The 144179-nt window shown below is 36.6% G+C and overlaps 8 protein-coding genes and 13 long non-coding RNA genes across 26 annotated transcripts in view; 14 read left to right on the forward strand and 7 right to left on the reverse strand.

Annotated features, from left to right (window-relative positions):
• The first annotated feature begins 6 nt into the window (after window positions 1-6).
• Window positions 7-3045, forward strand: LOC114540424 (sodium/calcium exchanger NCL2-like). Its single transcript, XM_028560610.1, has 7 exons — window positions 7-76; window positions 250-343; window positions 866-981; window positions 1291-1384; window positions 1527-1591; window positions 2196-2308; window positions 2534-3045. The coding sequence occupies exons 1-6, from the start codon at window positions 53-55 to the stop codon at window positions 2283-2285; spliced, it is 483 nt and encodes a 160-aa protein (XP_028416411.1). The 5' UTR covers window positions 7-52; the 3' UTR covers window positions 2286-2308; window positions 2534-3045.
• A 1320-nt stretch (window positions 3046-4365) lies between these two features.
• LOC114540427 (uncharacterized protein C6orf62 homolog) lies at window positions 4366-9300 on the reverse strand. Its single transcript, XM_028560611.1, has 7 exons — window positions 8687-9300; window positions 8020-8106; window positions 7575-7664; window positions 6380-6505; window positions 4869-5003; window positions 4661-4720; window positions 4366-4548 (listed from the first exon to the last, which is right to left on the reverse strand). The coding sequence occupies exons 1-7, from the start codon at window positions 8813-8815 to the stop codon at window positions 4483-4485; spliced, it is 693 nt and encodes a 230-aa protein (XP_028416412.1). The 5' UTR covers window positions 8816-9300; the 3' UTR covers window positions 4366-4482.
• Window positions 9301-9379: 79 nt separating this feature from the next.
• LOC114540421 (trifunctional enzyme subunit beta, mitochondrial-like) lies at window positions 9380-24450 on the forward strand. Its single transcript, XM_028560606.1, has 19 exons — window positions 9380-9481; window positions 16221-16274; window positions 16834-16906; window positions 17380-17424; window positions 17579-17610; window positions 18121-18188; window positions 18334-18421; window positions 19084-19271; window positions 19806-19861; window positions 20010-20046; window positions 20388-20435; window positions 20691-20730; window positions 21142-21266; window positions 21759-21838; window positions 22310-22357; window positions 22453-22540; window positions 23077-23151; window positions 23781-23945; window positions 24339-24450. Exons 1-19 carry the CDS (start codon window positions 9394-9396, stop codon window positions 24372-24374), a joined length of 1434 nt encoding a protein of 477 aa, XP_028416407.1. The 5' UTR covers window positions 9380-9393; the 3' UTR covers window positions 24375-24450.
• A 982-nt stretch (window positions 24451-25432) lies between these two features.
• LOC114540432 (sodium/calcium exchanger NCL2-like) lies at window positions 25433-79592 on the reverse strand. Of its 2 annotated transcripts, none has more exons than XM_028560614.1 (18): window positions 79465-79592; window positions 77780-77875; window positions 77517-77586; window positions 76808-76855; window positions 75764-75866; window positions 75369-75501; window positions 74451-74518; window positions 74238-74382; window positions 73852-73904; window positions 73001-73125; window positions 31338-31453; window positions 30201-30275; window positions 29987-30080; window positions 29014-29129; window positions 28366-28459; window positions 27090-27154; window positions 26284-26409; window positions 25433-25898 (listed from the first exon to the last, which is right to left on the reverse strand). In XM_028560614.1, exons 1-17 carry the CDS (start codon window positions 79531-79533, stop codon window positions 26320-26322), a joined length of 1560 nt encoding a protein of 519 aa, XP_028416415.1. In that variant the 5' UTR covers window positions 79534-79592; the 3' UTR covers window positions 25433-25898; window positions 26284-26319. The 2 variants fall into 2 exon arrangements, with proteins under 2 accessions (XP_028416415.1, XP_028416414.1); XM_028560613.1 differs by lacking the exons at window positions 73001-73125; window positions 73852-73904; window positions 74238-74382; ... (5 more) ...; window positions 77780-77875; window positions 79465-79592 and adding exons at window positions 32147-32271; window positions 32998-33050; window positions 33355-33499; ... (5 more) ...; window positions 41940-42035; window positions 43138-43265 and having other exon boundaries at window positions 25434-25898.
• LOC114540433 lies at window positions 46724-50413 on the reverse strand. Of its 2 annotated transcripts, none has more exons than XM_028560615.1 (4): window positions 50367-50413; window positions 50075-50277; window positions 49210-49366; window positions 46724-48558 (listed from the first exon to the last, which is right to left on the reverse strand). In XM_028560615.1, the coding sequence occupies exons 3-4, from the start codon at window positions 49247-49249 to the stop codon at window positions 47978-47980; spliced, it is 621 nt and encodes a 206-aa protein (XP_028416416.1). In that variant the 5' UTR covers window positions 49250-49366; window positions 50075-50277; window positions 50367-50413; the 3' UTR covers window positions 46724-47977. The 2 variants fall into 2 exon arrangements, with proteins under 2 accessions (XP_028416416.1, XP_028416417.1); XM_028560616.1 differs by having other exon boundaries at window positions 50341-50410.
• LOC114540435 lies at window positions 50417-51751 on the reverse strand. Its single transcript, XR_003689060.1, has 3 exons — window positions 51578-51751; window positions 51147-51272; window positions 50417-50433 (listed from the first exon to the last, which is right to left on the reverse strand). It is a non-coding gene; the product is annotated as an uncharacterized LOC114540435 (long non-coding RNA).
• On the reverse strand, window positions 54021-55081 carry LOC114540434. Its single transcript, XR_003689059.1, has 3 exons — window positions 55037-55081; window positions 54467-54628; window positions 54021-54257 (listed from the first exon to the last, which is right to left on the reverse strand). It is a non-coding gene; the product is annotated as an uncharacterized LOC114540434 (long non-coding RNA).
• Window positions 56254-57448, reverse strand: LOC114540436. Its single transcript, XR_003689061.1, has 3 exons — window positions 57409-57448; window positions 57026-57134; window positions 56254-56469 (listed from the first exon to the last, which is right to left on the reverse strand). It is a non-coding gene; the product is annotated as an uncharacterized LOC114540436 (long non-coding RNA).
• Window positions 64590-66575, forward strand: LOC114540437. Its single transcript, XR_003689062.1, has 6 exons — window positions 64590-64635; window positions 64972-65046; window positions 65415-65461; window positions 65899-65986; window positions 66300-66396; window positions 66541-66575. It is a non-coding gene; the product is annotated as an uncharacterized LOC114540437 (long non-coding RNA).
• Window positions 67539-70411, forward strand: LOC114540438. The gene is made up of 2 exons (XR_003689063.1): window positions 67539-67729; window positions 70375-70411. It is a non-coding gene; the product is annotated as an uncharacterized LOC114540438 (long non-coding RNA).
• A 4598-nt stretch (window positions 79593-84190) lies between the features above and the next one.
• Window positions 84191-93405, reverse strand: LOC114540425. 4 transcript variants are annotated; one of them, XR_003689053.1, is made up of 11 exons: window positions 92585-93405; window positions 91434-91593; window positions 91305-91348; window positions 90844-91006; window positions 90497-90632; window positions 87940-88116; window positions 87507-87632; window positions 86720-86794; window positions 86428-86630; window positions 85563-85719; window positions 84191-84911 (listed from the first exon to the last, which is right to left on the reverse strand). It is a non-coding gene; the product is annotated as an uncharacterized LOC114540425 (long non-coding RNA). The 4 variants fall into 4 exon arrangements; XR_003689052.1 differs by lacking the exon at window positions 91305-91348; XR_003689054.1 differs by lacking the exon at window positions 91305-91348 and having other exon boundaries at window positions 86694-86794.
• Window positions 93406-101449: 8044 nt separating this feature from the next.
• LOC114540423 lies at window positions 101450-110122 on the forward strand. Its single transcript, XR_003689051.1, has 3 exons — window positions 101450-101490; window positions 102883-102964; window positions 110088-110122. It is a non-coding gene; the product is annotated as an uncharacterized LOC114540423 (long non-coding RNA).
• Window positions 104316-106373, forward strand: LOC114540422. Its single transcript, XM_028560607.1, has 3 exons — window positions 104316-104622; window positions 105962-105999; window positions 106113-106373. Exons 1-3 carry the CDS (start codon window positions 104325-104327, stop codon window positions 106170-106172), a joined length of 396 nt encoding a protein of 131 aa, XP_028416408.1. The 5' UTR covers window positions 104316-104324; the 3' UTR covers window positions 106173-106373.
• Window positions 110123-110206: 84 nt separating the features above from the next.
• On the forward strand, window positions 110207-114408 carry LOC114540426. Its single transcript, XR_003689056.1, has 8 exons — window positions 110207-110243; window positions 110470-110533; window positions 110937-110993; window positions 113045-113098; window positions 113213-113295; window positions 113604-113667; window positions 114097-114188; window positions 114268-114408. It is a non-coding gene; the product is annotated as an uncharacterized LOC114540426 (long non-coding RNA).
• A 1539-nt stretch (window positions 114409-115947) lies between these two features.
• On the forward strand, window positions 115948-118180 carry LOC114540430. The gene is made up of 3 exons (XR_003689058.1): window positions 115948-115984; window positions 116113-116217; window positions 118140-118180. It is a non-coding gene; the product is annotated as an uncharacterized LOC114540430 (long non-coding RNA).
• LOC114540429 lies at window positions 116644-117319 on the forward strand. Its single transcript, XR_003689057.1, has 4 exons — window positions 116644-116684; window positions 116889-116962; window positions 117116-117165; window positions 117286-117319. It is a non-coding gene; the product is annotated as an uncharacterized LOC114540429 (long non-coding RNA).
• Window positions 118181-125515: 7335 nt separating the features above from the next.
• Window positions 125516-127845, forward strand: LOC114540413. The gene is made up of 3 exons (XR_003689046.1): window positions 125516-125554; window positions 127653-127734; window positions 127807-127845. It is a non-coding gene; the product is annotated as an uncharacterized LOC114540413 (long non-coding RNA).
• Window positions 127846-128435: 590 nt separating this feature from the next.
• LOC114540420 lies at window positions 128436-128957 on the forward strand. The gene is made up of 3 exons (XR_003689050.1): window positions 128436-128468; window positions 128541-128649; window positions 128920-128957. It is a non-coding gene; the product is annotated as an uncharacterized LOC114540420 (long non-coding RNA).
• A 5-nt stretch (window positions 128958-128962) lies between these two features.
• On the forward strand, window positions 128963-131776 carry LOC114540414. Its single transcript, XM_028560603.1, has 9 exons — window positions 128963-129002; window positions 129162-129203; window positions 129539-129613; window positions 129981-130027; window positions 130466-130553; window positions 130636-130743; window positions 130887-130927; window positions 131210-131287; window positions 131479-131776. The coding sequence occupies exons 5-9, from the start codon at window positions 130470-130472 to the stop codon at window positions 131546-131548; spliced, it is 381 nt and encodes a 126-aa protein (XP_028416404.1). The 5' UTR covers window positions 128963-129002; window positions 129162-129203; window positions 129539-129613; window positions 129981-130027; window positions 130466-130469; the 3' UTR covers window positions 131549-131776.
• Window positions 131777-132741: 965 nt separating this feature from the next.
• LOC114540415 lies at window positions 132742-139010 on the forward strand. Its single transcript, XM_028560604.1, has 3 exons — window positions 132742-132911; window positions 133327-133606; window positions 138799-139010. Exons 1-3 carry the CDS (start codon window positions 132908-132910, stop codon window positions 138869-138871), a joined length of 357 nt encoding a protein of 118 aa, XP_028416405.1. The 5' UTR covers window positions 132742-132907; the 3' UTR covers window positions 138872-139010.
• A 4668-nt stretch (window positions 139011-143678) lies between these two features.
• The window catches only part of LOC114540417, a 2831-nt gene continuing 2330 nt past the window's right edge, over window positions 143679-144179 (forward strand). Inside the window, exon 1 of the long non-coding RNA XR_003689047.1 lies at window positions 143679-144179. This exon is cut by the window's right edge and continues 110 nt beyond it. This is a non-coding gene — a long non-coding RNA (uncharacterized LOC114540417).

Here is a 144179-nt window from a genome sequence, read left to right on the forward strand (position 1 = left end):
GGCGGCAGACGAAGAAGAGAACAAATATATTGTTGGACTCAAGTGTTTCTTCATGTTGAGTGGTGGTGTTGCAATGGTAAGGCAGTATACTTAGAATACGTTTATATACTGATTAGGTTCTTTTATAAAGAGAATGAAGTTTATCTTTGTGTTTTATATCTTTGAGTCTTGATTTCAAGTCTTGTCAACTGCATGTGTTCATAACGCTAATTTTAATTTGTCATAAAAGTTAAGATATGTTTTCCCCAGGTGACGATATTCTCCGACCCGATGTGTGATGTTCTCAGTGGTATAACGGATGAAAAAAATGCCGAAAATGGCGGTAGCTACATCAACATAAGTCGTATGTATTGGTTATATTAAAGAATTCAATTAGGAGAATGTTTAAATAACGCTAAAAGAAAATATACAAATCCTGCATTTGCAAGAGGAGTAATAGGATCTTTAAGCAGAACGCAATGGCAAAGGAAGAAACAGACCTCTCTCTAAAAATTTGAAAATCATCAATCGTAAATGAATTTAATTCAGTATGAAAAATTCAAACATTGGGTTTATGCTTCCATTACCGTTGTAGTTAATATACTACAATATATTTATTGGCACAGCACGGCTATAAAATGGGTGCCCGTACCCAATTTTATCAGTCTTCAGGCTACCAATACGAAGGCCGAGCACGGATGAAGCGGGTATAGCCGTGCCGTGGCAGCCGTGCCAATAAATCAAGTGTAGTGTAAAATCCCTAATTTGAACGTAAGCAACTAGTGTACACGCATATTAATTAGGAAATGTTTATTGGGGGTTAAGTGTAGGGGTTGTACCCTTGTCTTGAGTCAAACTTCTTATTTTAACTTTTACTATTTTTAAGCGTTCTACGTGTCGTTTGTTGTAACTCCGATTTGCTCGAACGCGTCCGAGCTGGTCTCTTCCCTTCTCTTTGCTGCCAAGAAGAAAAAAGAGAACGTGTCCATGACTTTCTCTCAGGTGAGAGTTTTTTGTTTGGGAAAATGGAGTTATTTAACTAATTTGCGACCGGTCGTTGCCATAGCACGGTGTGTTCAAGAACAATGTGTTCTTCAGTACATATAATCAATAAATTATATATGTACATATAATATAAATTATATAAATTATATTTGTACATAACGACAAACCTGATTGACAATACAGAATTTGCTTACTTTTCTGCTATACTTGCCAAGCACAAATTAGAACGGAAATCAGGAATTCTCAGTACAGTGAAAACGAGGAATGAACGGAAATCATTGACATAACTAGTTTTGCTTGTTGTAGTTGTATGGCGCAGCAACAATGAACAACACCTTGTGTTTGGCCATCTTCTGTGCATTGGTCTACTTCAAGGACCTTGAATGGTATTACTCTGCAGGTTCGTTACACGCATCAAATATTATGTTTGTCTCGTAGGTTATTTCAGTAGGGACTGGTTCTAATGCTGGTGTTTAGTACTGTTTACCAAAGTCTTACGCTGAAAGCAAACTAGTTAATACAATCATTTTTCTTCATTACAGAGGTGACAGTGATCTTGCTTGTGCAATGGTTCGTCTTCGCCATGGGTTATACTACAACCTACAAGGTATTTACTCTAGCATTCAGTCGGATAAATCATACCATTATCCATGTTGTAAATGTCATAGTTTTTATCTGTTCACTGATTCACAGGGCATGTACATCGAGGAAATTCAAATTTACGAATGGAAAGCCGTTCAATATTATTTGCATCACTCATAGCATAAATGACAGCATACTGAGCACTTCAAATATTCTGAGCGCTTCTGTTTAGAAAAACCAATGACTGTAATTTCACGTAAATTTTTTGGTGGTCAAAATATGAAAGTTTTTATAAAAAATTAAAATTTTACTGGGGTGTTCTTTGTAGGACATAGCCTTCCTCCCCCCCCACTCTCTGATACGCTGGGGCGGACTTGACGTCTAATTTAGTCCTCATTGTCGGATTTGAATTATTTTATGTTTCACCGCATATTTATATATAGCAGCTATAGGGCAATACATTTCTCAACCTTATGGGAGTCGACCTTCATGGTTGTGCACAGCGGTAGCGCTATACATTATAAATACGCTATAGAACGCTATAGTGCCTGAGGTGGGGGAGATGTGAATCAACTTTTTTGCTTTACGTTCGCCAAGTGATATCGAAACTTTTATTTATTTTTCTTTAGTTATGGAAGCTCGTTCCCGTTGGTTTCTTATACATATTTTCAATCATCTTGATCGCCATCCTGGAAAGCAGTGCAGTTGGATGGAAATAGACAATTTTTCTATATTTTAAACGGTAAGGTGGCATTTCAGTCAGCTGGGATTTTAACCTTTCTAAACGGAAACACCTTCTGATAATGCATACATACACTACATGAAAGGTCCACCACATTTTAGGAAACTATGTCAGGGCCTTTCCGCCCGTGTCTCCGACTCTAAATGTCCCCAAATTTATCTCCAAAACATGTGAATGTCATTAGTTTGAATGTATTATCCAAATGGACTAAAAATTTTTTTTTAGATTTTTCCTGTGAATGCAGATTTGTATTTTAATGTACGTGTGGCGCACGACGACTTGCAAAACGTGATGTAGTAATCGAAAAGAACAGTGAAAATACGAATGTTAGTGTGTACTTCATGATATAGCACATGAAAGTTTTTTATTCAATGCAATTCGCACAGCGAACACGTGCCAAAAATTGTTAGGGAATGCTAAAAACTATATTAAACTAAAACAGATTGAAGAATATATAAAAAGTGATACTTCGTATTCATATATAGGTCTTTTGAATGAAATACATTTTGGTTGGAAGTATAGCCTTCAATCTATTTTAGAATTGCACACCAAATATGAACTATTGTACTTATAGTCTAGTAATTATATAATGTTCGCGTTGGCCAACTGTTCAAAATTCGGCTATTTTACAATAGCTCAAGCTCTTTCTAGCACTTAAAGTTTAAAAAGTTTTTCTAGCCGAGCCCAGTCGTACAACCTCACAAAATACCTAGCATATTACCTAGCATGTAACTGAAAATGGTACTGAGTAAAAAATCGAGTTTTCTACATCTGGCGTACCAAGAAAGAACATAGCCTTTTTATAATTTTTTGAAATTGATATAATTTGTGTATTTTACTGTTTTCTGCTGTAAAAAAAGTGAGAAAAAAACTCGTGTTGAACTGTTCGTTTTTTCGCGGCCTAAACTAGCACACGCCTAGATCGTTCCACAGACAAATACAATTAACAAGGCCGTCACAAGTTACACGATTAATCACGGTTAGCGAGTAGTAAACCTCGAACTATTGGACCAAGAAAGGGTTTATTTCATCCTCACGATGTCGATGAACACCCAATCATCTCACGATACCTCCTCCTCAAAGCCCCAACTCCATGCTATAGAATTGTGTGGTAGCAAAATCAGTCACCCTTCGCGGTTACCAACTTTGAACTTGTTAGCCATTTGCCATTACTTGCGCCAATTCAGATAAAAAACAATTCCATCGAATTGCAAACTATATTATACTTGCTGGGTGTATATAGTTGAGTTAGTGGGTTGAAACGTCGCATTCTGGTCGCGTCGAATGCAATTCAAACAATAGGTGATGCATGAGATGATAATGAACATGTCATCTTATTATTAATTGTTTGAATTGCCTTTCACGTGACCAAAATGTGACGTCTAAACTATGCCTACGGCCCGTTCAGACGTCGAACTTTTTACGTGCTAATCCTAATATGAGCTAATGTTTTTATTAAGTTCATTTTTATTCGATTTGGTACATGAAAAATTCGCCTGAAATTTCAGGCATCAGCTTGAACCCAAAAACCAAGAGGAGATTGCAGTGCAGAAAATTATATCCCGCGTGAGAGTTACTGCACTTCTACAGAAGTACACTTTGTGTCTTTACCTCAACAATGTGGACGTACAAAAGGGCTGTTTACACTAAGCCGTATTCGCATGACGACGGCATCAAAATTAGCCATGTAAAAGCGAATTCTACTCCCCAAAAGTATGATAGCATGATTGCTTTAATGCGACCTGCCAAATGAAAAAGTTCTGGGGACAGAGATATCGTTAAACAATTTAGACTGATATCGTGACCATGCATGTGAATCCAGTATATATAGTGTAAACGGGGTATGTAAGAGTTTATCAGAACTGTAGTTTTCCACGCGGGCGGACGGCGATTGACATATTGGTTTAAATAGTAACAACTTTTCTCTGCATGGCATAGTCGAATGTCACTTCCAAGCAGGCAAAATTATTTTTATCGCTTACTACCCAAAATTGATGCGAACAATGTACAACAGTAATATATATTTCTTTAAAGTAGAACTACAAAATGTATCTGTAGATGCAGGATATATATGTGATAACCATCATGGTGAACATTTCAGACTTATATAATTTACAGAAATATTTTAAGCATTACTATACACACAATTGGATTTCGTTTTCAGTGGAAGTGTCTTAATCCGGAAGGTATGGTTGCAAAACTTGAGTCATAGTCTTCGAACTCCAGCGCGTCAAATGATCCTGGAAATATATAGGAATTAAGTAGGAACTATAGTCCAGCATGATTTAAAAGGTTACCAAATAAGGAATTAAAGAAAAAAATAGCGATGTTGAAAAGTAAGCGAATACCTACTTGTGGCAAATAAAGACATATATTCGATACTTTGAACAACGAAAGAGTGGAATCACGAGACTGAAATACAATGTAACGTGTTGGTTAGTGATCGTGACAACGCTTTAGAAACTATTTTCATTATCTATCAGTGTTAACAATGAATAACATAGGAAAACATTGTATGTACAACACCTATATATACACATTTTTCTAAACACCACAATACCTGCCAATATTGGTGATCCAGAAACAAGAACATACTCTGTGCTGGATTGCTTACGATGAGATTTTTTCTCATGTTCTTCTCGCGGATATGAAGTATTTGCTTCTCGTAATCTTCAACGTTATTCTGAAACGTCGCCTATAAAATTGATATATTATAATCTGCAGTTACGTAATTATACTTAATCTCGAAGCAGTCGTTTCATGCCTATAAGTTTAAGAAAAACAAACAGGAAAAATTTTGCAATATTTAAAAATGCACAATTTATACAGTAGTGGTGAAATCGAAAAAGCTATTTTCGAAGTCTATAAATATAACTAATATGATTAATACGATTGTAAAAAAATTGATTTATAAAAATAATCATTTCTGGATTGTCAAATTACAAATAATACAAATAATAGTTATATCTGCAGGTCGAATGGGAAAGAATGGTCTATAGCTGAACACAGAGCGGCCAGATATTTCTCTTAATTAAGATTAATATCTGGCCGAGAGAAATATCTGGCCGCTCTGTGTTCAGCCATAGACCATTCTTTCCCATTCGACCTGCAGATATAACTATTATTTGTATTATTTGTAATTTGACAATCCAGAGATGATCATTTTTATAAATCAATTTTTTAATTCTTTTGTGTGAGTTAAGACTCACACACAGACATACAGTAGAAGCATAGCCGTATATGTAGTACAAAAAGCCTTTCAAGAAAGGCTTCCTGGTATAGGAATCCAGATTTGACTGATATACAAGTAATGCAGTTTTGTTAAACGTGCGATATAGAGTTTACTCCAACAATGAGCCTTAGCCTTAAAAACGGCTTGTCTATATATAGGAGACGATAAACTACGAGTTCCGTTAAATAATTGGTTCATAGATTTGAAAAAAAAATCGCTTGAATTGCGGCAGATAATATAACTAGCCGCACAGCAGACAACCATGCATAAAAATCAATGACTTATAAGCATAGTGTATTGGAATTAGCTACAACAAAGGTCTTTCCATGCAGATCGGCCTTGCTAGACGATTAAGTGTACTCATTGCCTGTTTGCACTGTCCCAGCCAAATTACTGAAATTTTGCTGTTATTCGCCGTACATGTTTATCACAGTAGTTGGATATTTGTCAATTACGATTATATGGCAATCCATTGGATCTAGGGTAATTTTCTAAATAATCTAAGGGTGATCTTAATTTCGGGTGGAGATCATACACAATTCAAAATTCAAGGCAGAAAGGGTTGGGAAAAACGTCTGTCCTCCGGCAGAGATCGAACCTTTTACGATATCGGTGCCATGCTCTTGCCACTGAGCTAACATGCAGATGGAGGTGGTTGACAAGACCGGGCGTGGTTGGTGTGTATTTAGGATGGTATAATGACTGCGAGTAGGAGACGGTAAATCAATTAAGATTTGATACGATTCCCACTCGAAATTCAGGCTCCTAAAATAACCCTTTGTCAGTCTACATTACTCAGGTACTAAGATGCACATGCAGAAATCGGTCATCCAACTTACTTCAATGTGCTGAAACTCGGCTTCACTGTCGCCCTTCCATCGTGAAAACAGGAAACATGTTACTCTTTCCAAATCATTTCTGGGCCATAAAATGAAATCCATATCCCGAGTGCATCCAACCACGTCCTATATAGAGGAGATACACAGAGTATAATATATATTCATGTTTGACTTACACTTGCAAGGTAGTATGCAGGGTGTCTATAAAAAGTAACGCAATCTTGGAGAATCAAGGAATCCGCTTTTTTCTGAACGTGCAAATCTCTATGATCTTTATAATTATAACATTTGTGTTCCAAAAGAGCGCCTGGGTACGAGGCTGTATAGACATAAAATCTTATGATCGCAGACATCGAAGACTATGTCTTGTGTCTTCTAGAAAATTTATGGATAATTTATATCATGAAATAGATAATCAGCTTCGCTTCACCCGGAAATGCAGACGTCCTACATTTTACGACGTTAAAATCGTTTTGCTGTTGTAAACAGAACGTAGACGACCTCTAAAACTCCCATAGGTCTTTATAATTATTCATTTATTTTCAATTACTCATTGTATTGATAGCCGTCGCCGTCTTGTTCCCGTCTTACATGTTTAAGGTTCCTAATGCACAATGGAGGAATGTTGGAAGAATACGAGGAAAGCTTGTAAAACATGAAGCGCAGCAAAAAACTTTTTAATTTAGCCTTCAACATTGAGAGCTTTCACATTCATACAATACTCCACTGAGAATAACATGCTAACTTGCATGACAGATAATTTTTGCAGCATAATTTTGGTTAAATTATATGTTAAAGGTGTTTAAGCCCTACAATTATAATATAACAATTATTATCGTATAAAAAGGGGGCTGTAATAAACATTTACAAATTACACAACAAGCTCAGATGGAACAAAACTCAGATTGTGTGAATAATTGACCATAGAGGAAAAGATGGCTGCATGCATTGTACATTTGACCAGAATGTATTGCAGGCATCAAGAATAAATATGACAGAAAAAAGATGGTAAAAAAGCACTTAAGGACATAGAAAATTATCACAAGGAGGAAAATAACCTCCTGTTTATGCCTGTTTTTCAAAAGACTTTCTGGTTATGGTCAATTGCAATCTGTAATAATTTCTGAAAAGAGTTAGCCAGGACTAAAGTCAATTATAGAGGTTTATTAAGAATAAGATTATAACTGTATCTTACTTTTCTCAGAGAGCAGTATTGAGGTGCATGGAATTGCACCATGTCCTTCTCCAATAGCTGTACAGAACTATCCATAGAATAGATATTGTCCTAAACAAAAATATTATTATTTACATACAAAATATTATCTTAATATAGCTATCAGTTTGAAAAGAGGAGTAGGTGGTTAATTGTTGTCTGTTGAATTACAAGAATTGTATAATGTTGTTTTGAAAACTGATGTTGCTTTGAATTATACCGATGTTGCTATATATAAGGAAATAGGCAGGTTTGAAATCTATCCTGAGGTTGAAGGTGGTTTCTGTATTCTTAAACAGACAGTTAAATAATAAAATAAAATAACAATTTATATAACAATAATAAACAAGCAATCTGAACTAGGATCAATTTCAAGTTAACAATTTATGTAAAACATAATGTGCTGAAGACTAAACAATACATATACCTCAGCTCCTTTAAGAATGCTTTTTTCATAATCATTGGTCATTACTGAAACAACCCTACTGACTTCAAACAGTGCAGACTTCTTATGCTAAATAATTCAAGGATAAGAAAAATGGATGTTGTTGGCACTTGTTGCAAATAATAACATAAACATGCTCAGATCAACACAAGCTAGCAGCAGTGGTGGCCCCAGATGGGAAATTTTAATTCTTCAATTGATTCACCTTATTGTACGAGGTCATATAAACATGCACTTACAAGTCCCTTTTATACTAAATAAATCTTTGAATGTCTTTACTGTTACAAATAAACCAAATCCTCTGATTGAAAAACTGAAATATACATAGTAAATGTTTGAAATGAAACATTTTGTATCACACCATGATCACTGCTGTTGACATATGCTTTCACAGCCAATAAGTGCCTTCACAATTAAACCAGAAACAAAAATTTTCCCCATGGATAGCAACCTAATTATGCACTTCATGCGTCTGTAATATTTTTTTTATAATTTCTATGTTCTAGATTGGTGCATCATGCACGGACCAATCCAGGATCGACGTGCCTATAAAAGTGAGTACCATACAAATGCCATACCAATGGAACATTTTGTAGGTACAAGAGATCAGGACTAACAAAAGACAGAGAAGGATATGTGGTTTCCTCACCTTATCTTTGAACACAAAGGCAACAAACATCTTAAACTCAAACTGATCAGCCAATGACTCCTTTCCATCATTTAATTTCTTTTTTAAACGATTTATCACATTTGATTTCCTTGCTCGGGGACTAGCCATGTTTGCTGGCAGTTAATGAGTTTCTTTCGGTTACTTTCTAACCAGTCTCCATACTTAACATGGTGACTTATTCAAAATTAAACCATCTGTATCACAGTCAACAGTCCTTGAAATTTCCTAAATTTTTTGTTCAAAGCTTTGATATCTCACAAAATTCTTCAGTTGTTTAATCGTACTTCACTTGTCTCCACTTTTCCCTAACATACTCTGCAGCATGCGGAGAAGAATTGTCACAATTTGACTTAAAAATGTGTATATGTTTGAAATTCTGAATCTATATAGCTTCCAACGAATTGCCACAGGTCAAAACGACAAATCCACACGTAAAACCTGCTCACGCTTTAAACGATTTACCCGAGTGAATGAACAACTACTTTGGTAGAGATGAGTCATCTTGATATAAAGTTGCTTCACGATATAACTTTTTCAAAGAAATATTCTGACAAACTTTTGAAGAAGATGATACCGTGTCGTGGACACTGTTTCCTGTGATGTACCCGGCAATTATACCCGGGTATTCGTACCACCGGCGTATTTTCGCCTGTCGTGTTTCGCCGTGTCGTGTTTTCCGTGGCAAGATGGCGGCTAGTTTGCAAGTTGCAAGAACACAAGGTCTATTATGGCGAAGGCTTTTCACCGGAATCAAAACATACGAGACTAACGCCGGTAAGCAGTGGTAGACTTGAGAGCGTAAAATAAGCAATCAAATTTTTTTTGAGGGCGATGTCCTAAAATTGTGTATGATTTTGAGTCTTTAATACGGGCCCTTTCATTGCCGTTTTTTGCTGTGAAATATATTAAACTTAGAGTCCAAAGTTCATGCGAAGGTTGATAATACTCGGTAAGGTGCTCCGTTAATTGAACCCATTCAACCTAAACAAGTTTCTTTTATTTAGAATCTAAAATATACCAGTTGAATATCTTGTAAAATTATAGATTGTAATGGTTTCGTTATAAAAAAATATTTGCAAATTTTCACACAATTTGTACACATTTTTCAAACTAGTCAAACGGGATTCTTATAAATGGATTTAATATAGAGGAACCACTAAATACCAATATGAAATAAAGGTTACACAGTACACTGGGAATATCTAGCACACAAATTATTTGTACTGTTAGCACTACCTGGTGTACACATGATTGGCAAAGAATCTAATTAATTGAATTTTGAAGATATTTGTGGATATTAGAATGTGTACTTGATCAAATCAAAACCAGTTGAAACATTTTTTGCATACTTTAGGCACCTTTTTTTGCAATATCTTATGTCTCTTCATCCCTTCAATGTTCTGGCAAACTAAACATGTTTTCGAAGAAATTCATTAATAAATTAAAACTAATATTCTTGTAATTTTTGCATGGTGATGTAAGTGAATTAGCTTAAAATAGATTTTTAAAGTCCACAAGCCTAAAGTATAAGTATAATTACATTATATTGAAAATAGTGAAGACAAACACCCACTGCTTTCCATCCAAACACATACTATTTGGACCTTGTTTCCCATCTCAATTCTTGATTTTAATTTTTAAGTTCTATTGAATTAAAAGCAATCATGCTGCTGGATATTTTGCATTTTTACTGATAATAAGTATATCTAAAATTTCTATGCTTTTTTGCAGAAAATGCAATATAGAAATCTGACCAGATATATATTAAACCTGTATATCAAACCAGAATACTTCTCTGTAGGTAGCAGTGACATCTATTATTGCATGATCAAACTTGATAAGAAACAGGGGCACGAAAATTCAGAATTTTACAGTGGCATAGCTTACATAGTAATCATGAATTAAAAATACATACAGTGAAACTCTTCATGTTTACATTATAAAAGACGGTGTGTTTGCAAATCATTCCTGAGTCCCAGTCCCCCCCAACCAATATTTTCAAAACTTATAAACTTATTTTTCAAGCTCTATTCAAATCTGTAAAGATCCCACAAGTGATATAGGCACTTTAACTAGTAACTATGTTTTTTCAATGGACAAGAAAATAATTTCTAATAGGATGACTAATTGTATTGCAATCATGCATTCAAAGAAGATATTTTAATTTGAAATGCTTGTTTGACACTTGTGTATAGTAATAGCTAGTTGCAAGGAACTTCCAATGTTTTATTGGTTGGTGTTTCTAGGTTTCTTATTAGTTGATGGTTTCTGTAGGTTGAATTGAGGGCCTTGAATCATATCTTTTTTTCTTTTAAATTCCTCTTTTCACAAAGGATTTTACAGATGAGGTTAGTTCTGTATTCCAGTCTTTAAATGACAGCTGCTAACCAAACTATTGTTTTCTCTTTGTGCTCTACTTTTCTCCTTCATTGAGGAATCTATAATAATAAATAATTATAGATTTATAGTATCATTTTGGTTATGGAGTGATGCAACCTCATACCCAGGGTTTTATTACCTTTGTTCCATGATCCCGCATCGTGGGTATGAGGTTGGGAGTGATATGTTATGGAACTTTCTTCAAGAATTTCTTTTCAACTTTCTTTCAAAAGTATCTTGTGGTCTCTTGATCAGGAGGTCTTAGAAGTTCATAAAATTATTTTTTCCACCTAATAAAATTCAAAGCCCATTGTGGATATAGTAGTACTCCAGCTGCAGCCATTTCTTAACTAATTTCTAAAAATATTTAATTTCAACTCATTACCAGATCTATGATCTAAAATATATAAGTAAACATTAATTATTAATGTTTTCATCCTGTACCTCAAATGGTCATACAGTAACCAATGAGAAAGTTTTTATGTGGGGAGTATAAAAAAAGTTTACTTACATATATTACACATTTGTAAATTGTGAAATATTGGCAATTTGATTGCTTGCATAAGTAATGTTTGAGAAATTGCCTAGTATTTGCCAGCTGTCTGTCGTTTTGTGGTTGGCTGGTTGCTTAACAACTATTGGATTTTTAAATGCAATGTTTGAAGAAAGTTATTAAGTTCGATGCTGCCCTGGCATGTTTTTTCATTACTGAATTCTGAAGTGTGTTTAATGATGATAGATTTTTTTCATGTTAGCAATAACCATCATAGCTATATGAAATCTCGCGCTTTGCACCTGTCAAGCTGTTTAAACGCTTTATTAGAGTTGTCATCAAAAATACCGGCTTTTAACATGTCGTAATATTAAACAATTAAAAGGTTCTAGAGGATATTGCATGAGCTTAAGAATGCCGCGTTGATGAAAACTGCATGTTTCTTGCATTCTCAAATCCTGAATTGTTTTCGTTGATATAATATTGGAGAAAATGAAAGGATTTTATCTTCATGGGAGCTTTTGCCGACTTCAATCTTTCTGATGTTCGAGACAATCATTGCATAATGAATAATCAGTCTGTGGAACAAGGTTCATATGAAGTATCATGCTCCATTTTTGGTGGAACGCATGTCTTTATAAGGAAACGTCCGTCAGATAATCTATTGGTCAATTACATCATCCTTACTGTCAATATCGTCTTGATATCTCCCACGGTGCTGCTAAATGGTATTTCGATAATTACTATTCTGAAATCTTCCCAACTGAAGAGCAAGCTGTGCTATTTTATCATCATGATGCAATCAGTGTCGGACTTGGCTGTTGGCGTTTTCGGAATACCTTTATTTCTTGTTTTCCTTATGACTGCATTGGGAGGAATATCGAACTGCTATGTTGCTACTCTGGCCTATAGATTATCGGTTCTACCAATTGGGGTTTCTATTCTGACCTTATCTTCCTTGACGATGGAAAGATACGTAGCAATCTTGCATCCGTTTTCTTACAGTACCAAATTGACACGGTCAAGAATTTTAATATATGTTTGTACCGGCGTCGTAGTGATGTTATTGATCGCCGTTCTTTCTCTTTCTATCGAGGGATTGATAAAAAAATTCACAGTGGTATTGGCAACACTCTTTTTTTTCTTCAGCGCGTTCGTTTACTCCAAAATATATATGGTTGTTAGAAAGTTAGCTCGTTCCCAGCAAAACAAACTGCAAGACAATACCGCGGTAAACGATTTGACCAAAAAGAAAATATTTATGAGAGAACTTAAGCAAGTTCGAAGCTGTTTCATTGTTGTGTTATGTTTCTTTCTTCTCTGTTTCGTGCCTGTAATATTGACATATTTCGTGGGGGCACGTGTTGACAAATATGATCTTGCGACAATCCAAAACTGTGCTACAACTCTTGGAATGACTAATTCCAGCATTAATTCAATAATCTTCTTTTGGACAAAAACACTTTTTAAAAAAGAAGCTGTAAGGATTCTGAGGGACATTTGGTCGCCAAAAAAATGAAAATTTGTCACATTTCGTCATATTTTAAATGTTCCAGGATATATGCATGACAGTAGCTATACGTAGTTGATTATTGTATTGGCATATACTGTGTTATTTTTAATGTACTTCAAGTTTATACCTAGATTACTTCTATATTTACTTGATTAGAAGAAAAATATAATCTAGCAGGAATGCAAACCCTTTAGTTGGCAGGAAGTCATGCGACAATGCTCTATCTAACTCGTTATACATATATCATCTGCGATTATATTCGAGAAGAATTTTACATGCATGAAGCGCAAAATAAAGTCATGCAGAATAATTATTCTGATTTTGCCTTGATGTTAAAGTTTAAATAGTTTACCTCATTCACTTTAATTTCATCGTCCATATAGGGAACGTACATGAAAAACTTCATAAAATTTTATATTAAATTTTTCCAGCTTATCAGTTTCTGTAAACAAAATACGCATCACAGGAACAATGAATATAACTACCACTTTTTAGTAATGCTTGCTTATAATAAAGAATACAAAAGAATGCGTACGATATTTAATAAAATAATACAATATTGGAAAATGATAATTTGAATCACATCTGATAAAGCGAGACAAGAGATAATTGCTGCTTTCCAGCTGTCTGCTTTTAGCTACTTTAGGGTGTTGCATGCATGTGTCCCCCAAGAGGAACTCATGTGCTCCGTATATATTGTGTCATGATCCTATATATATAGCTATATATTTAAAACAAACTGAGGCTTTCGATAAAATGGTCAAGAAATTTCAAGACAAATATGCAGCCTTTGTCTTTCTTAGCTAACGCAAGTCATGGTTTCGGGTATATAGCTTCATTTTGGGCGTTGAATTGAGTTTCATTAGTAGTAATAATGACATGATATGTAATAAAGATAAACATTACCATGCCATATATACTGCTTGCACCTGTCTATATCAACAATAGCCATATATACTGCTTCCACCGGTCTATAGCTGTTTGGTTTAATGCTTTGTTACAATTTTTATCGGTTGTTCCGACTTCCATTTAGTAATATTGATTTACGAGTACTAGAAGAGATTGTTATATCTTAATATTTTACAAAATGTGCTTGGGAAATGTGTGCTTATAATTCCATATACTTTTTGAGTCGTTGATATGTTTGATTGGTTTGTTCAACTTAATCTCCCTAACGACCGGGGAATCATTGCAACATGAACCAGTCGGTGGAACAAGGAATAACTGAAATATGCTTTATTTTTGGTCAAGAACATACCTTTATAAGGAAACTACCATGGAGAAATCATGTGTTCAATCACATTCTCATTTTTGCCGTTAATGTTATGTTGATATTTCCGACTATTTTACTGAATGCTATTTCAGTAATTACTGTCGTGAAATCCTCTCAACTGAAGAACAAGCTGTGTTATTTTATTATCCTGATCCAATCGATGGCAGATTTAGCGGTTGGCATTTTAGGAATACCCTTATTTCTCGTGTTTCTCGCCATTGGAATAGGAGGAATATCAAACTGCTATGTAGCAACTCTGGCATATAGATTATCGGTTCTACCAAGTGGAGTTTCCATTTTGACGCTATCTTCCTTGACGTTGGAAAGATACATCGCGGTGATTTATCCCTTGTCTTATAATAGTCAATTGACAAAAAAGAAAATTATGATCTACGTTTGTACAGGCGTCGTGGTAATGATATCAGTTGCCATTATTTCTATTGCGATTGAAGGATTGGTTAAAAAATTCACTGTGGTGTTGGCAGCACTCTTTTTCTCATCGAGCGCATTCGCTTACTCCAAAATATATATTGTTGTAAAAAGGTTGTCTCGGTCTCAGCGAAATACATTGCAAGACGGTACTAGCGTAGGGGATTTAACACGAAAGAAAATATTTATGAGAGAAGTGAAGCAAGTGCGAAGCTGTTTCATGGTTGTTCTATGTTTCTTTCTTCTCTGTTTCTTGCCAGTAATGTTGACGTATTTCATAGGTACAAGTGTTGACATATACGTACTTCAAACAATTCAGAACTGGTCTACCACCCTGACGATATCTAACTCTAGCATTAACTCAATCATCTTCTTTTGGACAAAAACAATGTTGAAGAATGAAGCCCTAAAGATCTTCAAGGCCACGTTAATTGTGACACCTTAATTTCTCCCGTTTGTCACTTTCTGCTACAATAGATCCTTCGTGTGTTCGAGTATATGTGGAATTCATTTATCCAGTGCATATATTAAATTCAGGATATCTGAAATGGCGGGAAAGGACTGGGACTAGCTATCGAATAGAAATCAATTTCTCGGTTAACGTGGAACCAACTTAAAATCTCTAGAAATATATTTTATTTCAGTTTTGAGGGCTAAAGTTATCTGAAAAACTGAAGTTTCAGGGGAAAGCATTATCAACTCCAGGGCGAATTTACCTTCTCCATCCTCCTATTAACTTTTGTTGGGTTTTTCTGTTTTTATTACAATAGTGCATGCATGTGTAATTAGTTAGGGAAAGAATCAATTGTTCTTTTGATCATCCTTGCGTATTTAGGAATATTATGGCATGAAAGCCTAAGTTTGAATTTTTAAGAATTTATTTCTAACCGATCATTTTTGTGCCTGCAAGATATAAGTGCAGTCTTAGATAGTGTTTGAAAGACACCTCCTTGTCCTTTGATCTGGGACTGGGTACGATTTTTTAGATGTTTTAGATTTTTTACTGTTGAATATAGATCGAACAAGTCTAAAATACTTAGCTACTTCGGAATATCATGAATAGCTGCATAATGTTTCATTTATAAAACATTTATCTTACTGTGCAACCTTTTTTATATATACCCCAGCTGTATAGCTGTATAAATGATTTAAAGTAATAATGTAACGGGTATCTAAGTTAAATATATATATCTATCCATGTATGGACATGGACGTGCAGGCACCAATGCATAACTGATACAATTTCCTAGTTTCATCGAAAGTACTGCAGGTTATATTTAAGAAACGAACTATATGTTCTTTTGAAATATATGTTAAATCTTTATTGCTTGAACCTGTCCTGGCAATGTAATAACACAATTTTAAATCAATTGCAATTAGAAATCATTGAATTCATGCGTGGTACTTATATTGAGCATTCCTTTAGTGTTGTCGAGAAATATTTCAACATCAAAGAAGAACGAATCAAATGGCCTCAGAGGTATATAAGGAAAATACAATATATTGTGTTAATTTTCGTTGTATACGTAGTCTCCTGTGGGGTTTTTTTGCCACCGAAGACGCGACAAATGCTAACTATAGACGTTAAACACGGGACTCAAAATAACGGTCGGTCATCGGATAATAACTGCATGACCATGCAAGAATGAATTTCGAGCGATTATATACTTATATTGTTATACTTTGGCAGCCATTTTGACCAGCGACGTTCATAGAAAATGCGCTTAGCCATCTATCAACACCTGTTTGTATTTAATCAACATTAGCATACCATGATTCCATCAAAAGCACTGTGTTAACCAGTCTCGTGCTGCGAGCCCGCGAACCCCTAGCGAGGAAACGGAGACTCTGGGATAAACCAAATTGGAGGCTAGAAATTGATGTCTAAAAGAACGAATCATAAACACTTTTCACTATTGTTACAAAAAGCAAATCACAAAACTCGTTCATATTAGGTAGATACATGATTGCAGCCATTAATCATGTGGTTTACTAATGAATCACGTGAATGAATCAAATGTTTTGCTTAATTCTTTTAGGATCAAAGAGCAAGGGGAAAAATATTGTTTTGGTCGATGGCGTGCGTACACCATTCTTGGTTTCGGGTTCTGAGTAAGTATATATCCGTTTATTCGCGTATAGCATTTCTCTTTTCAAGACAGGATTAACCAGAAACAAAATTAGGAATAATATTGTTGGCTTCTATGATACATTCGACGAATTAAACTCCATTTAAGCACTTACCACATAGTTTAGAAACAACGAGTCCATTTTTACACACGAAAAACAATTTGCCGAGAAAAGTAATTTGCCTGTATTTCTACTGTTTTATACTATTGTACTATTATTTATTTCTACTATACATATATAGCTTAATCATTCTTATATTTAATTTCTATCTTAATTTTTATTGATATATTACATGATTATATTGTTTTTTTTTATAAATTATGTTAGTCATCAGTTTAGGAAGAACAACTGTCTGTCGGAAAACTACTCCCATGCATTGGTTGTAAATAGTGTCCCGCGTGTGGCCACTCTTTCAGTTATCAATTAAACAACGAGAACTATGATTTCATTTTTAGTTACAAAGACATAATGGCTCATGATTTGGCTCGAGGTGCACTGCAGTAAGTAATTCACTTTTTCTGGAGCGACAGCAACACACTAATGTTGATTTTATCTACCCCGTATGCATGTATGAAGGTCTTTCCACGGTGTATAGGTGGTTGTATTTTAAATGTGCATGATCTTTGACCTCTATTTTATTCTCTATCTTCACAGAGGCCTTTTGAAGCGAACTGGTTGTCCAAAAGGTTAGAATCATTCGTAAATACACATTTTGCAAAAAACTACTGGTCTATAAATAACTTAGAATTGCAGCTGGAACATAACCAGACTTTCCTTTATATATTTGAAAAGCTATGGAAGGATGGAGGGAACAACCTTGGAAAAATGAAATATAGTTTTTGTTCACGATGATTTCACCACCTAAAATCTAAGCAAGACTCAATTTTTACTAAAAATACGAGATTGTATACGAGACCTATACTGAGTATAGTTCGTTTTTACTTTTGTGTATGGCTGCATCTAGACCGCGTGTAACATAATATGTGCTAATATTCACCTGTAACAGGCCCTAGCAAACGGTCCCTGCCCCCTGTGGTTACATTTTTAATATGAGATCCTTGCTTTGGGAATCCATCGCTTACAATAAAACAATTTCTACAGCGTGAACAAGCTGCGTTTTACCGACATGTTTTTTTTCAATATGTATACTGTGTTTTTAACATTGATCGCTAAATTAAAACTGTTTGCCCTTTTAGACGTTGTCGATTACATTGTGTTTGGTACTGTCATTCAAGAAGTGAAGACAAGCAACGTAGCTAGAGAAGTGAGGGCGCAGTAAAATGTTGTGTAACATTTACAGTATAACGGCGTAATAAGAACCAGGCATGGCCAGTTTTTGGGCCGCTTTGTTGGTGTTTTCAAATATTGCATATGTTTACACGTTTATTAAACATATTTGTTATTCTTAGGCTGCCTTAGGTGCAGGATTTTCCGACAAGATTCCTGCTCATACCGTCACAATGGCGTGTATATCGTCAAATCAATCCATAACGTCAGGTAAGGATTAATTTCTTTTAATCGGTAGAATGGAAAAATACCATGACCAGAAACCAGCTGTATCTGAGTTGACGACATCACAAGGCGCGAGGAGCAGTTACTATATACATATTGTTATGATTCTTATTAACTGATTATGTATGGCTTGGGTTGCTGTGCTCAAGCCTTGGGTATAAAGATCAGCGCTCTCTGCCCTAGAGAGGAATTTCGCCGCCATGTTTTGTAATAATAATTAGACATTTTATGTTGAATAAAGCCTACTTTATATGGCTTGAACTTGGATTCTATTATAACATATATAATGTGCCAGAAACTGTGTCATATGCAAAATCCAAAATTTACAATTGGCAGAATTACTAAATTCATTTTTTCGAGGCTCTGGTTTCTGATTGACTCATTTTTGTTCTAAGCTCAGCGTGTAGTAGGTGGTTGCATATATTTGCATTTCTAAATATATGACTTCATCAGATGTATTTTTCAAATAGTAGCGCCATGTTGTGAATCAAACAACAAAGACAGCTGTTGCCTGTTCGCATTTTTTGTATAACTTAATTTCGATTTAAGCAGGAGGAACGGAATCCAACATCACAAAATTTTCGTTTGTAGGTAGTAATTATGCATGAAAAATATGGCTGCACATAACATGTGTTTCCTGTTTTCAGCAATGGGACTACTAGCCAGTGGTGGAGCGGATGCAGTCATTGCTGGTGGTGTTGAAACTATGTCTGACGTGCCAATCAGAGTAAATCGCTCCTTGAGAAAGATATTGCTGTCTTTGAACAAAGCCAAGACATTGGGTGCAAGATTGGGTTTACTTTCCTCTATTAGACCAAAACATTTTTCACCTGAGGTATGATAACTACTAATAGTGAGATTATAAGCATGGGGACGTGGAATCAAAGACGACGTGGCGAATAAATGGTGTGATATGCATGCACCTAAATATGTACATGCCACGCCATTTATTGGCCATTTTCACGTCGTCTTTGAAGTTCACGATCCCATGCTAAATCTCCCTTTTGACTAATGTATGACGCCTTCAATCTGGTAGCAAGTAGATCTAATTTTCTACTAACTTACTATTAGTAATAAGCAAATTCCTTTAAAAAAACCACCACATGTAGGCCAGGTGTAGGTAAACAAATTTCAATTCACATGTACATTTCACCAACATGCCTTTTACGAAGCCATCTTTTTTACTACGATGGATTGTTAATTGTCTTCAATTTACTTTTTTTCAAACAAAGAATGATAGTTGCAGGTTGTCCTTCGTTATTCTGTTCGAATTTACTATAGCATTTTTTATATCACCCGTATATCTCGTGTATGATTTTTTTGCTATACGAAATGTCCGTTCCAACATTACCTGTATGCTGTTTTACAGCTACCAGCTGTGGCTGAGTTCTCCACCAACGAAACAATGGGACACAGCGGTGACAGGTATTGCTCTACGTTACGACTGCTCTCGTGCAAATGTCGTCACATCTTCTTCTAGCCTTTGCATGACCTTTGAATACTAGAATTTTTCATTCAATTGTAGATTCTGTTCATGACTTTTTAAAGTAATGCGTATATATTTTATTGATAGGCTTTGTGCATCATTTGGTGTGACACGAAAAGAGCAGGTATGTGGGGGAAATATTCCAATTATTTTCTTACCATGCATGACAGTATGCATGACACCAAGGGAAACAGTGTTGTATATTTTTACAACTTGGGGGATTGAAGTAAATCGGAAATGAATGAGTTTCTCGTTTATGTGTTTTCACTGAAAACGATTTAGAAACGGATTTTTCAAAAAGGATTTTTTGACACAGTCTATGGATTAATATGCACAATGAGATATTTACGGGTACTTAGGGGCAGTCTACAAGTTCATGCGGTAATTTTACAGACATGTATGCAGCAACACCATCCACTTAGCCCAGGTATAACGGTAATTACAATATTTTTTTTATATTTATAGGACGAGTTTGCCCTGCGATCACATACCTTGGCTGATCAAGCAACGAAGGTAAATGCATGTTGATACTTATAGCAACATATTGAACTGGAGCAGTTTCATTTCTTTTCATTGAATTAATTTATTTCAATGTCGTGAGATTCAGCGCGTGGTTACGTTGTATACCTCATTGCAATTTTGCCATATCTACTGTCGTGGGACGAAGCATGGTCGGCTCATCTGAAGCCTAGTTCCATTTTGCCGTAATCATTGACTGCATGTGTTCATAAGTCATCTTTACGAATGTGAATTTATTGATTATTTTAGACTGGTAATCTGTCTGATTTATTGGACTACAAAGTGCCAGGTATTGAAGGGAATTTCTACATGCACACAGGCTACATTATCATCCGATAACGGAAAATTCGAGACCCATTGCTTCTTGTTAATTAATCTTTAACAGTTTTTCGCAGATGTCACAACAGTGCGAATTAATTAACTGGCTTTTTAACATCCGAGGTTTAACCAATTTCCAAATTTCTCATGTAGCTATCAAAAATTTACCGCAACAAGTTTCATGCATGCATGGGTTCCCACCAGGATTTTTTGAATCTTATTAGCATTTAGTTAACGGGGAGCGTCCATGTATCAAATAGGATGAAACGGTATAGGTTTCAGAGAACAGCTATTCCAAAGATAACCACAATAAGTGGATAGCTTTGTTACATGTGTATACTTTAAATGTAAGAATAACATATGGATTCAATTTTTCCTCAAGGCAAACCTGTTATTGTAAGCAAAGACAACGGTATTCGTGTTTCCTCGTTAGAGAATATGGCAAAACTGCGACCAGCATTTGTCAGACCTTATGGAACCGTTACTGCGGCAAATGCTTCATTTCTGGTAAGGCTAAATTCTGGTTATACGTCGAATCGCTATATATATTCTAGGCGTATAATGTGGCCGAGTGTTAAAAGCCGCATATAGTAAACTAGGAATTAACATGGTAACATCGTCGAATTGTGTGTTGGGTCAATAAACGTTCTATTTTATACTTTCTATTTTAAATGCTTCCAATATTTTTAGTTTGGCAATATAAATCATCACTTAACATAATATTTCTCACATCGTAAAATTACAAAGAAAATCAGCGCTGGGTATAATTAATGACTGAGCGTTTAAGCATACAGCATCCAAAAATGTTTTAATAAGTTTTCTCCTGTACAGTTATTACGCGAACGAAAGGTAGCTATTTGTCGATCAGCACTTGTTGGAAGAGTAAAAAACATTTTGAATAATTGTGTAGAATGGTCGTATAATTGTCATTCTTTTCAGTAACTATCAACATGACATCCTCGATTCAGTATAAATGAATGTATTTGTGTTTGTTTTTAGACTGATGGTGCATCTGCGTGCCTTCTTATGACAGAAGAGAAAGCACTCGCGTTAGGTCTTAAACCAAAAGCATATCTGAGGTAATCATATACAACATCCTGTACAACAATCCTGCTTGTAGTTATATATTGTATCCGTCAAGGTCCCAAGCAAAAAACGTTCTGTAGCATGTTGTGTATTTTTGTTCCTTCAAACAAGCGCCTAAACCTATAGCCATGAATATAATATGCATGTAATATTGCAACCTATGTATAATATTGGTGGATTCGGTGAACGGAATGAAACAGTCATAAATTTTCCCAACGAATTGTTGTGCGATCGTATTGATCATATCTATATAAGTTAATATTGTGATGTTGCTACTCTGAGTAACCAACCTGGCAGGCTGGAAAACCATCTTGATTGTCTCGTTGGTTACTCGGAGGAGAATTAAACATCACAATATTAATCCATACACCTGAGTCATTGTTAGTAAGGGTTTCTTCACTACACACAAATTAATTGGCACTATAGTGGTTGATCTGGTTCCCTTAACATTTTGTTAATTTCAGGGAATATGTTTACGTATCTCAAGACCCAAAAGATCAACTTCTGCTTGGGTAAGCTTTGCGATATTTTCTAAAAATGCATAATAAAGCATTCCCGGCCAGTATTTATTACTCACGTGTGATCACGGAACGTTTTCTTCATGTAGACCAGCTTATGCAACCCCTAAGGTTTTGGAAAAAGCATCTCTAAAGTTGACAGATATTGATGTGTTTGAGTACCATGAAGCGTTCGCTGTAAGTACACACGTTGAAATATTTTGTATCACTAACTCAAGCGTTTGCGCCGTTTACTATTCTCCTATCTGCCGCAAGAAGACACCAGTAAAGTCCGCGGTTTTCCTTTTGCCTTCTTTGCCTGCTATTTCTGCATCTTGGCGCATGCGTGATACGTTTGACCGCTCATTTTGAGTATTTGACAGATCATACACAAGGTTGACTTTTTTAAAAAACGGCAATAATAAGCTATTTGGGTTACAGTGGTTTTGGTACAATTATGAAATACCAGGCCAATAGTGTATTATGTTAAAGATCTGTTAGAGGGATCAATGTTAGTGTATGGAACTGCCGGCCCCGTTCTTTAAACATAGTGTTTTGTTTATTCCTGTCCTGTGAAAGTCCAATTCATACATAAGGTCAACGAACATAACTGCATGACAAGGTAGTTCGATGTGGCATTCACTGTTAAGAGTTGGGTTGGCCATGTATTCTATCATTGCTCCTTGGTTTTGTCGCATATACGTTGATTTATTTATTTAATATTTTTACGTTAGGGACAAGTCTTGTCTAATTTGAAAGCGATGGATTCAGATTGGTTTGGCAAAAATTATATGGGAAGAAAAGAAAAGGTAACCACGCATTTAATACATACAATTGCATGATGAGAAGAAATATGCCGTGAATGCCGTAAAATGAATAGAAATAGCAACAACGAAGAATCAAAATAATTTTAAATTATTATGAAAGAAATATTAAGGTGGCCATCGATGAATAGGAAAAACTTAAACTCTAGACAATATAACTTATTTATGGCTTTGAAAAGTTTTTGAACTGAATGTTTTATAAATGAGGATAACTCGTATTCAAAATGAGGTCACGCAAATTTGAAAAGGCCGGGGCGTGCATATTTCTTTGTAACCATCTCTATCTCAAAGATTATGGAAGCCTGCATGTAAACAGTGCTTATAATTGTGCTCTCAATGTTCTTCCAGTAAGCAGAGCCGTAGCTAGACCGCTTAATTGGGGGGGGGGGGTATATTCATATATTACATGCTTATCTACCAAGGGAACAAAAGCGTACAAAAGAAATCAGTCGGGCATAACTCATAAGATGAATTCCCCCCCAGAATTAAGCTTCTAGCTACGGCCCTGCCAGTAACTAAAAAGTATTTTCTACTGTCATTCCAATTACTTTACGTTTTCCTCTGGATTACAACACATCTTATCAAGTCTTAACTTTTGTTGTTCAACGACGTAGGTTGGCACGATTCCTATGGATAAGTTGAACACGTGGGGAGGATCACTTTCCATTGGTCATCCGTTCGGCGCTACGGGTGTACGTCTTGTTACAACCGCCGCCAACAGGTTGAACAGTGAAGATGGAAAATATGCTTTGGTTGCTGCTTGCGCTGCTGGTGGACAGGTAAGTTGCACTTTAGATAAACAGCGCGAATTAAGCGTGCTTAAAAATGAACATTGGGGAAACTCCAGGCCATGCACAGGTCTACTCCGTCGAATTTCTCTAATTATAGTTGGAATTTTGAATGGTTTAAGTATTTCGGTGGAATAATGTTTGAAGGATATAAAAACCGTGATTACCACGGAATTATTTAATCCTGGTATTTGTTATCAGTATCAAAAACTGCCTATCTATCTATATCCATGCAAAATGCGATCAAAATAAATACGGCCAGGCCTATAGATTTTGTTTAATCAAAGTTTAGTCATTTTGTGTAGTCGACGGATCACAGATCGCGTTTCAGCAACTTTAATTTGGTGATTTCTATTCACGAAATTGTTCAATTATGCATTTTAGGGCCATGGGATGGTAGTGGAGAGATACGCTTCATAACCTGTGACAGTGACGTCGAATTTGGACTGTGCATGATGTATAGCATGCTTATCATGTATGCATGCATTAGTATTTTTACACAATACTTCTGTACAAAATAAATCCTTTGAATAAGTCTTTGCACTTGACGATGCAGGATCTTTATGGTCGAGATTTGTGGTGAAATAAAAATATAGTGACACACAATATTCTTTGGGGGAATCATATACCAAAGTGAGAGAAAAAAAGAAGAAACGAATGTTAATGAGTACCAGTAAAGTACAATGACGTCATGAATCATGGAGACATATCGTATAGGATATATCAAACCTCGCTTCTGCTCGCAGCATTTTGTTCCACGAGTTTGTTTAACAATTTGCAGCTATTATTTTTAGAGCTTTAGGGTGGCAGATGGTTTCGATGTTCTGCATGTGAAAAGGTCTTTGCCCAAACCAAACCCAAAACCAAATTGATATAAATCGAAGTACGAAATTAAAATTTCTGGAACATTTCCAGAAGAAAACCTATTCGCATACAAATGCCGGAAAGAATAGAATAGTTGAATGTTTTAAAGCATTTCACCACGTGAATGCTAAGCATGTAGTCGTTTTCTGAATTTGTTGAAGTGTTTTTTGAAGTGAGTTCTTTGAAGTAATTACTAAATTTTACGAATAGCGATATATTCTCAGGTTTAATGCACCTTCACAGATCACAAAGGAGTATCATTTGGCGTAGGTAGAAAATCCTGGCTTGCGGGGTTGTCATTTGCTTTGCTAATTTTTGCAATTTCGTATGCCATTTACTTATTTCTGAGCAAGATCGACGTCGTACTAGGATCAAAGAATAACGAGAGTATAATAGAAGAGCCATTTGAGTTGGAACCTTCTGACGTGAATATAGTTTCGCATTAATGACATTTTTTGCCAAAAAACACGTTGTACTGGGACGTGGCAAGCAGGATTCCAGGACCCAGGTGTAATATTTTGGTGAATATTCCGGACAAAGAAAAGAAACGCAAACTCAAAATCCCACAACAAAATTACAAAATAAATTATGGAACAATTGAAAATTTAAAATACTACAATGTTCAAATCTAAGTTTTTAAACTTGTGTTTAAAAATTTAAGTGTATAATAAGTGTATATTTCACAGCAAACAGTGCCTCTCGCCTACACGCAAGTTGATATGATCCAACCAAGCCTCAGCTCCCTTCACTCGTATTGTGCAGAAAAATGCTATAAATGTATGACTACAAGCCTGGTTTCCATTTAATCGTAATAATCGTGAACACGTCAAATGGGTGACGTGATAGAATTTTTGTACGTGTGTTCAGTGAAAAAACAGAGAAAAAACACAAATTTACATGCATCCGTACTATTTTTCATTAGTAAAAATGACCTACGAGAATTACGACAAAATGGAACCAGGCTATAACATATTATTTCCATTATATTCCCATTGCATGTGCTTTATCAATTTAATTCTTACGTTGGACAAATCTTCGTGCGTCACATTTCAAAACCATTAAATTCATAGAAACTTGGACCTAAAAGAACAGTGAAGTTTCAGTTCTTAGACTGTCCCCAGTTTTGCGTTGTCCTCATGTGCCTATTTAAATATTTTCTTGTAAAAATTTCGTAAAAAATTACTGAAAAAAAATCCTTCGAAATAAATAGTACTCGTTATCCAACAGGTATATATGTCTCTTTAGGGTAAAGTTACCCTCCGGGGGGAATGACCGATTGATAGTGATCAGTATGGAGGGATGCATTATTCAAGGATATTATTTTTAGTGCAAAAAGAAAAGCGTGATCTTTTTTACGCACGTCAGTTCAAGTCTATTCCGATCGACGCGATAAGATTAAAATATATTCGTAAACGCGCACTTCATTATATAACTGACCTAAACTGTTTTCGTATAGAAGAATTACCTTATCAAATGTATAAAACGTCCTAACAGAAATTGTCTATTTCCATCCAACTGCACTACTTTCCAAGATTGCGATAAGAATGATAGAAAATATGTAGCAGAAACCGACGGGAATGACTTTCCATAACTAAAGAGAGAAAACAAAACAACTGAATTAAATCGTAATTATGCGATATAAAATGACAGGTAAACTATACGCGTCAACATTCAGAAGGATCAGCAGAAGTAATCGAATTAAATATATTTTGATTTGGACTGGTATACGATTGCCAAATAGCACATTCAATTCTTTTCTTCAGCAAAAAATGGCAGGACGTCGACTTTAGTATAATAATTAAACAAAATTTAGCTCAACCGCGTAAAGCAAGCGTAATATGTAGCTATCAACAGGCTATCTTAGTGAATTGCGATAAAAAGTAAAAAGTACTGTACTATTGCATGACAACGTGACGCAAATTTCAAGATGTGCGCTGTTGTTCACACGCATCTCTTCAAGTACGTCACACTAAATGCTAGTGCAAAGCAAAATGAAAGTCAAGAACTCTCAATTCTGGAAATCGAAAATTTCAAATTCTTCAAATTGTTATTGTTTAAAATTTAGACCATGCAACAAAGGTATGCAAAATGTACGGAAAACTAAGTTATAATGTCATGTATTGATTTAGAGTTACGAACGAAAAACGCGATGGTGAAAAGAAGCCCGAGCAGCCTAATTTCTATGCTGGATACCAGCCGTCCGTGACATTTACCATACAGCTAGAAATATATACAATGGATAAACGACCGATTCGAAGTTACAATAAGTACCTTATAAGTCAACGGGAAACCCATGATAAACACGAACCATTGCACAAGCAAAATCACCGTGACCTCTGTGATTAAAAAATAGTGGAAGAGATCAAAGATCTGGTGCACCAGAAATACATCTTACAAACAATAGTGATAATATTAATAGCTCTAAATCGACAGAGAAGCAAAAATGCTTGATGATATGCATGCATCACAGTTAATAGAATATACATGGTTTGGAGACCACATAAAACTACAATACAACTTAATAACTATATGTTGAGGTAGATTTATGCAAAAAATGTTCCTTTTGTCATCACATGTCTATGGTATTTTGCACAGATAAGCCAATAGCAATCTTTTAATTAACATATTTTTTAAGTCAAGGTTGAGAAGCTTAGCAAGACGAATGGAATTGGTACGTTTGGCTAAAATACAATAGACACGTGACGAGAAAGGAACCATTTTTTGCATAAACCTGGGGCCGGTTGTTCGAAAGGCGTTTAGCTTAAACGGTGGATAAGTTCAAAATGGAAAACAAAATCATCTACTTATTGAACAATTGAGCTGAAATATTTCGATGTAAATTGTTTAATTGTCAATGGAAGTGCATATTAATTGCATAAGATGCGGGTTCAGTCATTTACAAGATTTATGAGAGTATTTTTAAACTTTGGCTTATCCACCGTTTAAGCTAAACGCCTTTCGAACAACCGGCCCCAGGGGGCGGTTGTATCAAGCCCGTTTAGCTTAAACGGCGGATAAGTTCAAAAAAGAAATCACGTCTTTCGTTTTATTCAACAAGCAAACAAAATGCTTTTAACCTTAATACAAATATACTGTTTACAACTACATATTCAGTGCATAATATTAAAGTTGACTCATTCAAGAGAAATGTAAGAGTGCAATAATTTAATTTTGACTTATCCGCCGTTTAAGCTAAACGGGCTTGATACAACCGACCCCAGGAAAATAACATAGTTAATGAGTTGTATTATACTTTTATTAACTGTGCATGCATGTAATGGCAATTCAACTGAGCAAAAGATTTACGTCAGACGAAAGACGTTCAGTATATTGACATTCTTTTGAAGGACAAACATAAAAAAAGGTTATTTTCTCCCTTGCATGCGATAACAGTTTACGTCATTTGATACTTTCCTGTTTACTTTTATAGTAGTATTCCGACGAAATGTACATCATGGATTACTGTATCTGTTCCATTTCAAAGACCGCGGAGCTGTTTAAAAGTGGCTAAAACGGGCTAAAAAAATATTAAACCTGTCAAACTTACCTGCGGAGTAATACCACTCAAGGTCTTTGATATAGACCAACGCACAGAAGATGCCTAAACACAGAGTGTTGTTCATTGTTGCTGCCCCATACAACTACAAATAAAGAGAATATTATTGATGCTTTGCAACCATCCTGATAAGAGCTCCGACAATCAGCCAAATAGGTTAATTTTATAAAGTTTTAAGAAGCGTGAAGTATGAAAATTTAAATCAAATCAAATTAGTCAACTTATCTCGAATACCACCGCGAAAGGGGCATGTTACGCGCCTTCAGTCTTACTGTATGTATAAATTCTTTCCCCGCGAAGTAAGGGCGAAAGGCACCGCAGGAAAGAAGAATGAAAAAAGCGTGCAAAAACTTCAAATTAGTAGGAAATATAGGTAAGAAGTTTTCTTTCACACCACCTTAGATAATGGTTGGTAATTATATTTTGTATCAGTATTGGCTTGGCGAAAACCCTAGGGAGATCATTGCAAACGACGAAATGAGTTACATCGTATCGAGTCTATCCGGTTTTTCCCGATGCTAATGTTTTATGAAGAATCCGCTAGTGCATGAACGCAATAAATATATACAGTCAAGCTTCGTGCAGGCAATACGCCAATCTTTACGTGGAGAAATGTTTGCCAACAATAAAATCTCTCACCTGAGAGAAAGTCATGGACACATTCTCTTTCTTCTTCTTGGCAGCAAAGAGAAGGGAAGAGACCAGCTCGGACGCGTTGGAACATATCGGTGTGACGACAAACGACACGTAGAACGCTTGAAAAATAGTTTAAAATTTTCTATTAACCAATCATTTTGTGCCACTTTGGTGACATGTGTGTCCTCTCACGGACGCTCAGTGCCTAAATTCCCTTAAATCTATATAACGAAGATCTATCGGATCACTTTTTAAAATACGTTTTTAGAGACGGTGGTTATATAGGAATATGCATCCTAGTTCAAATCTAGCCTGAAATAATCCTAGAGTAGATCCTTGAAGGCTGGATTAAAAAGAATGTGAACGATTCGGAGGTTGAGTCATGGGATGAATGTGGATCGCTATATTGGCATCACTGTTTATTAACTATTTAAAAGGGCCTTCGCATGATTGTTTTCTTAGACACCGTTTACACTAGAACGAATTCACAGTTTCGGAATTCATCACGAAAGCGAAATGTTTTAGTACCGGATTAATGTTGCTGTTTACACACGCAGCAACGAATCCGATAGAAAATGTACTCGGTTTTATATAAGCCGTATCCGGAAACTTTGAATCCGTAAAAGTTTGTGGAAACTTCGTATCCAGAAACATTTGAATCCGGAAAATTTTCTTGTGTAAACGCTTTGTACGACGAATCCGAAGAAATTCAATATGGCGGACCAAACAATTCTCCAAGAACAAGTAATGTGAGTGTAAACGGACAAATCCGCATACAGAGACAACTAAAGTGTAGTGTAAACACCTGACGAATCCGATACATGTGTGTAACAATGAATCCGGATAACTTTAACAAATCCGGAAACTTTCGTTCTAGTGTAAACGGGGTCTTAGTAACGGCTCTCAAACAGAATAAACGATAATTGCGCAAAATTAATCGTATTAATTCTCAAAACGCTTTTAAATATACACATACGACTTATGTTGATGTAGCTGCCACCATTGTCTGCATTGGCTGAATCCGTAATACCACTTAGAACATCGCACATTGGATCAGAAAAAATCGTCACCTAGCAAAAAAGTTAACGTACAAAATATTTTGATTTTATTTATAGTGAAAGTAACTGGTATAAAAAAATTGTTTTGAAGAAAATATAAATACAAAAACAAATTACAAAAAATGCGCTTACCATGGCAACACCAACAGCCAACATGAGGAAACATTTAATTGCGACAAACGTTTTGTTCTCCTCTTTATCCGCGGCCTATATTAAATGAAAGGAATCAAATCACTAAGATCGAGGTAGAGGGTCTTCGTAATCTTTAATAAAACTTGCAATAATCTGCATGACCTCATTATTTCCACTTAATAAATACACTGAACTTAACCACAGTCAAATCATGCATGACCATTCGTGCCACAAACAACTTACTGTACGTAAGATTATAGGGGTAAAATACTCAAAACTGTCTCCTGATTCGATAAGAAAGGCTTGAAGGACATTGGCAATAAAAATTAACTTCGTCTTATTTTAAAGAGACATTCAGTATATTGCAAAATCTTTTTACAGATTTGCTATATCGTTCTTCGTTGATAGAATATGCCGCTCATTTCTAGCAATAATAATGGTACATTCCGCCTTCTTAGATATATGCATGGATATACATCATAGGTTATGCATGACGTCACAACCAGGGTAAAATTTTGATTTTATTATTAAGCGTTTCTCGTGCCTTGTAGATCATGTTAAATACTAATTCATCGGTAATGTTTTTAATTTACTCATACGCTTGCTATACAAGAGCTTTCATTTGTATTCAAACGATTTGCGCGCGTTTATAATTTTTTCCCTGCATGGTTGCGACGTCATTTAATTAGATCTATTCAACTAAGCTAGATATGAAAAATTGATGATAAAACTTAATATATAGCTTTCGGAGTTCTTTTTAATAAGACAAAGTTAATTTTTATGGCCAATGTCCTTTAACACAATACTTTTCAGGGGCCGGTTGTGCGAAGGCTGGATAGCGCTATCCACCGAATAGTGATTATTTTCAATAGAAAAAGCAATAGAATTGCAGCTTTGGAGCTAATAATTATTAAAGAAGATCCCCAATTTAAGAAAACGAAGGTTTAATCAAAGTTATACCTAACAATGGGCAATTTTAGAGCAATTGAAAAAAATCACTATCCGGTGGATAACGCTATCCAGCCTTCGTACAACCGGCCCCCGTACGACCTGTAACATCGCTAACGTATGGGCCATTTTTTTTATTCCCATGCAGGTTAAGTTATTTTTCTACTAATAAATATTTTGTGTCGCTACCTCTTCCAACTCGTCTTCAGCTTCTTTATCGATGATGGGATCTTTATCAGTTGGTTCTCTTGTTTTAATGTCCTTACCAATCTGCCACGTTTTGAAATATTTCTTCTGTAGTCCCACTGCAGTAAAAGGAATAAATAGAAGAAGAAACGTTCGAGAACACCCATCTGACAATTCAGGACAAAAACATTGCCAAATGGAGAATTTTTCAAGGCATTTACCCCTGTAGGCCCTGTGCTTGCCCCAGTAGTGAGCCTAGTTTTCTTATAGCATGGGCCCTTCTGTCACAGCAAATAATTTAAAAATCTTTTTCATGAAATGTGCAGCCATGTGTTTGCTGTAATACAACTATATTGACTCGGCTTGCAGGCTAATTATCATGCCATAAGCATAGTTATGACAATCAAAGTTACAATATACAGTGTGTGAGTGTATGTGTTTAATAGGTTTTGTTACTGTTGTGTTTTTTCTGTCTAGCGTGCACAAGGACCCGATCGATACTCATTTTACCCCAGTAGGCGAGATTTCTTAAAAAATGCCCTGGAACTTTCAAAAGCAATTTTACACAGCTTGTATACGCGGAATGTTTTGAGTTGTAGTCATGCATGCACATATTTTAATATGATTAAAATCGATTTTTATTTTTTTGCAAAAACTAATATAAAACAAATAGGAATAAACTTTACTGAGGAGGATAACTTAAATAATGTGTGAACTTAATGCGACTTTTGTAGTGAAAGTCTACAAACCAATATAGGCTCGTTGCACGGTACAACCTCAAGTTTTTGCTCCCAGCTACAAAAATCACTCACCTGAAGCTTGTCTCTGAGCTTCGGGATCTGACGGCTCCCCACCGGCATCCGTTGAGTCACGAGGACCACCGAAGATGTTGCGATTAGCAATGCCATAGAAACGATGAATTACGCGACGACGAATTCTGCAAACAATAGAAGTTAACGTTAGTTCGAAAATAATGCGAGTGTTACGCCATTCCGATGAAGGATGGAACTTCTTGATGAGCAGTAGCTACCAAGATCAGGTTCCTAATTTTGTAAAAACCTTCGACAGAGTGGCTATTATAGTAAAGATATCCTGACAATAAGGTTCTTTAATGGAAAGCACAAACTCGGATGAATTGGTCAAGCAACTCAACCGGCTTGTCAAAAGACGGGAAAGATCAGGAAAATGATACCATGCGTCTCATCAATCCCCTCATGCGCGCAACATATCACTCAAATACGTGAATGACATGGGCTACCGGTATCTGCATTACAAATTATACGTCACATTATTCGAGAAGAAAAGGGGAAGAATGGATAAAACCTTCCCTCCCTTTGTAATGCAATAAACATCACCTTATATAGCCCCGTTATGATAGTCAACGTACTGCAGTCACCGAGTTCAAACATGTGCACTTGGTGAAAGGGAAAAATTATTTGAAACGGTCCAGGAGGAGATTTACTTTCCCGCGCTTTCTGCTAAAGTTGGCGATACTCTTTACACATTTACGGAAGCGCGTAGACAAAAAGGAAAAGATAAAATACAAAACTGGATGTACAGTAGTTCATCATCATTTCACGATAAACCTCGGTGATAAGAACAATCAGCCAATTATATTCGCCACCGTCCTAAAAGATTATGAAGCATGCTGTACTATACTCACTCCTCCTGTCTGTGTTTCGATGCCCTCAATTGAGCTGTCTTGCTGTCGTACACCTATAAATGAAATTATTCAAGAAATAATGTTCAAGAAATTATTTATAGCATCGCTTTTCCATCGAAACAACCTTCACACGAAAATTATGAATAAATGTGGGCTCATGGGACCGATTTAAAATTTTTTTGAATGAACTTCCCTTATTCGGTGAATAGAAAATAGAAATATTTCTCTTGCTTCCACCCTGCCCCTGTCATGGATAATGACTGCCTGGAGTAATTTAGACCCCTCTCTTGTTCTCGTATACCGCTTCAAATAACAGACCGACAATAAAATAATATTCATCGACGTGTTTTAACTTACCAAGAAGAGAAGGTAGGCAACAAAAGATACGGCGCACAAAATGAGGGTCGCCAACGCAGAATTTTTTACATACTTTGGTTGACTATCGTCACCAGAATCAGGACTTTTCTTTGGACCCCAGTGCCAGTCAGCACTTTGAACAATACTGCAATAACGTAACAATACAAGTCAGAACAAATACACAGGACACAATGAACAATAATTCAAACTTACAGATAAAGAAGTGAGGTAATAAGCATAATAATTGAAGATTTCTGCACTGAAGGAAGGAGAGTTACGCCCTGAAATAAAAAATAGAAAGAACTATTAATCGCACATGCACATGAAGCATATTTTTTACTGAAACTAAAGCAGAGTCTTAAATTCGGTCTGTTTTTTTTAATGATGAGATTTTTTCTCCAACGCAGTCAATCTTAATTTTGGCCAATCGAAATAAATTGTGATCGCATGTGACATATTTGTGACCATCTTATTGGCGTTCAGCGGCTCATTCAACTTCTTGCTTTTTTTGTGCTGCATCAGCTGTGGGTGCATGAGGACTGTTTTCTGCCATACGACACGTTACGTTAACAGTTAATAATAGGGAGATTTAGCATGAAGATGCGAACGTCAAAGACGACGTGAAAATGGCGAGTAAATGGCGTGGAATGTCTTGCATATTTGGGCGCATCACGCCATTTATTTGCCTTTTTCACGTCGTTTTTGACGTTCACGTCCTCGTTTTAAATTGCCCTAATAGTGCGTTTTATTACTCGATCGAAGCTAAACGACTGCACGCATATTCTTTATAGGCATATTCTGGAATTCAAAACAATGGACTGAAGAGATGATAAACGTCATTGAGCTTCACTATCATCTCAATATCCAATCTCGTACCCAGGATAGACCCTATATATAGGTACGAGGTTGCTCAATACCATTTATCGATGAATTGCATTCGACGAGACCAACATGCCATATATATAAATAGGGCTAACATTAACATTATACCTGTTTCCTGCATTTAATTCCCTTTCCAGTCTCTTCAATTGCTTCGCCATTGCTATTAAGGTCGCATCTTCCGAGAAACAGACTTCCACCCCAGGCAATTGTCAACAACATGATCGTGCTGCCAGCAAGAGTCCTAAAATAAGGTAGGTATAGGTTAATATTTTACAATGAAAATTATCTATACATGCAATATCTAAAGTAGCTATAAGAAATTATGCACTTCCACAAAATGAAGCCTATATAGTCATCATTCTTTGGACAAATTTCCTTGTCCGTGGCGGGACTTACGCTACATGGCTATACTGTTAGATTATACTTTATCATGCTTGAAATATAGGTACGTAAATAGCATGTGGAATATTAGGATACCAAGTACACTGACACTGTACTATTTTCCTTACCCCATACCAACCGATATCTGTTTCTGCGCATTTGGTTTCAAGCCAGAAACGATAATGATAGCAGAATCAGGCACAGCTCCAAGCAAAGGCAGAACAATACCGCCTAATATAAAAAATGTTCCTTAGTAAAGGTAGGCCTAACATAATATAGCTACAAATGTGGTATAACAACTGCCTGAAGTAAACAGAAACGTTCCAGACGTTCCGACCTTGAGGCCGTCAGGAGAGTTAGAAAAAAAACTCTCTTGAGGAAGCTGCATGGGCCCCTATAGGTCGAAACGTCATACATTTGTGCAGAGTATATATATTTTATATCCTGGTCCGTGTGACCAGGGGCCTGGTTCGAGTTCAGGGGGATGGAGAAGACATGTTGTTTTTGTCTGCTGACAATTTATCCATCTACATTGATTTATTATTTTGTTGTCATATTCGTTCGCTATTAAACTTGTATTAAGTAACTCACGAACTTTACATGGTGTCAGGAGTGGGATATTTTGAAAAAGACTCATAGAAAAGCGAACACTCGCAGAGAAGCGAACACCCAGCGTTTGTCAACCATCGACATCAACTTACGAGGTACACCATTCGCCTCACCGCCACCTTCGTTTTGATAAACGTGGCCACACTCACCACGATCCATAGAACCAAATCCAACGAGCGCCGCCCGTCTGCCCCTAGAAGACACCGCCCGTAGAAAACAACCCGTTCAAACCACTTTCGTTTTATTGTTTTGGTTTTGAATCCAAGATGGCGTCGAACGATCAGCTCCAAGAAATGCTCGAAATGATGAAGCAACAAATGGACCAACTCCAAGTGCTACGAGAGGAGAACAACACCCTTCGCTCCAACCAACAAACGAACAATGGTTCAGCTAACACAAGACAAAAAACCAAGGCCCCAGATCGCCCAATCATTAACATAAACACTGACGAACGTGAGTGGGAGTTATTTAAAGACAGCTGGAATAGGTATAAAATGATGACCGGTATCACAGAACCGAACGTACTACGCATGGAGCTGCGTGCATCCTGCTCACAAGAGGTCAATAAACTTTTATTCGAATACATCGGGGCTGGTACCCTCGACATTTCGAGCGAACTGAACCTACTTGATCACATCAAACGCGTTGCAGTCAAAGGGACACACAAAGAAGTCCACCGCATAAGCTTTTTCCGCCTATCCCAAATGGATGGGGAAACAGTCACCCAGTACGTCGCCCGGCTCAAATCCCAAGCAGTACTTTGCCAGTTCAAGGTTAAATGTACCAATCATGACCCTGAGATAGAGGTAAACTATTCAGACGATATGATAACACAACAGCTTATCTCAGGCCTAAAAAACCAACAACACCAGGCACGCATCCTATCAGAGTCACCAGCATTGCCAACCCTCACACAAAAGATTGAACGTCTTCAGTGCCTTGAAGCGACAGAAGAATCCACTGACTTGATGAGGACCACCGATGGATCCTCACCCCACCACAGCACCAACGCACAAGTTCGATCTGCCTACCGTCGCTCCAAAAGTTTTAACCCTTCGACCAGAAACACCCAGAACTGTAAAGGGTGTGGCAGAGCTCAACACATGGGAAAGACCATGGCCCGAAAAGATTGTCCAGCCTTCAACAAAACTTGTAACAATTGCGGGATTAAAGGCCATTTTGGAGTCGTTTGCCAAAAGAAAACAGACACATCCCGTTCCAACGCCGTCACCGATAACGAGGCACCAGAAGACCCATCCGTTGCATCCGCCACCTTCCAAGAGGATTTTCGTCTCGCCCCCCATCCGATGGGGGGGGAATAAACCGACTCAACACCGCCCCGCCCCATATGGAATGGAAAGAAACGTCGTTCACCCCTCAGCGACCCGAACCACCTCCAACTGTAAATATTAGAGTGAACATTATTGGAAAAACACATGAACGATTTGGAAAAACGACCCCCCTGTCAATAAGACAAGGGGTAACCCAAGCAACCACTGATTCCGGCTGCCAAACCTGCACGGCAGGACCAGAACTGTTATCACTGATGAACTGCCCAAAAAACTATTTAGTTACAACCAGACACAAAACTATTGGTATCACAGGGTCCCCCATCAACATTATGGGAGCCCTCTTTTTAAGATTGGAATTCAACAACAAGGTTACCAATCAGATGGTCTACATATCGAATAACTGTAAAGGACTTTATTTATCCCAAACAGCAATGAAGGACCTCGGAATCGTTGAGAGGAGTTTTCCCAACACGCAGTCAGCGGCATGCGCACAAAGCCAGACATGCCCCTGCGTCCCTCGAACTCCAACACCACCTAGACCAACAGAGTTACCGTTCCAACCGACTGAAGAAAACGTGCCCAAATTGAAACACTGGTTATTAAAAACATTTGAGTCATCTGCTTTCAACCAGTGCGCCCACCAACCACTGCCTCAAATGACAGGGGAGCCCGTTAAAGTCGAATTCAAGGACGGCCACCAACCGTACGCCGTCCACACCCCAATACCCGTACCCCATCATTGGAAGGACCGCGTCAAAGAAGACCTTGACAGAGACGTTAGATTGGGTATCATCGAGAAAGTGCCTCAGGGAACTTCAACTGAGTGGTGCGCCCGCATGGTGGTCACAGCAAAGAAAAATGGTGACCCACGACGAACAGTCGACCTACAGCAGTTGAACAAGGCGACCCTTCGCGAGACCCACCACACACCAACCCCATTCGACCTAGTCTCCACCGTCCCATCATCCACCAGAAAGACAGTCGTTGACGCGTGGAACGGTTACCACAGTCTCGCCCTAGACGAAAAAGCTAAAGACGCTGTGACATTTATAACTGAATGGGGGAGATACCGTTACTGCAGAGCACCCATGGGGTTCCACGTTTCCGGCGACGCGTACACGAGAAGATTCGACGACATAACGGCAGACCAAACCCAGACAGTGAGGTGCGTTGATGATTCACTACTGTGGGACGACAGTATTGAACAGTCCTTTTGGCATACTTTTGATTATTTAAAACTCTGTAACGATAATGGCATAGTTTTCAACTCAGATAAATTTCAGTTTGCCCAAGAGACAGTAGAATTCGCCGGCTTTGAGATTACCAAGGATGGTTTCAAACCCCTAAAAAAAATCATCGAGGCGATTCAAAACTTCCCAACCCCGAGATCAATCACGGACGTTCGGTCATGGTTTGGGCTAGTCAACCAGTTAGCTTACTCATTCGCACAAGCCCGCGTGATGGAACCCTTCAGAAAGGTACTTTCGTCAAAAACATTTTATTGGGACGAACAGATAGAACAAATTTTCGTCAAATCAAAGGCTGCGATTGTGAAACTTGTTCAAGACGGGGTTAAAACTTTTGTTAGAGAACGACCAACATGCCTGATAACGGATTGGTCAAAGACGGGTATTGCATTCCACTTGACCCAAAAACACTGTAATTGTCCACCGCCATTTAGACCAGACTGCGGAAACGACCACTGGAAACTGATATTCGCAGGCTCTCGCTTCACAAAAGAGTGCGAAAGTCGATATGCACCAATAGAGGGGGAATCGCTTGCCGTCGCCTTCGGCCTAAAACGATGTCGTATGTTCGTATTAGGCGCCCCTCACCTCACCGTAGTCGTAGACCACAAGCCGCTTATTAACATTTTCAATGACCGAGAGCTATCCACAATCGAGAACCCTAGAGTACTTAAGTTAAAAGAGAAAACTCTAATGTACAAATACGACATTATCCACGTACCTGGAAAGTCAAAAACCATGAAAGTCTCCGACATAGCTTCTCGAAATCCAGTACAATCAGATGAGGACCAGTCATGCGAGCCTGCTGCCTCCGTGTTCGCCATCGCCAAAGGGAATAGTATTACGAACACATCATGGCAAACCGTCAAAGATCACGCCATATTTGATGAGGAATGCTCGTTACTCACCGAATACATCGCCAACGGGTTCCCAAAATCGAAAGAGGAACTACCCCCAGAAATCCATAAATACTGGAGCATGAAAGATGACCTGTACCTCATCGAAGGCATCCCGTTCAAAGGGAGAAAGATGTTGATCCCGAAGTCCCTACGACAAGACGTTCTGGAAGGGCTCCACGCAGCACACCAAGGAGTCAGCAGCATGCTTGCGAACGCACGAGAACGATTTTTCTGGCCCGGCCTAGACGCCGCCGTCCGTACCCTCCGCGAACATTGCCGCCAATGCAACCAACAGGCGCCATCTCAACGAAAAGAGCCTTCCATCACACCAGACCCGCCGGAGTATCCATTCCAACAAGTCGCAGTAGATTTATTCAAACTCTCTGGATTCGTTTATATGATTTATGTAGACGCTTACTCCGGATGGATAGAGGTCGCAACACTCACATTCTCTACCTTCGAATACATCAAAAAGGTACTGTTGATGTACTTTGCAACATTCGGTGTACCCCAAGAAATCGCATCAGACGGGGGACCCCCCTTTGATTCACTCGACTACCGAAACTTCCTAGTCGCTTGGAACATCCAACGTAGACTCTCCTCCGCCTATTACCCACAAAGCAACGGCAGGGCGGAAGTGGGAGTCAAATCTGCCAAAAGGATCCTACTTGGAAATGTCGACCCCAGGACAGGCAAACTCGACAATGAAAAAGCAGTAAAAGCCTTACTAACCCATCGGAACACACCAAGCCAACAACACGGGACGTCACCAGCCGTTGCGTTATTTGGGAGACCAGTACGAGATCACTTACCCTTAAGAGACCTACACCTCCACGAAGGATGGCAACAACTCGCTGACAGACGCGAAGAGACAAGGGCAAAGACATCTACAAGCCCCCCAGACGTCAAACCATTACAACCCCTAACCATCGGCGACTCAGTCCAAATCCAAAACCAGAATGGCACCAAACCAACCAAATGGAGCAGTACGGGTTTGGTCACCGAGGCTCTTCCCAATCGCCAATACCGTGTTGTTGTGGACGGAAGTCGACGAGCAACCCTCAGAAACCGACGCTTCCTCCGCCCAATCCCCAACTCTTGCCGCAACTCCAACGTAACACCTGATCTCCAACCACCAACAAGTACAACCTCCAACAACGCCACCCCCAGACAAGAACTCGCAACACCCACAAGAGAGCCACCACAAGACAGGACCCCAATAGAAGGAAGGGAGCCCGAGAAACAGGCACAACCGTTGAGGAGGAGCGACAGGGATAGGAGAGCTCCGCGGCCCCTATCTCCTAAAATGTCGGGACAATCACACGACTAGTTTGCATCGGCACTGAGTCCAATAAAAGGGGGCATGCAGAGTATATATATTTTATATCCTGGTCCGTGTGACCAGGGGCCTGGTTCGAGTTCAGGGGGATGGAGAAGACATGTTGTTTTTGTCTGCTGACAATTTATCCATCTACATTGATTTATTATTTTGTTGTCATATTCGTTCGCTATTAAACTTGTATTAAGTAACTCACGAACTTTACAATTTGAAACATATACTGCATTCGAAGCGAAGTTGTTTGAAGACGCTGCCATGCACGCTGCTCCCTGGTTATATTGGAACATATTTAGTAAATTAAGTATGGTTTAGTGTACGATCTGACGAAAAAATATGGACGAGTCCGAAACACATATTGTTAGTTATAAATTACTCGCGCTCTTTGAGAATATCAAGATTCTTTAACTGTTTTAAAATAATTATTTAGGCCAGGGCCATAGCTAGACCACTTATAATTGGGAGGAGGTGTGTACTCCCCCCCCCCACTGGCTGCGGTAACTTATTTTTTATGCCTATCCGATTACATATGCCTATTATTGGCGAATTCATTCTATTCATAACGTAGCTAGTAACGTTTACAAGGCAATTTTTCGTGCCATACTGCTTCATTAGTTTTGCGTTATATAGTCCGAGGCAAATTATAATATATCAAAAACATTCAATAAGTAGCTATACAGGGTGTCTCAAAAAAAACGCAACCACTTAAATATGCAAGAACATTAATACAGCTCTAAAGCGCGATGGATAAGCACCTCTGGGAATTGAAAATGGCTCTTAATCCTTCATTTAAAATGCTAAAAGTCATTTTAGCCGAACTATGGTGCAAACCTGAACAATATTAATATTCTTGCATATAAGTAGTTGCGTTTTTTTTGAGAGACCCTGTATAGCTATATACTTTATCAGAATAGTCAATAGACAATAATATTAATCCAATGCAGATGCATCCATAATAAAATATTGTTTTACCAATGATTCCTGCAGGTAATCCGAGATCTAATAACAACTCAGCACCATCTACCAAATAAAAAACAGCTTTAAGTGTAGTATTAATATAACAACTGTCAGATAATATGTATGTCTTTTACTAGGATAATTAGCCTTTCTCAGGATGACGTTTTGCTTTTTGGGGTATTCAGTTTTCAATTTTCTCAGATGGGTTTAAAAAATTATAACAACATGAAAAGCATTTTTTAGTATCAACACACCATTTGAAGAATAAATTCAGCCTAAAATTAAAGACAGTCGCCATTACAAGGTCTTTTGATATTTGCTCATAATATAAGTTCCTTCTGGTAATGTTAGATAAAATTGCCATGTTTATAGGTTGAATAATATATTGTCACACACATGCTTTTGTGCTCCCTTCTCAATACATAGATTGTATTCTTAGTTTTTAAGGAGAGACTGTATGTAAAGCGATTTTGACATAAACAAGTACTACAATAACCTGTTTTTAAAACAATGAAAAAACCTAATCCCACATTGAATAACAGATCATACTATTCATAAATACAACTGTTCATCAAAATCAAGCAAAGGACTTCAAAACAATATGGATTAGAATGGAAAATTTGTTGAATTCTGTTTCTCCCAATTGAAGAACTACTTTTCAAAGAACAATTATGTACAAAATTATACATAAGTATACTAAATATGTACGTATACAGTACCTGAAATCAATTTTGCAGCAACCATCAACAGTGCACCATAGAAAACAATGAGCAGGAGATTTCCAATAATCTGGCAAAATATTAAAATAACCAATGAGCAAAGGCTAGCTTAATTTAAAAAGTTGGTAAATTTCAGGATCTCATATAGTTATTCTTTATTTAATCAAGAGCAAGGTCTCAGTACAAAATTACAGAACTAAACGTTTTTGTACCCACCAAAACCTAGCTAAAAATAATTTAGTCTTTTGTGTTAATCAACTTACTGTGCTTGAACATGGAAACTTTGTTAGTCTATCCTCATAGCACTTATCAGTATGATTGGTTGCATTTTCATTAGAATTATCCAAACCTTCTGCAGCCTAAAATTGATAGAAAAATTTTTTAGTTATAATATAAAAAAAAAATTATATCTGTATCTGGATGCTCAGATACAATATGTTCAGATCAAGGTGTTGAATTTAAGGCTAGAGGTGGGGGGGGGGGGGAGAATCTTGGAAAAGCTAGGGCACTTTAGTTCACAAAGGCAAACTAGGAAAAAAGTTTAGTTTACAATAGCAAAATAATCAGGAAATTCAACTTGTGCACTTTTGCTTTCAGCAAAATACTCATATTGCAGAAGAAAATATCCTAGAGTGTTATCTATTGCCTATAAATAAGAGGGCAATTGCAACTCAAAATGGTGCAATTAATGCTAAAATTGCACTCCTCTTAGCCAATGAAATTGCCATTGATTACATGCAGAGGATTATAACTATATTATCATAACTGTGTAATTTTTTCTGGCTAACTGTAGTCCACCACTATATCCACTCATATATAATGAGTGCCAAAACAGCCAGTAATATAGTGATGAGAATTTGTTGTTTGCACTTTTTATTAAATGTTGTTTTCACAACCTTAGATGGAATAGAATTGCATTGCAAGTTGCAAGGAAAGTTGCATATAGTGTAACACCGGTTTCTAGCCGATGGTATAATTGATTGATAGAGTCCGCAGACATAACTATGTAGCTAGGTAGACTTTTAAGCCCAGTCCAGTGAAATAACCACAATAAAAAATATCGGATAGCAATCATATAGAAGCTTTGATTAAATCGGGATTAAAAAAGAACTCTTTAGCTTCGTTTAGGAGGTAAAATTTTGAATATATATTTGATTTATGTTAAACAGAAAGAGCTATTTCTATATGAGGTAGCTGGAATACGCAGTTTTTGCGGTTTCTACATAAGGTCGAATAGCTGGAATTCCTGGCCCTTACATTTCTTATCCCTTACATGCTTGAAGGAGTACAACCGTATTTCCATCTTGACGAGTAATATAGAAATTCTAATTCCAACAATTACGTTATTGTTGTTTACAAGCGTAAACAGACGCTGTCAGGCAAGATATAGCGTGCTAAAATCAAACTGAATCCTTTCATTATTCATACGCGTATATATACAAAGCTATCATTTTAACTTACCACATTTAAGGACAACAAGAAACAAAACGCGAGTGAACTGAGAGTATTTAAAAGATGAAATTTAGCCATGTTCACTTGTCAAACTTGCCTATGTTTTGATTGTTCTCGCTAGAGGCTTCTCGGCTCTCGCTGTGCCTGTGATGAATGTTATTGACACGCCCATTTACTAGTTGCTTCCATTTAAGTGGCCATTTAAGTGTTGAATATTTAATTAATCAAGTAAATCAACTTGCTTCGCAAGTTGCCTCTCTCCTCCGCAGAGGCTTCGAATGCAAATGCGCTAGACTTTTAAAGATGACCGCTGCTTGCTAAAAGATATTCAGCTTCGGGTTCGTATACAGAATACCTAACAGAAGTAGAACTCCTGTACTTTTTTCGTAAGTGTGATTCGTCATGATTCGTCACTTAGCAAGTGCATTTTTTTGAAAAGTCACCCCCTACCAAAATTTAGCAATATGGCGCGTGGGATATTGCTAAATTTTGGCAGGGGGGTGACTTTTCAAAAAAATGCACTTGCGGACGAATCATGACGAATCACACTTACGAAAAATAGTACAGAGTTCTACTTCTGTTAGGTATTCTGTGGTATGGGGCGCCGTGTGTAAAGAAACTCAATGTCACAAATAAACAAGTTTTTCTTGGGATTTTGGATCAACTTTGTCGTTTTATTCACAAATTTATTGCTATTTACTAAATCACAAGGCTTGCCCACTGCCCGCAATCACATGTTCTCATTGCCCATCAGGTATTGACGTTTCCAATTGTGATTTATAAATCACAAGTGCAATTAATGTCATTCCGATTTATAAATTGCAATTGTTATCGGTTATTGCGATTTATAAATCACAAGTCTAATGAATAGCAATTGTAATGTCATTGCGATTTAGCCGCACTGGATTTAACCCACTGAGCTATATTAAAATTAAGGATATTCTCATAAGCTTTCTCTCGAATGGCCATTCTTTAGTTTTTACAAAAACTCTTCGTAAAGCTAGTAAATCGAAGTTTTACAAAGCTTTGCGGTCGCCCGTGCCGCCAACCAGCCAACTCGTTGGCAAAAAAGCCAACTTTACGGTGCTATTGCGAGCAAACTAAATGAAACAAGACGCCTGTTCTGGCGTTAACTCCGGCGAATGTCCAGTCTTCAATATAGAGCTTCTGAACATAAACAATACAGTTCATATTCGCATTTAGATGCCTTGCGAACTTAAATGTTGGATCGCGAAATTCAGAAGCACATCGTACTTTAAAAAGTATAGAAGTTCAATTGATCAAAAATGTAAATAAACCTCATGATACATTCGCTTTGTCTTACACTTTGCCTTTGGAATTCGCGCTTATATAGTTATATTAAATCTTCAATCCTGTGCAAACTACGACGTGTCAACGCGACACCGCGGAAATTGGTATAGGCTTAGCCGCAATTCTCGATACTTAGACTTCAAACTTCGTGAGGAAAAAGATTTATAAATATTCAAAATATGTCTTGCACAAAAGATTTGAAGCTTGCTCACGGTAAAAACGAATCGTCTGAATTAATAACCTTGTGTATACTTTAAGCCTCAAAATGGCCATTTCACAGCGGTCAGATGTGTATGATGAGCTGTCAAAAGATTGCAGAATGCGTATTCAGAAGAAAAATTGAACTTTTTTAAGATATTCAAAAGGTTTCTCTTTGATAGGGCGATACAGAAATGCACAATTGTGAACCAGCGATTAGATTTTCGGGTTGAAACGTCTTAAACACCAATTTCTGCGGTGTCTGTCAACGCGGCCATACACGACCACATCATCTTGTTAAACGGCGAAATAGCAGCGATATTATTAAAATAGGACCAGTTTCCCCCCCAACCTCAACCCCCCCCCCTCTATAAAGGTCTTGGGAACATGGTTGGAAGCTTCGTGCGAAAATCGCATGCGGCATGCACTCCTCGAGTTGTGTTTCCCGTTCACTCGCCCGCTTTTCTAGATAGGAGGATAAATAGGGGTATAGAGGTTTAAATGAGTACAAAAAGACTTCAACGTTTTACATACTGTTTGCTCACCTATACCCTCCCCCTGCTCCCGGGAGCCGAGGCCGCCCAATTACTAAGTCTTTTTGTACTCATATACCCCTCATTCACCCTACTTATCCTCTGATTTCCTTAAAGATTAACTTCGATTTCCAAAGATTAACCGAGTATAAACCCGAACAACATACCTACCCTTTTTCTGTCTTTCCGCCATGAGAAACGTACCATTCTGTTCCTGATACCACGATCTTGTACTTGATAGTGCACGACTTTACCACAAGGCTAACTAGCGATTGTTGGAAGCCTACACAAACTTTTCGCCATAACCTTAACATGTAATATTAATAACGAAAATTTCCAAACGAGATTCGAACCTCCGACTTTCAACACATGAGACCAACATCTGACCATTAGACTACAATTTCTTGTGCTAAAAGGCTATGTTTATTTAACTTACATAATCCTTTTCACAAAGTTCATAATGAGAAGTAGTTATGATAGGAACTGAACCATCGATTTACCACTTGGGAGACCATTATCTCCGACACTTGACTACAAGATCTTCTGCTGAATGGCTTTGGGTATTTAATTTACTTCATCTTTTTCACGAAGTTCATAATAAAAAAACGGTTATTGTAAGATTCGAACCATCGATTTACCACTTGTGAGACCATTGCCTTCACCACAAGACAACGGGATCTTGTGCTGAACGGTTACGATTATTTGATTTACTTTATCATTTTCACGAAGTTCATAATGAAAATACGGTTATCGTAAGATTCGAACCATCGATTTACCACTTGGGAGACCATTGTCTTCACTACTAGACTACGAGATCATGTGCTGAATGGTTATGATTATTTGATTTATTCATCTTTTTCACGAAGGACATAATGAAAAACGGACATGCCTGGACCCGAACCCCAAGTTTGAATCATGGGAGAGCATTGCGTTCACCACTAGACCAGTAGAACTTCAGGAGAATCACCACACTGTTTAAATTTATTTTTTTTTTTATTTTACACAACCTTTTTTCGAAGGATTTTACATAAGTTTATATACGTTTGCTTTGATGATGATGATTTCTATTTTGTCTAAAACGCACAAACCTGAATCTTATTCGTGGCTTTAACCTAATTGATTCATTTGTGCTGACGCTAAAATATCATAGGTAAGGAGTCCATTGAGAAAAGGAACAGCGTTATTTCACCATAAGCTAGTTATATGCGGCCCTGGTGAAGCAAATGGTTACGGTGCGATTGTTTTGTATTTTTAATGAAGTCAAGTCTGATTTCACAGGTCACAAATTAAAATTTGAGGAAAATGGCAATTCAGATTCATTAGAATGTTTCAACATTTGCCACTTATTTCATAGCTGAAATTGTACTCCAAATCTCCATTATAACGCAACAGATATTAAATAACTCTACTTCTCTTAAGCTGCGTTTACACGGTACCATCCGTCACAACATCTTCGTTTCCAAGCAGCGTACACCTAAGATCCTATAAGGCACAGTCACTGTCGGTCACAGCACGGCTACCAGCCCCAGCTGATTTATTTATATCAATTTCTTTCTTATATTACATTCCGTCATTACGTATCATAATCCCTTAATCATCATGTTCCTCTAGCAAATTGTAGTTACAAGATTATGTATTGCGATATGTATTATTTACGCAATCATTTTGATCGAGCGCCACACTTTCTTCTCACATTAGTTTTTGTCCCGAAAACGTTAAAAGTTGATACAGAAACTACGATCAAAATCTCCCGATTCCTGACCAGGACAAACAAACCAGGACAAGCAAACTTTCCCTGCTCAGTAGGCATAAAGTAAGGTTTTAGATTGTCGTGATGGACCATGAACTCTCGACCTGTTTCTTATCTAATCTTATAATTTACGCCTAGTCTTCCTAAAATAGTGTGAGGTCCAAGCCACTTGGGACCGAATTTCCACTCCTTTGGCCGCCTAAGCCATACATGCTCAAGCCATACAAAATCGAATTTCCTGCTGACCCAGCAAGTCCGACGAAGAGAGGAGTCCTCGGGAAGATCGCGAAAGTTTATGATCATCTCGGGTTGATTTCGCCCATTACTCTGCAAGGAAAGTTCCTCTCCCCGCGAGTGTTGTGACGCGAAGGTCCCCTGGGACGCCAAACTGCCTAGAGGACAGCGTGGGAGAAGCTAGATGGACAGCGTGGGAGAAAAGCCTACCAGAGAACGTGACCGCGCCAAGGAGTCTAGCTAAGTTCCAGGAGCCAATTGAAGATACAGGTCATTAGATCAAGATCATTAGATCTGGTCGTACACGAAAGACAGTATAGAACTTAGTGCTTTAGATTTCAACATATATTTCGAGCAGTTGCGTAAAATTAGATATTAATCGAGTTAACATTTATTGGGACGGTGAACACTGAACGAGGCACAATTTTTTATATTCGCTTCTTCGAGAATCAAATAGGGGAAGTGTGTTGGAAATTGTGCGGATGTAGGATAATTATCATAATGCATGCAAACGTCATAGGTATAAATTAATACTGCACGAGGATCAATAGTAAGTAAGAAATTTGGATAATTACGGACAGATTGGAAGTGAGGCTCAACTTGACTATCAAATAGCGATTGCGATAGTGAATGTGAATTAGTGTTTTTACTTTACTCTTTACTATTAAAAAAACCTATAATTGTGATTGTGTTGGTTTAACATAGCTCTAACGGCATTCCCAGCACAGCCTCCACCTGCTATGAATGACGGGTCTGGTTAAAAACAAAATGATAGGTGAATAAAAATATCTACAATCCCTCACGAATATCTTCGTCTCTTATATTATAATTTCTTAATTATCTTCGCTTTTACCTGGGAGGGTGTCCATTTACCAGCTGCCTTGACAGACTGCGCAGCCTTGGAACTCTCTGGCTTGAGATGCACGTGACTAGGCTGACCTTTGACCGTGAAACTGTCCGTAGTTGAGGAACTTTCCCGAAGCTGAGACTTGCCGACTTCGTCCCCGCCATTTCCGCGAGGGGTGAATCCAGGACTGTCCTCGTCTAGTAGTTTCCAGACAACTTGTAATGACGCGCGGTCGTGTGATGAGAACGAAGGTTGCCATAGTGAGACGATGTCGTCACGCCCAGTAGACGTTTCTGGTAAGCCTGCATTTTCTGTGAGTTCCGCCTTTTGGGAGTGTTTTTGAAGTGTTTCGGCCGACGCGGAATTATTTTTCCGAGGAGATAGCGAATGCTGATCATTATTCCTCGCTAGTGTTCTCTGTGCATACCGCAGTTCTTTGCTTGTTAGTTGATATTGCAATTGTTCCAAACCCCGTAGTTGGGATCGGGATGTTTGCGCCACATTCTGCGGATCTTTGAATGATTGACTTGCTTCAATTGAAGGTGATTTTCTTTCTCCTAATATAACGAAAGAATGAGATTCTAAGATCGAAACGGTGACAGCGGTACACTAAATGTAATCGATTTCACATTTCAGTTTCTCTCATAATGTCAAAGCGGGAACGCTGCGGAGAAACAAGAAATTTTCGTGTTCTCAATAATTGTGGTTTTTTTCAACTTCTATAATATAGGTTTAAACTTTTGTTCTTAACAATTTATCAAAAATGTTCTGAGACACCCTGCAAAACAATTTCATTTCATACTTGGACGCTAGGACGTATTAAACGAATGTTTAGTCCACCCGTTTTCAGTACATTTTCACGTAGGTTTAACTTATATCTTATCAATGAACACGCATGTTTTGTTTCAACTGTTCCTATTGAAATTTTCCGCCATATTCCTTTTTACCGGCTGGCGTGCGCAGTGTGCAGACGTTTTCCCGCGGTGTTCTGGGGCCTGGTCACGTCTACATGTGGTAGTGACGTAATCATCGCGGGAAATCTTTGCACAGTTAATCTTTTCCGAGCAGCAGAAGTTACGCGTCATGACTATACGAAGAATGCATTCAATATTCATTCACTAGCTTCCAGTAATTTATTTCGACTAATCACGTATATACATTAATGCCATCTTAATACAGTAGATATACCAAAACATTCCTTCAAATACCTTTAAATTTCAACAATTTAGCTCTCAGCTTATTTCCCATTTTAATCAACTGTTCGCGTTCTTTTGTTAATCCATTAATCCGTTGAGCAGCTTGACGTAGTTTTGTGTGTAATCCTTCAGCTGACGATACTACTCCCTTAATTCATATCAGCGATTTCTGAAAAAAGGAAAACGTTTAAAATACAAATTCTGACTAAATAGTTTTACAGTGAATTTAGGGTTTGTTATGTGTTGATGAGAAATTTTAGGTTTTCCCGCCGCATTCAATGGAAAAGATCATAATTTACCAATTGTGAACGGGTTGGAATGAAATATAACAACACTGACTATATAGCGTCATAGCTACTTTAGCGTCATAGCTATATCACGCCATTTTAGGTGGATCAGGACAGCAAGGGATATGCCATCTATATATGGTGTAGCAACCGACAGTGGTTAATTGGGTTACATCACAATCTATACGTTTCAATTTAGTAGATTTAGAATGTTCTACGGCAGTCGTGAACAAGTTTGAAGGAGCTTTTAGAATACAGGCGTACGACTGTCACAACTGATATTTCAGGTTCAGCATTATACCTGCTCGCTTTGTTGCTCAGTGAATCTCCCAGGATGTTACTAACATCCGGCAGGAATGTAACTAATCAAATCCTCTCTTAACTGCTTGCGGTTTTAAAAGCGCATATAAATTAATGCAAATTAACCAACAACACGGGAAAGTACAATTGAAAGCGGTTTCACCGATAAGCTTCAGACTGTGATACATTTACATGTTTAATTTGTTTTAATGTTATATACCTAAAGAATGTGTTTATTATTTCCATTTTGCATCTGCGATCTAGTTATTTAACAATATCATTGAACTAACCTGGTTTCCTAATGATACAGCATCAATATTTCTCTCCAAACCCGTTTTGTAAAATTCGTCAGCCTGGTGTCTTGCTTGGGTTACCTGCAGCTTGAGATCAGAGTTTTGCTGTTTCAAAGCCAATTTATTTCTTCGTTGGCCCGACGATTCTCTGTTGCCAACTGATAGTGAAGTTGGTCAATGTTTTGTTGCTTCTGACGAACCTAAAAAGAGAAAGACCGTTGATCATGCAATTGACCTATAGCCATTTAGAGAAGAAGACTCACCTCTTCTGAAGAATGATGAAGTAAACCTTGAAGATGAAGGATAGTTGCTTCACATTTTCTTAATTGAGATGTAGATCTCTTGGCGTAAACTACCTAAAGACGTGCAGAATATATATTGTGAAATAGACAATTATATTATATACCTTATCTAAAATCTAGTCGGTTAATACAGAATGCCTTTTGTGCGATTCCCACAATTTAAGTTACCATGGTCAATAGTACAATGCGATTGGAATATCACCTCTTAAAAAAATCTTAATCCTTGATACCCCAGTTGTATTTTGCAAAAAAATACAGGCATTTTTTTCAAATTTTCACTTGGGTAAATTCTCAGGGCTAATCAACATGCTATAGTGTTTTTTTAATGACCCACAAAATTACGCAACTTGAAAGTCAAATATTTGACTTAACGGAAATATTTGCAGTAAAGATAGTGAACAGTTATGTAACTCGGTGTAATAAATCAGCATATCGAGGCAATGTATGTAGGGGTTATTTTTTATGGTACCCGCGCGCGGAGTGAAAACCCGCAGAAATTATTCAGGACATTGTAGGTTAAAATTTGACATTAGACACAGAAAACTAATTCAACGTTCAACTATAACTATTTAGATAGCACAATGAAAACTGCTGGGTATGCGGGGGATGAGGTAATGTTTCAATTTAATGACGCTATATGTTTAAGCTTTTTGCTATGTTTAAACTTTTTGAACTGCTGTTGTATGGTTGAACTTTGTTATCTACCACTTATCATATTGTGCTGTTCAGCTGTGCCACCAGACCTCTTACATGAACATCATCCTTACTTCAATCTAAAACGTAAGTTGGCTCAGTATTTTCAGTTTTAGCATTTGTATTAGCCATGGATTGGGTCAGTTCGCGGTTTCTCGCCTTCACTTCTCGAATTTCTTTTTCCAGACATGTCACATATTCTGAAATGTTTAGTAAAGAAATATTAGATTAACTCTATTCACACTGATCTTTGTTACGATCACTATAACGATTAGTCATTCTAAAAATATGTCTTTCAAAATACAGAAGCTATATATGTAGAGTAGAACGGGGATCGCCTATAATAAGCTACGGGGGGTCAAACCCAGGCTACAGTAGAGTAGCTATATTAAAGATAAGGTTTTAAGAAAAAAAAAATCATCCATGTATAGAACACAATCTGGCTTTAAATTTTTGAAATTGTTTTGTTATGAAATATATTCCTGCTTTATTATCATACAAATACCTTCTCTGATTGGTACGCCATCTCCTGCATTAGTAATCGATCCAGTGGTACGTTGAGTCAACTGTTTCGTCAAATCCTCCAAATCCTCTATCATTTGATGAATAACATGACGCAAATTTTCGTTCTGAACTTGAAGTTCTTCATTATTCATATTCGCTGCTGGTGCAACATCTTCGACTGTAACAAGAAAAGATAAGTCTGAACTTAACCCGGACGAAACGTCATGCTTTTGTCACAATTGAGATTTGTGAAACATGCATGAATGATAAAATCTAGAGAAATGATAAAATCTTGCGAAGCAATGGGGGAGGTATGATGTGAAGGTTTCAGATTCGCGAGCGCAGGGTAGTCCTCAATTACATCAGCACAAACTCAAAAGAATTTTGGAATGTGTCAAGTGTTTTGGCCATGAAGAAAAATCGCGTTATTTCAGTGAAAATTACATGCGCGTTACACTTCGAGTAATATCAGTAAAGTTTCGAAAATACTAAGATATTTTCGGTTGATATATTTCCGTCCGCATCTAAAGTTTATACATCTTGCGACAGTTACCTCTTTAAGCACATCAGCTGGCTTTTAAGTATAGCCACTACGAGAGGAGCATGATTCGACTTGCAATCTATTTTCAACAACTTTATTACGGCGAATAACGGAGACTGAATTTGGAATCGATGAGTTTCCTGTTACCACGGCATACAATCATTAGTTGAATTACGAATTTAGATAAAGAGACTATATTTACATAGTTGTGATATACAAGAACAATCTCAAAAAATGCCTCATTTGGCATCATACATGTCAATACTGTCGCATGCATACGGATCGACAACCTTTTTCACCATTCGTAAACTACATTTTCGTTTCGTGACTGTTTACGGATCGTAAACGAACAGTCCATTTGATACCAATGGTACGGATCGACAAGCTTTTCAGAGACCTGTCCTAGACACATCTCGCCCTATTTACGAATCACACAGTCTTTACGGATCGTAAACGAACCGTCCATTCGACACCAATGGTACGGATCGACAAGCTTTTCAGATGCCTATCCCAGACACATCTGGCCCAATTTACGAATCGACACAGTTTGTTTACGGATCGTAAACGAACAGTCCATTCGATACCAATGGTACGGATCGACAAGATTTAGAGGGGTCTGTAGCTGGCACATCTCCTTTTACCAATGGACAAAATCTGTTACGGATCGTAAACCAACGGTCCATTTGATTCCAATGGTACGGATCGACAACTTTTTCAGAGCCCTATCCTAGACACATCATGCCCTATTTACGAATCGACACAGTTTGTCTACGGATCGTAAACGAACAGTCCATTCGACACCAATGGTACGGATCGACAACTTTTTCAGAGCCCTATCCTAGACACATCATGCCCTATTTACGAATCGACAAAGTTTGTTTACGGATCGTAAACGAACAGTCCATTCGATACCAATGGTACGGATCGACAAGCTTTTGAGAGCCCTGTCCTAGACACATCATGCCCTATTTACGAATCGACACACTCTGTTTACGGATCGTAAACGAACAGTCCATTTGATACCAATGGTACGGATCGACAAGCTTTTCAGAGGCCTATCCTAGACACATCTTCCCTATATTTACGAATCGACACACCTGTTTACGGATCGTAAACGAACAGTCCATTCGACACCATTGGTACGGATCGACAACTTTTTCAGAGCCCTATCCTAGACACATCATGCCCTATTTACGAATTGACACAGTTTGTTTACGGATAGTAAACGAACAGTCCATTCGATACCAATGGTACAGATCGACAAGCTTTTGAGAGCCCTGTCCTAGACACATCTGGCCCAATTTACGAATCGATACAGTTTGTTTACGGATCGTAAACGAACAGTCCATTCGACACCAATGGTACGGATCGACAAGATTTAGAGGGGTCTGTAGCTTGGCACATCTCCTTTTTACCAATGGACAAAATCTGTTTACGGATCGTAAACCAACGGTCCATTTGATACCAATGGTACGGATCGACAATTTCTTCATCGCCTTATCCTATAGACACAACTTGCCCTATTTACCAATGGACACAGTCTGTTTGGGGATACAGCTGCTTTCGCCTTAGACACACGCTAGTTTCCATGCCTCATGTTCTAGTCGACAAAATGCGTTTACGAATCGACATAGTCTATTTACGGATCGTAAACTAAGAGTCTATTCGATTCCAATGGTGCGAATGGTTGCTTACTTCTAACGAATAGAAATGCCTAAACCACTTTACCAGCGATCAGTATAAAAAATTTTACGAAACGAACGACCCGTATGCTTGCAACAGTATTGGACAACCATCTCATTTGGCACCAATGTTTTAGATCATTTTTAAAATTTCTCGAGGATTTTACACCCCGTCACACCTTGTACAAAATTTTGTTCAATTTACATCATTTCCCATTTGTGTTAATCTGCCCAGCTGGAAGAGCTAGGGCCCCATATACGCCGTATAAAAACCGAACGCTAAGCGTTTACAATCTACCTACAATCAAGGTGTAAAACTCACCTGATATTTGGGAAGGCACGGTTAGTCCATGAAGCTTGAGGATAGAAACTGATTCATCTCTTTGTGTCTTCAAAATATGGATAACACTATCCTTGTGAAGCAGTTCACGTTTCTGTTGTTACACCAACGATAACGCCTGATGTGAAAAAATACAGAAGAGTTCTATCAACCTTAATGTTGACGTTGAAGTCCCTGATGATCAGTTTAGTAACATTATATCGCTTCATTTGGACCTTGTAGGGCTGAAACTTCAACGGGATTCCAAATTAAAAAAGAGTAGGGTAGAGGCAATGGAAAGGGGTGTAACATTTTACATATTACATATTCGCATATTGATATATTCACCTCTTCTTTGCCTTGTGTTAAATTCTTAACTAGTTCTTCTTGTTTATCATACCCAGTTCTTTTTCCTATTCATATCTGCGCTGCTAATCTAATTCAAGCTGAGCCCTAGAACGTTCCAACGACGACTCTCTCTCCAAAGATAAAGACAACTCTTTCTGCCTCCTAAAGAAAAAAGTTGAATCAAGACCTGAGATTACATCTTTACTACAAATCTTCAACACGATACACGACCGGTAATATCAAAACATAACAGGATTGCAGTTATGTTTTTTTATGATTTTCGATCTTTTACACTTTTTCTTTATCCTAAAAAATCGTTAATTATCAATACTTATTTATAGTACAATATTCATTAACACATAGTTGTACTTCAGCTCAGCAAAGGAGATGTTTTAGACGGATAGATGGAATGGCTTCAAATAATAACCAGGTTTATCTGATCAGATATGTTTAAGCCCCGTGAAAAATCACCTCATACGGTGAGCCTGCAATTATTGAGGAGCGTTTTACGATAGGTCGGAATTTAAAAACAATCGAGAAAACAAAGTTATATTCAACGTTTATTCGCACCTCTCAAGATCATTCTTTCTCTGCGCGAGTTCAGATCATATCTTGTCCTGTTGGTGCAAAGTCCCCCCATTCAACATCCTTTGCTACAGTTAATCTGGAAAATTCCTGGTTCTGTTGGTCCATCTTGCTCTTTAAGTCTGCGATTGATTGATTTCGCCTGTGTAATAAAAAAATCAAGTTGTTCCTCTCGAATTGTTAAAAAGTTGTCGAATTTCAGCATCAACTTGTTCAAAAGCACAATTCTTGAACGGATGAATTCATGAAAGTCATAATAAGGCGTTCCAACAGCCTAGTATTATAGGTTAAATATGGTTTTTCGGTTCAAAAGCGGATATATTCTAAGTTTTGAAATAGACATGCCCTGTGGCAGAGCTTAGGTTAGTAAAAAAAATTAGAACAGCTCACATTTGTATTTTGGACATATTGAGAATTAAAAATATTTTCAAAAAAAGCTACTCGTAGACACGAGACACGAGTAATGAACCTTTGGAGGTTCACAATCAAAATAAATAATGCATTTCGAATTACGCCAGATCCGCCAATGAACATACATTAGGACAGAAATCAGAAATGCATAATGTGATTGATTTAGGTAAGAACCATTTCAATATACATGGTCTTCTCCCCTGTCCCTCCCCCCTGAGGAATTTCACACAGTGAATTCGAATTATGGCAGTCTGAAAGGGATGTCTAAATAGAAATCCACTCTGCAGAATTTCATAGATTTTTTTTTCAACAAACCAAACTTAGATGCAATTCTCATGCAACATGCAATGATCATAGTTAACTGGTTTGAGTTATTTTTTATCTGCATACATGCGAAAGTTAAAGAACTGCAAGATCAGTGGTGTCAAGATATGTTGAACTGTACTCATGCATACACACTTCTTACCTTTCCTTTTGCATAAACATGCCAAGGCTTTCCCAGCTAGCCTGCATGATAAAAGTCTCGTCCTGTCTAGACGTGATGATATATACATTGCGTGAAAGTATTATACAATTAGGTTCTATTTGCCCAGTTCATGGAAACAACGCAAATTACTCAAGAAAACTATATCACCAGAGAAAAAACTTACTGTGTTACCAGCCCCTGAGATTTTTAGTCCGGTTATTAAGGCTTAGTCTACATTTACAATAGCGACTTACTTGTTTAGCGTTGGCCAACATTTCTTCTTTTTCCTGAGCAAAGCGATCCAATTCGGCATGTTTTTTATAAATCCTCCTGTAAGTTGTCTCCCATTCTCCTCATATATTCCAGTTGTGCTTCGAGATCTGTGACCTAAAACTTATTAGTGTTTTCCAAATCAGAAATCATCCAATCTTTTCCTTTAAGCATCTTCTCCAGCTCCCGAGTTCTCAGCTCTGTCTTGTTGAGTTCCTCTTTACATCGACGACTATCACATCGCATTAACTCCAGTTCTTTTGTTAAACTTCTGATGTAAAAAAAACAGTCAATTATTAAAAAGAAGTGACAATGATCGACAAACCATCCCACAAAGCACTTTCTAGATATGTACTTTAAACCAAAAGCCTTTTATGACGGGAAATATATATGTTTGGCTAGGTAGTCTGGTTTGACCAAATGCACTTGTTTAAGCATCTAGACTACATAGGTAAAATTTAGCTCAGAGAGCGAATTTCTAAATTCGTCAAGAAGTTAGGGAAAAAGCGAAACCTTGTTTGTAGCAAGATAGTTTAACTGGAAAACAGTTACACACACATTGTATGTTTACAATGCACAACATGTATATTTTTTTAGTCATCCACAAAAGGGCCTTAAAACAACTGGTCTATGTGGTGAAATAGTTTAAAGCCACAACATGTAGTGTTTAAAGTGCACAAGAGGTTTGTTGGAGAGAAATGAGGAAAAGGTCCAAGGAGAAGAGAGCTTCAGTAATGAAATGGTGGTAATATTGTATTTGAGGTATATATTGGCAAATGGAAAGCATGCAGATAGGCTTGTAATGGTTGTAATGAGTATAAAGAGACTTCTGTTTCATCCAGTTTTGATCGATATTCTTGTTCTCTTTTTCTTATTGCTTCATCAAAATTACTGACATTTTCTGGATGACGAAACTCAAAATCATTTTCTGTTGCTCTAAAAAATCAAAATGTTGATTTTTAACCAATATTTTAAAAAATGCTTTGTTAACATAATCACTGTAACTCATTATTAATTATAGCCTCAGTAAGTTCTCAAAGTTCATAATTGCACATTGGCATACATTGCATGTAATATATCTCTACTGACACTAAAAGGTAGTTACAGTGGCTTCTTCACATCAGTTCTGCTTATAACAATATGGGTAGACTACTTGATTTAATATAAGTTTCAACTTTCAAGTTATACTCAAAATCATCCTTCAACTTACGAAATCTCAACTTCTGCTGTCTCAACATATTGTGTAGGCAAAATTCCTGTCATGCCTTCCATCACCAGATATCATGAAATTATCTTGGTTTTTTAATGTTTAAATTAATCCGTTTAATTTAAAAAGCACAAAAATACCACCAAAATATAGCTGAAGAAAAATACTTTAACCCAATCGCTTCTGTTTTAATCCAGAAATTAATCAATATTGCTGTTAACCTGACACTGCAGTGCAGCTCTAAAAATCATATCAAATTACACGGGATTACAAACGGAAATATAACTCGCCTTTGGAATTTCGTTATTTTCTTCGTTATTTTTATCCTGTTGTCTTTTAACCGTTACATGTAAACTGTAAAGGCTTTAGTTATCTTTTCTGATAGTTTTTAAGTCAGGATGGGTAGAAAAACTCGAAAAATATAGCTTTTTTTATTTGTTATTGTGTATAGCGAGGCGTTGCTCAGCCGTACGCACATGTGGTTGTCACGTGAGGTTAGAGGTGTCAAAAACGTAAGGTTGCCTACCCCGCGGGAGTAAAATAAGCCCGGTAATCGATTTCCAGGGTAAAATTGTCTCTAGAAGTCATAATTGTCAAATTTTCGCCAATATGGTGATAATTATATCAAAGATTATATGCACATTTTCCGGTTTCCATTTGTAAACACGCTTGTTGGAAATATCACTACAAATCACCAAAGCGACTGTATTTCAAGTAAAATAGATGAAAATATTGATCCCAATGTATACTAGAAATATTTGGAGGTTTTTAGGCGAGATTTTTGGAAGGCTTTGCGTATTTTCGCTTCTCTAAAATTCAACTTTAAAAAGTACAAGTTCGGCAATAAATATCTTGGCTTATAGGAAAGCTTTTGAAATGAACTAAATTTATACAAATAGGTAAATGTTTTTTCTTTGAGATAACACAATTTCTAGTTGATTTGATAAAATACTTCCAGATAAAATCGAAATTATCTGTGTGCGCCGTTTACGAGCAGACAGCAATGAGTTTAGTGGTCTCATATTTATTAAAATGGGTGAAGTATTCGCACAGTAATCACAAGTTTAAATCAGCTTACCACTTTGAAATATCCTCTGATCGGACGTCTAACTGAGAGGATCCCTTAAACATCGAGAATACTTCATTAACAAGTGCCGCATCCTGTCCTGTTTGAGAAGTTACGAGAACTTCGTCTTGGGTATTGGTTACTCCTTACTCTGTTGGAAGTTCCATTCTGTTGTATGAGGACAACACTTGTAGTTGGTGTGGTGAAAGGATGCAGATTGTCCGTTGGATGTTGTGCTTTTGTATTAGAGACGGACCACATTAGATATCAGCGCAAAATTGACACATTCATGGGAATCGAACCCAATCTCCTAAAAGGAGTATCCAAAATGTGTTCTTTGTGTGGCCAGGAAAAAGCGAGAGCTACAGGGCAACTCGCAAACCGACTGGCAGACAATACGAACGTACAACACAAAACACACAACCGACGACACAACATCCAACAACCCAACCCACTAACTCTGTAGCTGAAACGACAAAAAATATGGTGAGTTGTTCCTAGAAAAGCAAGCATTCAAAATTAGCATGAAGGCAATTGTGGCTAGGGTTTAACTGACGGCATGGGTTTGGGGTGGCTTCTTAGGGTTGGATACTGAAACTAAACTACGATCGTCTTTGTCTGAAAACACAAAAAAAGTATTAGTAGCTCCCTAGAACGAAGAGCAAAACACAGTTAGACAAGCAGTGAGCCGTGTTTCCAGATACGGGGACAGAGATCTTAGCTAACAGAGTGGCACGGGGATCTACTTCTATTAAAAAAATAATTACACATACCTTGATCCTACCTAAAAGAAAGAACTCACTCACCTGAAGAAAACGGTTGCAGACGGCTCTGTTTTATAGCCTGTAGGCTCTTGCATAATTCAGCAAAATTAAGACAACTTGATTGGTTATTTCTGTGCACAGGTCAATTTGTCATTGGTCAATTTTTGTACTCCACGATTGGTTCAATAAAAACCAATCAGATTGGTTAATCTATATTCAAATTTTTATCCCGTTTCTGTGATATTTGCAAGGTGATTGCACAACAAATGTTCGATTTCACACGTTTTGGAGCATATTCCAAGCCAATGTATCACAGTATGTGTGTATTTGTTCGATTATTTCTCTCATGAAGTTCACAAAAAATTACAGTTCAATCATTATTAAAAGGCTTTATTTCCCCACTAGCTTCAGAACCCCATCGAGCAGGAAAGTCGGAATTTAAAAGGCAAGTAAATCTTTCAAACTGTTGTAGCATTTGAATTATGTGGTACATTAAACTACTGAACCTTTCAGAATATTGTCGAATTGGGCATGGCATGGAATAATAGTAAATATAAAAACTGACAAAATCGTAAATGTAGTAAATTTCAAGGCTAAACATTGCAAATTCCAGTGGAAATATGGCGTTTTACCGCCATGCATACATAGCTATTCACAGGTATGTTATTCACGCGTTTTATATATTCAATATTACACATCAAAGCGGCCTAATCCTTAGGATATTGCCCAAAATGCAAACGAAAACCGGTTGCAGTGGTTTAGATCAAATATTCAGTACTATTTTGATATATTTAGCGTCAAAATCGAGCCTTTAGAAGATTTTTGCCGATTTTTTATATAAACATACCTGATGATATGAATTATCGCATCACCGGCAATAATATTTCATAATAATAAAAATATGGAAAACAAATTCGGGCAAAAAGCCGAAATTCTGACCTAGTTCCGATTCGAGCTTGTCTTAAGCACGTGCTTACCAACGATTATCGCTTAGCACTTTCATAAGTGTTGTTTAAATGCTATTTCTTCGATTCTTTTGCACATCCTAGCCCAAGAATAACTCAGAATTACAACAGATTGATAACATGTAAAATTGGGACAATTTGAAGACAACAGAGTACCAAAAAAGCGAAAAGATATGGAATTTCTAAAATATATCTTGCTATGGGTGAGTAATTTGAGATAACAAAGCAACCTATTATTTGATTATTGTTTTTACTTATAATACAAATGCAGGTTATAACTATATGCTGGTTGGAATATACTATTCAAATAATCGTTTCAACCGCTATCGTTTAGTGGTATTCCGGGGTCTTTAGCCCAAATTATTCTGAGATATTTAATGTCTTGCTTCTGTGCAACATTATTTTCAGGAGTAATAGCCTATTTTGCTGTACAGTTCCATTTATCATTCATTTTACACTGGTGTTATATAAAATATAATTTTTTTATTCTCTCTTTCCTATTATGTAATTGCAGAACGAATATTCAATATATTAGTGTACCACATAAAAACTCATTATGACAATCGCTATCGGACGTCTATTGCATCGGAGATACGACTTGTGGTAAGCCAAATTCAATGTTATTTCTCGCGATTTTTCTATGATGTCTTACATTGTGGTTTTTTAAAGATTCTTCAATGTTTCCTCAGTCTGCGAGCTGAGAACTAGGCCTTGTGCAAGACAAAATTTGAAAAGTTAAATTCACTTCGTATGTTATTTGTTCTGAAAGGAAAACGTTTGTTAATGATGATAGTGCAACGCATGTCAGGTATTCTGCTTCCAAAATTCCTTTTTAGCTCGCCTGCACTTTAGTGCAAGAGAGCTATTGCTATAGTCTTGGCGTGCCCGTCCGCGTCCACACTACATGATAAGTAGAATGTTAAGATGACACTTTTATTTTCCCCTTATTTTCAAATTATCTACTTAAGGAATCTATTTGTTGCAAAAGAACCATTTACCAGGGAGGAGTGAACATTATACAACAAAAAATAATGATAAGGTCAATGTTAAAATGCTATATTTTTTGTATATTTTGGCTTTACATCAGAGGAATCATTATCAATATAAGTCATCAATATGCATTGTGACTATTTAGTGCCATTTGGTACACATTTATACAATAATAAAGAGAGGTTTGCTCAAAATTATCAATTGATAAGGTGAATGTTAAGCTAATTAGCATAATGATAAGGTCAATGTTAAGATGTTATATTTTTTAAATATTATGGCTTTACATCAGATGATTCATCATAAATATAGCTCATCGATATGTCTTGTGACTATATGGTGACATTTAGTACACATTTACACAAAAATAATGGGAATTTTTTTCAAAATTATCAAATGATAAGGTGAATGTTAAGCTAATTAGCATAATGATAAGGTCAATGTTAAGATGCTATATTTTTAGCTCGCCTGCACTTTAGTGCAAGAGAGCTATTGCTATAGTCTTGGCGTCCGCGTCCCCGTCCTCGTCCCCGTCCGCGTCCACACTACATGATAAGTAGAATGTTAAGATGCCACTTTTATTTTCCCATTATTTTCAACTTATCTACTTAAGGAGTCTATTTGTTGCAAAAGAACCATTTACCAGGGGGGAGTGAACATTATACAACAAAATATAATGATAAGGTCAATGTTAAAATGCTATATTTTTTGTATACTTTGGCTTTACATCAGAGGAATCATTATCAATATAAGTCATCAATATGCATTGTGACTATTTATTGCCATTTGGTACACATTTATACAATAAAAGAGAGTTTTGCTCAAAATTATCAAATGATAAGGTGAATGTTAAGCTAATTAGCATAATGATAAGGTCAATGTTAAGATGTTATATTTTTAAATATTTTGGCTTTGCATCAGAAGATTCATCATAAATATAGCTCATCGATATGTCTTGTGACTATATGGTGACATTTAGTACACATTTACACAAAAATAATGAGAATGTTTTCAAAATTATCAAATGATAAGGTGAATGTTAAGCTAATTAGCATAATGATAAGGTCAATGTTAAGATGCTATATTTTTTAAATATTATGGCTTTACATCAGAGGAATCATCATAAATATAAGTCATAGATATGCATTGTGACTATTCAGTGCCATTTGGTACACATTTATACAATGATAAAGAGAGCTTTGCTCAAAATTATCAAATGATAAGGCAAATGTTAAGCTTATTAGCATCATGATAAGGTCAATGTTAGAGTTATCCAGAGTTATCACGCTCATTACGATTTTCAGGGCTATTATGTAGCCCTGTTTTTTTTAGTTCAAAGTTGTAGCTGAATCATATTTAACGAAACTATTTGTACAACCCTAGGCCAAATGAGAAACTTTCAAATATTTTCACCTGTATGCTACCATTTGTTTGTATTGTACATGTACAATTATAAATTATGAGATTGTGTTGTGAGTTGTGACATGCCGTATCAAAATTCAATCGCTTAATATAGAAATCATTCAGGGAATGAAAATATATAAAACATAGTCCAACGTTAAAGTTTAAAGAATATTGTCAGATAATTCGCAATTACAAGCTTTAGCAGATAAGTATTTATAAGTAGAAAGCCGATAGGCTCGGAATGCAAAGGCAAATGGCAACGCATGTGCATATTATTTGCATATTATTTGCATATTACTTGCATATTATTTTATATGTAGATACACATGCAAATATATTATACCTTTTCGTTGTTTGATGCATAATCCTTTTTTGTGTAGATATAAAAATCCAATCTTGTTTATTTCATAAAGCTAGGCGCACACACGACGATTTTAGTCGGCCGATTCCTGTCTAGATTGTCTAGATGGATGTTTTCATCAAAATGTGGCGACTGGCGATCTATACTTGGTCATAATATTAGACCAAGTAGACTCGCGTACACGCGCGAGGCGCGAGTGCCGCGAGAAGGAAAACATGTCTGGGCAAGGGCTGCCTATATGTCTAAACCTGAATTGACCAACTACCGTAAAATCGTTGTGTGTGCGCCCGGCTTAAAGCAGGGACTTTTGCCTGGTCCGTTAACTTACCTGTTGATATCACGTGCGCGGATTGCGAGAAACGGAAGAAATATTGGTCACAAATAAAACTAATGTAATTCCGAGGCCAGTTTTGGCCAGTAATTCTGATGTCACAACTAATATCTAAAGTTTGTGCTTAATATTACCTTCCAACGCGGATTTTAGCCTTGTAATTTGTAATAAAAAGATCGGTAATTTGTGCTTCATACAGATACCTTTCATACAGAGTTTAGCCTTATTCTAGACAAACAGTGATGGCGAGCGTTAGGTGATTTCAGCACCTCTCTGGTTTAAATATTATGGCTTTACATCAGAGGAATCATCATAAATATAAGTCATCGATATGCATTGTGACTATTCAGTGCCATTTGGTACACATTTATACAATAATGAAGAGAGCTTTGCTCAAAATTATCAAATGATAAGGCAAATGTTAAGCTTATTAGCATCATGATAAGGTCAATGTTAGAGTTATCCAGAGTTATCACGCTCATTACGATTTTCAGGGTTATTGTGTAGCCCTGTTTTTTTTAGTTCAAAGTTGTAGCTGAATCATATTTAACGAAAGTATTTGTACAACCCTAAGCCAAATGAGAAACTTTCAAATATTTTCACCTGTATGCTACCATTTGTTTGTATTGTACATGAACAATTATAAATTTTGAGATTGTGTTTATAAATGATTATGTATATAAAACATAGTCCAACGTTAAAGTTTAAAGAATATTGGTTTGGTTGCTCATTCCGCGACGTTATGCGTATCCTGTCTCACCATATGTATGTTAGAAATGCCTTGCCAGTTATGGCAAGGTAAGGCTACTTAAGATAGTCTGGAATTTGAGACTTTTTTATGTCCATTAGCACTTTGTAAAGAATGAAGTTGATTTAAGTAATTGCAGCGTTTTATAAGTTTATTGCTTTGGAGATATTTGAAATCGTGCCTTGATAATGCACTCAGTGAATTTACAGAAATGTATTTCAACAAACTCCAGCCTAAATGTAACGTCTCTTGTTATGCGAGATACTCCTTCACAAATACAAGATTTTTTGAGCAATAATTTCTAAATTTTCGTTCCTTAGACTGCTCCCAACATATCTGGAAAAGTTTACTAAACTTTCGCCAACGCCTCAAGTTGTCATACCACTGTTAGAATTTCTCTCTGGTATGTTTCTTAAAGTTTCGTAAATAAAGAAATCTTTTGCGAAATATCAATGTACCCCCTAAAGAGAGGATTCTGATTGAGCAATTCTGCCGCTAACCATAGTTGATCGCCTTTTTGTACAATCAGCTGTGTTAAAAATCTCGTATTTCTCTTTACCAGATGATGGAGATTTGGATAAACAGGAAATCGCATACATAAAAGGTATATGTATAGCTTTCGGTTGCCAGTCATGTTATCAGGATTGAAACCGCACATCAAAATGGGCCTCTTGTAAATATAATCAATAAAAATATACCTGGAACGTGTAGTAGGTGAAGCCACGAATGGAAATTGAGGAATACTAAAATGGTGGCTAGGAATATTTTTGTATACCTCTTCTCAGCTGTACGCAGTTCAGTGAACAGCTAATGATTTGCATCGGTTATCAAGCCAATCAGATTACGGCTAGTTCATTTATAATACCCAGCCTCCTCTTTTTGACGTGATTTGCTAGCCTGATTTCGTATTATAATTGGGTCAATTTTGTTTATTTTCCAGACTTGGTCTTGAAGCTAGAGGAAGAATTGCATACTGTAACATCTTCATCATCCAAATAATTACACATCCCGGCAGGTGCAGTATACAATTTATTTGAAAACATTGTTGAAACAAGCATTATATGACTGCAGCCTCGTTAGAAATGCTTTAACTTTTGCAGTCTTTTGTCTTTTTGTCACCCAATTACATTTTCGAACTTCTGGTCAAAGTACGAAATCACTCGAGAAAGTGATTTCATTGTCCGTTGCAAGTGAGTTTACGAAGTGGTTTCCGAGCTTCTTTCAACATTTCACTTGTTAAATTTGGATGTGCAAAGGATTTTAGGCGATTATTGGGTTGGAGCAAGCTCTGCATGATTCAATATGCCAGTATTGCAGCAAAATATTGTTAAAACTGGGAAATGAAATGCATATGATTATTTAAGCAAATCTTCTTCAATGTAGATCAAATTGGTGGTGCAATACAAAGACAGTTCGCAGACGCCTTGAAAGTACGTATACAGTAGTCTTTGACATGATAGAAGACTTAGTGGTAGAAATTTGGGGAAAGGGCTCGTATGTTGATATTTTTTGACGTTTATTGCTGTAATAGCTTTCTTGTAACTCCACTTATCTACATGTGTTCAAGCAGTCGTTAACCTGGTTTCCTTTGTGTCGTAATTGTTGTAAACAATCATTTTCGTAAACAATCATTTTCACGGATAAAATCTAGTCCAATCTTTCCACATTATTGCATCCCAGGTAGTTTTTCAGAACGGCGATGCATTAGGGTCGAGCGAAAAGAAAGATGTGCAACAAGCTGACACATTTACGGTGCAATCATCTCAACCTGTGTGTATTAAAAGTAAACTCTGCATGGCAGGTAGTTAATGAAAAATGAGACAATTCATGTATTGCTGTAGCCAAATTAAGTTTCTTGTGTTTTTAGGTTCATGTTCAACAGCAAGCGAATGACGGTTGAAAGAGGAAGCAACTGGATGTTTGGTCAACCAGCAAAGCAGCTGGTGGCGACAAAGGTGATCAATTACGTCCACCATAACATTAAGCTACAAGATGATCTTTTGTATAGTCATTTTTTAATAACGGTGATTGATTTAGGAAACCTATAACGGCTCTTCATTACTTTTTGACGCTCTTAAGAAGTTCTACTGTATAATTCTACAACAAATCTGAGGAATTACAAACCGATTTCATATTCTAATTGGGAAACTCGTATTTAGGCTATCTCTGCTAGTTGGGCTATTCCCTATAGTTATGCTGATCGGATTCATATCTTTACAATTACGTGTGGCTCCAGGAAATCTGATCAGAACTTTTTTCATGCTACAGCGATATACCAGTGGAACTTCAAAATCTACATGTCATTAAGAAACATCAGATGTTTGTTGGAATCCTCAAAAGTTCTAAACTCTTCGTACAAAAACAGGTAGAAATTTTTTTAATATATATTTTGAAAGGAGAGTCTCTAACCCCTCATCGTTTCTGGATTACTACTACTTTTAAGCGGTGTACATGCAATAATACCACTACACTATCAGTGGCAATTCTAAGGGCGTCCCCTTTTCCACAGGAACAAGGTGAACTACTTGACAAAAATGGGGATTGCAATAGGTAAGTTAAAAAAATTAAATCGTAGGAAAATGTCTGTTTCATTACCTTTTAATATAAAATTTGCCCAGGTTCGTCCAGATGAATTGTTCGTCTCTTGTATAAATACAGCTAATGTGATTTTTATACAGATTAATCTTACTGGACCTTTTGATGGTGCTTCCTTAGGTCGAAATTCTAAATCGGTTAGGGTTTTGTGTGTTGTTAAAACTGATATAGGAACGATATTTCATATCCTAGTCCGTTACGTTAACTCACAATGATTATCCTTTTTTTTGTAAGAGTTTTGGTTTTTGGAACCGACTTGAGACACAAAAAACTATTTTTGTTGAGCCACGACGAAAAAACGAATTTACTGAGGTTAGTTCTATTGCCATCCAGCGAAATCTTAAGACTAGACTTTTTAACAAATGAATATATAGTAAAATAGTTCATCTGTACGTTTTTATGAGGACGAAAAACGGATCATTTTGATCAGGAGGTTATATTCAACTAAATAACTCGCAATGAACAATCTTATTGAGGTTTATCAAAGGATTTATGGTCTGTTTTAGGCAATGGAAGGATTTTATGAAAACGTTCGCAACCCAGAGAACAAGGGTAATCAAAAGCAATTTTACACAGCTTGTATACGCGGAATGTTTTGAGTTGTAGTCATGCATGCACATATTTTAATATGATTAAAATCGATTCTGATTTTTTTGCAAAAACTAATATAAAACAAATAGGAATAAATTTTACTGCAGAGGATAACTTGAATAATGTGTGAACTTAATGCGACTTTTGTAGTGAGTTATTTTCAGGGAGTTATTTTAACACCCCCAAATTTCATTTTTCGGGGTGTTAAATTTTGGTGCTATTTTGACACCACTTTTAGAGTTATATTAACTCCTCGGTGGAGTAACGAGGTCTTCGAACGTTGATTAGTATGCAAAAATAATCCCATGTAGAGGGGTTAGAGAAAGTAACTCCATTTTAGGAGTTAAATTCCTCTCATTATATATTCATAATGGAGATTTGAAAACAAGGAGTGAAGATTGGTGATGCACATCGCGTTAATGATAATTTTTATTGAAATTGAACAAAATCTTGTATTGAAATCATTTACTACATCAGAATACGTGATGAAAAGATTGCCTCGGATAGTTCTGGTAAGTTTATAACGATAAATTTCATAGAACCAATCATTAAATAGCGAAATACATGGTCGATCGGCTGGAGTAAAGCATTGACAACCGATCGTTATACATCGTATAGCGCATTATTATATAAGGTATTCAGCGCATTAAAAATATCATAACTTACGGTCTTGTAGTTCTAGCCTGGAAGGCCTTAATTGAAGTTTTGTCGAAATCAAATTTTCAAACAAACTATATAAAAGAGCTCATTTGATATATTTATGGAAATGCGAATTCCCCAGGTTTATATTTTTGGTACTTAAAAACATGAGAATTATTCAATAAAACTATTTTTAACCTCTTTATGTGCAAGAAATCCAAGCATGCTTGTTTATTTCAGTTTATAATAAATCAAATAATAAAAATTTTCCTGTTTTTTGTTAATTATTCTGCAATGAATCTTCTTTATTTTTATATTCAGGATCACCTTAAAATAACCAGGTAATATGGGACATTGTAATATCCATTCCTGGTTCTTTTTAATAATTGTCTGAAAGGTGGTCAATATTTGAGTGTAATGCTCAAATGCACATTAGCTATTTACACAACCAAGAAGTGCTATAAACATTTGATTGGTGCATTTTTGGATAACATATATATGTGAGAGTTAAGTGGCATTTAAAAGCTTGGTGATTTGCAGTCTTCCATATCAAATGTGGTCTTTTATGCTACAAAATTTTAAGTAATACATCTCTCAAAACTGACCCTTAAACATGTTATATATGATTATGAAGCTATATATATTCATAAGGCTATAAATACAATTTTTTGAAAAAACTATTTTGTGTTAATATTATCTGTCAAAGAACCATGCATTGAACAGTGCAGATCATGTGAATCAAGCATTAAACTGTGCAGATAATTTAGAGCTATAACTAGAAATACATGCATGCAGCAACCCCTCGCCATTTCAAACGAAGCAAAATATTTCCTGAGCTAGTCAGACCTAACCTTCAATATTATGAAATGTCCTAAATGTAAAGCCGATAGCTGATGTTTCAAATACTTCGGAAACAAGCACAGTCGTAAAGGTGAAGTGAAATCACCCGTTTTCCTGCTGCTTTCCGTTGCATTATTAAAGTTATAAGCAGCCTTTAGATTTGACTACGGCTCCCGCTACGGCTACGAGATTCGTCACTGTGGCGCGAAACAAGCGTTGTATGCATACGCCACCTCGTACTGGCATGATAAAACTCTGAAAACACAATAATAAACGCATGTTTATCCCGTCAAATATTTCGGGAATTTTACCCTCGCCATTTCCAAAAATACACGTATTCAAAGGCCACGGTCATGGAAAACATTTCTCTAAATTTTTTTTCTGGAAAAAAACGAAAAAATGTCAACTTTTATTGCTTTTTAAATCACGTAGTCAGGACTACGAAGTTTTGTTAAAATGCCGTAGTCAGATGAGCGAGGGCTACGTGCCTCTGGCGTCAGTACGAAGAATCACGAATATCACGTCAATGTGACGAATCTCGTAGCCGTAGCGGGAGCCGTAGTCAAATCTAAAGCTCTCTATAGACTTTCACAGTTTAATAAGAGTTAATACTTCATTATAGCTAAACCTTCAAAACATCAAAACCGCCCAAATAATATAAATAACCAAGCAGTGAACGTCGAATGTTGTTTTTCGATTATTAAATTGATGCAGTGATTGCAGTCGATTATATATAAACCTTTAAAGTGATATTTGTTATATTAAAACTCCGAATTACACTTTTAAGGACTCTTTTGGAGGTTAAAACGATGATGTAAAGCCTTAAATAGTCGGTCACGTCTTCGCAAAACCGAGCAAAACGACATACTGTACCAAGGTCATAAAATGTATTCGTACAGCAAACACGAAATAAACCTCGAAATAAACAAAATAGACTCTTACCATTTCAAGGATTATAATCGAGTTGTTCCTTTTCACCGCTAATTCCTCCAGTTCTGATAATATTTTAAACTCTTCCCAGTCTTTTATCTGTTATTTCATTCCACATTTCATATTTTGTTTTCAAAACATTTTTTTTAAAAATAGTTTGCAAAATGACAGTTAAATTGCTGACGTTTTTCACTGAAACACAAACGTTTCGTCTTAGCCAATCAGGAAGAAGACTGGTAATCTACACTCGTTCGCATTTCACGCATGCGCACAAGTACCATGACCATTGAACGTCCACGGTCCACGGTCCACGACATAGAATTTGAGCAACTTCGGATTCCGCTATGTTCTGTCACAATACCCGGGTGTAATAAATCTCCCAGCGGAATTAGTACCCTCGCACGGCGCTTCGCGCCGGCTCGGGGATTATACACAATATGTATTGCAAGGCAGGTTTTAATCAGAAATCAATTTTAAAAAATTTGACCTTTTAAATTAATATTCTTGAGGGCTCATGAAAGTTAAATTTTCAGGTATGAAAAATAATTAATTTATATGTCTTTTCCATTGTCCCACTTGGAGACCTCAATAACATTTATACAAAATCACCAACAACATCAAATCATAGATTAATTAAACTGAAGAAATAAGTGTTTGTTAGGTACCACAGAATATGTTCATAAATTAATAAAGCAAAAAACATTACTGATAGTATCCTAACATTAACTTTCATTTTAAATTTTGACAGTTGATTTTAAAATCAAGACAAACTGAGTCAACTAATCCATAGGTAGCCCAATGCGCTGCATTACGTACGTCACTTGGGTCACGTATATAGTATATAATAATATAAGGTTGGCAAGAATATTTTATTTTCAATATACATCGTTTAAATATGATCAAAATATTAACATCTATTCTATAAAATACGCCAAAAAAATAACAGCCCCTAAGTGTAGGGTAGTTTTACTAAATTTGTACGTCGTTTTTTTGCAATGAAACGCGATTAAAAAATGAAAATATGACAAAAGTTTGTTAAAATTTGCCGTGTCCCGATGCGGGATGCCTGTTGCCGTGCAAAAACATCAATTTGAAAACTCGTATACGCGATCCTATTGGTCATGCAGCTTTGACCGTTTTGTGATGACCAATAGGATCGCGTATACGAGTTTTCAAACTGATGTTTTTGCACGGCAACAGGCATCCCGCATCGGGACACGGCAAATTTCAACAAACTTTTGTCACATTTTCATTTTTTAATCGCGTTTCATTGCAAAAAAACGACGTACAAATTTAGTAAAACTACCCTACACTTAGGGGCTGTTATTTTTTTGGCGTATTTTATAGAATAGATGTTAATATTTTGATCATATTTAAACGATGTATATTGAAAATAAAATATTCTTGCCAACCTTATATTATTATATACTATATACGTGACCCGAGTGACGTACGTAATGCAGCGCATTGGGCTACCTATGACTAATCAAGAAAAAGAAAACCCCATGATGTGGGTTGAATTGCCAGGGACACCTATGCTAAGACTTCAGGTCTTTATACAGCTCAGTGGCCGGGTCTTTCTTGGCGAAATATTTGCAAAGTACACACGAAGCCCTCGCTTGCTCCGTAAAAAGTTCTCTTTCTCGGTACTTTTCATTCGAAAATTGTAAACTTAGTAGAGGACTTGCGATTTTGGATGCGAAAAGCTGGATTTGGGGACTAGTGGGAGCTATTTTAAGGTAAATATTTGAAGTTTTTCTTGCATTTAGTCTTCCCGCCATTTTATTGTGTTAACTTGGCCTGCAAAAACAGACAAATTTATTGCAAGATTCTTATAGTTTGATTCTAAAATGTTTTTCAAATAGTTGTTTCTATAATTTTTGATGCTGGTCGATTTATTTTTTCTGTGGGGCTGTTGCCAAAAGAGTTTTTCAGTCGCAAAACTGACGGCAAAGTATTTTTTTGTTTCTGATCAGCATGAATACATGATATCGCGAGCCTCCGATATTTACCTTAAAGTTCCTGGGATATTTTAATAGTCTATAACAATTAGAATTCGTATCTTTAGAAGCAGTAGAAGGACAGAAGTCCACAATGCCCGGTAGAGGGTAGAAGAAGCAATGCCAATGGGAAACTCAAACACAAATTTCAATACAAGAAAGCCCTAACCAGGCCCTAACCTAGCGAAACGATGTTGAAAACAACCCCAAAATAACTGTTCATCTCTCAATGGACGAAGCAACTTACCATGATGCAGTAAATCTAGGTATGTGGAATTTTTTTCCTATTCTTTTTATATTAGCTAAGCCTAAGTTACTTGAAATTATTCCTTCCTAATACTCACATGTTTCTGCTTATTGTTTGTATGTTTGCATTGTGGATCTCATAGAACATATAGATTTTGAAGGTCTGTTGAACAATGTGCTCTGTTATATGCATACAAAGCACACTACTCGAATTTACACTCATATACATGCAATTTTTCTATTTGTTCGTAGATTGAAGACTCGTTTCGTGCAATTGGCACAACAGGAAACCTCCGAAAATTTTACTACGAGGAAAATTGTAAAAGAAGAAACGTGGATCAGTATTGCTTATACAGCCAGGTCATCATCTTGATAGAGTGAGTCTTAGCTTAGTAGAACTCTAGTAGAACTGAACAACCAGTGTCTTAATGACTATACCATTATGTTTTAGGCATGCATGGTACTCCACTTAAAAACATTTTCTAAATTTTTTGCAAATGTGCATGTGTGTTAAAGTGTAAATAAAAAGTATTAAAGAGCTATACTATAGAAGCAATTCCTTTAATGCGTAGTTGACTTGCTGTACTCAAACAGAAATGTAATTGATCTCATGTATTCAATTTTATAATAATATAATAACGATATTTGTGCTGCATTGTTTGTTGACTCGATCGGCATTATAGGTAGAAATCTTCGATGGAACGGAATATTTCGCTCAATTTATTTATCTTTTCAATTGTGAAATTAAACCGAGGCAGATTTACTGGATAGATCACAATTGAAAAGAAAATCAAGCGAAAAATTTCCTTCGATCGAAGTAATTTACCTATATAGTAAAAAACCGGCCTAACACCTAAAACGGTGTTAAATGTGTTTAACTCCAAAAATGGAGTTATGTTTTAAGTCCAGAATTGGAGTTAAATTAACTCCGAAAGCGGTGTTAAATTATAACACCAGAAGTGGAGTTATTTGTTACTCCAAAAAGCTACTCATTTTGAACCTTTTTTTTTGACCCCTTTTTTGGTGTTAAAATAACTCCCTAAAAATAACAGTGAATATACAAACCAATATAGGCTCGTTGCACGGTACACCCTCAAGTTTTTGCTCCCAGCTACAAAAATCACTCACCTGAAGCTTGTCTTTGAGCTTCGGGATCTGACGGCTCCCCACCGGCATCCGTTGAGTCACGAGGACCACCGAAGATGTTGCGATTAGCAATGCCATAGAAACGATGAATTACGCGACGACGAATTCTGCAAACAATAGAAGTTAACGTTAGTTCGAAAATAATGCGAGTGTTACGCCATTCCGATGAAGGATGGAACTTCTTGATGAGCAGTAGCTACCAAGATCAGGTTTCTAATTTTGTAAAAACCTTCGACAGAGAGGCTATTATAGTAAAGATATCCTGACAATAAGGTTCTTTAATGGAAAGCACAAACTCGGATGAATTGGTCAAGCAACTCAACCGGCTTGTCAAAAGACGGGAATGATCAGGAAAATGATACCATGCGTCTCATCAATCCCCTCATGCGCGCAACATATCACTCAAATACGTGAATGACACGGGCTACCGGTATCTGCATTACAAATTATACGTCACATTATTCGAGAAGAAAAGGGGAAGAATGGATAAAACCTTCCCTCCCTTTGTAATGCAATAAACATCACCTTATATAGCCCCGTTATGATAGTCAACGTACTGCAGTCACCGAGTTCAAACATGTGCACTTGGTGAAAGGGAAAAATTATTTGAAACGGTCCAGGAGGAGATTTTCTTTCCCGCGCTTTCTGCTAAAGTTGGCAATACTCTTTACACATTTACGGAAGCGCGTAGACAAAAAGGAAAAGATAAAATACAAAACTGGATGTACAGTAGTTCATCATCATTTCACGATAAACCTCGGTGATAAGAACAATCAGCCAATTATATTCGCCACCGTCCTAAAAGATTATGAAGCATGCTGTACTATACTCACTCCTCCTGTCTGTGTTTCGATGCCCTCAATTGAGCTGTCTTGCTGTCGTACACCTAAATGAAATTATTCAAGAAATAATGTTCAAGAAATTATTTATAGCATCGCTTTTCCATCGAAACAACCTTCACACGAGAATTATGAATAAATGTGGGCTCGTGGGACCGGTTTAAAATTTTTTTGAATGAACTTTCCTTATTCGGTGAATAGAAATATTTCTCTTTTTTATTTAACCGATAAAATATTTGTCTATATTAATTTGCTCCCACCCTGCTTCTGTCATGGATAATGACTGGCTAGAGTAATTTAGACCCCTCTCTTGTTCTCGTATACCGCTTGAAATAACAGACCGACAATAAAACAATATTCATCGATGTGTTTTAACTTACCAAGAAGAGAAGGTAGGCAACAAAAGATACGGCGCACAAAATGAGGGTCGCCAACGCAGAATTTTTTACATATTTTGGTTGACTATCGTCACCAGAATCAGGACTTTTCTTTGGACCCCAGTGCCAGTCAGCACTTTGAACAATACTGCAATAACGTAGCAATACAAGTCAGAACAAATACACAGGATACAATGAACAATAATTCAAACTTACAGATAAAGAAGTGAGGTAATAAGCATAATAATTGAAGATTTCTGCACTGAAGGAAGAAGAGTTACGCCCTGAAATAAAAAAATAGAAAGAACTATTAATCGTACATGCACATGAAGCATATTTTTTACTCGAACTAAAGCAGAGTCTTAAATTCGGTCTGTTTTTTTCATCATGAGATTTGTTCTCCCACGTGGTCAATCTTAATTTTGGCCAATCGAAATAAATCGTGATCGCATGTGACATATTTGTGACCATCTTATTGGCGTTCAGCGGCTCATTCAACTTCTTGCTTCAGCTGTGGGTGCATGAGGACTGTTTTCTGCCATACGACACGTTAGCTACGTTAACAGTTAATAATAGGGAGATTTAGCATGAAGATGCGAACGTCAAAGACGACGTGAAAATGGCGAGTAAATGGCGTGGCATGTCTTGCATATTTGGGCGCATCACGCCACTTATTTGCCTTTTTCACGTCGTTTTTGACGTTCACGTCCTCGTATGTATAAACTTTCTCCGGCTAAAAGCAAAAGCAAAAACACTCATTTCCCTCGAGTAAACGCTTAGTAAGCGTCTTGTTTAACTTTAAAAATCATTGTTTGAACTAGCAACAAAAGTTTTGTATTTAAAAGTTTGTATTTCCGGCTGCAATACTTTGAATGCCTACCTTTTGAATAGTCTGAATTATATTTTAAATGTGTAATATTTAGCTTACACGTCACATTTTACTTTACACGTCGAATGGAATTCAAAACAATGGACTGGAGAGATGATAAACGTCATTGAGCTTCACTATCATCTCAATATCCAATCTCGTACCCAGGATAGACCCTAGGTACGAAGTTGCTCAATACCATTTATCGATGAATTGCATTCGACGAGACCAACATGTGACATATATAAATAGGGCTAACATTATACCTGCTTCCTGCATTTAATTCCCTTTCCAGTCTCTTCAATTGCTTCACCATTGCTATTAAGGTCACATCTTCCGAGAAACAGACTTCCACCCCAGGCAATTGTCAACAACATGATCGTGCTGCCAGCAAGAGTCCTAAATTAAGGTAGGTATAGGTTAATATTTTACAATGAAAATTATCTATACAATATCTAAAGTCTGTATAAGAAATTATGCACTTCCACAAAATGAAGCCTAGTCATCATTCTTTGGACAAATTTTCTTGTCCGTGGCCCGGGACTTACTCTACATCGCTATACTGTTAGATAATACTTTATCATGCTTGAAATATAGCTACGTAAATAGCATGTGGAATATTAGGATACCAAGTACACTGACACTGTACTATTTTCCTTACCCCATACCAACCGATATCTGTTCCTGCGCATTTGGTTTCAAGCCAGAAACGATAATGATAGCAGAATCAGGTACAGCTCCAAGCAAAGGCAGAACAATACCGCCTAATATAAAAAATGTTCCTTAGTAAAGGCAGGCCTAACATAATATAGCTTCAAATGTGGTATAACAATTGCCTGAAGTAGACAGAAACGTTCCAGACGTTCCGACCTAGAGGCCGTCAGGAGAAAAACAACTCTCCTGAGGAAGCTGGGCCCCTATAGCCATAGGTCGAAACGTCGTACATTTGAAATATATACTATATTCGAAGCGAAGTTGTTTTAAGACGCTGCCATGCACGCTGCTTTCTGGTTATATTGGAACATATTTGTAAATTAAGCATGGTTTAGTGCACGATCTGACGAAAAAATATGGACGAGTCCGAAACACATATTGTTAGTTATAAATTACTCGCGCTCTTTGAGAATATCAAAATTCTTTAATTGTTTTAAAATAATTATTTAGGCCAGGGCCATAGCTAGACCACTTATAATTGGGAGGAGGTGTGTACTCCCCCCCCCACTGCTGCTGCGGTAACTTTTTTTTATGCCTATCCGATTACATATGCCTATTATTGGCGAATTCATTCTATTCATAACGTAGCTAGTAACGTTTACAAGGCAATTTTTCGTGCCATACTGCTTCAATAGTTTTGCGTTATATAGTCCGAGGCAAATTATAATATATCAAAAACATTCAATAAGTAGCTATACAGGGTGTCTCAAAAAAAACGCAACCACTTAAATATGCAAGAACATTAATACAGCTCTAAAGCGCGATGGATAAGCACCTCTGGGAATTGAAAATGGCTCTTAATCCTTCATTTAAAATGCTAAAAGTCATTTTAGCCGAACTATGGTGCAAACCTGAACAATATTAATATTCTTGCATATAAGTAGTTGCGTTTTTTTGAGAGACCCTGTATAGCTATATACTTTATCAGAATAGTCAATAGACAATAATATTAATCCAATGCAGATGCATCCATAATAAAATATTGTTTTACCAATGATTCCTGCAGGTAATCCGAGATCTAATAACAACTCAGCACCATCTACCAAATAAAAAACAGCTTTAATGTAGTAGTATTAATATAACAACTGTCAGATAATATGTATGTCTTTTATACTAGGATAATTAGCCTTTCTCAGGATGACGTTTTGCTTTTTGGGGGTATTCAGTTTTCAATTTTCTCAGATGGGTTTAAAAAAATTATAACAACATGAAAAGCATTTTTTAGTATCAACACACCATTTGAAGAATAAATTCAGCCTAAAATTAAAGACAGTCGCCATTACAAGGTCTTTTGATATTTGCTCATAATATAAGTTCTGGTAATGTTAGATAAAATTGCCATGTTTATAGGTTGAATAATATATTGTCACACACATGCTTTTGTGCTCCCTTCTCAATACATAGATTGTATTCTTAGTTTTTAAGGAGAGACTGCATGTAAAGCGATTTTGACATAAATTACAAGTACTACAATAACCTGTTTTTAAAACAATGAAAAAACCTAATCCCACATTGAATAACAGATCATACTATTCATAAATACAACTGTTCATCAAAATCAAGCAAAGGACTTCAAAACAATATGGATTAGAATGGAAAATTTGTTGAATTCTGTTTCTCCCAATTGAAGAACTACTTTTCAAAGAACAATTATGTACAAAATTATACATGAGTATACTAAATATGTACGTATACAGTACCTGAAATCAATTTTGCAGCAACCATCAACAGTGCACCATAGAAAACAATGAGCAGGAGATTTCCAATAATCTAGCAAAATATTAAAATAACCAATGAGCAAAGGCTAGCTTAATTTAAAAAGTTGGTAAATTTCAGGATCTCATATAGTTATTCTTTATTTAATCAAGAGCAAGGTCTCAGTACAAAATTACAGAACTAAACGTTTTTGTACCCACCAAAACCTAGCTAAAAATAATTTAGTCTTTTGTGTTAATCAACTTACTGTGCTTGAACATGGAAACTTTGTTAGTCTATCCTCATAGCACTTATCAGTATGATTGGTTGCATTTTCATTAGAATTATCCAAACCTTCTGCAGCCTAAAATTGATAGAAAAATTTTTTAGTTATAATATAAAAAAAAATTATATCTGTATCTGGATGCTCAGATACAATATGTTCAGATCAAGGTGCTGAATTCAAGGGTAGAGATGGGGGGGGGGAGAATCTTGAAAAAGCTAGGGCACTTTAGTTCACAAAGGCAAACCAGGAAAAAAGTTTAGTTTAGAATAGCAAAATAATCGGGCAATTCAACTTGAGCACTTTTGCAAGAAGAAAATATCCTAGAGTGTTATCTATTGCCTATAAATAAGAGTGCAATTGCAACTCAAAATGGTGCAATTAATGCTAAAATTGCACTCCTCGTAGCCAATGAAATTGCTATTGATTACATGCAGAGGATTATAACTATATTATAACTGTGTAATTTTTTCTGACTAACTGTAGTCCACCACTATATCCACTCATATATAATGAGTGCCAAAACAGCCAGTAATATAGTGATGAGAGTTTGTTGTTAGCACTTTTTATTAAATGTTGGTATTTCACAACCTTAGATGCCTCAGGAATAGAATTGCATTGCAAGTTGCAAGAAAAGTTGCATATAGTGTAACACCGGTTTCTAGCCGATGGTATAATGATTGTTAGTATAAACTTACTAATAGGCTATCACTTTTCCTGCGTTCTGATTGGCTACGCTACTAGTAGGCTATTAGTGATAGCCTACTAGTAGCAAAATTCAAAACAATGGCGGAAAATTCGCGTTTCGCCGAAGTATCTGAAGATTTTTTGGACGACTTGTTGGACAATTCCGTACCAGAAAAAACAAAAAAAGCAACAAAATACGGAATTGCAATTTTTAAGGGTAAGAAAATACATAAAAATAACGTATACTCAATTGAATTTTTATATTTAAACTGAATTTTAAAACATTTTACGCGAACAACAATTAAAATATTTTCTTCCCTTTAATATACGAAATAAATTTCAGTTTCAATATTTTTGTATTGTGTTTCCTAGTTGTAAATTAATGTTATAGTTTATACTAAAACAATTAGACAACTCGGCCTCGTTGTCTATGAGCAAATAGTCAACTCGGCTTCGCCTCGTTGACTATTCGCTCATAGACAACTCCGCCTCGTTGTCTAATTGTTAAATAGAGTCCGAAGACATAACTATGTAGCTAGGGAGACTTTTAAGCCCAGTCCAGTGAAATAACTACAATAAAAAATATCGGATAACAATTATATAGAAGCTTTGATTAAATTGGGATTAAAAACGAACTCTTTAGCTTCGTTTAGGAGGTAAAATTTTGAATATATATCTGATTTATGTTAAACAGAAAGATCTATTTCTATATGAGGTAGGAATACGCGGTTTTTGCGGTTTCTACATAAGGTCGAATAGCTGGAATTCCTGGCCCTTACATTTCTTATCCCTTACATGCTTGAAGGAGTACAACCGTATTTCCATCTTGACGAGTAATATAGAAATTCTAATTCCAACAATTACGTTATTGTTGTTTACAAGCGTAAACAGACGCTGTCAGGCAAGATATAGCGTGCTAAAATCAAACTGAATCCTTTCATTATTCATACGCGTATATATACAAAGCTATCATTTTAACTTACCACATTTAAGGACAACAAGAAACAAAACGCGAGTGAACTGAGAGTATTTAAAAGATGAAATTTAGCCATGTTCACTTGTCAAACTTGCCTATGTTTTGATTGTTCTCGCTAGAGGCTTCTCGGCTCTCGCTGTGCCTGTGATGAATGTTATTGACACGCCCATTTACTAGTTGCTTCCATTTAAGTGGCCATTTAAGTGTTGAATATTTAATTAATCAAGTAAATCAACTTGCTTCGCAAGTTGCCTCTCTCCTCCGCAGAGGCTTCGAATGCAAATGCGCTAGACTTTTAAAGATGACCGCTGCTTGCTATGACAAGATATTCAGCTTCGGGTTCGTATCACTGATCTGCGGTTCGTATGGGCACAGAATACCTAACAGAAGTAGAACTCCTGTACTTTTTTCGTAAGTGTGATTCGTCATGATTCGTCACTTAGCAAGTGCATTTTTTTGAAAAGTCACCCCCCTACCAAAATTTAGCAATATGGCGCTTGGGATATTGCTAAATTTTGGCAGGGGGGTGACTTTTCAAAAAAATGCACTTGCGGACGAATCATGACGAATCACACTTACGAAAAATAGTACAGAGTTCTACTTCTGTTAGGTATTCTGTGGTATGGGGCGCCGTGTGTAAAGAAACTCAATGTCACAAATAAACAAGTTTTTCTTGGGATTTTGGATCAACTTTGTCGTTTTATTCACAAATTTATTGCTATTTACTAAATCACAAGGCTTGCCCACTGCCCGCAATCACATGTTCTCATTGCCCATCAGGTATTGACGTTTCCAATTGTGATTTATAAATCACAAGTGCAATTAATGTCATTCCGATTTATAAATTGCAATTGTTATCGGTTATTGCGATTTATAAATCACAAGTCTAATGAATAGCAATTGTAATGTCATTGCGATTTAGCCGCACTGGATTTAACCCACTGAGCTATATTAAAATTAAGGATATTCTCATAAGCTTTCTCTCGAATGGCCATTCTTTAGTTTTTACAAAAACTCTTCGTAAAGCTAGTAAATCGAAGTTTTACAAAGCTTTGCGGTCGCCCGTGCCGCCAACCAGCCAACTCGTTGGCAAAAAATAGCCAACTTTACGGTGCTATTGCGAGCAAACTAAATGAAACAAGACGCCTGTTCTGGCGTTAACTCCGGCGAATGGCCAGTCTTCAATATAGAGCTTCTGAACATAAACAATACAGTTCATATTCGCATTTAGATGCCTTGCGAACTTAAATGTTGGATCGCGAAATTCAGAAGCACATCGTACTTTAAAAAGTATAGAAGTTCAATTGATCAAAAATGTAAATAAACCTCATGATACATTCGCTTTGTCTTACACTTTGCCTTTGGAATTCGCGCTTATATTTATATTAAATCTTCAATCCTGTGCAAACTACGACGTGTCAACGCGACACCGCGGAAATTGGTATAGGCTTAGCCGCAATTCTCGATACTTAGACTTCAAACTTCGTGAGGAAAAAGATTTATAAATATTCAAGAAAATATGTCTTGCACAAAAGATTTGAAGCTTGCTCACGGTAAAAACGAATCGTCTGAATTAATAACCTTGTGTATACTTTAAGCCTCAAAATGGCCATTTCACAGCGGTCAGATGTGTATGATGAGCTGTCAAAAGATTGCAGAATGCGTATTCAGAAGAAAAATTGAACTTTTTTAAGATATTCAAAAGGTTTCTCTTTGATAGGGCGATACAGAAATGCACAATTGTGAACCAGCGATTAGATTTTCGGGTTGAAACGTCTTAAACACCAATTTCTGCGGTGTCTGTCAACGCGGCCATACACGACCACATCATCTTGTTAAACGGCGAAATAGCAGCGATATTATTAAAATAGGACCAGTTTCCCCCCCAACCTCAACCCCCCCTCTATAAAGGTCTTGGGAACATGGTTGGAAGCTTCGTGCGAAAATCGCATGCGGCATGCACTCCTCGAGTTGTGTTTCCCGTTCACTCGCCCGCTTTTCTAGATAGGAGGATAAATAGGGGTATAGAGGTTTAAATGAGTACAAAAAGACTTCAACGTTTTACATACTGTTTGCTCACCTATACCCTCCCCCTGCTCCCGGGAGCCGAGGCCGCCCAATTACTAAGTCTTTTTGTACTCATATACCCCTCATTCACCCTACTTATCCTCTGATTTCCTTAAAGATTAACTTCGATTTCCAAAGATTAACCGAGTATAAACCCGAACAACATACCTACCCTTTTTCTGTCTTTCCGCCATGAGAAACGTACCATTCTGTTCCTGATACCACGATCTTGTACTTGATAGTGCACGACTTTACCACAAGGCTAACTAGCGATTGTTGGAAGCCTACACAAACTTTTCGCCATAACCTTAACATGTAATATTAATAACGAAAATTTCCAAACGAGATTCGAACCTCCGACTTTCAACACATGAGACCAACATCTGACCATTAGACTACAATTTCTTGTGCTAAAAGGCTATGTTTATTTAACTTACATAATCCTTTTCACAAAGTTCATAATGAGAAGTAGTTATGATAGGAACTGAACCATCGATTTACCACTTGGGAGACCATTATCTCCGACACTTGACTACAAGATCTTCTGCTGAATGGCTTTGGGTATTTAATTTACTTCATCTTTTTCACGAAGTTCATAAAAAAAAACGGTTATTGTAAGATTCGAACCATCGATTTACCACTTGTGAGACCATTGCCTTCACCACAAGACAACGGGATCTTGTGCTGAACGGTTACGATTATTTGATTTACTTTATCATTTTCACGAAGTTCATAATGAAAATACGGTTATCGTAAGATTCGAACCATCGATTTACCACTTGGGAGACCATTGTCTTCACTACTAGACTACGAGATCATGTGCTGAATGGTTATGATTATTTGATTTATTCATCTTTTTCACGAAGGACATAATGAAAAACGGACATGCCTGGACCCGAACCCCAAGTTTGAATCATGGGAGAGCATTGCGTTCACCACTAGACCAGTAGAACTTCAGGAGAATCACCACACTGTTTAAATTTATTTTATTTTTTTATTTTACACAACCTTTTTTCGAAGGATTTTACATAAGTTTATATACGTTTGCTTTGATGATGATGATTTCTATTTTGTCTAAAACGCACAAACCTGAATCTTATTCGTGGCTTTAACCTAATTGATTCATTTGTGCTGACGCTAAAATATCATAGGTAAGGAGTCCATTGAGAAAAGGAACAGCGTTATTTCACCATAAGCTAGTTATATGCGGCCCTGGTGAAGCAAATGGTTACGGTGCGATTGTTTTGTATTTTTAATGAAGTCAAGTCTGATTTCACAGGTCACAAATTAAAATTTGAGGAAAATGGCAATTCAGATTCATTAGAATGTTTCAACATTTGCCACTTATTTCATAGCTGAAATTGTACTCCAAATCTCCATTATAACGCAACAGATATTAAATAACTCTACTTCTCTTAAGCTGCGTTTACACGGTACCATCCGTCACAACATCTTCGTTTCCAAGCAGCGTACACCTAAGATCCTATAAGGCACAGTCACTGTCGGTCACAGCACGGCTACCAGCCCCAGTCTGATTTATTTATATCAATTTCTTTCTTATATTACATTCCGTCATTACGTATCATAATCCCTTAATCATCATGTTCCTCTAGCAAATTGTAGTTACAAGATTATGTATTGCGATATGTATTATTTACGCAATCATTTTGATCGAGCGCCACACTTTCTTCTCACATTAGTTTTTGTCCCGAAAACGTTAAAAGTTGATACAGAAACTACGATCAAAATCTCCCGATTCCTGACCAGGACAAACAAACCAGGACAAGCAAACTTTCCCTGCTCAGTAGGCATAAAGTAAGGTTTTAGATTGTCGTGATGGACCATGAACTCTCGACCTGTTTCTTATCTAATCTTATAATTTACGCCTAGTCTTCCTAAAATAGTGTGAGGTCCAAGCCACTTGGGACCGAATTTCCACTCCTTTGGCCGCCTAAGCCATACATGCTCAAGCCATACAAAATCGAATTTCCTGCTGACCCAGCAAGTCCGACGAAGAGAGGAGTCCTCGGGAAGATCGCGAAAGTTTATGATCATCTCGGGTTGATTTCGCCCATTACTCTGCAAGGAAAGTTCCTCTCCCCGCGAGTGTTGTGACGCGAAGGTCCCCTGGGACGCCAAACTGCCTAGAGGACAGCGTGGGAGAAGCTAGATGGACAGCGTGGGAGAAAAGCCTACCAGAGAACGTGACCGCGCCAAGGAGTCTAGCTAAGTTCCAGGAGCCAATTGAAGATACAGGTCATTAGATCAAGATCATTAGATCTGGTCGTACACGAAAGACAGTATAGAACTTAGTGCTTTAGATTTCAACATATATTTCGAGCAGTTGCGTAAAATTAGATATTAATCGAGTTAACATTTATTGGGACGGTGAACACTGAACGAGGCACAATTTTTTATATTCGCTTCTTCGAGAATCAAATAGGGGAAGTGTGTTGGAAATTGTGCGGATGTAGGATAATTATCATAATGCATGCAAACGTCATAGGTATAAATTAATACTGCACGAGGATCAATAGTAAGTAAGAAATTTGGATAATTACGGACAGATTGGAAGTGAGGCTCAACTTGACTATCAAATAGCGATTGCGATAGTGAATGTGAATTAGTGTTTTTACTTTACTCTTTACTATTAAAAAAACCTATTGTGATTGTGTTGGTTTAACATAGCTCTAACGGCATTCCCAGCACAGCCTCCACCTGCTATGAATGACGGGTCTGGTTAAAAACAAAATGATAGGTGAATAAAAATATCTACAATCCCTCACGAATATCTTCGTCTCTTATATTATAATTTCTTAATTATCTTCGCTTTTACCTGGGAGGGTGTCCATTTACCAGCTGCCTTGACAGACTGCGCAGCCTTGGAACTCTCTGGCTTGAGATGCACGTGACTAGGCTGACCTTTGACCGTGAAACTGTCCGTAGTTGAGGAACTTTCCCGAAGCTGAGACTTGCCGACTTCGTCCCCGCCATTTCCGCGAGGGGTGAATCCAGGACTGTCCTCGTCTAGTAGTTTCCAGACAACTTGTAATGACGCGCGGTCGTGTGATGAGAACGAAGGTTGCCATAGTGAGACGATGTCGTCACGCCCAGTAGACGTTTCTGGTAAGCCTGCATTTTCTGTGAGTTCCGCCTTTTGGGAGTGTTTTTGAAGTGTTTCGGCCGACGCGGAATTATTTTTCCGAGGAGATAGCGAATGCTGATCATTATTCCTCGCTAGTGTTCTCTGTGCATACCGCAGTTCTTTGCTTGTTAGTTGATATTGCAATTGTTCCAAACCCCGTAGTTGGGATCGGGATGTTTGCGCCACATTCTGCGGATCTTTGAATGATTGACTTGCTTCAATTGAAGGTGATTTTCTTTCTCCTAATATAACGAAAGAATGAGATTCTAAGATCGAAACGGTGACAGCGGTACACTAAATGTAATCGATTTCACATTTCAGTTTCTCTCATAATGTCAAAGCGGGAACGCTGCGGAGAAACAAGAAATTTTCGTGTTCTCAATAATTGTGGTTTTTTTCAACTTCTATAATATAGGTTTAAACTTTTGTTCTTAACAATTTATCAAAAATGTTCTGAGACACCCTGCAAAACAATTTCATTTCATACTTGGACGCTAGGACGTATTAAACGAATGTTTAGTCCACCCGTTTTCAGTACATTTTCACGTAGGTTTAACTTATATCTTATCAATGAACACGCATGTTTTGTTTCAACTGTTCCTATTGAAATTTTCCGCCATATTCCTTTTTACCGGCTGGCGTGCGCAGTGTGCAGACGTTTTCCCGCGGTGTTCTGGGGCCTGGTCACGTCTACATGTGGTAGTGACGTAATCATCGCGGGAAATCTTTGCACAGTTAATCTTTTCCGAGCAGCAGAAGTTACGCGTCATGACTATACGAAGAATGCATTCAATATTCATTCACTAGCTTCCAGTAATTTATTTCGACTAATCACGTATATACATTAATGCCATCTTAATACAGTAGATATACCAAAACATTCCTTCAAATACCTTTAAATTTCAACAATTTAGCTCTCAGCTTATTTCCCATTTTAATCAACTGTTCGCGTTCTTTTGTTAATCCATTAATCCGTTGAGCAGCTTGACGTAGTTTTGTGTGTAATCCTTCAGCTGACGATACTACTCCCTTAATTCATATCAGCGATTTCTGAAAAAAGGAAAACGTTTAAAATACAAATTCTGACTAAATAGTTTTACAGTGAATTTAGGGTTTGTTATGTGTTGATGAGAAATTTTAGGTTTTCCCGCCGCATTCAATGGAAAAGATCATAATTTACCAATTGTGAACGGGTTGGAATGAAATATAACAACACTGACTATATAGCGTCATAGCTACTTTAGCGTCATAGCTATATCACGCCATTTTAGGTGGATCAGGACAGCAAGGGATATGCCATCTATATATGGTGTAGCAACCGACAGTGGTTAATTGGGTTACATCACAATCTATACGTTTCAATTTAGTAGATTTAGAATGTTCTACGGCAGTCGTGAACAAGTTTGAAGGAGCTTTTAGAATACAGGCGTACGACTGTCACAACTGATATTTCAGGTTCAGCATTATACCTGCTCGCTTTGTTGCTCAGTGAATCTCCCAGGATGTTACTAACATCCGGCAGGAATGTAACTAATCAAATCCTCTCTTAACTGCTTGCGGTTTTAAAAGCGCATATAAATTAATGCAAATTAACCAACAACACGGGAAAGTACAATTGAAAGCGGTTTCACCGATAAGCTTCAGACTGTGATACATTTACATGTTTAATTTGTTTTAATGTTATATACCTAAAGAATGTGTTTATTATTTCCATTTTGCATCTGCGATCTAGTTATTTAACAATATCATTGAACTAACCTGGTTTCCTAATGATACAGCATCAATATTTCTCTCCAAACCCGTTTTGTAAAATTCGTCAGCCTGGTGTCTTGCTTGGGTTACCTGCAGCTTGAGATCAGAGTTTTGCTGTTTCAAAGCCAATTTATTTCTTCGTTGGCCCGACGATTCTCTGTTGCCAACTGATAGTGAAGTTGGTCAATGTTTTGTTGCTTCTGACGAACCTAAAAAGAGAAAGACCGTTGATCATGCAATTGACCTATAGCCATTTAGAGAAGAAGACTCACCTCTTCTGAAGAATGATGAAGTAAACCTTGAAGATGAAGGATAGTTGCTTCACATTTTCTTAATTGAGATGTAAGATCAAATTTCTCTTGGCGTAAACTACCTAAAGACGTGCAAGAATATATATTGTGAAATAGACAATTATATTATATACCTTATCTGAAAATCTAGTCGGTTAATACAGAATGCCTTTTGTGCGATTCCCACAATTTAAGTTACCATGGTCAATAGTACAATGCGATTGGAATATCACCTCTTAAAAAAATCTTAATCCTTGATACCCCAGTTGTATTTTGCAAAAAAATACAGGCATTTTTTTCAAATTTTCACTTGGGTAAATTCTCAGGGCTAATCAACATGCTATAGTGTTTTTTTAATGACCCACAAAATTACGCAACTTGAAAGTCAAATATTTGACTTAACGGAAATATTTGCAGTAAAGATAGTGAACAGTTATGTAACTCGGTGTAATAAATCAGCATATCGAGGCAATGTATGTAGGGGTTGTTTTTTATGCTACCCGCGCGCGGAGTGAAAACCCGCAGAAATTATTCAGGACATTGTAGGTTAAAATTTGACATTAGACACAGAAAACTAATTCAACGTTCAACTATAACTATTCAGATAACACAATGAAAACTGCTGGGTATGCGGGGGATGAGGTAATGTTTCAATTTAATGACGCTATGTTTAAGCTTTTTGCTATGTTTAAACTTTTTGAACTGCTGTTGTATGGTTGAACTTTGTTATCTACCACTTACCGATTGTGCTGTTCAGCTGTGCCACCAGACCTCTTACATGAACATCATCCTTACTTCAATCTAAAACGTAAGTTGGCTCAGTATTTTCAGTTTTAGCATTTGTATTAGCCATGGATTGGGTCAGTTCGCGGTTTCTCGCCTTCACTTCTCGAATTTCTTTTTCCAGACTTGTCACATATTCTGAAATGTTTAGTAAAAAAATACCAGATTAACTCCATTCACACTGATCTTTGTTACGATCACTATAACGATTAGTCATTCTAAAAATATGTCTTTCAAAATACAGAAGCTATATATGTAGAGTAGAACGGGGATCGCCTATAATAAGCTACGGGGGGTCAAACCCAGGCTACAGTAGAGTAGCTATATTAAAGATAAGGTTTTAAGAAAAAATTAAAATCATCCATGTATAGAACACAATCTGGCTTTAAATTTTTGAAATTGTTTTGTTATGAAATATATTCCTGCTTTATTATCATACAAATACCTTCTCTGATTGGTACGCCATCTCCTGCATTAGTAATCGATCCAGTGGTACGTTGAGTCAACTGTTTCGTCAAATCCTCCAAATCCTCTATCATTTGATGAATAACATGACGCAAATTTTCGTTCTGAACTTGAAGTTCTTCATTATTCATATTCGCTGCTGGTGCAACATCTTCGACTGTAACAAGAAAAGATAAGTCTGAACTTAACCCGGACGAAAACGTCATGCTTTTGTCACAATTGAGATTTGTGAAACATGCATGAATGATAAAATCTAGAGAAATGATAAAATCTTGCGAAGCAATGGGGGAGGTATCGATGTGAAGGTTTCAGATTCGCGAGCGCAGGGTATGTCCTCAATTACATCAGCACAAACTCAAAAGAATTTTGGAATGTGTCAAGTGTTTTGGCCATGAAGAAAAATCGCGTTATTTCAGTGAAAATTACATGCGCGTTACACTTCGAGTAATATCATCAGTAAAGTTTCGAAAATACTAAGATATTTTCGGTTGATATATTTCCGTCCGCATCTAAAGTTTATACATCTTGCGACAGTTACCTCTTTAAGCACATCAGCTGGCTTTTAAGTATAGCCACTACGAGAGGAGCATGATTCGACTTGCAATCTATTTTCAACAACTTTATTACGGCGAATAACGGAGACTGAATTTGGAATCGATGAGTTTCCTGTTACCACGGCATACAATCATTAGTTGAATTACGAATTTAGATAAAGAGACTATATTTACATAGTTGTGATATACAAGAACAATCTCAAAAAATGCCTCATTTGGCATACATGTCCAATACTGTCGCATGCATACGGATCGACAACCTTTTTCACCATTCGTAAACTACATTTTCGTTTCGTGACTGTTTACGGATCGTAAACGAACAGTCCATTTGATACCAATGGTACGGATCGACAAGCTTTTCAGAGACCTGTCCTAGACACATCTCGCCCTATTTACGAATCGACACAGTCTTTACGGATCGTAAACGAACCGTCCATTCGACACCAATGGTACGGATCGACAAGCTTTTCAGATGCCTATCCCAGACACATCTGGCCCAATTTACGAATCGACACAGTTTGTTTACGGATCGTAAACGAACAGTCCATTCGATACCAATGGTACGGATCGACAAGATTTAGAGGGGTCTGTAGCTTGGCACATCTCCTTTTTACCAATGGACAAAATCTGTTTACGGATCGTAAACCAACGGTCCATTTGATTCCAATGGTACGGATCGACAACTTTTTCAGAGCCCTATCCTAGACACATCATGCCCTATTTACGAATCGACACAGTTTGTCTACGGATCGTAAACGAACAGTCCATTCGACACCAATGGTACGGATCGACAACTTTTTCAGAGCCCTATCCTAGACACATCATGCCCTATTTACGAATCGACAAAGTTTGTTTACGGATCGTAAACGAACAGTCCATTCGATACCAATGGTACGGATCGACAAGCTTTTGAGAGCCCTGTCCTAGACACATCATGCCCTATTTACGAATCGACACACTCTGTTTACGGATCGTAAACGAACAGTCCATTTGATACCAATGGTACGGATCGACAAGCTTTTCAGAGGCCTATCCTAGACACATCTTCCCTATATTTACGAATCGACACACTCTGTTTACGGATCGTAAACGAACAGTCCATTCGACACCATTGGTACGGATCGACAACTTTTTCAGAGCCCTATCCTAGACACATCATGCCCTATTTACGAATTGACACAGTTTGTTTACGGATCGTAAACGAACAGTCCATTCGATACCAATGGTACAGATCGACAAGCTTTTGAGAGCCCTGTCCTAGACACATCTGGCCCAATTTACGAATCGATACAGTTTGTTTACGGATCGTAAACGAACAGTCCATTCGATACCAATGGTACGGATCGACAAGATTTAGAGGGGTCTGTAGCTTGGCACATCTCCTTTTTACCAATGGACAAAATCTGTTTACGGATCGTAAACCAACGGTCCATTTGATACCAATGGTACGGATCGACAATTTCTTCATCGCCTTATCCTATAGACACAACTTGCCCTATTTACCAATGGACACAGTCTGTTTGGGGATACAGCTGCTTTCGCCTTAGACACACGCTAGTTTCCATGCCTCATGTTCTAGTCGACAAAATGCGTTTACGAATCGACATAGTCTATTTACGGATCGTAAACTAAGAGTCTATTCGATACCAATGGTGCTTGGATGAATGGTTGCTTACTTCTAACGAATAGAAATGCCTAAACCACTTTACCATCCGTATAAAAAATTTTACGAAACGAACGACCCGTATGCTTGCAACAGTATTGGACAACCATCTCATTTGGCACCAATGTTTTAGATCATTTTTAAAATTTCTCGAGGATTTTACACCCCGTCACACCTTGTACAAAATTTTGTTCAATTTACATCATTTCCTCTATTTGTGTTAATCTGCCCAGCTGGAAGAGCTAGGGCCCCATATACGCCGTATAAAAACCGAACGCTAAGCGTTTACCATCTACCTACAATCAAGGTGTAAAACTCACCTGATATTTGGGAAGGCACGGTTAGTCCATGAAGCTTGAGGATAGAAACTGATTCATCTCTTTGTGTCTTCAAAATATGGATAACACTATCCTTGTGAAGCAGTTCACGTTTCTGTTGTTACACCAACGATAACGCCTGATGTGAAAAAATACAGAAGAGTTCTATCAACCTTAATGTTGACGTTGAAGTCCCTGATGATCAGTTTAGTAACATTATATCACTTCATATGGACCTTGTAGGGCTGAAACTTCAACGGGATTCCAAATTAAAAAAAAGTAGGGTAGAGGCAATGGAAAGGGGTGTAACATTTTACATATTACATATTTGCATATTGATATTTATTCACCTCTTCTTTGCCTTGTGTTAAATTCTTAACTAGTTCTTCTTGTTTATCATACCCAGTTCTTTCTTCCTATTCATATCTGCGCTGCTAATCTAACTCTAGCTGAGCCCTAGAACGTTCCAACGACGACTCTCTCTCCAAAGATAAAGACAACTCTTTCTGCCTCCTAAAGAAAAAAGTTGAATCAAGACCTGAGATTACATCTTTACTACAAATTTTCAACACGATACACGACCAGTAATATCAAAACATAACAGGATCCGTAATTTAGAAAAATGGCGATTGCAGGTATGTTTTTTTACGATTTTCGATCTTTTACACTTTTTCTTTATCCTAAAAAATCGTTAATTATCAATACTTATTTATAGTACAATATTCATTAACACATAGTTGTACTTCAGCTCAGCAAAGGAGATGTTTTAGACGGATAGATGGAATGGCTTTAATGGCTAGGTTTATCTTACCAGATATGTTTAAGCCCCGTGAAAAATCACCTCATACGGTGAGCCTGCAATTATTGAGGAGCGTTTTACGATAGGTCGGAATTTAAAAACAATCGAGAAAACAAAGTTATATTCAACGTTTATTCGCACCTCTCAAGATTATTTTTTTCTTTGCGCGAGTTCAGATCTCATCTGATCCCCCTGTTGGTGCAACGTTTCCCATTCAACATCCTTTGCTACAGTTAATCTGGAAAATTCCTGGTTCTGTTGGTCCATCTTGCTCTTTCAGTCTGCGATTGATTGATTTAGCCTGTGTAATAAAAAAATCAAGTCGTTCCTCTCGAATTGTTAAAAAGTTGTCGAATTTCAACATCAACTTGTTCAAAAGCACAATTCTTGAACGGATGAATTCATGAAAGTCATAATAAGGCGTTCCAACAGCCTAGTATTATAGGTTAAATATGGTTTTTCGGTTCAAAAGCGGATATATTCTAAGTTTTGAAATAGACATGCCCTGTGGCAGAGCTTAGGTTAGTAAAAATAAATTAGAACAGCTCACATTTGTATTTTGGACATATTGAGACTTAAAAATATTTTCAAAAAAAGCTACTCGTAGACACGAGACACGAGTAATGAACCTTTGGAGGTTCACAATCAAAATAAATAATGCATTTCGACTTACGCCAGATCCGCCAATGAACATACATTAGGACAGAAATCAGAAATGCATAATGTGATTGATTTAGGCAAGAACCCATTTCAATATACATGGTCTTCTCCCCTGTCCCTCCCCCCCTGAGGAATTTCACACAGTGAATTCGAATTATGGCAGTCTGAAAGGATGTCTAAATAGAAATCCACTCTGCAGAATTTCATAGATTTTATTTTTCAACAAACCAAACTTAGATGCAATTCTCATGCAACATGCAATGATCATAGTTGACTGGTTTGAGTTATTTTTTACCTGCATACATGCGAAAGTTAAAGAACTGCAAGATCAGTGGTGTCAAGATATGTTGAACTGTACTCATGCATACACACTTCTGACCTTTCCTTTTGCATAAACATGCCAAGGCTTTCCCAGCTAGCCTGCATGATAAAAGTCTCGTCCTGTCTAGACGTGATGATATATACATTGCGTGAAAGTATTATACATAGGTTCTATTTGCCCAGTTCATGGAAACAACGCAAATTACTCAAGAAAACTATATCACCAGAGAAAAAACTTACTGTGTTACCAGCCTCCTGAGATTTTTAGTCCGGTTATTAAGGCTTAGTCTACATTTACAATAGCGACTTACTTGTTTAGCGTTGGCCAACATTTCTTCTTTTTCCTGAGCAAAGCGATCCAATTCGGCATGTTTTCTTATAAATCCTCCTGTAAGTTGTCTCCCATTCTCCTCATATATTCCAGTTGTGCTTCGAGATCTGTGACCTAAAACTTATTAGTGTTTTCCAAATCAGAAATCATCCAATCTTTTCCTTTAAGCATCTTCTCCAGCTCCCGAGTTCTCAGCTCTGTCTTGTTGAGTTCCTCTTTACATCGACGACTATCACATCGCATTAACTCCAGTTCTTTTGTTAAACTTCTGATGTAAAAAAAACAGTCAATTATTAAAAAGAAGTGACAATGATCGACAAACCATCCCACAAAGCACTTTCTAGATATGTACTTTAAACCAAAAGCCTAATTTATGACGGGAAATATATATGTTTGGCTAGGTAGTCTGGTTTGACCAAATGCACTTGTTTAAGCATCTAGACTACATAGGTAAAATTTAGCTCAGAGAGCGAATTTCTAAATTCGTCAAGAAGTTAGGGAAAAAGCGAAACCTTGTTTGTAGCAAGATAGTTTAACTGGAAAACAGTTACACACACATTGTATGTTTACAATGCACAACATGTAATATTTTTAGTATTAGTCATCCACAAAAGGGCCTTAAAACAACTGGTCTATGTGGTGAAATAGTTTAAAGCCACAACATGTAGTGTTTAAAGTGCACAAGAGGTTTGTTGGAGAGAAATGAGGAAAAGGTCCAAGGAGAAGAGAGCTTCAGTAATGAAATGGTGGTAATATTGTATTTGAGGTATATATTGGCAAATGGAAAGCATGCAGATAGGCTTGTAATGGTTGTAATGAGTATAAATTACCTTGTCAGACTTCTTGTTCCATCCAGTTTTGATCGATATTATTGTTCTCTTTTTCTTATTGCTTCTTCAAAATTATGGACATTTTCTTGATGACGAAATTCAAAATCATTTTCTGTTGCTCTAAAAATAAAATGTTGATTTTTAACCAATAATTTAAAGAATGCTTTGTTAACATAATCAGTGTAACTCATTATTAATTATAGCCTCAGTAAGTTCTCAAAGTTCATAATTGCACATTGGCATACATTGCATGTAATATACAGTATCTCTACTGACACTAAAAGGTAGTTACAGTGGCTTCTTCACATCAGTTCTGCTTATAACAATATGGATAGATTACTTGATTTAATATAAGTTTCAACTTTCAAGTTATACTCAAAATCATCCTTCAACTTACGAAATCTCAACTTCTGCTGTCTCAACATATTGTGTAGGCATAATTCCTGTCATGCCTTCCATCACCAGATATCATGAAATTATCTTGGTTTTTTAATGTTTAAATTAATCCGTTTAATTTAAAAAGCACAAAAATACCACCAAAATATAGCTGAAGAAAAATACTTTAACCCAATCGCTTCTGTTTTAATCCAGAAATTAATCAATATTGCTGTTAACCTGACACTGCAGTGCAGCTCTAAAAATCATATCAAATTACACGGGATTACAAACGGAAATATAACTCGCCTTTGGAATTTCGTTATTTTCTTCGTTATTTTTATCCTGTTGTCTTTTAACCGTTACATGTAAACTGTAAAGGCTTTAGTTATCTTTTCTGATAGTTTTTAAGTCAGGATGGGCAGAAAAACTCGAAAAAATATAGCTTTTTTTATTTGTTATTGTGTATAGCGAGGCGTTGCTCAGCCACGCACATGTGGTTGTCACGTGAGGTTAGAGGTATCAAAAACGTAAGGTTGCCTACCCCGTGGGAGTAAAATAAGCCCGGTAATCGATTTCCAGGGTAAAATTGTCTCTAGAAGTCATAATTGTCAAATTTTCGCCAATATGGTGATAATTAATATCAAAGATTATATGCACATTTTCCGGTTTCCATTTGTAAACACGCTTGTTAGGAAATATCACTACAAATCACCAAAGCGACTGTATTTCAAGAAAATAGATGAAAATATTGATCCCAATGTATACTAGAAATATTTGGAGGTTTTTAGGCGAGATTTTTGGAAGGCTTTGCGTATTTTCGCTTCTCTAAAATTCAACTTTAAAAAGTACAAGTTCGGCAATAAATATCTTGGCTTATAGGAAAGCTTTTGAAATGAACTAAATTTATACAAATAGGTAAATGTTTTTTCTTTGAGATAACACAATTTCTAGTTGATTTGATAAAATACTTCCAGATAAAATCGAAATTATCTGTGTGCGCCGTTTACGAGCAGACAGCAATGAGTTTAGTGGTCTCATATTTATTAAAATGGGTGAAGTATTCGCACAGTAATCACAAGTTTAAATCAGCTTACCACTTTGAAATATCCTCTGATCGGACGTCTAACTGAGAGGATCCCTTAAACATCGAGAATACTTCATTAACAAGTGCCGCATCCTGTCCTGTTTGAGAAGTTACGAGAACTTCGTCTTGGGTATTGGTTACTCCTTACTCTGTTGGAAGTTCCATTCTGTTGTATGAGGACAACACTTGTAGTTGGTGTGGTGAAAGGATGCAGATTGTCCGTTGGATGTTGTGCTTTTGTATTAGAGACGGACTACATTAGATATCAGCGCAAAATTGACACATTCATGGGAATCGAACCCAATCTCCTAAAAAGGAGTATCCAAAATGTGTTCTTTGTGTGGCCAGGAAAAAGCGAGAGCTACAGGGCAACTCGCAAACCGACTGGCAGACAATACGAACGTACAACACAAAACACACAACCGACGACACAACATCCAACAACCCACAACCCACTAACTCTGTAGCTGAAACGACAAAAATATGGTGAGTTGTTCCTAGAAAAGCAAGCATTCACAATTAGCTTGAAGGCAATTGTGGCTAGGGTTTAACTGACGGCATGGGTTTGGGGTGGCTTCTTAGGGTTGGATACTGAAACTAAACTACGATCGTCTTTGTCTGAAAAACACAAAAAAAAGTATTAGTAGCTCCCTAGAAAACGAAGAGCAAAACACAGTTAGACAAGCAGTGAGCCGTGTTTCCAGATACGGGGACAGAGATTCTTAGCTAACAGAGTGGCCACGGGGATCTACTTCTATTAAAAAAATAATTACACATACCTTGATCCTACCTAAAAGAAAGAACTCACTCACCTGAAGAAAACGGTTGCAGACGGCTCTGTTTTATAGCCTGTAGGCTCTTGCATAATTCAGCAAAATTAAGACAACTTGATTGGTTATTTCTGTGCACAGGTCAATTTGTCATTGGTCAATTTTTGTACTCCACGATTGGTTCAATAAAAACCAATCAGATTGGTTAATCTATATTCAAATTTTTATCCCGTTTCTGTGATATTTGCAAGGTGATTGCACAACAAATGTTCGATTTCACACGTTTTGGAGCATATTCCAAGCCAATGTATCACAGTATGTGTGTATTTGTTCGATTATTTCTCTGATGAAGTTCACAAAAAATTACAGTTCAATCATTATTAAAAGGCTTTATTTCCCCACTAGCTTCAGAACCCCATCGAGCAGGAAAGTCGGAATTTAAAAGGCAAGTAAATCTTTCAAACTGTTGTAGCATTTGAATTATGTGGTACATTAAACTACTGAACCTTTCAGAATATTGGGCATGGCATGGAATAATAGTAAATATTAAAACTGACAAAATCGCAAATGTAGTAAATTTCAAGGCTAAATATTGCAAATTCCAGTGGAAATATGGCGTTTTACCGCCATGCATACATAGCTATTCACAGGTATGTTATTCACGCGTTTTATATATTCAATATTACACATCAAAGCGGCCTAATCCTTAGGATATTGCCCAAAATGCAAACGAAAACCGGTTGCAGTGGTTTAGATCAAATATTCAGTACTATTTTGATATATTTAGCGTCAAAATCGAGCCTTTAGAAGATTTTTGCCGATTTTTTATATAAACATACCTGATGATATGAATTATCGCATCACCGGCAATAATATTTCATAATAATAAAAATATGGAAAACAAATTCGGGCAAAAAGCCGAAATTCTGACCTAGTTCCGATTCGAGCTTGTCTTAAGCACGTGCTTACCAACGATGGTGTCCAGTCAAAACGGCCCCAAGTTAAAACGGCCCCACTACTGCTAGTCAAAACGGCCGCGCGCTTATCGAGCTGCTTCAGTTTAATTGAATGAATATCTTATTTATTCGAAACAAATATATATATGTGTTCTAAATATGTTACAAATATGTTTAAAAAATTCTTTATTTAAGCATTTTGCGAACACATGTATCCATGATGTTGATGAGAATTTATGTTATTAGTATTAGTTAATAAGTAGCAAAAGCTTATTAGTAAGGGTTATAGGAAAACGTATATATAAAGTATAATTGCAGTTATTTATATCACACGTAAATATTTTTATCCCCCATATTATTGTCCGCCGTCTACAATCGCTTGAGCATGAGCCATTTTAACTTGGGGCCGTTTTGACTTGGGGCCGTTTTGACTGGTAAGCCCAACGATTATCGCTTAGCACTTTCATAAGTGTTGTTTAAATGCTATTTCTTCGATTCTTTTGCACATCCTAGCCCAAGAATAACTCAGAATTACAACAGATTGATAACATGTAAAATTGGGACAATTTGAAGACAACAGAGTACCAAAAAAGCGAAAAGATATGGAATTTCTAAAATATATCTTGCTATGGGTGAGTAATTTGAGATAACAACAGTGGCGTAGCCAGCCTGACGATTTAGTCATGCTATGCAAATTTTATGTTATTAACATTATTCATTTCTTTAGAAATTTATTGTTTTCGCAGTCAATTACACCAAAAAATTAGCATAGCATGACTAAATTTTCGGGCTGGCTACGCCACTGGATAACAAAGCAAACTATTATTTTGATTATTGTTTTTACTTATAATACAAATGCAGGTTATAACTATATGCTGGTTGGAATATACTATTCAAATAATCGTTTCAACCGCTATCGTTTAGTGGTATTCCGGGGTCTTTAGCCCAAATTATTCTGAGATATTTAATGTCTTGCTTCTGTGCAACATTATTGTCAGGAGTAATAGCCTATTTTGCTGTACAGTTCCATTTATCATTTATTTTACACTGGTGTTATATAAAATATAATTTTTTTATTCTTCTTTTCCTATTATGTAATTGCAGAACGAATATTCAATATATTAATGTACCACATAAAAACTCATTATGACAATCGCTATCGGACGTCTATTGCATCGGAGTTACGACTTGTGGTAAGCCAAATTCAATGTTATTTCTCGCGATTTTTCTATGATGTCTTACATTGTGGTTTTTTGAAGATTCTTCAATGTTTCCTCAGTCTGCGAGCTGAGAACATCTAGGCCTTGTGCAAGAAAAAATTGGAAAAGTTAAATTCACTTCGTATGTTATTTGTTCTGAAAGAAAAAGGTTGGTTAATGATGATAGTGCAACGCATGTCAGGTATTCTGCTTTCAAAATTCCTTTTTAGCTCGCCTGCACTTTAGTGCAAGAGAGCTATTGCTATAGGCTTGGCGTCCACGTCCCCGTCCCTGTCCCCGTCCGCGTCCACACTACATGATAAGTAGAATGTTAAGATGCCACTTTATTTTCCTATTATTTTCAACTTATCTACTTAAGGAATCTATTTGTTGCAAAAGAACCATTTACCAGGGGGGAGTGAACATTATACAACAAAAAATAATGATAAGGTCAATGTTAAAATGCTATATTTTTTGTATACTTTGGCTTTACATCAGAGGAATCATTATCAATATAAGTCATCAATATGCATTGTGACTATTTAGTGCCATTTGGTACACATTTATACAATAATAAATGGAGTTTTGCTCAAAATTATCAAATGATAAGGTGAATGTTAAGCTAATTAGCATAATGATAAGGTCATTGTTAAGATGTTATATTTTTTAAATATTATGGCTTTACATCAGAGGAATCATCATAAATATAAGTCATTGATATGTCTTGTGAATATATGGTGACATTTAGTACACATTTACACAAAAATAATGGGAATTTTGTTCAAAATTATCAAATGATAAGGTGAATGTTAAGCTAATTAGCATAATGATAAGGTCATTGTTAAGATGCTATATTTTTTAAATATTATGGCTTTACATCAGAGGAATCATCATAAAGATAAGTCATCGATATGCATTGTGACTATTCAGTGCCATTTGGTACACATTTATACAATAATAAAGAGAGCTTTGCTCAAAATTATCAAATGATAAGGCAAATGTTAAGCTTATTAGCATCATGATAAGGTCAATGTTAGAGTTATCCAGAGTTATCACGCTCATTACGATTTTCAGGGCTATTGTGTAGCCCTGTTTTTTTTTAGTTCAAAGTTGTAGCTGAATCATATTTAACGAAAGTATTTGTACAACCCTAAGCCAAATGAGAAACTTTCAAATATTTTCACCTTTATGCAACCATTTGTTTGTATTGTACATGTACAATTATAAATTATGAGATTGTGTTGTGACATGCCGTATCAAAATTCAATCGCTTAATATGGAAATCATTCAGGGAGTGAATATATATAAAACATAGTCCAAATCATTGCTAAAACTGCGAGAAATCTTCTATTACCTTCGAGTCAGAACTTGTTCGGTTGATCATTCAACAATCCCATTGGATGGTCAAACACAATGGAATTAAGGATACTCTTACGAATGTTCGCGAAAGATATTGGATAATACGTGGTCGTGAATCCGTTAAGAAATTGATTCGGAGTTGTAAGGTTTGTTGTAAGTTCGAAGGAGCTCCGTATAATGGAGTTTCATATGCTGACCTGCCCAGTGAAAGAGTGCCCGAAGACCCGCCTTTCACTCATGTCGGACTAGATTTCGCAGGCCCCTTGTACGTTATAGACGAGTTGTCGAAGGACCAAGACACGTTAAAGGTGTATGTCTTGTTATTGACATGCGCTTCGACTCGAGCCGTGCATTTAGACATCACTCGTGGATTAAGTGTCGAAGCGTTTTTGTTGTCATTTCGAAGGTTTACGAGCCGTAGAGGACTACCAGCTACACTGAATGCAGACAACGCGAAGACATTTAAATCGGCATGTAAAGAGATACGAAGTATAACCCGAGCAGAAGAAGTTTGGAACTATCTAGTAAACCGAAGAATTACGTGGAGTTTCATAATAGAGAAGGCCCCTTGGTGGGGTGGTTATTGGGAGCGTCTTGTTCGTAGCGTGAAGGGACCACTCAAGAAAATACTCGGTAGATCAACGTTAAATTTCGAGCAGTTGCGTACCATTTTGGTCGAAATCGAAGGAGTGATTAACGCGAGACCGATTACTTATGTTTATGACGATCACGAGTCTATTTCGTATGCTTTGACCCCTTCCGATCTGATTTACGGACGTAGAGTCACTACAAATCCCAATTCGAGCCATGAAGAGATTTTGAGTACCTACAAAACACTAACGAAGCGAGGACATCATCAAAAATTGTTGTTGCAAAGTTTAACCAAGCGATGGCAAAACGAGTATCTGACAGAATTAAGGGAGCATTCAATACAAAGGTGTCGACGAGAAAGATCAGTGGCAAATATATCGAAGGGCGACGTAGTTATTCTAAAGAACGACTCCACGAACAGAGCTTTTTGGAAACTCGGTAAAGTAGAGGAACTAGTTGAGGGAAGAGATGGTAAGGTTAGAGCTGCAATTGTAAAGGTTGCCCGAGGTGAAAAACGACCAACACTGTTGAGACGTACGATTTAACAACTTATTCCTATTGAAGTTAACTCAAGGTCATAAGGGTTACGAACAGAGAAACGACATATACTATTAAGTGATTAATTTCCTTGATATATGACAATCGAAGATTATATGATTTCTAGTTGATTAAATAGTTGATTTAGAATTAATTTAGTTTCTCATCAAAGAATGAAGAAACCTTGGGCAGGGTAAGAAACGGTAATTAAAATTATTAAAGGTAATGTAGGAAATTTAATTAGAGATAATTAGATTGGCGTTAGGGTTGACATTTATAATTATATCTAAGCTACGAACACGATTACCTTATATAGACTGTTTTGTTTGTACATAGCTAGGGGATGATTGATTTATATCACGTGATTGTGCCTAAAACCTTTTGTAAATTATGGTTTCAGTTCAGTTGAACAATTGTATTCATATCGAGTGATGGTAAAAATTACAATGAATTAAAAGCGACTCTTACGATTTATTACAAACTCTAACATGCCTTTCCCTGAACAAGTAAAGTTGTCGGGTTTAAATAGAAATAAACACACTTACAATGATTTCACAACTTCTTCTTCTCGTTCCCGTTTGCTTCTATCCGATTCGTTAAACAAGTTTTTAAAGAAAATATCTAAAGCTGATAACGTGATGTTATCATTGAATCACCACCTTTTCATGTATGGAAATGAATATTGTGTTTCCATATTGCTTAATTCACGATCAATATGGCGGTTGGTCGGTAGCTCTATATATTTCTTTATGATATTTATTTTATCTAACGAGTTTCGTACATCTCGACCAATTAATATGGCATTTAAGAATACTAATTGCATGGATTTGGACGGATTAGCTGCGGATGGCATAACCTTGAGTATTTGTAGAGATATTGCTTTTCGATGTCGGGTCAACATACAACGAGTTGGTTTTGAATCTAAATACAAAGTCTCATTTGCGATTGCTAAAGAACCGAAACATGGATTTGTTAGTCTAGTCCTATGTGCGAAGCCTTTTAAGCAGGATCTAACAATGTGTGTGGATGTTTCGTCTAATCCTGGTCCTCAATCTTTTGATAATAATCAGTCGGATAAGATGTCTCAACATCGAAAGCAGTCACGTTTGATGAACACGTTTCGACCCGCTAATAATCCTGAGGAGCTTAGTTCGATGCTTGGGCAGTTGAATCTACAGAAAGGTTGGTTGTTCCATATGACCTATAGGAATATATTCTATAATACCTACTTGGCAAACACCTCCGCGACACTATACAATCACTATCATCATGCAAATCATCAGCCTGTTAACATATATGGCAGAAATGATATTAATTAAGAGAAACAATCTCATCAATATTCCTTTATCAAGCATTGCCAACACTCCTGATACAGCTGTTACTCAGCTTTGTGCTTTTGGTCTTCTCAACTGCCGGCCTATTCGAAACAAAGCCAATTTAGTCAAAGACTATGTGGTTGAGAATGAATTTGATATATTTGCGATTACAAAAACCTGGCTTCACCCTGACAAATTTGATCTTATATCTATTGGGAATTTCACCCCGAAGGGCTACTCTTTAAACATATCTCGAGACAACAAGGTAGATGGGGAGGCATTGGTATACTATACAATAACACTTTAAAATTCAAGCTCTGGACTCGGCGAACATGTTCACACACATTAAATCTTTCGAACTGATGGATATGCAAATCAATGTGTTATCTCAAATACTAAATATAATCGTATTATATCGACCTCCATGTAGACGATAAGTCGGAATTAACAACAACAAAAATTCTCAATCTTGTTGATTCTTTTAATCTGGAACAACATGTAGAACAACCAACACACATTGCTGGTCACACTTTAGACCTTATCTTGTCTTGCCAAGAGGAAAATATTGTTCAATCTATTGACGTTCATGATCCATCTATATCTGACCATTACACGGTTAAATGTGAACTCAATTTTAAAAAAACATTGTTTCAGAGAAGGGTCGTGGAGTCACGTAAAATTAAAGCAATCAATATGGACTCATTCTTTAATGACATTAGGCTATCTCCGATTATCACTGGGAACACGGCTAATATTAGTGCGAAGGTCAACCAATACAACTCGGAGCTGTCCAGAATTCTGGATCATCATGCACCACTTATCGCCAGAGAGATAATTAGTCGTCCAGCTGCACCTTGGTACACTGAAAAAATTAAAAACGAAAAACGTATCAGAAGGAAACTCCAGCGGGTATGGCGTAAGTCAAGACAATCCTGTGATCGTCTAAAATACAGTCAGCCATGTCGCCGTGTCAGTGAGCTATTATCGGAAAGTCGTACTCGTTACTATTCTGAAATTGTTAGAGATAATGGGGGTGACCAAAGGCAATTATTTAAAACCGTTGGAAAGTTTCTACATCATACCCCTGATTCTCAATATCCTGTGTGCCAATCTGATCAGAATCTAGCTAACAATTTTATGACTTTCTTTGAGGAAAAAATTTTGTAATAATATAATATTTTGGTATTTTGATTTTTGTTTAAGTTCGTGATGTATTTCTATGTAGCCTCAGTCTTATCCTAATGGGAATTTTTTTTAGATGTGAAGAGAAGACGGCCATCCGAATTAAAGTACTAAATGTGCTTTGTAACATATTAGGAACGTTATTTCCACTATATGAGGTATAAAATGTTGGTACTTTGAATAAATTTTAGTCCATTTTTCTAGACATTAGTACGGTGGCCCAGAGGTGCAAAACACAAACGCAAATTCAAAACACAAACGCAAATTCAAAAACACAAACGAAATTCAAAAACATAAACGCAAATCATGAAAGCACGAACGCAAATTCAAAACAGAAACGCAAATTCAAAACACGAACGCAAATTCAAAACACGAACGCAAATTCAAAACACTAACGCAAAACTAACAACTTGAATGCGGAGAAAAAGGAAGTACAGACTGGTACAGACATACCCTGTCAGTAAAAGGAGGGCTATTTTCGCTGAGTGGAAGCATTAGCGCCATGACAAACACGTGGTTCTTCCAATCTGGCTTGTATCAAATTTGCAAATAAGGTAAGCTTTGATTTTAAAAAACCATTAAAAGTTATTTTTATGGGCATTTTCTTCCTTTTTTATACTTTTCGGAAATATATTTGCGCAGCGTACCGTAGTGTTCAGAACTTAGAATTGGCACAAATCACAACATCCATTTTTATGCAAATGTATATGTATATTAGTTGTATAATAAATTCACATTGGATGATAGGTGGTACACATTCCCCATCATGTACTGTACTAGAATTAGGTTTTGCGCATATAAGCAAGTTTTTTTTGTTTTAATTTGGGAATGATCTCTTTTAAATATAAAATTTTTTATCTGCTTTGTGTACTTCCCAATTGATTTGACCAAAACTGTATTAATATTACATTGTATTAATATGATGAGGCGTCAATAAAGTTATAAAAATTTAATTTATTAACTGCATATATATATAGATGTTTTGTCCATCGTGCGGAAACCTATGTGTTAACAGCAATGCAAATTTTTGCAATTCCTGTGGCTCAGCATTAAAAGACGGAAATCTTACAAAGCCCAAGAAAATGTCAAATAATGCAAGTGGTGGCTTAAAAACTTTAAATTTTGAAGAATTTCTGAAGAGAGGATCAAGCAGAGAAACTAAAGACCAAGAACAAAGTCAACAAACCTTTAACGAAATGAAAAAAAGAAAATCAGATGAAAAAACGAAATCATTAAAAAAAAAAAAAAGAGGAAGAAATTGTAAAGGTTTGTTTATCATTTCACACTTATACTAGAGATTGACACATGACGGGTTCCCCCTTATCATCATATATTTTCTAAAGTTATAAGACATTGATAAATTTGGCAGTACAACTTAGCAGTAATAGAAAACTTAATATTATTTTGGTAGATAGCATTTGGTTTAGCATTTATACAGTTGTCATATCAGTTTACATGATGCAATCTATGATTATTATGAAATTGTAATTATATATAGATAAATATTGGGTTGGTAGAATGTGGAGTAGCAAGGCAGCTAAAAGTCAAAAGAGGTTCTCTTCTACCTCTCGATGTGAAAAAAAAAATGATTCCAGTTGTAAAGTGAAGAGTTTAGGGATGGACAAGCAGTTGGCTCATAATAAACACCTGAGGGATTCTGGTGACTTTGATTGTGTTCTGATGTACCCAGACTTTGGTCTGGTTAACACTATTCCAGGAACTTCACAGCCATTTACAGTTGAGAGATATAAGGAAGCAATTGGAAGGCCTTATAATCGAGTCAACTTGTACTTGTGCAAGGTCTCTGACTTTGAAAGTAAGGATTATTTACCTATAACAAACTGATTTGCATGTAATTAAAGCATATACAGTACAGGGGCCGGTTGTACGAAAGGTGGATAACTTATCCAACGGATAAGTCCTATCCAACGGATAAATATGCTATCCAGTGGATAGTTATCCATTGGATAAAATCGTGTTGCACGAAGCGTGGATAGTGGAGTGGATAGCTATCCAATGGATAAGTTAAAAATTACCCGAAGAAAACAGGATTATCCTGAAATTTCGTACCACACGTCTGTTGCTAAGCATTTATAACATTGAATCATTCTGAATTGTCGATTAGTTACTGATTAAGTGATTTGCACTTCACATACTAGCGATTTTATTCAACACATTGCAATTTTATTCCTTGACCTTGCGAGGCTTTGCCCTTCGGTTCCATAATAAGTTTAGGAACACTATTTTAAAGTTTTGATTGGCTAATCATAGCGAAGAACAAAATTCGTAGCCTTGTTGTCTTTACTTGTCTATTACGTGATTGAAATTGCTTAGATATTAGCAAGTTTCCATGGAATAGGTTTAATTTTCTTTGCATATTCGCTTTTATAAACTGGTTAGAAGTATATAATAAATTTACCGCCTGTTATCATTGTGAGGATGTCCAGAAAAACGCCGCTCGGAACGGAATGTGTAAACAAAATGAAATGCTGCTGCGACAAATATAACAATGGCTGGATTTCACTTCGAAAACAGTTTTAATAGTGAGTACAATCATGTACATTAGTTTGTTGAAACACAGTAATAGGAAACTTGCTTTTTTGTCCTTTTTCATCGTAAATGTTTACAGTTTTATCTTGTATCTTCGAGTTTATCCACTGGATAGTGGATTTAAACTACCTCCGGACCTTGGATAACTTTATCCAACGGATAGGGGTTTTTATCCGCTGGATAAATTTATCCAAGCTTCGTGCAACCAAATTTCACGCTGGATAAAAGTTATCCGTTGGATAGCGACTTATCCGTTGGATAGCGACTTATCCACCTTTCGTACAACCGGCCCCTGTTCTCCAATCATGTATGTTAACATCAGTTTTAAATTTTTTCAACTTTTAATTCTTGTCACCCTCAATTATGATCTTTTATGACAAAATCCATATAGAAATGATGAAATCAGGTCAAGTTATATTTTTGGCCCTGAAAATCAGTCCCATGTTGTTGGATATAAAAAGTACCCCAAAAACTAGGACTTCATGATGTTGTGTGACATAGGACTTAGGATGGCCCCACACTACCTTGCATTGGGGCATTTAAGAAACACCTAATGACAATAATGACATAAATGTTGCTATAATGCTATATTTTTATGTTTGTAGTTGCCAATGATATTGAGATACTGAAGATGAATCTCTGTGTAATTATTAATTTAGTGTGGTAAAAACAGTACTGTTATTAACTGACAACCAATAAAAAAGAACCAACTGATTAAAAATTTTTATTTCAAATTTCTTACTCCTGTATATTTAGGACCACACAGCCCCCCAACAATTAACTCTCAGGACTGGAATAGCAACCAAACTATGTTAACTCCTAACAAGCAGGCAATTTTTTGCTATGATTACCAAACAAGTATCTCTGAAACCCAAGCGAGTATCTTCGCCACCAAAGCAAGTATCTCTGATGCCCAAGAAAGTACCTCTGGCACCCAATCAAGTGACTGTGGAACCCAAGCGAGCATCTCCACCACCAAAGCAAGTACCTCTGATGACCAAGAAAGTACCTCTGGCAACCAAGCAACTACCTTTATCCACCAGGCAACTGAAACAAATATCACTGAAAATTTTTTATTTCCAGAAGATATATTTGAAGGTTAGAAATATCATGCATGGAAGGCCCTCTAATTCCTATCGAGTATTGTATTGCATATCACATATAGAATAGTCATTTTTAATTTTTCTAGATATATTAGTTGAAACAGAAAACGTCAACAACACTGAGGTCATATCCCTGACATCGTTGGAAGAAATGGAAAATGAGGTCTTGGTTATCCATAGAACTCAAGTAAACAATAATTTCCTTCACTATTTTGCTAATAGTAACATTTTAAACAAGTTCATAAGTGTACAAATAATCGATCCCAGAGGTATTGTAGAGAAAGGTGTAGGTAGCGGGGCTGTACGAGATGCGATTTCTATATTTTGGAAAGATATCTACAATAGCTATATGCTCGGTGAAGCTGAAAGGGTACCAATAATTCGTCATGATGTGTCTAAGTGCATGTGGCAGGCTCTCGCCAGAGTCCTACTCAAAGGTTATGTGCAAGAACACTATTTGCCTATTCAAATATCCCCAGTCTTTTTAAGCTGCTGTCTTTTCGGGGAGGAATCTGTCACTTCTGAGATGTACTTTAACTCTTTTATGAAGTATATCTCTAGAACCGAAGCCATCTTAGTAGAAAAAGTTCTTTCTTCCTCTGTAAGTGTTGATACTAAAGAGGTTTTAGATCTTTTAACGACTTTTGAGTGCAAGAAGATTGCTATGCCTGAAAACTTCAAGGATCTGATTATTGAAATTGCACATAAAGAATTGGTGCAGAAACCAAGATATGCTATGACTGTTGGTCAGTAATCTTAGTACCTTTGAAATCTTTTATCACTTCTAACGACGCCTTGTTTCAGATATACACCTCTTTTTTTTCCTAACGACGCCTTGTTTCAGATATACACCTCTTTTTTTCCTACTGCGAGAAAAGTATGTAAGCTCATTAAAGCTGAACCAAAATCCGCTGCTGAGAATGAATCATTAAGTCATTTAAAGCGTTGGATCAAAGGTCTTAATACGAATGATCTTAAACACTTCTTGAGAATATCCACCGGATCCGATATTATTTTAGTTGAGGAGATTTCTATGGCATTTACCTCTTTGGTTGGTAAAGGTCGTTCGCCAGTGTTTCATACTTGTGGAGCAGTGAAAGAGCTCCCATCAACTTACAACGATTTCGGCGATTTTAGAGAGGAATGGTGCAGTCTTATGTCTCACTCAGAAATTGATATGGCATTAGTCCAACTGACGTGAATGGGTGATTAAGGTGTTTGTCATGCTACGTTTTGTATAAGGCAGAAGTTGTTTAATATTACATGTTTCTTTTATGTTTTTTGAACTAATTACTTGAGTTTCTGTATCTTTAGAAGTCTCATAAGAATTATTTGTTCATATTGCTTATAACATGCATATTAGTTACTAAAACTTTTAGTACACACTATATATGTAAAGTTTATATATATTGTTGTAAAGTTCATATTATCAGTTTTAACAAAGAACACTTAAACAGGTGGCAATTGAAGCAACGTTAAATTTAATTTGAAACCTCGTAAACTTTTGGCGGTTAAATTCGTGGCTTCTATACATTCGGCTGATAAATTTTGGCTTATGACATGGAATTGCAAGCAATTTCCTCCAATTGTAAAAAAGTGTTTCCTATATAATTCTATGGCTTATATTAGGCAACTTAAGGAACGATAACGTTGACGTCCTGGACGTTAACTGTACTTTCGTACTCCCATTTACCAGTAAGGATAAAGGTCAGCTTAAGAGCTGCTTTCCAGTTACGCGTTTTTATATGCCTATGTTTTATATGCCTAAGTTTTTGAAGTGGTTTTTCTTTCGTGTTCTCGTTGCTTAAGGTCCCTACTTGTTTTATACTACGTTGGAATATGAATTCACTTAGTTTGTTAGATTTTTTCGTTGTTTTTTCTTGGTTCACACTTGGGCTGCTGCAATCAGCAGTTCATAATTATTGAGAGAATTGTTCCATGTTGTTGGCTCCTGCAGTTGTAATATTGAAAAATAATTAAAATATTACTTTGTGTATTTCGTCATCTTCCACGGCAACGCTGCCTTCGATCGCTTGGATATCATGTTGCAGGCACTCCACCTTATGATCAACCGCGCCAACTGACTCGGGCAAGAGAAAAAGTTGATCAGAAATGCCATGAGTAGTGTGGTATCTGGATTTTCTCACATAATGGGCATTCCAGGACTCCTTAATAGCCTTTAAAGAATCCCTCATCACTTTAATGAAACAAAACCAAAGACATTCCAGCTGAAGTATATTGCTTGTGTCAACAATACCTCTGTCTACCAAATCTTTAAAAAAATTAATCCACCACGATGCCCACGACCGACGTAGCATGGCCCACCACGCCTCTATACGCTGGTTGCTGTGTGACGATCCATAGCGATGTGCTTTTATCCTATTATAGTGATCTCTGTGGTTTCGACGTAAGTAGCACTGAGCAGTGGCCATTATACCATTTTCAGTCCTTTTGTCCGTTCGTAGAATTGTTGGGCAACCGTTTTGGGATTTAACACAATCAAGAAATAATCCTCCAATGACCCGAGGGTCGTTATTTGTTCGAACGATCTCTAACCACATAATTCGCCTGCTAAACCCATCAATGCAGCCGTGAATGGGAAACCCAAACTGTTTGAGTTTATCGTACCCATCGGCATGCCAGGTAAAGTTTGGACCAGGATTTAAATACTCCCTCCGCTGCAGCTTATGAGCTTTTCTTACTGCACAACCTTCAGGATCAAGCACCTTTAAGATACTTTGAGCTGTTGAACGGCGCACACGCATGCCATATTTTGATTGCAGTTTCCTCCACATTGATCTGTATCCTAAGAGGTTGCCATTTTCATGTAGTTCTCTTTGAACGCATTCCCTAACTTGTTCTTCATTCGCGTTGTATCTTCTTCTTCCCAAACCATACTCCTGTAATCTGGTGATGAGCGCTCTTTTACATATTTTGATATCATGATATTTTTCTAAACATTCCAGTATCGTTTTGTACTTAAAATTTCTTCCGTAGTAAAAACGGATCGCTTCCTCCATATCAATAATTTTATATTTTACTAAGCCAAAAGACAAAAATGCATTTATAAATGTATTATACTTTGCAACAATCATATTAATAGACTTATCCTTGTTGACTTTAAATTTGTGGTGCGCTAGCTCGTTTTGGATTTGGATAAATAATTAAATATTTGCGTGTCTTTTGAATTTGCGTTTGTGTTTTGAATTTGCGTTTGTGTTTTGAATTTGCGTTCGTGTTTTGAATTTGCGTTCGTGTTTTGAATTTGCGTTTCTGTTTTGAATTTGCGTTCGTGCTTTCATGATTTGCGTTTATGTTTTTGAATTTGCGTTTATGTTTTTGAATTTGCGTTTGTGTTTTGAATTTGCGTTTGTGTTTTGAATTTGCGTTCGTGTTTTGAATTTGCGTTCGTGTTTTGAATTTGCGTTTCTGTTTTGAATTTGCGTTCGTGCTTTCATGATTTGCGTTTATGTTTTTGAATTTGCGTTTATGTTTTTGAATTTGCGTTTGTGTTTTTGAATTTGCGTTTGTGTTTTGAATTTGCGTTTGTGTTTTGCACCTCTGGGCCACCGTACATTAGCGATATTATGAATCTTTTTCTAGTTTTGTAACTCCTTGTTTTTTACAGGCAGAAATACTTGAGAATTCAGTGTTGCCACATTTAGACCACATTGCGAAAGATCGGGATATTTTTGTGCAGATCCGAGCTGTCCAGCTTCTGGTCGACGTTATTGCATCCTCTGATTCACCGAAAGTTTGCGATGTTTTGCATATAATCGAGAAGGTACTCATACAATCCTTTTCAGACGGTTTCATTTCTCCACTCCAATTTGCCTCTTCATTCGTGATGAGCTGATACTGTACTTCAATAGAAAACTCTCTCTTATCAGTGAAAGCTTCCTGACCTGAACCCAACTATATATCCGCAAATTGGATCGTTTTACACGGGAGTCGTGAATGCAAACGCATCAGTGAAGTAAAAGGATATATATTTCATTTATCAATTCCAGATTGCCACTGTCCAGTAGATCCTCTCAAGCGATACGTCAAGCCGTCGTGTAAAGAACATGTAAGGTAATTATATAGAGACTGCAAGGTATTTGTAGGAACATCTAGAGACATATAATTACATCTAATCACTGTAAATTGTCTTTGTTGCTGCAGCCTCAGGATGAAACAGCGTAGAAAGACATCAAAGAGGCTGCATTAGGATTAGTACGGGGAACTATTTTTGCTTCAAGCTTAATAGGGATTTTTGTCAGGACTTATCGTTCCAGTTGTATAAAATGAAACTATTCACGATGAATTCCAAATCGTAATTCATCATGGTATCAATGCCCCCCCCCTCTCTCTTTCAAAAATTAGACCCATATTCCATTTCTAATTTAATAAGTGGGTTCTTTATAAAGTGATAAGCTAGCTAAAGCTAATGTTTCCAAACTATTTCCACATCAACATATGCCATATTTTTGTGCAGAAGATTAGTGGTTATAAATTACATTGGAGTGAACGAAAGGTTCCAGTGACGTTAGAGGTACTATTATTGTTTTCAAGTTTCTTGATAACTTACCTGTGTGTTCATATATATATATATATTATATATATATATATATTATATATATATATATATATATATATATATATATATATATATATATACTGTCGTTGTCAAAAAGGTTGTCCTGAGCAAGTATATGTATATATCGATCACGTAACATTATTATGCATCAACACGCGTGGGATTGTACAAGCGTGTTAATTGCGAGTTCGTGTATAGCAAGGTGAACGATTAGAAAATGCCAAGACCATATTCGGATGAATTAAGGTGGAGAATGGTTGATCAACGACTGTTCTACGAAAGAATCATCGACGAAATTGCAGCACAGCTATTTGTTTGTTCAAAAACCGTCTATCGTACTCTCAGCACCTTTTGGAACACGGGTGATGTGAAGCCTTGCCTTATGGGTCGCCCAACAGCGAGCGTATCTTTATTCCCACACGAAGAATATATTATCTAGAATCTGTTTACTGCGAATATATATAGAATCTGTTTACAGCGAACGCCGCAAATACAGTTGAATGAGATTGCAAGCTATATAATTAATGCTACTGGCTCTGCATTTAGCCCGGAGACACTGTGCCGAGCTCTCTATAGGCTTGGAATAACACGCAAAAAGGTACGAACATTATGACATTATGTAAGTTGGAATATATAATTAATACCGCACGCTGGAAATCATATAACTATATTAATAAGACGCAAGCCATTCCACCTTTTTCCAATTTATTACAAGATTCTAGTTGTTCTTTATCAACTCTTCAAGCCAGATTTTCTTTTTCAGATTCAGGGAATTGCCCTTCAGCGAAGAAACGATATTAGGCAACAATTCATGGCCGAAATCCGCCTTTTTGACCCAAACCTGCTCGTTTTCCTCGATGAAACAGGCATTGTATGTACTAAATAATACCTTACTGTTACTGGATTACACAAACTAGTAGATCTTTTATTTATTTGGTTCTACGTTTTAAGGATAAACGAATTGCTCGGCAATATGGATATAGTGCTCGTGGGATACCGCCTGTTGTGAGCGACTATAGCTATGCACGGTGGACACCGCGCTATTCCATTATTTCGGCAATATCGTGTGATGGACTTCTTGCGAACTGTTTGTTACAGAATCCCGAAGAAAGATTTGAAACACGCTCCTTTATCCATTTTCTTGATGAACAGCTTTTGCCAGCTATGAATCGATTTGATGGGGAAAACCCGCGATCCGTTCTCGTTATGGGTGAGATTTGAATATAATTAATGCAAATTCGCTGTTCTAACATATGTCTCAAGGGATGACTGAATTTGTGATCATGTTTTGATCTATTAATATCTGTTTAAACAAAACTTGTTGATGCACAAAGATGCAACTGCTAAAACTAGTAATATGCATATTTTTCAACAGATAACCACCCAACACATCATGTACAAGAAGTTCTATAGAACGAGTGTACGACAGTCCTGATTTGAATCCTATTGAAGAGGTTTACATATAGCTTGCTATCTCATTCAACTGTATTTGCGGCGTAAGCAGTCCATGATAATATATTCTTCGCGTGGGAATAAAGATGCGCTCGCTGTTGGGCGACCCATATGGCAAGGCTTCACATCACCCGTGTTCCAAAAGGTGCTGAGAGTACGATAGACGGTTTTTGAACAAACAAATAGCTGTGCTGCAATTTCGTCGATGATTCTTTCGTAGAACAGTCGTTGATAAACCATTGTCCACCTTAATTTATCCGAATATGGTCTTGGCATTTTCTAATCGTTCACCTTGCTATACTCGAACTCGCAATTAACACGCTTGTACAATCCCACGCGTGTTGATGCATAATAATGTCACGTGATCGATATATACATATACTTGCTCAGGACAACCTTTTTGACAACGACAGTATATATATATATATATATATATATATATATATATATTATATATATATATAATATATATTATATACTTGATATTGCAAGACATTTGAATATTTGTGATTTGAATAATTCAACTCAGGCTTTCATTCCATTTCTATACTTAGGTCTCAGATTATCCTAGGGGATTTGTTGTTGTCTGTGGTGGTTTTAGCACAATGGTATGTACCAGATGTTGCTAGTACCAACCTTATAATAACAAAAGGATAAGATACCGGTTATTTCTGTAAATTGAAGTTTTACATTTTGTGCACAATTTTGCTTTTGTTTTCCAGCATCTTTTCACATCAGAGAGGAGAGAGGAATTGCTGAAAAAGTTGATGGAATCTTCTTTAAATAATGTTGGTGTTACGATAAAGTATGTCAACATTTTAAGTAAACAAATTTTAAGTAAATGACAAAATGACTTATATTCAGGTTACTTTATTTGTTTACGTTTTAACCGTTTTTGACAAAATTCTTTCCAGGTCTGTAATTTACTTTGAGCTGTATTTGTTATTTCTTTTGCCTCGGTTTTAGGCAAAAGAAAAGTTCCATCAAAGTGGAGTCGTTTTTTAAAACAAATTTGGAAAATACAGTTGAATGATATATTATTAAGACAGTATTTCGTTTGTCCTGTGTAAAGAATGTGAGATATGACAGTAAATGACAAATTTTTCGTTTCAGTGATGACGACCATATCACATCAATGTCAGAATTCAGCGTCTATAAAGAAACTCCTCGGAGTAAAGTGAGTTATGTTGTTAAAAAATTCTTCTAAGAGTCTATCCTTTTTCTCATTTTAAAATCGTTTTGACACTCTCAAATTTAGGATCCTGTTCAAAGAACGCTGTGTTTCTTAAAAACGTACAATATCGTCACCCTTCATCCCCTTTGCTCATTAAGTCATGCGACATTCCATGTCAGTTCCAGTAATTGTTCATATCTGACCTTGAAAGAAAACACTCCAAACACTCCAAACACTCCATGTCTTCTGATCTGGATTCAAGTTTACTGCTTTTATCGTCTTTCTTATTTCACGTTTCCATTTTGAACATGTTCAATTGCAAAAAAGTATCCAGCCGAGTTAAAATAGTTTTATTTTTGCAGTTACTTTCCAGAATATACCTGTATATAGCGTATAGTATATCATAGTTTTCAAAACTTCTTTTTCTGTCAGATATTTTCAATAATTCGCTATCGAAACCATCCTCAGCTGTTCGGGCTGGAATACACAAGCGGTCGGCTGAGAAATTACTCGTCTCCTGACAGGTAGTGTAAGAAAGCAAATTTTGTATGAAGCAATAAAAAATATTTCTTGTTTTGAATGTTTGTATTTCACTCAATCTAGGGAAACATTATTGGCTGGTTTGCTAGACGGTGTTAGAGCCAGTTGAAACAGAGATGTTTGCGTAAAAACGACCCCAACGAAGAGAAGTACTGTACGCTTATTCATAGATGATTGAGCGAAAATTATGGTCAAAATTTTCCTGATGAAAATTTCGTACTGCTATGATTACCCTAAATACGATCCCTCATTTCATACTCCTGCTGACGTATGTGATCTCATATAACACACCAACAATTACACTCTCGTCCAGCGTTATTCCTATTAGCCAGTTCAATACATCACATACAGCAAAAGAAGAATTGTTTTTTTAAGATGATATATTTTTCAAGGTTATCGTTGGGGGTCCATTGTATAATGTTGTTGACGAAGAAGTAGAAAGCAGTCATTTAAATTCCTCGCTGCGTCTCCAGGTGAAATATTTCTCTTTTTATTTCACTTTACATTTTTGAAATATCTCCAAAAGCTTATATTGTCTTATGACTGGTTCCTTGCAGGAAATTTAACCGAAGCTGTGAGTTTTAATGTTCTGTCAAAATTTGGATTAAGGCTGTTTTCCACTCACGTGTTTTTCATACGCACGTACACGCACGTAAAAATCTAAATCCTTATACATGTTACCTTTGAAAAAACTAAGTGAATAAATCGACCTAGATGCATGTTAATTAATAAAAATTTAAAAGCATTTAAAATTCTCCGTATGTGTACACGCGTATAAAAAACGCGTAAGTAGAAAGCAGCCTTTAGTGTGAACTAAACGATTGCTAGGCTGCATAGTTACGTTAAATGAAAACATTTGCCCATTTCGGCTGCTAATTGAAAACATTTAGCAAGGTTTAAAACGTCTGCAAACAACACGGTACATTTAAACTGGTTTATCCAGTATAGCCAAAGGCAAAAAGTATGACTTTAATAAAAATACCCTATCCTGCTACTGTTCTGTGCACAAATGTACACAAAACACTAATAGTACTCCCTAAAAACCGCCGTAACTCCAGCCTAGTCCCAGGCCTCTCATTGCGCGTGTTTTATATTTTCGTCACGTCACCGAATGAAACGCGCGCGAGAGGCCTAACACAAAATATTTTCTAATCTTAACGGCCCGTTTAATGTTGTGAACTTGAAATTAGAATTGTTATTAAAGTAAATGTTTGCAATTTACAACAGTAACCGTTATAAAGGAAGCGAGAATAATTTAAATTGGTGGATTGAAGTTTATTATAATCATAAACATGTACGTACGGACTCGAGTTTACTTGATAGTCGATAGCGTTGACGGCGAGCGACATTGAAACGTTTGTATGAATATTTCGACTCCTGGCAGTATAATCAATATCCCGTAGCTTATTTCAAGCAAATGTTTGACTAACGACGTCGAACAAGGCCAGTTAACCGCGTCGTAGATCGTAAACTGACCTCAATACAGAAAGTGGGGACAAAAAGTCCCCACTTTAGCCTCTCAGTTCCCGCCTCGCCGCGTATAAGGAACGTTATGAAGCCTAGGGACTAGGCTGCAGTAACTCTGGTTGCTGAGTTGACTGGGTCCGAATCCATGAAATGGTAGTTTTGAAATTTTCCCGGCAGAAGTACGGCCGGAATATTAAGTCTTTTAAACTCCAATATATATTTCAAACGATTTTAAATATTTTGTAGGGACTTTTGTCGGAGAATAAAGAAAGACTTATCATTAATGCCATCACAATGCTCATTGCTCACGAAGGTATTGTATATCTTTGCCAATAAATTTATTTAGTGTTCAACCCTAAAATATACATATTCTGAGTGCTATTACCTTCGCAGGTGTTCTATATATACATAAAATAGTTAAAAAGTTTCGTCTATTTGCAGGAGACCAAAACAAAATATGAGATAAAGATCTCGAAGCACTGTTTCACGATTTGAGAAGTTGGGTTCGATCCAAAGCAGGTTTCGCGCTTTCACAACGCTCACTAGGTGAGAAACGTTTATCTTTAACCACAACACACGCTGTTTACTCAACCAGTTCACTTGCGTGAGAAGGTTGGTGTGAAAACTGTGAAAGCTTTGAAGAGGAATAATGAAGCCGTGACTCACGCCGCTGTCGACATGTTGTGTTCTCTGATGCAGGTAAAGACAGGGCTTTCCTTTAAGCGGCCAAAATGGTCAGACCGGACATATTTAAATTTAAAATAGAGTATTTCGTTAAGAATACAGCGGCGAAATTTCCGAGCTAAATAGATGCAAGAAACGAAATACGTAAACTCAGCCAACTTTGAAATTTGCATGTTAACAGGATCCAGTTTTATCGAAACCAATTCTGTTGTTTTATATAGCCAACGCACGATAACTATGACATTCGAGAAGAACAGATAAACAAAAGCTCTCTGTTATCCTGTGAAAAATTTCTAAGCAGTTTGTTGGGAATTCTCACGATAAATGTGGTAAGATGTGCGGTGTTGGCCTATAATCTATGCTGAACCCATGCATTTTATTTTTCCATCCCTCTTGTATGTATACAGCCTTGTTTTGGAAGAGAAATTCCCTTGCAAAACTCAGCAAGTGATTTGTAGCAACTGCCTTTCTAATTTGGACTACCTTTCTAATTAACACAAGAAATAGATTAACCATGAAAACTTTTCTTCTAGAATCGTTCTACTGGGGTTTTAGGTATAAGTTGATTGCTTGATTTTCTGGCGTTTGCTCTGTGTCCTCTTTACAGGTAAAGTTCTGGTTGCTTTGCAATATATCAAAATAATGGGGGGTGCAGTTGGACATTCATGTTAAACTAATAGTAAGGTGTGATTGCTTCTAATATTTTGAATCAACTGATGTGGTCTGTTATAATAAATCGACTATTGCATACTCCTCTTAGTGAGACAACAGACGATGAACAGTTTGGGAAATTACTGGAGAAAGTTGCAGGTATGCTACAAAGAAATTTGAGGAGTTTTCATTCAACTTGCCTTCTTGGTAGTTTATGGCTCTTTGACTGACGTTGAAAGTTGATTAAATTGCCTTTCTCTCTTTACATTTTTGGTGAAGTTTACCACGTCCACTAGCTTGACCCATGCATGGGAGCAACTCATGAAGTCTGTTATTTGTTTGTCTTGAAATGGGTCATTGCATTTATCGATTGTTTCAGGTAAGTTTACGATAAAAACTGCAATAAATAGTACCAATTGTACCATTTCTTCGCTTATGTATGTTTTACTATTGCCCCGCTAATGGTTCTTACCAATCGTGGTTTTGAATTCGTTCCTCAACAATTTCAGCATCCGTCGACAACAATTGTGAAAGGTGCTGGCATGGTTCTGAAGGCGATAATCGAGGTACGTTTTATTCATTCATTCCTCCATTGAGAATTTTCTGCTTTTGACAAACGTCATTTATAACGTTCTGCATTTTTTTAGCAGTGATGAATGTACATATTATTTCAGTTGATATTTAAGAGGTTTTAAAGGGTCTTAATTTCGAGAGGTATTATACACACTTCAAATTCAAGCCAGGAACAGTTGATGGAAAAATGAGTCAACTATAGATCCTCCGGTAGGAATCGCTTTTGCGATGCCGGCGCAATGCTCTTGTCACTGAGAACGTATAGTTGACTCATTTTTCCATCAACTGTTCCTGGCTTGAATTTGAAGTGTGTATAATAATACCACGCGAAATTAAGACCGTTTAAAACCCGAATTAGTGTGATATATTAACAAATTGTTGCAGATGTATAGCTTCGATTCCATCCGGAGCACCTGAGTTGTAGTTTAGCAACATTCTTAGATTCATCTTAAAACTTGTGATTTTATAATCCTCTATATACTAGCCATCTGTAAATAGTTCAATTGAGACTAACAAGCATACTCCATAAGTAATTTATAATCTTTATTGTTGGCATATAGGCAATTGAGTGGACATCTTGTGGCTCTCTGGACAACTGGTCATCCAACAGCAATGGCATTACTTGTGAGAATAATGTTCGTATTAAAGTAGTTATGGTTTTTAATGTCTAAAATATACAATAAAGTTTAAATGCGAGATTTCCTGTTCGTAAGTTTTGGTTCATAAACAATTATGTAATAGTGACTAAGTGGTATCAACTGCTTTGGTAACTAAACTCCATCATTCATCCTTAAACTGTCCCACTGACGAAATAATTAAAAGGTAATTCATTCAGAAGTGTAAAACCTTTTTGTAAAGAAACAATTTTGTTGGAAAGTTTTTATCTTTCCTTCAGCCACCAGAGACTAAAGAAGATCATTTATCAATTCGTGACACTGTAAAGCTTGCAGAGTACGTTTTAAGGCAACAATCGTGTTCCAAAATTTCATAATGCATGCTTGTATGTACGTATAAGCCTGTTATTTCACGTGCTATACTTGTCTGTTAGAGCTCTGGAAAAGCGAGAGGAACGTCAAGGAATCAACTTGAAGGATATCTCTCGCATTGCAGGACAAAAATAGGATTCAAATCCAGGAAAGATGTAAGAATTTAAATCCAGTTGTTTTATTACAAGTAAGTGTTCATATTAAGAAAATGGGAAAATGTTCTAGTCGTTTGAAAGATGAAAAAGCAATGGTATTTAAACGGATCTTTTTTACAGATTCAGTCAAGATTTGAAAGCGTACAGCCTGATTTGGAATTACAAGGTGAGTCTCAAAGCTAAGGTTAGTTTCCGTTGAAAATATAGGAAATGAAAAGGTAATGGAGGATTTCCTGTCGCTATGAGTATAACAAGACAAATTCAATAGTCCTGACCTCTTTCTCTAAACTGTTCTCGTAAATGAGTTTGAAACAATTTTTTTTTTTTCAATGTGACAGACGTGAGAGGAACTTCTGGGGCTCTCGAATCTGAGATGCGCGCATTTGCAATGGAAAAAGATCTGAGTGGAAACTACGTTGTTTTTTGGAATCACCTTTAGTTTGAAGTCCTGTATGAATGGTTACCTGATCAACTGAAAATAGGTTAGTGATAATCCTTATACTGCTCTAGCTTTTTAACAGTTCTTCTTAATAAAGCCCCCCCCTATCCCTCGATAGCAATCAAACTCAGTAACGTATCTCTCCTATCAGGCGATCACATCGAACGAATATGCATCCTCATTGACACATGTGGTGGGTTAAAAACGCGCTAGTTCTTCCGATAAATTAAAGAACAGTTCCATATACTTTTGTACGTGTAAAACTTTTCGCTTGATTTTCTTTTAAATGTGGGAATCCGACCGTGCAGCAAACATTAAAATCAAGCGATAACACTAAACTTGATTGTGATAGCCCTGAGTATATACCGCTATGATAGCTTTGTTCCTCATAATGATATGCTGGATTCCCCGTGAATTGCTAGAACATACCTGAAGAACAGCTATAAACTTCAATTCTCAAAGATATGTTGCGTACCATGTCTTTGGATGAATGCGGGTGTAAAGCGCGGTTACAGTTGGTGATAGGACATTTTCCACTAGTGAGTCTCTAATGAAATGAGTAATTTGTTAAACAATTAATCTTAGTCACACATTAAAAGTTATATATGACCGCATGGAAATGATGTGATGCATATAACGTGAGAGGGTAATCTGTAGGAGCCTTGCTTATTAATCCAGCTAACCCTGACTAATCCATTTATTTTGTAATGAGCGAATTTTTGCCCGTCGGAACTATAGGATACAGAGTAGGTCTTCACCCACTAATTATAATTACGGCGACTTTGAGTGAAATCGCTCCGACAACATCTTTCTTGCCGAAGTCAATTTAAATGCATTGGTCCTGGTAATTTTTCCGTGCAGATCAAGAAGCTGCCTCATTTAAGCGACCATGTCCTGTCGACTTATCCGCATTCCCAACACTTGTTGCTATTATCTGGGATGTTATGTGTCTTCAGTACGGGGGGCGATAATTAGTATCAATTATTCTATCTTCCGGCACCAAAACACCATCGAAACAATCATCAACAAAAATGAAACGATAATGCAGATAATTGTGCCATATATGGGGCCTCCAGAATTGAAACCAGTCGAGGTACAGCGTTATTTCAATTGATTTTGTGAAATCTTTACTGGGCGTTAACTTCGAATTTTATCACATTCCCATATAGGGGAATTACTGAATAAAAATATAATGTCCAACAGTCTTAATATGACATAATAATAAACTGAACATATACCATGTAGCCTGCAATATTTACCTTGCTTGGTATGTCAGTCCATCAAATCCATGTATGGCACAGCGATGGATGGAGGTGTAGTCAGTGATAAGAGAAAGGTAATAATTGTTAGCGATTCCTGGGTTGCCATAATTTATTTGATCTAAAATTGAGAAACAAGGAACAAGTAAATTAATCCCCGAGCGGGCGCGGAGCGCCTGCGAGGGTACTAATTCCGCTCGGAGATTAGGAATTACACCCGAAACCCGGTAGAACATAGGCGAATCCGAAGTTGTCCAAATTCTTTGTCATGGACGGTCGACGTTGGGTGGTTTTGTAAGTTATGCGCATGCGCGAGTAACGTCTGGTAATCAACGAACGTTCTGATTGGCTAAGACAGAAATTTTGTATTTCAATGAGAACGTCAGCAATTTATATTAACTGTCATTTCGTAAACAGTTTTGTAAAAGCGTTTCATAAACTTTGTGCAAAGAAAGTAAAACGAGAAGAAACAAGATATATGAAGCATGACAGTTAGCAAAGATGAACAATAATTCATAATCAGCAAACTTATAAATGTTCTCAAAGACATAATGTACGTGTTTACTTTGTTTATTTCGTATTTGTTTCGCGATAAGAATGAGCCGTATTTGTATACTTTTCAGCTTTGTATGCCGTTTATTTGTTAAATTTTCAGCTTTTTATGCAAACGCATAAACCTGTGAAAGGCTATTACACCTTTGCTTTAACTTCAAAAAGTGTTTTTGAAAGTGTAATTTGAATTTTGGTATCAAAAATATACACTATATTTATAAAGTATAAAACTTTTTGCCGCCGTTGTCGACTGCAAAATACAGAATAAAATAACATATGAAGTTTAATTTTTCTTTGTCTGTGAAGATTTTGTACTGTTTTAATCGTTCGAAACTTCGATTTTAAACCGTTACTTAATTGCTGGCATGGTATAATGCAGCGGGCAATGTTTACACTAAATTGAACGGGCAATGTTTAGACTAGCTTTATGATTATTTTTGTATCGAATGATGGAAACATTAGCTATAATATACTCGGTAAAATATAATAAGACTGATTTGAGTTTTGTGTCATTTCATAATATAAGTTTAGGTCAGGTTAACTCAGGAAATTGTGTACTTGGTTTAAAATAGCGAGGGGTTGCTGCATGCATGTATTTCTAGTATATTATTGTCCATAGTTGTGAGGCTATCAGCATTGTGATATCCCATGCAGGTTCGTGCGTACCGCTACCGTGGGACAACATTCCTTAGCGAACAAATAGTACTTCAGTGAATTGCTAGAACATACCTGAGGAACCGCCATAAACTTCAATTCTCAAAGATATGTTCTATATGCAATAGAATCTACAATTGAGATTACAAGAACATCACTTTCACACAATTGAAACTATAATTGTATATGAATCACAAGGCCCTATACTGTATAGTAACAGCATGTATTTTGTGACTTCTATAACAAAAAGAATATACAGAACAAAATGCAGGCTGTTTTCTTTCATATTCACATAATACCCCCAACCCCTGTATATTGGTAATTGGCAATTACATAATAGGAAAGGGAGAAAAATAAATCTATTTTTAATAACACCAGTGTAAAATGAATGACATATCGAATTGTACAGCAAAATATTGTGTAGGCATAATTCTTGTCATGCCTTCCATCACCAGATATCATGAAATTATCTTGGTTTTTTATTGTTTAAATTAATCCGTTTAATTTAAAAGCACAAAAATACCACCAAAATATAGCTGAAGAAAAATACTTTAACCCAATCGCTTCTGTTTTAATCCAGAAATTAATCAATATTGCTGTTAACCTGACACTGCAGTGCAGCTCTAAAAATCATATCAAATTACACGGGATTACAAACGGAAATATAACTCGCCTTTGGAATTTCGTTATTTTCTTCGTTATTTTTTAACCTGTCGTCTTTTAACCGTTACATATAAACTGAAAAAGCTTTAGTTATCTTTTCTGATAGTTTTTAAGTCAGGATGGGCAGAAAAACTCGAAAAATATAGCTTTTTTTATTTGTTATTGTGTATAGCGAGGCGTTGCTCAGCCGCACGCACATGTGGTTGTCACGTGAGGTTAGAGGTATCAAAAACGTAACGTTGCCTACCCCGTGGGGGTAAAATAAGCCCGGTAATCGATTTCCGGGGTAAAATTGTCCCTAGAAGTCATAATTGTCAAATTTTCGCCAATATGGTGATAATTATATGCACATTTTCCGGTTTCCATTTGTAAACACGTTTGTTGGAAATATCACTACAAATCGCCAAAGCGACTGTATTTCAAGTAAAATAGATAAAAATATTGATCCCAATGTATACTAGAAATATTTGGAGGTTTTTAGGCGAGATTTTTGGAAGGCTTTGCGTATTTTCGCTTCTCTAAAATTCAACTTTAAAAAGTACAAGTTCGGCAATAAATATCTTGGCTTATAGGAAAGCTTTTGAAATGAACTAAATTTATACAAATAGGTAAATGTTTTTTCTTTGAGATAACACAATTTCTGGTTGATTTGATAAAATACTTCCAGATAAAATCGAAATTATCTGTGTGCGCCGTTTACGAGCAGACAGCAATGAGTTTAGTGGTCTCATATTTATTAAAATGGGTGAAGTATTCGCACAGTAATCACAAGTTTAAATCAGCTTACCACTTTGAAATATCCTCTGATCGGACGTCTAACTGAGAGGATCCCTCAAGTGCCGCATCCTGTCCTGTTTGAGAAGTTACGAGAACTTCGTCTTGGGTATTGGTTACTCCTTACTCTGTTGGAAGTTCCATTCTGTTGTATGAGGACAACACTTGTAGTTGGTGTGGTGAAAGGATGCAGATTATCCGTTGGATGTTGTGCTTTTGTATTAGAGACGGACCACATTAGATATCAGCGCAAAATTGACACATTCATGGGAATCGAACCCAATCTCCTAAAAAGGAGTATCCAAAATGTGTTCTTTGTGTGGCCAGGAAAAAGCGAGAGCTACAGGGCAACTCGCAAACCGACTGGCAGACAATACGAACGTACAACACAAAACACACAACCGACGACACAACATCCAACAACCCACAACCCACTAACTCTGTAGCTGAAACGACAAAAAATATGGTGAGTTGTTCCTAGAAAAGCAAGCATTCACAATTAGCTTGAAGGCAATTGTGGCTAGGGTTTAACTGACGGCATGGGTTTGGGGTGGCTTCTTAGGGTTGGATACTGAAACTAAACTACGATCGTCTTTGTCTGAAAAACACAAAAAAAGTATTAGTAGCTCCCTAGAAAACGAAGAGCAAAACACAGTTAGACAAGCAGTGAGCCGTGTTTCCAGATACGGGGACAGAGATTCTTAGCTAACAGAGTGGCCACGGGGATCTACTTCTATTAAAAAAATAATTACACATACCTTGATCCGACCTAAAAGAAAGAACTCACTCACCTGAAGAAAACGGTTGCAGACGGCTCTGTTTTATAGCCTGTAGGCTCTTGCATAATTCAGCAAAATTAAGACAACTTGATTGGTTATTTCTGTGCACAGGTCAATTTGTCATTGGTCAATTTTTGTACTCCACGATTGGTTCAATAAAAACCAATCAGATTGGTTAATCTATATTCAAATTTTTATCCCGTTTCTGTGATATTTGCAAGGTGATTGCACAACAAATGTTCGATTTCACACGTTTTGGAGCATATTCCAAGCCAATGTATCACAGTATGTGTGTATTTGTTCGATTATTTCTCTGATGAAGTTCACAAAAAATTACAGTTCAATCATTATTAAAAGGCTTTATTTTCCCACTAGCTTCAGAACCCCATCGAGCAGGAAAGTCGGAATTTAAAAGGCAAGTAAATCTTTCAAACTGTTGTAGCATTTGAATTATGTGGTACATTAAACTACTGAACCTTTCAGAATATTGTCGAATTGGGCATGGCATGGAATAATAGTAAATATAAAAACTGACAAAATCGCAAATGTAGTAAATTTCAAGGCTAAATATCGCAAATTCCAGTGGAAATATGGCGTTTTACCGCCATGCATACATAGCTATTCACAGGTATGTTATTCACGCGTTTTATATATTCAATATTACACATCAAAGCGGCCTAATCCTTAGGATATTGCCCAAAATGCAAACGAAAACCGGTTGCAGTGGTTAATATCAAATATTCAGTACTATTTTGATATATTTAGCGTCAAAATCGAGCCTTTAGAAGATTTTTGCCGATTTTTTATATAAACATACCTGATGATATGAATTATCGCATCACCGGCAATAATATTTCATTATAATAAAAATATGGAAAACAAATTCGGGCAAAAAGCCGAAATTCTGACCTAGTTCCTATTCGAGTTTGTCTTAAGCACGTGCTTACCAACGATTATCGCTTAGCACTTTCATAAGTGTTGTTTAAATGCTATTTCTTCGATTCTTTTGCACATCCTAGCCCAAGAATAACTCAGAATTACAACAGATTGATAACATGTAAAATTTGGACATTTTGAAGACAACAGAGTACCAAAAAAGCGAAAAGATATGGAATTTCTAAAATATATCTTGCTATGGGTGAGTAATTTGAGATAACAAAGCAACCTATTATTTTGATTATAATTTTTACTTATAATACAAATGCAGGTTATAACTATATGCTGGTTGGAATATACTATTCAAATAATCGTTTCAACCGCTATCATTTAGTGGTATTCCGGGGTCTTTAGCCCAAATATTTCTGAGATATTTAATGTCTTGCTTCTGTGCAACATTATTGTAAGGAGTAATAGCCTATTTTGCTGTACAGTTCCATTTATCAATCATTTTACACTGGTGTTATATAAAATATAATTTTTTTATTCTTCTTTTCCTATTATGTAATTGCAGAACGAATATTCAATATATTAATGTACCACATAAAAACTCATTATGACAATCGCTATCGGACGTCTATTGCATCGGAGTTACGACTTGTGGTAAGCCAAATTCAATGTTATTTCTCGCGATTTTTCTATGATGTCTTACATTGTGGTTTTTTGAAGATTCTACAATGTTTCCTCAGTCTGCGAGCTGAGAACATCTAGGCCTTGTGCAAGAAAAAATTGGAAAAGTTAAATTCACTTCGTATGTTATTTGTTCTGAAAGAAAAAGGTTGGTTAATGATGATAGTGCAACGCATGTCAGGTATTCTGCTTTCAAAATTCCTTTTTAGCTCGCCTGCACTTTAGTGCAAGAGAGCTATTGCTATAGGCTTGGCGTTCACGTCCCCGTCCCTGTCCCCGTCCGCGTCCACACTACATGATAAGTAGAATGTTAAGATGCCACTTTTATTTTCCCATTATTTTCAAATTATCTACTTAAGGAGTCTTTTGTTGCAAAAGAACCATTTACCAGGGGGGAGTGAACATTATACAACAAAATATAATGATAAGGTCAATGTTAAAATGCTATATTTTTTGTATACTTTGGCTTTACATCAGAGGAATCATTATCAATATAAGTCATCAATATGCATTGTGACTATTTAGTGCCATTTGGTACACATTTATACAATAATAAAGAGAGTTTTGCTCAAAATTATCAAATGATAAGGTGAATGTTAAGCTAATTAACATAATGATAAGGTCAATGTTAAGATGTTATATTTTTTAAATATTATGGCTTTACATCAGAAGATTCATCATAAATAGAGCTCATCGATATGTCTTGTGACTATATGGTGACATTTAGTACACATTTACACAAAAATAATGGGAATTTTTTTCAAAATTATCAAATGATAAGGTGAATGTTAAGCTATTTAGCATAATGATAAGGTCAATGTTAAGATGTTATATTTTTTAAATATTATGGCTTTACATCAGAGGAATCATCATAAATATAAGTCATCGATATGTCTTGTGACTATTCAGTGCCATTTGGTACACATTTATACAATAATAAAGAGAGCTTTGCTCAAAATTATCAAATGATAAGGCAAATGTTAAGCTTATTAGCATCATGATAAGGTCAATGTTAGAGTTATCCAGAGTTATCACGCTCATTACGATTTTCAGGGCTATTGTGTAGCCCTGTTTTTTTTAGTTCAAATTTGTAGCTGAAACATATTTAACGAAAGTATTTGTACAACCCTAAGCCATATGAGAAACTTTCAAATATTTTCACCTGTATGCTACCATTTGTTTGTATTGTACATGTACAATTATAAATTATGAGATTGTGTTTATAAATGATTATGTATATAAAACATAGTCCAATGTTAAAGTTTAAAGAATATTGTCAGATAATTCGCAATTACAAGCTTTAGCACATAAGTATTTATAAGTAGAAAGCCGATATGCTTGGAATACAAAGGCAAATGGCAACGCATGTGACATATATTTGCATATTATTTATGTAGATACACATGCAAATATATTAAAAGCCAGTTAAATTGTAGACAGGGCCCTTTGAACTACCTATAAGATTTATGTACATACCTTTTCGTTGTTTGATGCATAATCCTTTTTTGTGATAGATTTTCATAAAGCTAGGCGCACACACGACGATTTTAGTCGGCTGATTCCTGTCTAGATTGTCTAGATGGATGTTTTCATCAAAATGTGGCGACTGGCACTCTATACTTGGTCATAATCACTGAGCTATAATTTTATAGGTCAGTGGTCATAATATTAGACCAAGTAGACTCGCGTGCACGCGCGAGGCGCGAGCGCCGCGAGAAGGAAAAAATGTCTGGGCAAGGGCTTCCTATATGTCTAAACCTGAATAGACCAACTACCGTAAAATCGTTGTGTGTGCGCCCGGCTTAAAGCAGGGACTTTTGCCTGGTCCGTTAACATACCTGTTGATATCACGTGCGCGGATTGCGAGAAACGGAAGAAATATTGGTCACAAATAAAACTAATGTAATTCCGAGGCCAGTTTTGGCCAGTAATTCTGAGGTCACAACTAATATCTGAAGTTTGTGCTTAATATTACCTTCCAACGCGGATTTTAGCCTTGTAATTTGTAATAAAAAGATCGGTAATTTGTGCTTCATACAGATACCTTTCATACAGAGTTTAGCCTTATTCTAGACAAACAGTGCCGGCGAGCGTTAGGTGATTTCAGCACCTCTCTGGTTGCTTTACCGGTAGCTAATGTCAATTGGGGCCATGCTCTGTTCAGCCACCTGTTACCTCTACTTTTTGGTAATAATGTGATTAAATTCAAAAAATTCAAATTCAATACATCCTCATTTTTGTTTTAGTTCTGCAGAAGATAAGACAACCGGGATTGTCTCACTGCTTTAAAACGAGGCAATGAATGTTATTCTTGTGTGCTTACAACAGGTAAACTTTTCCATCATAATATATCATCTGGTATTAAGTTTCGATTGAAGTACAACTTTCTTGATTTTCTAGAAATTGGAATGGGAGGTGTTGTATGTTGTTCTGAGAAACTTTCCAGAGGCACTGCAAGATAAAAACTTGATACATTCTTGAAAGCACTACTTACGTTTAATATGTACAGTGTTATCTAAAATGGTAAGGGAAGTAAAGTTGTGCACTTTTCACACCAAAATCATGAACTAAAAATTTTACTTTGCATTCAGGTTTGAAATTATGATTTTCTTCCTGGATTATTTCGTGTTCCTCATGATATGCGCCGACCTCATTTGTACGCTAGAATTTTTCAGTACGGTTCTTATCCTTCAGTTTTTTGCATCTATCATAATATCTTACCATAACTATACCAAAACCATACTATACCATAACCATACCACAACATATCATATAATCATATCGTATAATCATATCATACCATAACTAACCATAACCAAATCATACCATACGATAACCATATAATTCCAAAATTATATCACACCATACCATACCATGACCAAATCATACCATACGATAACCATATCATACCATAATTATATCACACCATACCATACCATAACGAATTTATACCATAAGTGTATCATACCATACTAATAATTTAATTGGATATTTTATTGTAACATGTGAAGGTATTAACAGAGCTGTGTACGTACCACATTTTCATTGGTCAAGATGAACAAGTAAGAACCTGCTTGACTTTATTTTCAGCCGTTGTCTGTTCTCGCTTAAACGTTGTTGTATATTTCGTCTAGTTTTGTCTGATGCGTACTTTGCAGATTAGTTTGGTTGCTCATTCCGCGACGTTATGCGTATCCTGTCTCACCATATGTATGTTAGAAATGCCTTGCCAGTTATGGCAAGGTAAGGCTACTTAAGATAGTCTGGAATTTGAGACTTTTTTATGTCCATTAGCACTTTGTAAAGAATGAAGTTGATTTAAGTAATTGCAGCGTTTTATAAGTTTATTGCTTTGGAGATATTTGAAATCGTGCCTTGATAATGCACTCAGTGAATTTACAGAAATGTATTTCAACAAACTCCAGCCTAAATGTAACGTCTCTTGTTATGCGAGATACTCCTTCACAAATACAAGGTTTTTTGAGCAATAATTTCTAAATTTTCGTTCCTTAGACTGCTCCCAACATATCTGGAAAAGTTTACTAAACTTTCGCCAACGCCTCAAGTTGTCATACCACTGTTAGAATTTCTCTCTGGTATGGTTCTTAAAGTTTCGTAAATTAAGAAATCTTTTGCGAAATATCAATGTACCCCCTAAAGAGAGGATTCTGATTGAGCAATTCTGCCGCTAACCATAGTTGATCGCCTTTTTGTACAATCAGCTGTGTTAAAAATCTCGTATTTCTGTTTACCAGATGATGGAGATTTGGATAAACAGGAAATCGCATACATAAAAGGTATATGTATAGCTTTCGGTTGCCAGTCATGATATCAGGATTGAAACCGCACATCAAAATGGGCCTCTTGTAAATATAATCAATAAAAATATACCTGGAACGTGTAGTAGGTGAAGCCACGAATGGAAATTGAGGAATACTAAAATGGTGGCTAGGAATATTTTTGTATACCTCTTCTCAGCTGTACGCAGTTCATTGAACAGCTAGTGATTTGCATCGGTTATCAAGCCAATCAGATTACGGCTAGTTCATTTATAATACCCAGCCTCCTCTTTTGACGTGATTTGCTAGCCTGATTTCGTATTATAATTGGGTCAATTTTGTTTATTTTCCAGGCTTGGTCTTGAAGCTAGAGGAAGAATTGCATACTGTAACATCTTCATCCTCCAAATAATTACACATCCCGGCAGGTGCAGTATACAATTTATTTGAAAACATTGTTGAAACAAGCATTATATGACTGCAGCCTCGTTAGAAATGCCTTAACTTTTGCAGTCTTTTGTCTTTTTGTCACCCAGTTACATTTTCGAACTTCTGGTCAAAGTACGAAATCACTCGAGAAAGTGATTTCATTTTCCGTTGCAAGTGAGTTTATGAAGTGGTTTCCGAGCTTGTTTCAACATTTCATTTGTTAAATTTGGATGTGCAAAGAATTTTAGGCGATTATCGAGTTGGAGCAAGCTCTGCATGATTCAATATGCCAGTATTGCAGCAACCTATTGTTAAAACTGGGAAATGAAATGCATACATTATTTAAGCAAATCTTCTTCAATGTAGATCAAATTGGTGGTGCAATACAAAGACAGTTCGCGGACGCCTTGAAAGTACGTATACAGTAGTCTTTGACATGATAGAAGACTTAGTGGTAGAAATTTGGGGAAAGGGCTCGTATGTTGATATTTTTTGACGTTTATTGCTGTAATAGCTTTCTTGTAGCTCCACTTATCTACATGTCTTCAAGCAGTCGTTAACCTGGTTTCCTTTGTGTCGTAATTGTTGTAAACAATCATTTTCGTAAACAATCATTTTCACGGATAAAATCTAGTCCAATCTTTCCACATTATTGCATCCCAGGTAGTTTTTCAGAACAGCGATGCATTAGGGTCGAGCGAAAAGAAAGATGTGCAACAAGCTGGCACATTTACGGTGCAATCATCTCAACCTGTGTGTATTAAAAGTAAACTCTGCATGGCAGGTAGTTAATGAAAAATGAGACAATTCATGTATTGCTGTAGCCAAATTAAGTTTCTTGTGTTTTTTAGGTTCATGTTCAACAGCAAGCGAATGACGGTTGGAAGAGGAAGCAACTGGATGTTTGGTCAACCAGCAAAGCAGCTGGTGGCGACAAAGGTGATCAATTACGTCCACCATAACATTAAGCTACAAGATGATCTTTTGTATAGTCATTTTTTAATAACGGTGATTGATTTAGGAAACCTATAAGGGCTTACCAGTGGAACTTCAAAATCTACATGTCATTAAGAAACATCAGATGTTTGTTGGAATCCTCAAAAGTTCTAAACTCTTCGTACAAAAACAGGTAGAAATTTTTTAGTATATATTTTGAAAGGAGAGTCTCTAACCCCTCATCGTTTCTGGATTACTACTACTTTGAAGCGGTGTACATGCAATAATACCACTACACTATCAGTGGCAATTCTAAGGGCGTCCCCTTTTCCACAGGAACAACGTGAACTACTTGACAAAAATGGGGATTGCAATAGGTAAGTTAAAAAAATTAAATCGTAGGAAAATGTCTGGTTTCATATTACCTTTTAATATAAAATTTGTGTAGGTTCGTCCCGATGAATTGTTCGTCTCTTGTATAAATACAGCTAATGTGATTTTTATACAGATTAATCTTACTGGACCTTTTGATGGTGCTTCCTTAGATCGAAATTCTAAATCGGTTAGGGTTTTGTGTGTTGTTAAAACTGATATAGGAACGATATTTCATATCCTAGTCCGTTACGTTAATTCACAATGATTATCCTTTGTTTTGTAAGAGTTTTGGTCTATGGAACCGACTTGAGACACAAAAAACTATTTTTGTTGAGCCACGACGAAAAAACGAATTTACAGAGGTTAGTTCTATTGCCATCCAGCGAAATCTTAAGACTAGACTTTTTAACAAATGAATATATAGTTAAACAGTTCATCTGTACGTTTTTACGAGGACGAAAAACGGATCATTTTGATCAGGAGGTTATGTTCAACTAAACTCGCAATGAACAAGCTGATTGAGGTTTATCAAAGGATTTATGGTCTGTTTTAGGCAATGGAAGGATTTTATGAAAACGTTTGCAACCCAGAGAACAAGGGTGCTGTTTCTTGTTGTTTGCTAAAGAAAGGTATGGTGTCTACTGTATTTTTTCGACGTATTAATACCAAAGTCTTTAAACACATACATTTAAGACGGCTTGTCAAGTTTAAAACCTTGTATAGTAATAAGCTTGTTGGCGAATCTGCTAAAAACCTGTCAGATTTGGTGGAAATAAGTAATAATTTCATGTCCAGTGTCCGCGAATATAATCCTTGATTCAAATCTTTTAGTATAAGCAATTAGGTCAGGGTTAGGGTGAGGTTAAGAATTAAAAGTTAGGAATAATTTCGTGCATCCTGGACATGAAACAAGCTATGGACATGAAACTATGATCGAAACATACAAGTCAAACACATCCTGATAACAGACCGTCAAAAAAATTGATACGAGCCTCGGATGTTTTACAAGAAACTCCTGTGTTTCTCACGTTTAGGTAAGCAAAACCGGGAAACGAAGATTTAACTGTTGAAATTGACGTTTTCTATTGTTTTATGTTTGAGACCGAACGTATGTGTGCCAGGATCAGGTGACCAGCTGTGCATTCACCCCCAGGTTCTTGAACAAGAAACACACACGGCCAAGGCAAGTGTAAATGACTTCATTGACCGTTGGTAAGTAGGTTTGTAGCTCAAATTCTACATACCATGTACCCATTTTCTTACACGGTCGATACACTGAATAATTTACTATCTACTGTATAGGTGCACAGGTTGTATAACCACCCTCGCAATATTTTGCCCTTAAAATAAGGTAGTAATCCCCACAGTTCATGAAAGTTCTCTTGACTATTTTCAGAGGCATTTGTGCTGTACAAAGGTGTTATCATGCAAAGACGTGTCATTACTATAATTTGCTGCAACAAGGTACTACCACTAAGAGATGTTTATATTGGGCTATTCGGCCATTGCCATTGGCGTATACAGTATCGTCAGATATTGTTTGGTATTCACTATATTAAATATACACACTAAATTTAGGCTCAACTCAACATATATATGCATGAGCGATATACTTATGCTGATCGGATTCATATCTCTACAATTACGTGTAACTGCAGGAAATTTAATCGGAACTTATTTCATCCTACAGCGATATACCAGTGGAACTTCAAAATCCACATGTCATCAAGAAACATCAGATGTTTGTTTGAATCCTCAAAACAGTACCCGACTCCGCAGTTTTAAATTCTTCGTACGAAAACAAGTAGAAATTTTGTAATATATTTTGAAAGGAGAGTCTCTAACCCCTCTTCTTTTCTGGATTACCACTATTTTTAAGCGGTGTACATGCTATAATACCACTACACTATCAGTGGCAATTCTAAGGGCGTCCCCTTTTCCACAGGAACAACGTGAACTACTTGACAAGCCTGGGTATTGCAATGGGTAAGTTACAGAAAAATAAAATCGGAGAAAAATGTCTGGTTTCATATTATCTTTTATTATAAAATTTTTAATATCTTGAAGTTAATTCTTAAAGAAAATTGTACTACGAGGATGGTTGCTTTCGGATTTTGCGGGAGAATTTAGATAGTTCGATCCTGTGATTTCATGAGTCAAATTTCGCCAGTGTAATATAGTACAAATCAACATAGAAATTCGTATCGTCAATATCGTCAATTAAAGAAACAATAGGGTGAAATGTCAGTATTTTCAAACAGCTTTTGGAAATCAACAGGCAAGAAAACACGTGCTTTATATGTAATAATATAGTGCCTTTATCTATTTCACTTTCCAATCTGACACTGGGATAGTCCGGATGTTTTGCAAAATAAAAGCAGCCTTCTTTCTTCATGTACAGGTCCCTCTGTTCTCCAATGTACGTCACTTCCGGTGAAAAAGCCACGAAAAAAAGCCAACTTTGAGGCCCGAATAAACGAATGCGTCATCGAAGAAAGAATGCGTCAACAGCGCGCCATAATTAAGCGTTCGACCGCATCTGAAGCTTTACCTCGAAAGGTCGCAGAGAGTGTAACAAACGAAAACTGCTCACCGAGAAACATTCTGCGAAATGGTGCAACATTGCTAAAGAAGCAAGAGATCTTAGGTCTCGCCTACAGAAACAAACATATATTACGCAGGTATATGAATTTACTATGCTATAATTGCAACTATTTAAGCATATATAAATACAGATCCAGATTGGTACTGATGGTTGAATGGCTGATATTGGTTGAGCAGGTAATGATACTGTTTACCAGATAAGGTTTTTGAACAATCTGGTGGGAGGTTTCAGTGTGCAATTATGGGCAAAATCCAGGCAATTATATATGCCATATCTTCACCACTTGGCATAGCCAAGATTTAACTTCACAGTTGTGAAGTTAAAATACTTTTAAGGGTCATAAGTAGCTTTCTTGTTTTTCAAAGCTTTTTTACGACAGTTGAAAAATTAGGTCACTATCCAGTGGATAACTTTATCCATGCACCTTTTGAACAACTGGCCCCAAGGCTGTAAACAGGATTTTTGCCAGGGGGGCACTGTGTGTGTTGAGGAACAGGTGCCCCCCATATAAGGCTTATGTCATCACTGATATAGTGCAAAATTACATGGTTTCTTCCAAAAATATATAATACAGGTGCTCTATAATAGTGCTATTAGTTTTTATAAAGCTTTTGTAGATTTCAATGAATGTAGGTGACAAATGAAGAAATCCTATATTAGATGTCAACCATATTATAGTCCAAAAGGGTTGCTGGGGCAAACAAACCTCATGATCTGCTGCCAGCATTGTTTTATTTTTTTATTTGCGCTGATGCAAACGCCGTTCAGCAGCCTTCAAGAGTTTTACTAAACAGATTATTGCAATGGACATTTCTATAGGCATATCGTCGATGCCATTCTCTAAATTTTAAAATTCACAATGAAACATGTTGATATCCACATATTAACTCTAAGGGCCTAACTCTAAGGGCCTAACTCCACGGGCGCCTTTTCTCGGCGAAATGCGAAATATTTCGTCTGTTTCTTTTGAATTTTGACCGCTTGAATCAATTAATTATGCATCATTGCTCACAATTCAAAAGAAGCAGGAGAAATATTTCGCATTTCGCTTGAAAATTTAGCCCGTGGAATTAAGGCCGAAGAGAAAAGGGGTGGGTAAAGAAAAATTTGAAGGTACCCAAGGGTGGGTTAAGAAAAAATGGAATAGTGGTTGGGGTGGGTAAAATTTTTTTAGCATAGATAAAATTTATATTATTCTTAAAATACTGAGACTACATGAAATACTGTACAATAATACAATGTACTGTTTTAGGATACTGTCTGTCAGTCATTCAACATCAATGTTATAAACAAGAGCATCCTCAACTGAGGAAAAACTTGCACATTCCACTTGCTCAGCCACTTGTGCTTCATGCCTTTCTTGCACAATCCTTTTTTCCTTTTTTAGTTTTGTTCTGGTTTCTTTATCTCTCCTGGCCCGTCTTCTCTTTTCAGTCTTTCGAACATCAGCTGCATCAAACCTCTTCTCAAGTTGATGCATTACATGCTGAACATCATGCATGATCTTTTCAATTCCATTCATCATTTCCTCAATTTGGAAAATTGATTCACAAATAAATTTAATCAATCAATCAATCAATAAACTTTATTTGCAGAGGGTTAAAAATATTACATAGCTAATATACCTGGTAAGTCAAAAGACTTATCTTCCCCAGGGCCCTCACTATTTAGTTAAAAATACAAGTTGAAGTTATTTACAAAAGGTAAAAAATTGTTAATTACTAGTTAAAAAATAATTAGTTAAATATTTCCTCTTAAAATCGTTTAAAGATACACTTTCTCTAATGTTTGAACTTAATGTGTTCCATATCTTTACACTACTATATCCAAACGTGTTCGTATATATCTGTTTATGTTTTCCTGGAGGCAAATACAGATCATTTGCAGAGCTTGATCGGGTTGTCCTTGTATGAACTTGTCTGACAAACCTAAACATATTTGTCATATAATCCGGACTTAAATAATTTAGACTTTTATAGACCATAATAGCTTTACGATACTTAATACGATCCTCGATAGGCATCCAATTTAAGGTTAAAAACATATCTTTACTGGGGTAACGATTATCCGTGATGTCTAAAATTACTCTGGCTGCTCTTTTTGAGTAAATTAATCTTCTTAACATGAGGTGAACCACCCCAAACAATGGAACAATAATCCATGTGTGGAAGAATGTGCGCATTAAAGAACAGTTTCCGTGTCTGTAACGGTAAATATCGTTTAATTCTACGAAGTAGAGCTATACTCCTATTCATCTTTGAAACAGTGGTGTTTATATGATCTTCCCAGGACAAATTGTGATTCATAATGACGCCAAGTAACGGTTTTGAAGTAACGTTTTTCAGTGGTTTATCGTTGAGGCTAACACATATTTGTCATATATGTTAGCCTCAACGATATCAACAAACACATTAATTTCATCACCAGCCCATGAATTTTCCTCCATATGTTCATTATAGAGTTCCTTTTTCCTTGACAACAGTTGATCTTTCAAGGACTTTAATGAACTTATAGTTCCATTAAAATGCTCAACCGCACGTTGGCTTTTGGAGACATCATCTACCTTAACATCTGAAGGGAAGTCATTGTATCTTTTCCAACAAATGGGAATTAACAATTGGGAATCAACAATTGGGAATTAACCCTTCCTGAAATCCACTTACTACATTGAGCCTTTCCTCGTTTAACACAAGTCGGCTTGGTCGTCGTTGGTGTTGTATTCATATTTATATCATTCGTGCCTCCAACGATGTCAATCGATGGCTTTTCAAGACTAGAAAGAGCTTTCTTGAATTTCAACAAATGACCAAGCCAACAATATCAAACATTTGTTGTTTCTCTTCAGCATCCATGGTCTTGATCAACTCCACATCGTCAAAGCCAGTGTCTTTAAAACGCTGCAGATATTCCTCAGTAAATTTCAATGAAGACATAAAATTTTCGAACGTTAAATTCTCAGCCATCTCGAATATTCACTAGATTCTCCTTCAAAACAAACAACGTGCCATGTGATTTACAGGAATTCGAGGACAACTGGGATTAGACATGATATTCATTATAATTCCCATGAATTCCGATGATGTAAGATCGGGTCAATTTCAGTGCATGGTCAATTTCAGTGGTCAATAATAAATAAATCTCTTCTTGCCAACTTGCTATTATAATACTCAACATAAACGTGCTTCTCGACCAGTTAATACCAGTGTGTGTAATTTCCACGGCTTTCGATTTGGTGGAACATTGACAGGTATACTCGTCAATACCACTTTTTGTGATATTGTATATAAGCAAACTCGGTGGGGTTGTTAGGAAAAAACCTGAAAGATGTTGGGTGGGTCAGGGAAAATTATTGATGTTGAATGGGTGGGTAAAAATTTTTTTGGACTTTGGGAGTTTCTCTTCGGTCCCACCCCCGGCCATTAATAATGACCGGTCCCTTAAGACAAACAATTTATGCATACAATTTCAAAAATTACTTACCCTTTCATGATATGAAGAGAACACAAAACATATCCACTACATTTTTAACATATTTCCCATTGCTGGAAGCCATCTTGTTCCAATCGCGTGTTCCAGTTCGAGTTGATAAACATAAAACAAATGATTCGCGCGGCCTTTGCTCTACAATGGAGATTACAAGAACATCATTTTCATACAATTGAAACTATGATTGATATAAATCACAGAGGGTCTATACTGTAGTGTACTAGTGTACAGTATGTATTTTGTGATATCTATAACACAAGAATACAGAAAAAAATACAGGTTGTTTTCTTTCATATACACATAACACCCTTGTAAGAAAGCTCCATTTTAATGAGATTTATCGAACTAGGATATGTGCGAATTTGTTAGTTTATCATATTCCACAACAATTTCAAAGATTTACTTGCCTTTTAAATTCTGATTTTCCTGTTGGACGGGATAGTGAAGCGAAAAACATTTGATGAGAATATTCGAAGTGTATACAGCAAACAACAGCTGAACATCACGTGTTTTAGTAAACGAAGTTTGGCTGTGAATAGCCATTATAAATCTTCAATCTCTTACACCTAGGTTGAAAGAAAGCTCGATTTAATAAGATTTATCGGACTAGGATATCATGGCCGTAAAACGCCATATTGCCACTGGATTTAAATTTACTATTTGCGAATTTGTCAGTTTCATATTCTACAACAGTTCCAAAGATTTACTTGCCTTTTCAATTCCGATTTTCGTGTTGGACGGGATAGTAAAGCGAATTGAAGAAATACGATCATACTGTAATACATTTGATGAGAATATTCGAAGTGTATAGAGCAAACAACAGCTGAAATCATGTGTTTTATGTAGAACGAAGTTTGGCTGTGAATAGCCATTTATAAATCTTCAATCCCGTTTACACCTAGGTTGAAAGAAAGCTCCATTTTAATGAGATTTAACTAGGATCATGGCAGTAAAACGCCATATTGCCACTGGATTTAGATTTACTATATTTGCGAATTTGTCAGTTTATAATATTCTACAACAATTTCAAAGATTTACTTGCCTTTTAAATTCTGATTTTCCTGTGGACGGGATAGTGAAGCGAAGAAGTACGATCAAGTGTATAGAGCAAACAACAGCTGAACATCACGTGTTTATGTAGAACGAAATTTGGCTGGGAATAGCCATTTATAAATCTCAATCCCCTTTACACCTACGTTGAAAGAAAGCTCCATTTAATAAGATTTATCGAACTAGGATATCATGGCCGTAAAACGCCATATTGCCACTGGATTTAAATTTACTATATTTGCGAATTTCGGTCAGTTTATCATATTCTACAACAGTTCCAAAGATTTACTTGCCTTTTCAATTCCGATTTTCCTTTTGGACGGGATAGTTGACCCATTCAAGAGAGATGTAAGAGTATTATTTAATTTTGACTTATCCGCCGTTTAAGCTAAACGGCATTGATACAACCGGGCCCGGGACTATAAGTAAATGTGTGGAGCTGTATTATTATTATAAATGCAGACTGTCTTAGAGCGTTTTGAGATCGTTTAGATTGTTGTACGAGAGTTGTTTCATGAAATTGTTGTAAATTGAAAATAGAAGTAAAACCAGCGTGTGCAGGTTAATTTACTGAAGGAAGCTTGCCAAGAATTTAGTGAAAATATTTGACAAACTTTAAACAGTTTTCATTATTGGCTGAATACCAACTGTATATTTACGGTCTACACAAAGGTCTCGGAGATGTCAATTTCAAAACAAAAAGTCAATTTCGTTTAAACTATGTACTTAAAGCACGGTTTTTACCCTGGGTGACACATTGGACGAGACGAGGCAGCTCGTCGTGAAGAGAAGCGTGGCGTCATAGAATTTCACGTCGTTGGGAACTGGCTGCGAGGACAGCTCTCTCAAAAGAATATTATGTGGTTGATTGGCTTGACAAAAAGTATTTTCATATCAACTAACGCGAATGCCGAAAGAATATATGACGAGATTGGTTTTGATCAGTAAGTGAACCAGTAAATTTTAGCTGCAAACTATTGGCACGGTCAAAATGGATGCGCTGTGCTTTAAATTGCTGTGCATCAAATTGGACGCAGGCACCAATTTTAGCTGTCCCGTGCTAATAAATTGACTACATCATTCTATAAAGAGCTTCTTGCTAATTTAGATGTTTTGGTTGTTGAATGTATGCAAATATCATCGTAGATAAATTGTACTGATAATTTGCTCACTTTAACTTAATCTAATGATCTGCCATCTGAGCCACTTTGTTTAGCAACAAGAGAACGAGACACATTTTTACGGCACCCATGTATAAAAACTATCGCACAAGGTAAATTTCATTCAGTCTCGAACAACGGGTTTTCACTTGTGTTAAACATTACAGACATTAAAATAATCTCCGGTTTTCTTAAACACCGTTTAAAAAATTGAAATCTGGATTATAATCACGCATTCATAAATGGAAAAAATTGCGATTAGCTAGTATTTTTGTCCAATTGGCTTCTAATATCCGCTTGCATTAAAATATGTTTGCTAATTTGCATGCTAGCCCGGACAAATAATTATGATCTTATTAACTCTCCTTCTTTCGGCGTTCTGTGAATATAAATTGTTTTTAAATGCAAGCGTAAATTGAATATACTAACCAAAGCCAAAGCGTAAATTGAATATGTTAACACATTGAATTTTTTTAACATACACTCGATCTTTTTAATTTTAAAATGTCGTGCCAGTGGTAGGCATGATATCTCTTGAAGAAGGATTCGATTGGATTTTATAACTTATTGTATTACTTATATATAATAAATGTAATATTACACTAACTCCGGTAAACTCGAACCCCCGCGGTAACTCGAACAATTTTCCTTTGCCCTTGGGGGTTCGAGTTAGCGAAGAAATTCTGTATTTTAAAAGCTCACTCAAATTTTATGAGTGGGAGTCATAACATTTCCATGGCGGTATTTCCACTGGAATAAGAGCTTAATTTTCAGTGTTTTTCGTTAAATCTTTGTATCAACTAAGAAATAACTTTCTCTTTGATCGGTGATGACAAAATTTGTATGTCACACTCAATGAGTGAGTGTAACACGGCCTACAGGCGATAGTGTGGATACGGAAGAATTACTGATAATCGTTTGACATTTATCTGTTTTGAGAGCGTAATGTCCAAAATTTTTGTATTCGGTGTAATTAGACAGAAATTCTAGTTTCTACAGGGATCGTTTATGAAAAGTATGGGTTATGGTTGTCGCAGATAAACTACCTGAGGTAGAAATTTTAGCAACATCTAGTCAAGAATTGTGTGACAGGCAGGAGATGATTGCATTTTCTCATTGCTTTTCTGCAGTTGTCAGCATTAAAATTGGATCTTGCCAGTCACGCAAAACCTTTGAATACGTACAATCCAGAAAGTCAGTTTATACAAGACCTTCGAGAGAAAAATGAGTGTACTTTCTGACGGTTTTGAAATACTATCTTTATTTGTGTTTAGAATCTTAATAATCACGACTGCCGTAGAACATTCTAAATCTACTGAATTAATTGAAACGTATAGATCGTGCATGATGTAACCCAACCACTGTCAGTTGTTAGACCATATATAGAATGCATATCTCTTGCTGTCCTGGTCCACCTAAAATAACGTGATATAGCTATGACGCCTGTCTATGGAGATTTATTTCATTCCAAACCGTTCACAATTGGTAAATTACGACCTTTTCCAAAACAGTAAATTGATTGCGGCTTGAAAACCTAAAATTTCTCATCAACACATAACAAACTTTAAATTCACTTCATAAAATTTGAATGATTTAGTCAGGATTTGAATTTTAAACGTTTTCCTCTTTTTTTCAGAAATCTTTGGTATGAAGGGAGTTGTATCGTCAGCTGAAGGATTACACACCAAACTACGTCAAGCTGCTCAACGGATTAATGGATTAACAAAAGAACGCAAACAGTTGATTAAAATGGGAAATAAGCTGAGAGCTGAATTGTTGAAATATAAAGGTATTTGAAGGAATGTTTTGGTATATCTATTAAAATGGCATTAATATATAGACGTTAGTCGAAATAAATTACTGTAAGAATGAATTGAATACATTTTTCGTATAGTCATGACGCGTAGCTTCTGTTGTTCGCAAAAGACTAACTGCATGCATGTGCAAAGAGAACCCGCGATGATTACGTCACTACCACATGTAGGGTAGTGACACGTGACCGGGCCCCAGAACACTGCGGCAAAACGTCTGGGCACACGCCGGTCGGTTATAAGCATATTGGGAAATTTTCAATTGGAATTGTTGAAACAAAACATGCATGTTCATTGATAAAATATAAGTTAAACTTGTACTTCAAAATGTACCAAAAACAAGTGGACTAAACATTCGTTTAATGTGTCCTGGCATTTAAATATGAAATAAAATTGTAATGCAGATTAAAAATACAAAACAATCGCACCGTAACCATTTTCTTCACCTGGGCGGCATATATTTAGGCGTATGGCAAATTTCACGTTGATATTACAATGTAAAAGCTAGGAATAAGATTCAGTTTTGTGCGTTTTAGACAAGAAACAAAATTATCATCATCAAAGTATTTATACCAATTCATTTATTCAACGCGGGACATAAGAAGCAAGTGATTTCGAAATTATCAGTAACGACGAAGAATTTTTGATACTACGCACGTGCCCCCCCCAAAAGAAAAGAATCCTAGGGCCCAAAAGTGCCGGGGTTTTGGTGAAAAATGCCTTTTTGGAAATGGTAATTCTGTAAATACAACTTTAAAATCGAAGGTGGCCTTTTTTGTTTCCAATGTACGCCCAGGGCCTACAGGTACGCCCACTTACCCGTTCCTAATCTTTGTGTAGACCATGATGAATATAAACCACACTACAGTCACTACTTACTAGTCGTGTCTTTGGTGCTTTGGCAATAAAACCGTCCCTATACATATTTTTAATTGCCCTTTCTATTAGTTAGAGCCCGCCCCCCAATCTCGGTATTCTCCCTACGCCATTGAGAATGGAAATTTCGGTTATTTACGGAAGAAAGATCGCTTTGAAACACTATAAATATGCCAAAAGCTTTGAAATAAAAGTCAAACGGTAAAATACGCGCAAGACTTAATTCTTCCACGCGGCGAATCCGGCTTGATTTTGTTAAATCAATTTGGACATATTTTTGACCGTTTATTAGCTTTTATTCAATTTTCTGTTTCTTTGTGCGTGAGGACAGTTTTCGGACATACGACACATACGGTGCGTTTTAATATGTGCACCCAGGTATATGTGAATGTACGCTTTCTGAGCATACTCGATCGAAGCTAAACGACACTGCATGCATACATATTCTGTGACTTGATCAAAATTATATTCGAATGTACGCAAGCAAAACGACACACTGACACAGCTCGCTTTTTTTGTTTACTCGATCCGTGTTGTGAACGCCTTTTAAGGCGTATTAAAGGTTACGTCTGCGGAACGAAAGAAGTATCTAAGCGATAAGCATTTGTGTTTTAACCGTGCCGATCATTGTGCTTCTGATTGCCGAAGCCGATTTTTTTGTACCAAATGTAAGCGTAGACATCATACCTTGATTTGTGACCTCCCGGGTGATACGAAGCCTCCTGCTGCGCCCTTTAATGACATGCTACTTAGTCTTATAGTTCTGTCGTTTATCCTGTCGTAGTTGTTAATATAAATAGTGTTAAATGTCGCGCCGTAATCGACACGGGGGCGGGAAGTTTCTACGCCTCGTCTGCATTGCTCCACAAAATAAAAGCGAAACCCAAAAAACGAGAAATGCGTCATATAGAAATGATTATTATTGAAAAAATTTCCAGGTAGTTTAGAGCAACTTTTGTGAAGGCTGAGCAACTAGCATCAATGTTCACGTTTTGACAATGGAATAGCAATGCGACACCCCTTAATTGTTCGTGAAATCATTTTTCCAAAACGGTGAAATCTAGACACAAATTGGTACGTGATAGGGGGGGGGGGGTTGCTCTCGTTGAAAGAAGAATTTACGCCGATCCGACATCTTTTGTCCAAAACGGAAGTACTAATTTCACAAACCTGTCTGGGGTGTTTTTTTGGCGAACATACATTAAAATGATGGAATGGTATGGATGAAAAAAAAGTCAGTCACCCTCTACGGCATTGCATACCCAGGTAATCTGAGTGAAAAAATCAACGAATAAGAAGCCATATCCTTTGCTTCACTGAAGACTGGCTTATCATATCCTTCATATCATATAACTGCGGCATTTGAAAAATTTTAGTTAGTTCATTATTTCAATGTAAAAATGCATTTGTTTTTTCGTCAAAATCAATTAGAATTTTTATTTTTGCCCGTTTTACATTAAAAAATGTTGAGTTTAGAACTACTCAGTTTGTGCAGGCGCCTTTTGACGTATTTGAAGCCATGACTAACCAGCTGATCTGAGATCATGACATCATAAAGCGTCTTATAAATTTCACATATATTGCAACTCAACAAACTATAAAACTTTCATCAGAAGTGAATTCAATCCGACAAAATTGGATCGTATGAACAGGTTGACTTCCAGGATTGGATTTTAAAATTTGATCAAAGCGTATGTACGCCTATGTATCTATTCTTACGTAATCTCCGACCACGCGGGACCAGCGTAGTTTTGCGTGACACACGTGGGGCGATCAATGCACAAAACAGCTTTACCAAATCAAAGAAAAATATTATATAGAAACTAGAAATTTTTCTTCAATGAATGTATTTTAGCACAATATGAAGCTTAAATAGGCGGGCTAATCGCTGTATATACTATACTAGATGTACTGTCCGCCGCAAAACAATCGCAAACTGTCGAAATATATCAGCAAACTGTGCTGAAGTTGGCATGACCTTCGTGCACTCAATGTGTTATTAATATGCTGCAAATACCAATGTCTGCAAACGATTCAGACTCCGTGGTTTTACAGAAGGAAAAAGAATGGCGTGAAGCTTCTCAACTCAGAGTTCAGGCACTGGAAGAAACTATAGCTGAAAAAGATAGGGAGTTCAGACACTAGGAAAAGTTGAGATTTCGTAAGTTGAAGGATGATTTTGAGTATAACTTCAAACCTATATTAGAACGAGATCAAGAGTTAGAGAAATATGATACGGTGATTGGTAAAGTTAAGGAAGAGGAGC

This window comes from Dendronephthya gigantea, unplaced genomic scaffold, assembly GCF_004324835.1.
Source record: "Dendronephthya gigantea isolate DGI-Jeju-01 unplaced genomic scaffold, DenGig_1.0 000234F, whole genome shotgun sequence".
In the NCBI taxonomy this organism is placed as follows: Eukaryota; Metazoa; Cnidaria; class Anthozoa; order Malacalcyonacea; family Nephtheidae; genus Dendronephthya; species Dendronephthya gigantea.

Bases quoted from the DNA above. Each gene is read 5' to 3' on its own strand.
- LOC114540424 (XM_028560610.1), top strand. From the start codon at position 53: ATGTTGAGTGGTGGTGTTGCAATG. The intron at 77-249 runs GTAAGGCAGTAT...TGTTTTCCCCAG, and splicing joins TGAGTGGTGGTGTTGCAATG to GTGACGATATTCTCCGACCC. The intron at 1,385-1,526 runs GTTCGTTACACG...TCTTCATTACAG, and splicing joins TGAATGGTATTACTCTGCAG to AGGTGACAGTGATCTTGCTT.
- LOC114540427 (XM_028560611.1), bottom strand. From the start codon at position 8,815: ATGGCTAGTCCCCGAGCAAGGAAATCAAATGTGATAAATCGTTTAAAA. The intron at 5,004-6,379 runs GTAAGTTGGATG...TCAATTTTATAG, and splicing joins CCGAGTTTCAGCACATTGAA to GCGACGTTTCAGAATAACGT. The intron at 4,721-4,868 runs GTATTGTGGTGT...ATTGTATTTCAG, and splicing joins TGGATCACCAATATTGGCAG to TCTCGTGATTCCACTCTTTC.
- LOC114540421 (XM_028560606.1), top strand. From the start codon at position 9,394: ATGGCGGCTAGTTTGCAAGTTGCAAGAACACAAGGTCTATTATGGCGA. The intron at 20,047-20,387 runs GTATGTGGGGGA...TTATATTTATAG, and splicing joins GTGTGACACGAAAAGAGCAG to GACGAGTTTGCCCTGCGATC. The intron at 21,839-22,309 runs GTAATCATATAC...TGTTAATTTCAG, and splicing joins AAACCAAAAGCATATCTGAG to GGAATATGTTTACGTATCTC.
- LOC114540433 (XM_028560615.1), bottom strand. From the start codon at position 49,249: ATGGGAAATAAGCTGAGAGCTAAATTGTTGAAATTTAAAG. The intron at 48,559-49,209 runs GTATTTGAAGGA...TCGTTATATTAG, and splicing joins TAAATTGTTGAAATTTAAAG to GAGAAAGAAAATCACCTTCA.
- LOC114540432 (XM_028560614.1), bottom strand. From the start codon at position 79,533: ATGGCTAAATTTCATCTTTTAAATACTCTCAGTTCACTCGCGTTTTGT. The intron at 74,519-75,368 runs GTATAATGTTAG...TTTTTATTTCAG, and splicing joins GAATTAAATGCAGGAAGCAG to GGCGTAACTCTTCTTCCTTC. The intron at 30,081-30,200 runs GTAAGCGCATTT...CTTTTTTGCTAG, and splicing joins TGGCTGTTGGTGTTGCCATG to GTGACGATTTTTTCTGATCC.
- LOC114540422 (XM_028560607.1), top strand. From the start codon at position 104,325: ATGTGGAGTAGCAAGGCAGCTAAAAGTCAAAAGAGGTTCTCTTCTACC. The intron at 104,623-105,961 runs GTAAGGATTATT...TTATGTTTGTAG, and splicing joins CAAGGTCTCTGACTTTGAAA to TTGCCAATGATATTGAGATA. The intron at 106,000-106,112 runs GTAATTATTAAT...CTGTATATTTAG, and splicing joins TACTGAAGATGAATCTCTGT to GACCACACAGCCCCCCAACA.
- LOC114540414 (XM_028560603.1), top strand. From the start codon at position 130,470: ATGTTCAACAGCAAGCGAATGACGGTTGGAAGAGGAAGCAACTGGATG. The intron at 130,554-130,635 runs GTGATCAATTAC...TGATTGATTTAG, and splicing joins AGCAGCTGGTGGCGACAAAG to GAAACCTATAAGGGCTTACC. The intron at 131,288-131,478 runs GTTAGTTCTATT...GGTCTGTTTTAG, and splicing joins GAAAAAACGAATTTACAGAG to GCAATGGAAGGATTTTATGA.
- LOC114540415 (XM_028560604.1), top strand. The intron at 133,607-138,798 runs GTATATGAATTT...ATGTACTTAAAG, and splicing joins AACAAACATATATTACGCAG to CACGGTTTTTACCCTGGGTG.